The sequence below is a fragment of the Numida meleagris genome, chromosome 6, assembly GCF_002078875.1.
Source record: "Numida meleagris isolate 19003 breed g44 Domestic line chromosome 6, NumMel1.0, whole genome shotgun sequence".
In the NCBI taxonomy this organism is placed as follows: Eukaryota; Metazoa; Chordata; class Aves; order Galliformes; family Numididae; genus Numida; species Numida meleagris.
This window is the reverse complement of record NC_034414.1, coordinates 34,966,214-35,110,392: the sequence shown is the minus strand read 5'-3', so window position 1 is coordinate 35,110,392 and position 144,179 is coordinate 34,966,214. Positions and strand designations below refer to the sequence as shown.

The following is a 144,179-nucleotide window of genomic DNA, read 5'->3' as shown; positions in this document are numbered from 1 at the left end:
GTTCTGTCTTGTATTACCCCACTTCCTCACAGCAGACAAACGTACTCGTTTTGACAATCTACTCAAAATGCTATTAAGAAAAATGAGTCAGTATTTTCCAATCCATTATGACACTTCATCACACTTTCTGACTCTTCATCCTCCAAAATCTTGAGCTTCTGTTGCCAGAGAGAATTAACAGTAGTCTCAAAAGATACTAGTAGTTAAAGAATAATTCTCTTAATAAAGAAATATTCCGATCACCTTGTCTCATTCTGAGCCCCATGAAATGGTAGAAACTTAAAACAGCACAGAATTTTAGAAGTTTTTACACTAAATGTATACTTAGCAGTCCTTGAGGAGAAGCTGTATGGCTGGGTAATCAGTGTACTATAACACTGCCTGGACGCAACTCAGATAATTTAAAAACTCAGACAAGAAAATACACTTGTTATCAATCCCCAGGTTAATGTCAAATTATCACATTAAAGAATTGTTTTGATCTTTTAGATAGGTCCCTGGTTTAATCACAACATTTCAAATGACTTTCCAGAGCTTCCTGCTCAGTATCTGAGACGACTAATCTGGCTTTCAACAATTTTGTCTCATAACTAAAAGGACATGTGCTACTTCTTACCAAAACAATTCTACCAAGGAAAGTAGATCTGAAGTTTCACATAATCATTGATGCAACTCTATAGAACAGCAATAAAAAAAAGGTAATGTTTCTAAAGCGTGGTAAATTAAATTATCAGTGCTTTATACGAGCTTACTTTGACAAGTTACTTACTTCTCTGGAATGTGTATACCCATTCTCAACATTTCTTTCTGAAATTTGTCCTTGTTATTACATACTGCGCACCTAAAGAAAAATATCCCAGCACTCAAAGCTTGATACTGTGACAGGAGAGAAAAAAAGGGGAAAAAGGAGAAAACCGAACCAATTATTGAATTACTACCAATCTTTGATTGACAATATATATTGTCTTAATTTCTCTACCATGTATCTTATTAATTCACGGACACCCTCCTGACACAGATTTTTTGCTCTGCTGATAGTCATGATGCCACTTAATCTTGAAGCAAATGCTATTTCCTCTTCCTTTGGAGGAGGAACGAGTGACTCCGGTGGCCTTCTACGATGGAGCAACAGCACTGGTAGACAATGAAAGGGCAACTGCTGTCCTATACCTGGACTTGTGCAAGGCCTTTGACATAGTCCTACACCACACCTTATCTCTAAATGGAGAGAGATGGATTAGATGGGGTAACTATTCAGTGGCTAAACAAATTGGTAGGACGGTCACAGGCAGAGGGTTGTTGTCAGCAGCTCTATGTCCAGGTGGAAGTCAGTGACTAGTGCCTCCATGGGTCAATCTTGGGACCTGTCCTCTTCAACATCTTTATCACTGACCTAGGCAGTGGGTCTGAGTGCCCTCTCAGTAAGTTTGAGGATGACAGTAAGCTGAGTGGTCCGCACTGGTATTGCAGCTGATGCAATAGAAGGAAGGGATGCCATCCAGGGGAACTTGGACAGGGTTGAAAAGTTGGCCCACAAGAACCTAATGAGGTTCAACAAGGACAAGTGCAAGGTATCAGGGCAAGATAATCCTGGACATGCACACAGATTACTAGAGAATTCATTGAGAGCAGCCCTGCAGAGAAGGACTCGGGGTTGGGTCCTGCTGGACAAAAAGCTGGACATGAACCATCCATGTGTGCTTGCACACTATCCCAAAATAATTTTACATGATTTTAAGCTGTTTGATTATTTTTAAAAAAATCAAACTGTGATTTCCATGGATGCAAGGGAAAAAGAACATGAGAACCTGTGTTACCTGCAAGCATTCTCGATGAAACCAAGTATTTTTACAACAAGGACTTCTCAATACACTGTACAGTGGAAGATGTTCAACCAAATCCAGGCATATTGCACACTGCGAAGGTTCTCTAGATTCTTTATCCGGAAAGATTTGAACTGGTTTATGTTCCCAACAGTAAGATCTACAAATGATAACATAAGGTTCCCTCATCAAAAAAATATTTTTAGAACTTTCCTCATAATAACTGAAGATAGCAAATTGAAGATAGCAAAGTGAACTTCCTATCACACCTGTTATTCACAAATAAATCCTCTCTTAGGTAAGATAAAAGGCAAAGATAAATTGTTTAAGGCATCAAGGTAATAGAACAACAGAATGGAAGAAGCACATTGCCAACTTATACCTGCTATATTATGGAGGTGACATATTACTGTCTGTCAATATTTCTTTTGGTCCAAATATTATTCTTCCTGTCTACATCAATGCATGCAGCATGGGAAATAAGCAGGGGAAGTTGGAAGCTAAGGTGCAATTAGAAAACTATGACCTATTTACTACAACAAAAACATGGTGGGACAAAATTGCACAACTGAGGCACGACTGAGGACCACAAGCTTTTCAGAAGAGATAGGCAAGGCAGAAATGGCAGGAGTTGCCCTCCATGTTAAGAAATGGATAGATTGTGAAGAGATGCCTCTAAAAAACAGCCACAATCAGGCTGAGAGATTGTGGGTTAAGCTTATGGACTAAAACAATAAAAGATGTCTGGTGAACAGGGTCTACTACAGGCCACTTGATTAAGGAGAGCCTGTTGATGAGGCCTTCTTGCTTCAGCTACAAGAAGCATCGCACTCACATGCTCTCTCTCTGATGAGAGATTTCAACCATTTGGATGTCTGCTGGGAAAGCAGCAAGGCAGGCTGCAAGCAATCCAGGAGACTCCTGGAATCTCCCGAGGATAAAATCCCAGAACAGATAGGTACTGGACAGACCAACGAGCAGTGAAATGTTACCAGACCTGGTACTGGCCAGTGCAGAGGGGCTCATTAAGGAAGTTAAGATTGGAGGCAGTCTGGGACATAGAGACCATGCCCTGGCTGAGTTTGTGATATAGAAGAATTCGGGCCTGGTAAAGAGCAGATTCAGAACCCTGAACTTCAGAAGAACAAGCTTCCAGCAATCAAAGCAAATACTGAATGAGGTCCCTGGGAGGCTGACTTCAGAGATAAAAGAGCAGAGCAAGAGCTGGAAGCTCTTTAGAGACACCTTTCTGATAGCACAACAGCTCTCTCCTATCTGCGTAAGAAATCAAGCAGAGGAGGCAGGAAACTGGAATGGCTGAACAAGGACCTGCTGGTTAAACTGAGGGAAAAGAGGGACACGTACAAGAGGTGGAAGCAGGGATGTACGGCCTGGGAAGAATACAGAGATGCCATCTGGACATACAGAGGTGGGATCAGGAAAGCCAAAGCACAGATGGAGCTGAACTTGGTGAGGGATGCAAAAAATAGCAAAAATGGATTCTCCAGGTACATTGGTGAGAAGAGAAACAAAGGAGTACACACCCCCCCCCCATGGTAGATTAGAAGGGGAAATTGGCTTCAGACATGGAAAAGGCTGAAGTACTCAAGTTCTTTGCCTCAGTCTTCACTGGGTCAGAAATCTAGACATGAGCCAGCAGCATGCATTTGTAGCCAGGAAGGCCTACTGCATCCTGGCCTGCATTAAAAAGAAGGGCGATCCTTTAAGGTCCCTTCCAACCCAAGCCATTCTATGATCAGAACCTCCAGCTTTTCCTGTGTTTCCACGCTGCCATGACCCCCCCATCATTTAATACGATCCATTCTGACTTTGTACAGTGGATCTACAAGTTCCAGCCAGGGTAGTAAATTCTATAATTTAGGACATTCTCAAAGTAAGAAAATAGACAAGATATACAGCTCTAGAATAAATATTTCTGAAAATGCATTATTTTTACACGTGCTTGACTTCACAGTAAAATTTGAGATATTCATTTAAAAGTGCCTCCCAGACTGCTATCCACCCTGCTAACTCAGCTTTCAATAGGCAGAATGAAAACATAATCAAACACACATACGACTAGTTTGATTACAGACAAGCTGTTACAAAGATGATAGTAAAAGAGCATAAAACCTACATTAGACATTTGACACTAAATTCTTTTCTTCTGCAATCAATCACTAATAAGCAGACCTAGAAGTTTTGTTTGGAAACACAATGGAATGGCTTATAATGTACAAGCAGGACAAACCAAGGGAAGGAATGAGAGGAAATTGCTATTTCCACTAACACACAGGAGGCAGACATACAAAAAAACCAAAGCCATACCCTAATCATTTTAATTCTTTAATAGTGTTGAAAATTTACTTTATATGTACTAGTTATGCAATGTACTTGCTTGCTCTTCACGTTTTCCACAAATCAAGATTTTTTAAAATTTCCTCAGATAATCAACATAATTTATAGTTCTAACAGCCTATTCAAAGGTCATAATTGAAAAAACAAATGATCTCCTGTCTAAATAGAACCGAGAACAAAAAAAAACCAACAACGTAAAACCAACACAAAATCCCAAAACTTACCTGAAGTCTTCCATGAACTGGAAAACACATTCCTTTTGTAGACCACAAGGAAAATGGTAACTTCGCTTGCATTTGGGAGCAACACATCCAATTGAAGCACCCTTTTTCCTACAGATATTACACACCTGGGAAGAATATATTTTAGAAATAAAAACATTACATATCTGAAGCACAATAACTGTTTTCTTGTCTTTTATGCATATTTCAAAGAGAAGACACATACTTATTTCATATAATTTGATTAGGTTTTGTTTTGTATGTATGTGGATTATGACCCGTAATCTGAAATACAAATTATTTTATTGGTAGTTAAATTTAGTTGCATCTACAGAATTACAGCAGATCAGTTTGAGGCTCTGCATAATGTCATAAGGGATTATGCATATGTGTTTTGCTCTCATTAGTTTATCTGCAACACAGACAGGAAATAAAAATATCAGCAAAGTTCTACAAGACTTATCATCTCTTTGGCTTCCAGGAACCTAATACCCTTGTTACTGAAACCTAAAATTCAGATGTTTGAATGGGTTCAGCACATTGCTTGTTGACAAAAATAAACCCACAGATGACACTACGTATATGCTTAATGAAAAGTTACTCTTTTTTTCTTGTAAAGAACAGATCATTCTTACCAGTCTTGCAGCTCTGTTAACTTCTTTCCTAATATCTTCGATCAAAAATCCATCTACACCTTCATCTTCTTCCCCCCTCTGCCAAATGCCACTTGACATCAACTACAAAAACAAATTATTAGAACCATTCATCTACCTAAAGACTTGAAATTATCTATACTATATTGGTCAAGTAGAAGAGACAAATCTAGTCAAACAAAGCTTGGGTGTAAACATTTCATTTGTCAGAGTAGAATAGCCTCTTTCTGGCTCCACTGCCATTCACTGCCATTAGTTAGTGTGCCACAACTAACTCGTATTTCCAGGCACACAGCCAAGTAACCTAATCCCATTTGTATATGCACATGATCATAAAAATAATTAATGCAGCTACGCTTTAGATGATATTCACATAATCTGAAACAATGGGGAACAGTAGCCAGTAATATGAAAATAAAATATTGATACTATGAAAATGTTTATGTCATCCTATAAAGCCCAAGATGGAGTCTTCCATTTCAAAATACCGGGTCTACTCAGATAATTGTCAAACAATTAATTTCATCAAACAAAGCTTCAGAGGAAATAAAATTGAATTAGTTTAGTTGCTCTGAATGACAATTGTGTTGGGGAGATAACTAAGCACAGTAGGAAGTTTCTGTACTGAAGCGTAACATCAGAAGAAAAGTAATTCACTTTAAAGGAGAATTAAATAACAACAGAATCCAGTATTATGGCAAGTCAGGAGAGTTTGATGATAATTTACAGTAAATAGTTATCTCATAAGGTAGTTACACTGCAGACTTCAAATTAGTAGATGGTTTCATAACTTGATATGATGCCTCCTTTATTCTTTCCAATCTCAAGTTATAGTTTCCACAGAAGAAAAAAGAAATCAATACACCACTATTTTCTAAGCACACATTTTTATTCAATATTTTTAGTCTAATAAATGTTAAGTTCCATACCAAAAAGAATCAAGGATGCATTTCTAAGTGTGAGACATTTGGTAATGAAAAATTAAGATATACCACTAAATGCTCTCCTTCTAGAACTCATTTTCCACAGCACTCATAATATACTTCTTTTTTAAAAAAGAAAACAAGCATGATATTATTAAGTTGTACAAATGAAAGTCCACAAGATAACTACAAGAAAGTCCTTAAAATAAAATAACTCACAAATCAGTCATTTGATGCTGAAACACCTTCATACTACTCAGTGTTGCAAGCATGCATTTTCCTAGCTGTTCTGCTCCATCTGGAAAACATGCTTTTTCTGCCTTTTCACTGGGCCTTATGTAACACAAGATTATCACAAACAGACCTAAAATTCTTTTCAACTGATTAAAACTGATTTCAGAAAAATTACCTTTACGTAACTTCTTAATACCTCCACTTTGTCTTAAGGATTTAACATCCAAACTACTAATCATCCGCAGAAACTTGAAGTTTAGAGTTTCAAAGGTAGTATAAATAGAATTTGAATCTCGGAAAATGACAAATGTGATAAATATTAAAATTTAGTTTACATCCACAACTTTGTGCAACTCAAACTTTTATTCAATAGATACTATAGCTGTGAATAATGAGTAGGCTTCATTTTACTAAAGTGAAAACAAGAGCTATTTAAACAGTAGCAACATCCTACGTACTGTCAAGAGAATAGCTCACACCCAAACACAAACTAACGATCAACATGAATAAAGAAAAAACTCTACCCCTTATTCCACAAAGGGGGAATTTTCACATTCCAAATTTTGACACTACGTTTCTTTTATAGAATTGAATACCTCGGTGCAATCCATTCCTTTTCTCTTAAGATGTACCTTCACTGCTATAACAGGCTGGGAGAATGAACTAAGTAATTCATTGAAATGGAGCACTTGACAGGTACAAGCCTTCAAGGCTACAATACTGACTGTTCAGGCTTTACAACAAACTGTTTAGACAAGTTACAGCTATTTAATACTTGCTGTACTTACTATTTTTCAGCTAAAATAATACTACCACTACATACTTACCAAACAATAATTATGAAGAGTCAGATTATATTCTACATAGGTCCTTTTTTCTCCGTACTTTTCAGGGCAGTTATCTGTCCATCCACAGAGAACACAAGCTAAAATATAGAATCATGTTTATCATCAATGAGTCCTGGAATCAATATCGATCAGCTGTAAAGCAGTAACTCATCTCTTTTAATCACATGCATCTTCAAGTAGCTCACGGGATAAAGGACAGTAGATACTGAAGGGGAAACACAGAAATGGCAATTTGTGACCAAGGAATGGTCAGAGAGGGGAAGAAGGCCTGACAGCACAAAGGGTTAAACTGGCTGGAATCAAGAATGCCAGAGACAGAATGACTCCTTGTTAAAGAGGTAAAAAGTTTCCCTCGGTGATAAGGTAAGAAATACTCGTGGCACTGTCTGGTTGCATTTGCACTCAAAAATTACTAAGGGGCCACCTCTGGGCAGCAGAACTGAGGGGAAGAAAACTCAGCTAAGGCATCTGATGCTGAAGCAAGTGTATATAGTGAGAAGGCATCTTTGCAGGCTCCTTCTAGGACTGTGTTTACAGTGGTAGGAATCTGTCTACTGCATCATTCATTAAATTTTTTATATTTAAATACAAACATGTTTATTCATCTCAAGTAGTCCAGTAACAATTATCCATTAACATCCCTGTCTCAGAGAAATACTGAATTCCACAATAAACAAAGAAGTAATAAAGTCTACTATTTATTCCTTCCTTGCATGAAAATACTCCACTGGTTCCACCTGCCTCCTGATTTGGGAGAGGGCTATCACCAAAGCAAATTCTGAAAAAGATTTTGCTCACAACCAAAAAGTTCTTGCGCAAACACCCAGAGAAAATTATTAAACAGCCAACAACGTGCAAGTCTGCGAAATATGACATCTAATTTTTTTTAAATATAATACACAAAGACTTCTTTGTATTCTTATGTGATAATCTTCACGAAGAGCACTAACAGTAGCCAGACTGTCAAGTCACATGCAATACTTTAAAAACACTTATTAGTTTCAAAACATTTAAAAACTTGAGACATCAGTGTCAACTAAGGCCTTGAGAATTTCTGCATTTCTGAAGTTTCTAGCCCATCAGCATACTTGAGCATGCATAGGCAGGGAATATCTTCCCTTCGACTCTCAACAGATACATAAAATAGATTTTTCAATACACTAACATTAAGAACAATCATAGTAGTGAGAAGAAAAGAGGTACTGCTTCAGACTAAGAAAGTGTCTTAGATGACACACCTCAAATGGCTGTGTGACATTTGGCACCTGAATTCCCAAGCTTACTTTCTCAAAACATCTGCAGTAAAGCTTTTAAATATTCTAATTACAGCAAACAAATCCAAGGAAGTTAACAAGTTATTTCTTTTTCATTCCAAGACAAGCAATTCCAACACAACCTGATTACAGAAAATCCACCTGCTCTTTTGGACCAAATAAAGCAATTTATATTTTATACGCAGACTACAGATTTACATAACTATCTGATTAAAGCCTTACTTACGTGGATTTTGAACGTCAAAATTGTTCTTACTCATTCTAGTGAGTTCTTCAAGCTGTTTATGACGAAAAAGAAATGAAGAGTTAAACACGTCTAATGCATCAAGAATTAACGTGATGTACCACTGTTACAGTTTATTCCAAATTCAAAAAAATCCCAAAACTCAGTAAAGTTTTTAAAAGAACAAAATAACTAGTATTAGAATTCACCTGTTATGGTGAGAGATGGAGGTTCAAAGAGAAGGATGCAGAATAAATACACCCATACCACTGGAACACATGTTGGTTATTTCCTCAAAATACCAGCAACATATTTCCTCTTTCGAAAATAACTAGCTGCTCTATTGGAATTTTATACATAGACCTAATTGTACATTCATAGTTATTTTCAACATCAACAATAATGAAGTAATGATCCAAGGAGAACTAAAGCAGCGGCAGTGACTCCTGCTCAAATAAAGATGGTATTAACACGAACAATTTAGCAGAAAAAAAACAGGGAAGGATAGTGACTATGTCGGTGGAGATAGTCTCTGCTGTTTGCAGGATCTTATTCAAAGAAATGCTGACCGAAGTCTAAAAAAAAGAAACATGAGGAATCCAAAATGGACAGGCACACAGAGGAATCTGCACGTTTCAGAACTACATATTTCACACTCTGAAGCAGAGAGTAACCTATTTGGAAACACTGAAGTGATCTAACCTGTGTTTCTTGCAAGACGTAACATACTCCTAAAAACCAGATCAGCATGAAACATTAACACAGATATGCAGGGAGCCAGCCCGGCCTTCCCTGTGTGCCACAATTCCTGGACTACGTGGGGGTGAGAGGTGCATGAAGAAAGTAAAGGTAACATGCTTTTCTTCACGGTAGTCCTAAGAATATTACTCTTCCTCTAGTATAAATTTGAAGCCTTTTAGGTACATACCCATATACACGCAGCTTGCCTTTTCTCAGGAGCTGGGGAATGCTTGTATGAGATTTGCAAGACAAGCAATGTAGGATTGTTGCCCCCAGGTCCACACTTGACCTCACAGGAGGGTGCACAACATCCTGAATACTTGCCAAGGGAGCAAGGAGGCAGCTGATAAATTCCACCTGCAAACTGAAAGCCTGACAGACTCTGAGCTATTGGAGCTTTGGTATTTACAGTTTTGTTTGAACGGTCCTAATACAAAATTTTGCAAATACAGTACTGCAGCCATGTGGTTGAATTTTCGGGTGAGGCATGGTATCAAGGAGTGACAAAGAAAAAAAAAAAAAGGCGGCAGAAGTCTTGGGTCTAAGACTTCTGTTCTATGCCACTGCCGTTAAATATGAACAAAATATTTTCACAGGATATGTTTGCTAAAGAACAGCCTAAAATGAAAATAAACATCGCTGTAACCAACATGGGTTGCGGCAAGCACAAACAACAGCCACATGAACATATGATTCTATCTTCCCCCAGAAACAACTTAACCTTTTCCGAGTTATAAAAAAAAATAAAGACTGCATTAGGGAAAGAGGGAGCAGAAAACACAGCTGACGCATTTTCCCTGTTCTTAGGTTACTGCCATTTCTCACAATTCTGAACCTACTACAGGGTAACGCAGCAAACAAACCCTCCATATAAAATCACACAAGACCGGTTTTACACCTTTTGTATTGCAAAGAGCCATACAAAGTGTAGAAAGCAAGTTTGGCTGGAAACAAGCAAAGCTCTTTCCTCCCTCTCCTTCATGCTGGCTCCAGCAAAACCAACAAAGTCGTTACCCCTCCCCGCATTCCTCGCACTCCTTCAGAGAACTGAACCCTACAGTTCTGATGGCAAGTCAAAGGAGATGCAAAGTCGAGCACCAAAGCTCCATAAATAGGGCTCACGCGTGGGTTCCCCAGGAACAAAGCAATCTCGTTTCAGTCTATCAGCAGGACAGGAACACATTATCACCCACTGTTTACAAGAACGAAAACGTAAGTAAAACGTATTTATTCTGACTAAGCGGGCTAAGAAAAGCCTCCGAATGACAGCAGTTCTGTTAAGTTCCAGAATTTTTTGGTTCTCCAAAATGCGAAGTGTTTTTAACTTTTTTTTTTTTTTTTTAATTAGAGGAAGAGAGGGAAACAAACAAGCACAGCCCCGTGAGGACAGATTTTCAGGTACCTAGTTTGAACGGAGTACGAACAAGGCTGCAGGGAATCCCCCCAGGTACCCTCGGCCTGTGCACCTTGCATTTACGCCACAGAGCCCCGTATCACCTCGCGGTTCGTATCATAGCAGACCCTCCACACGTCGAGGAAACGTAATTCTCCGCGTCTCACGGGAACTCACTCCCCGCCCCGCCTCCCTCCGGACCTCGAACAGCTGATGGCACGACGGGCAACGCGGCGCCGAGCCAGGCTGACCCGCGTCGCCTCTGCTGGCAGCAGCGCGGCAGTTCCCGCGGGCTGCCCGCTCCCGGCAGCTAGGAGGCGGCCGCCCGAGGCGGAGGGACGGCACCGCGCAGCTGCGCTTCACTCGCGGGGAAGCAAGGGGTTCTCTCTCTCCGGGCAGCGCGCTTTAAGTCGCTCTAACGCCCCGCCCTGCTCTCGCCCTCGCCTCTCTACCCCCAGCAGCCTCGGGAGGCCGGCGGCAGCAGAGCGAAGGCCTCAGCTCGCTAAAGATGTTACTCACCCCGAGGGCAGCGCGGCCGACAGCGAGGTCCGGCAACCGCCCCGCGCTGAAGCCGCCCGCGCTAACTGACGGACAATTCAAACCCCAACATCCGCCGGCGTCCCGGAAGTCGGGAGCCAGCCCCTCGCACCGCCCTCCATCCATTCCATCGGCTCTCGGCTATCTTCGCTGGGGCCGCTGGTTCGGCGGGAGGAGTCTTGAGATCTCGGGAATCGGCACTCGGCTGGGACTGCCCTAGGAGGGCTGGCGGGGCCTCGCGCTCCGCCCGCTCTCTGGGGGCGCTGTTGTGATGTACGCGGTGGGCAGCATGAAGGGTCCTCTAGTCCAACTCCCCTGCAATGAACGGGGACGCCTACAGCCCCATCGGGCCGCTCAGAGCCCCCCTCCATCCTGAGCCTGAGTGTCTGCAGGGACAGGGCATCCACCACCTCTCTGGGAAACCCGTTCCAGCGCCTCACCACCCCTATTGTAAAAAACTTCTTCCTTACATTCAGTCTAAATTTCCTCTCTTTCAGTTTGAGACCATTTCCCCATGTCCTTTCACAACAGACACTGCTAAAAAGTCTGTCCCCATCGTTCTTATATAGTTCAGTCTTACTTTAGGAAACAGGTTTTTGTTTTCCCCTGAGAAATTCACAGGGTTAAAAGAAAGTACTATTCTAATGTATCCCACTTGTAAGGATGCTGTGCTGATCTGTTTTTCGTATGCTTGATGGGAAGCTCGCATGAACATAATGATATTTGTTATAGTAAAATGGAATTTTTTAAAACAAGTTTTGTATGTAATTTTTTCATTAATTCTTTGTCGTTTGACTGCTGCTGTCATGGATCAGATGCACACACTGTTGACCACAGTGAACACATCAACTGTAAGCACATGCAGTAAAGGCAACAGTGACTTTACAGGTAGCACATACATACACACTGCAGCTGCACAAATATGACCAATAGAAGACCTTTCCACTTACCAGTTAGAAAGTTCTGGCTGAACTCCACAAGGCTCTGAGTGGATCCTTCAATGGCCTGTCAGTGGATTGAGATATCTGGTCTTTGATATTGTCTCCATTGTCTTCTGTCCTTTAGGGTTTGTGTATCTGAGGGTTAGTGTACTTCTGGCTGTTGTCCAAAGCTTTCATGTTGCATAGATTTTAATTAGATATCCTCAGAATAAATGATTATTGCACATACCCTTAAAGTAGATAAATCTGAAAAATAAGAAGGGCATCTCTCAGTGTGAAACAGAACAAAAACTAGAGACTGTTTTGCTAAAAAGAACCGTGATTTTTAACAAATTATATCAGTTTCCCTAAATACTCAGCATGGTGAGTATCCCATTGTATCCAATAATCTCACATCCTCCTGCTATATGAAAAGTCCAGAATACATTCCATCCTTCTCTGTAGTTTTGAACCTACTGTGATTCTTTCTGTACTCTCTCTGGCTTCCTGACTATTCTAACACATAAAAGGAAGTGAGGAAGTAGCATATTGCCAGTGGAAATGGTGAGCTTTTATTTCATCTTTTGAGAGTCAGGAGCTAAACCCCAACCTCCCACACTCAGGATTAATTTTCTTACTAGTGGTCTGTTGAATAAAGAAGTTATGTTATTACATTACCCACACGTTTTGTAATGTATACATCCATTTCCTTTGCTGTATGCTGATAATCTCAAAATACAGAATAATCAATTTTGAGTCAGCTGACATTGTCTGTTTATTTTTTATTAGGTACTCCTATCCAGAATTCTTCCTTCTAAAGGAGGAACAGACACTTAAATGTTGTGGGTTTTTTTTTTTCCTTTTGACTTCTATTTTTTTTTGTTGTTATTTTCAAATGATGGAGCTGCAAACATTTTTCTAAATTGATGTAAACTTCTGACAAATAAACTCCTCTAAGCATCTGAAGTATGGAGGCTGTCTAGACTCCAACCCATGTAGGGAGATACCGAGTCATGGCATAGCTTTTTAAGTTTTTAGAGACTAACTGTGATGGACACATGATCAGGTATTAATAAAAATAAGAGAATATCTTATAAGTTCCTTATTTTTTGAATTGGCTTTAGGAGAAAGGTGGCCAACTTTTTTTTTTCTTTCTTTCTTTTTTTACTAGGGACTTAGTTCCTTTGCTTTCACATAACCCTTTGAAAAGTATTAGCTTACTATTTACCACCAAACACAAGCTGCTGCTTCTTCTTTTTTTTTTTTTTCCTAGTTCTCCTGTTATCTTTTTCTGGTCCTTGTTTGAATGTTTTGATCTAAAATCACTTCTGACTGTTCTCAGTGTTTTTTAAACTCAAACATACCACCTCTTGGCAGCAGGAATTTCCTCACAAAACAGCAATTTCAGGTCTCCTAGTACTGGGTTGCTCAGATAATAAGCAGGTATGTGAGCTGCAGCAGTTAGGAGTGATACTTCTCCTGCTGTGAAACCGTGTGGTTCATCCAGCTGAGCTCAAATACTGCCTGCATTGCTGTGATCGTTCTGGGTCAGGAGTTTAATGTGCCTATATAAATGCAATACTACTCTGTTTCATTCTTTTCAAACAGGACATAAGATGAAGTGCTTATAATTTGTCCACCCTGAGCTAGAAATTTGAATGATGCTTCTCTTTTGATCTATCTGAACACTGTGATCCGTGGCTAGTGCTCTGCTAAGGGCAAGACAGATGTATTTAATAGACGAACCCTGTGAGAGTAACAGCAATATTGAGGTGAAAGTGATTATATTCATTTTATCCTTTATTCTTGTAAGAGATTATTCTTTTTGCACCTTTGCCTCAAAGCTTGCTGAGGAACACAGATGGACAAGTCCAGACAAGTCCTGGTCAAAGTTGGAAAAATCTTTTATCTGAAGACTTGCAGGCCAGGGGCAAGGAGAGAGATAAGTAGCAGCTTAATGGCCAGTAAATGGTCTTTTGTGTGGGCTCATCTCGAGGGAGATAGCCATTTCAGGGGTGCTGCACGTGACTCCTACCTAAGTGCCCAAGAGCGCCTGCACGTGACTCTTACCAAAGTGCCCCGGAATGCCACGATTGGTTGAAGAAGGATAAAAATGGGACCTACAACCAAGAGAGGTGAGGTCTCTGAGATCCGATTTATCGTGACATGCTATCTGCCTGCTGCCGGACTTTCCTGGGCTTGCTACCCGCTTGCTGCCTGTTTCTCCTGGACTCCCTGTTTGCTGCTTAAGGACGGCCACTCTGCTGCTGCCTTCTCCTCCGCTCCTGCTCCTGTTTCGGCTTCAGACCATCGGAACGTCGTGCAGCGGGACGCGACCCGATCTTTGGTGGTGACTATCCCCGCTTCACGTCATTCTTGCTCTTTCCTGTCGCCCACTTTCCCTTCCCCATCACCCTAATCCGTAATAATCTCCGGCCTTCCCTTCCCCATCTCCCTGATTGCCTAGGATCTGTAATGAACTGGTCGGACCAACATTTGAACTGTTGTTTCTTAATCTCACGTCGGGTATACATATATCAAAGAACCTCCTCTTGCTCTGATAATCGGAGCGAGATAATCCTTTATAAAACTGAGAAAGCACTTCTGCTGCACTACCTCAACATGTAATGACCAAAAAGTTGTGGTTAATTAAAGAAGCCTACGTTTCTCCTTTTTCATCTTGTAAGTAGAAGGCAGGAAAACTTCCACTTATCATCTCCCAGTCCAACTGAGCAAACACTAGCCTATGGGTATAAATACTTTATGCCAGAAAGTATTTCATAGAGTTCTTTATTGCAGATGGTGGGTAATGATGATCATGCTTCGTGTGAAGAATTTGATTAAAATGCAAACAACCAGACACAATATCTTTTCAGCAGTGGGATGTATCCTGTTTTTTAAAGGACAGAAAAACATTGCCAGGACTTAGAAATGGTTTTTTTACATGGCTTATTCAAAATTCAAGCATATGATTTTTTTTTTTTTCCCTAAAGAGAAATAATTTTGGTTTGGGCACTTCTAAGATACTCCAATTTTATTTTATTTATTTATTTCACTCTACAGGCTTCAGGGGAAAATGTAGTTAGGAAAATGCTGTGGGGCTTTACTCCTGCTTTGTTCTTTGAAGGTTGAAGTGTTTCAGTATTTCTTAAACCTTTAAAACAGTTTAAAGTTTCTTGAGATGTTCATTTTTGATTACAAGTATTTATATAATTATGGAGATAGGTAGCCTTGATTACAGAATTCCAAAGTAACCTGAGGCAAGTATCTTATCTATGTAGGTTAAGCAGAACATAGAACACTTTCTCTGAGCATTTAAATCAAATACTTATTTTAAAAGAGAGCAGGGGTTGTTCCTTTAAAGGGATGATATTTTCTGTTCAGTTTACTGTGGAAATCTTATTCTATAAATAAACAGAAGTAAAAAAGCAACTGAAATCTACTGAACAAAAGAAAGTACAGTTAGGTGGATTGTAGTCAAATACTTCAGAAAGTAGAAACTAAGCAAGTCCAAAAACTGATTGTGTGAATACTCTAGTTCACTTCAGTACAGCATGAATCAGGTTATCTTCAACCATCCAAGAGCACTCAGGTGAGGGAGTAGTCAGTGGATGCAGAAGAAAACAATTCTCAAGCACCTGAAAGTCAGCAAAAAGAGTACCTTAGATGATGGCTTGCTTTATTTGAAGGAAGTTTCTGTCCTTTCATTTACTTGAATAGCACGTTAGTTATTCTCAGTAGAGAATCTCTACTGGAGATATGATTGTTAAAAAACAAAAAAACACTGGTGGTGTTATTCTTTTGCTAATCTTTAATGAGGATGTTATAAAGAGCTTCAGATTTGGGAAGCAATGGGAAGATATCTGTGAATTGTCATTGGCAGCTAACTATCACAGTTTACTTTAAATGCCTTTGATGTAATATCCACTTAATCATCTTTTCCTTCGATATTGATGCTGTGAACATCGTTCACTATGAAGGCAGTTAAGACACTCAACATTTTTACAGCTAGGTCAAAGCTTCACACAACAAAAAGGAAGCTGGCCTGATGAAGTGTCAATTAAAAAAAAAAAGTTTTTAAAAGTAATTTGGTTTTGTGACAATAAAGGTGCTAATTTTTTCTGCTCAGACAACTGTAGATCACCCTTCTTTGTTTTCATGAGACCCAAACAAGAAAAATGGAAACAAGGTTCCATTCCCATGTTGTTGTACTCTTTGGGGGGGAGTATGTAATTGTTCTGTGTGCTGCACAAATGCTTTTGAATTACATATAAATGAAGATCTCAGTTCTAGGATCCAGACCATACTACAATTTTGTTGATTTCAAACACTTTATCTCTTTTCAAAAGACTTAGATGCTAGTTTAGGAATTTCATCACAAAGGATTAGTTCTGGAGTCAGACAGAAGCAGAAGAAAGGTGGTGATGGCCCCAGTGAACTCTCTGATAATGTGCTTCGCTTAAGTAAAAGGCAGGAAGGTCTCAGGAAGTTATGATTTTGATTTTTTTTTTTTTTTTTTTGCAATAAAGAATCTGGGAGGAGAAGGCCAGTGCTGCATTAAATTTATCGATAAATGTAAGGAAAATACCAGATGAGCTAACAACAGTCAAGGATCGATTATTCACTGGTGGCACATGAGTAATTTTTTGTTTGCTGTTACTGATTTGTTTTGTATTTACAGAGAAAGGAAATTTGTTCTGAAACATCTTTACTATTTCTGCCTGAGCACTGAGTTGCCTACATAACTGTAAATCTTGATTGTTTTAATGATTATGAGATCTGAATTCAGCTCTGCTAGCCTGAGGTGAGCATTCTGTGTTTAATTTGCTGTCTTCTCATTCTACAGAGGAAGATCTTTGGAGAACAGAAATAAGTTTGGCTGAGTGTTATCTCATTGCAGAAATCTAGAGCTGAAGCTCACTAACACAATCTATGATTATCTAGACTTTTATCACTTTGCAAATTGCCGAAGATCTGAAACTTTGCTAGACAAAAGATTAAAAATAGCAGGAGATGACTTCGTTTATTGAGTACATACTTTTTTTGGATCATTATCAAGAGCGTACATTTATTCTTTTCAAATATGCAAACAGTTACAATAAATCTATTATAAAATGGATAGTTCTAAAACTCTAAGCTTGGAAAATTATTCCTAGTAAGAATTATTTTCTTCTATTTAACATTTTTTCATTCACTAAGGTAGGAGTGTAATATGAGAAGAAGGAGGAGAAGGTTCTAATATATAGCTGTAAGACCACAGTATTAGAACTGTGTACAGGGAGGAGCTCAGGAGTGCAATTTCAAAAGCAAGAAGAAAAATTCAATACTGGTCTTTTAAATACATTTTGTAAACCTGTGTTTCTTACAACTCTGCTGCATAACTTGTAGAAAACAATATAGTATTCATTTATTTGAAGTTCTGCATTTACTGTACTGATATACAGCTTATTTAGGAAGAGTCAGAAAAGAAGTGCAGCTGCAACTTGTATTTGTATCAAAATACATATAAAACTAATCATATCAAATGATTAGATTGAAGAGAGGATATTTCAAATGACTGATCTCTTGCAGTCGGCTCATATGAAAATCTGAAGTCATTCTGTATCTTCACTTGAAAATTTGAAAAGATGGACTTTTCTTCCATTATTTCTTTAGCTGATAATGCCCGAGAGATAGTAATCATATGAAATTCCAGCATTTTTAACTGTTTAGCTACCAAGTTCCTCCCTGTTGTCTGGAGAATTATCTTTAAATGTGCTCTTCATCCACAGGTATTGATAAGGACAGCATGTAGAATGTCACTTTGTCTGGGAAGAAATGCACTTAATACGTGGAATAGGTTGGGAGAAAGAGTGTCAGTAGTCAAGAATTCCTTCAATCCCATGGATTTTCATTAGTATTCTTGTTGATGGAAAATAAGTTTGAGTAGGAGAGGGCTTGGCTGTAGAAATTCTGTGAATCAATTGTGGTTGACCAAAACCAACAGAGTGAACTTCTTATTGATGCATGCTATTATAGAATCATAGAATCATAGAATTAGCTAGGTTGGAAAAGACCTACAAGATCACCTAGTCCAACCATCCACGTACCACCAATAACCCCACTAAACTATGTCTCTCAACGCTATATCTAAATGTTTTTTGAACACCTCCAGGGACGGTGACTCCACCACCTCCCTGGGCAGTCCGTTCCAGCGCCTGACCACTCTTTCAGAAAAGTAGTATTTCCTAATGTCCAGCCTAAATCTCCCCTGGTGCAACTTGAGGCCATGATTATACCTTATGAAGAGCAGTCTGTTTGTTAAGATGACTCACCCAAAATAATCTTTGGATAATTTTACCAGTGAATGCTTTCCGTGTTTTAGTTCTAGATTATCCAAGAGTGTAAGTTCTGAAAGCACGACTTACTATAGTTATAATCCTTTTAATCAGTGGCCTAGTTATGTTATGGCTGTGCATATTATGATTAAGATGGTAGATGAAGCTAGAGGTGAGCCTTTATCATGCTGGTTATGAAATGATGTTTATTGGTATTAGTAAATAATAGTTTTTTCTTGGCTGTGGACTACTCCACAATTTATTGCTAGCTATTAAGTTAATAACTGGGATTTTTTTCTGTATTTGACTTTAGATAGAATACAATGGAATTTCAGACTTTTTTTTTTGCTTGTCTTGGAAAAACTGGAGGTGAATATTGGGCCTGAGGTTCATCATATTGCCTCAACAGGAGGAAATAGGAATAAAAATTAAAACTTTTTATGTTCACGTTTCTCTGTTTCTTGCTCCTTTGATTTTGGTCACTGCAGTTTTCATTTACCTGTCATAGACTCTGTATAAACATGCAGCAGCCTGGTGCATACTGCTTTCAAGTGTCCAAAACTTCACGAGAATGATTACATTTTTGTTGTATAAACAGGAATATCCAAAATGACTTCATCTGGATTAAAGGCTTCCGAAAAATGACAGTTATTGCTCTGGGGACTTGACCTGTTTATTTTCTTTAGAATAAGGTAGATCACTGGGGAGTGGCAGAGTAAACTTCTTTATGCCATGCTGCCTCTTTGATTCCATTGTACACTAGTAGGGACTGAATAAGCAGATCTGAAGTTTAATGAGTGTTTATATTGTCTCAGTAGAATGCAAACGTGACTACTTGTAATGGCTAAGGTGGTGGTTGCAGTGATATGGCTCACTTCTCGAAATTATTGCAGTTGTGGCGTTATTGTGGCGTGCCAATCACTATCAGTTTCTTCTTTAGTTGATCCAAAGACACCAGAGGAGAAGGAGCCATTCTCATCTTGGATCTCTGTGGGAAGAGAACTGACCTGAGCAACTGGGGAGACCAGGGCTCTTTCTACATTCTAGCAGTTGACAAAATTGACTAATTTTCCCCTGCTTCAGCTTCCCAAGCTGTACTATATGAAGAGTGATGCTGACTTTTTTCACAAGATATTTTGAGCACCATTCCTGGAAGAGACTTGGGCATTGCTACCAAATGAGTTTCCTTAGAATGAAAATTAAACTCATAAGCATAGCTTTTGGAACTAATTTACTTACATACTACTACTACTACTACAAAACAAAAACAAAACAGCTTTTCATTAATCTATCAAGTGGATTGCTGTTTTTTTTCTGTTGCTATTTCTTGAAGTGTAACAAATTAGAATCAAATCTTGGGGCGTACTTCCCTATGGAAGCATAGTTTTAAGTGAAAATTTCAGAAAATCACCACTAGATGGAGATAATGATTTTCTAAATTATTCTAGCTCTGTATGTAATGGAATTGTAAAATGATTATGATCACTGAGTTGTTAAGTGGAATATGGTAATTTAAGTAGCTCACCTGTATCTTGTTATAATTGCATTATCTGTTCTTCTTTAGGCTTTACAATTCTAAGATTTTTTTCACCTCATCTAAAAATATTTTTTATAATTGGTGCAGAATAACAATATTTTAATAGATTTCTTTATCAGACTTGTGACATCCTTTATCAATGCTCAAATTCCCTCTAAACTGTTCTTACGACTCTCTTCAAGTTTGTCTTTTTAAAGGGTAAGTTCAATTCTAGTAGTTTCATGCTTTTTAGTAATTATAAATGGATAAATAAGGTGAATTACCATACCTGTAATTTTTATTTCATGCTTAAGATACACTGTTCTGAAAAACAACTCAGAAATCAACAATTATGAAATCACATTTGTTAGGAAGTAAGCTGCTAAATATACAAGCACAAAGATTCTTGTGTCAGGATCTGCAGACTTCACCTTTTCATTATTTTCATTTCAAGTGTCATCATAAGGGAAATTCTAATTTTTTTTTTTTCATGATGCATTACTTAGAATAGTCTAGCTCATTCTCTTCATAGCCAAAACTTTCATCCATTTTTACACCATTAAATATAACTTGTTTTTACCAAAGAATATTTTAGTTGTGGCAGCCTCTTTGCCATGGACCATTACTGACATGCCACTTCTGAATTGTGCAGAATATACAACCATTCTCAATTTATCAATTTTCTGAGATTTTTGCCCTGCAGGCAGATGCATTATGGCTATTTTTGTAGCAAATAAAAAAGGGAGACAATATTTTCCTTCAACAACATTGCTTTTCTGGTATTAGAAGTACCAGACAGACTTTTAGTGATTTGTTGAAGAAACCCACTTCATTTTTGGCAAAACAAATGTGTCAGTAGTTCAGAGGGGAACTCTTTTACTATGTAGTGAATATAATCACTAGTTCACAACTCTTTCAATACTAGATCTTTTCTAATTCAGCACTAATGTTATTTTGTTTCTTCTTTTAATACAAAAAAATTAATCTAATCTTAAGCTTAATGTTTCTGTTACTGGACATATTAGTTAATGCTTTCAGACTATTTTACTCTGCTTGTTAGAGTATTAATTTATACTATTAAATGAGTTATTAACGGTGCTGAAAATCCAAGATAATTTCAGAAATGCATACTACATATTATCTAAATATTTTAGGAAAAAAGATAAGAAAAAGCATAGCTTGAAAATCTACTATAAAAACTGATAAAACTAACTATAAAAATGATAACTATTTAAAGACACAAGACAACATGCGTCTTATTTTAATTATCCCCAGGAGAAAGAGATACTGAAAATAACTGAGGAGGTTTATATGAATCCATTAGTCCTTTGGCTTTTCTTCATCTTGATTTTACTGATGAATATAACCAAACCTGATATAAGAAAAGAAAAACAGACTTTTTGAGCCCAAAGTCTGTGTTTCGTTATATATCTATAATCTGAGCTCCATTATGTTTGCATAATAGGAATGCAGAACGCAAGCAGTCATATTCAAGCATATCTATAGATAAATTTTTCTATTCAGGTTGCTGAGAGCCAGAGTGAGAATTTCTCTAAATTCCGCTGATTACTTTTGGTCAAGTATTGTCCAAAGCACAATTATTTTACATACTGAATTCATATTCTTTTAATCAACTACTACTGCAGGGCCATAGGTTTAAAAATACACAGTACAATTACTTTCATACATAATGATGTAGATAAGACTTTAATAGATTGTGGTGTCTTCTCACATCTAAACAAGTAAATGGGTTTATGCAACAATTGTGTTGAAAAAAGGTCACATACTAACAAATGAAATGGAATAAGCAATTTATATATAAGCTTTTTTAATTCTGCAAAGTTTACAAAGATTATTTTTAAACCATATATAGGCTCAGAGTCACCTATATTGTATATCTGAAGATACAGTCATTTCTTGGAATAGTTTGTTTTGCTATCCAATTAATTTCAGAGTTATACCGTATGGATTTGATGTGTATGCATTCATAGCTGTTATCAGGAAGTTTAATGGCTTACTAACCCCTTCCTATGAATAAAGCCTTTTCCTTTGTAAGACTAGAAAGATGTGGCAGAATAGAAGAAAGAAGAGTTTTTACACCTCCTCTTGTCAGTCTGAATGATTCACTAGTCATGGTAGGCTGTATGCTCTATGTCAATACAATTAAATAATCAGTACCTGTAAGTTAAATCACTTCTCACACCCACTAGTAAAAATATGACAATAAAGCTATTCCCATTATAGTTTTCTTTTTTTCATTGGGAGTAATTACATGTAGTTTAGAGACTACAGCTATAAGACATAAAAAGATACCTAAAACTTTTTCTCTGTCGGTGATAAATTAAACAAAAGAAAAATATATTTCTGCAGAAGTACAGTTTGTTATTTTTACAGGGATAAGACATTGAGACATGGTAAAGGATCTTTTGTTTATTTTATTATAGTCCCTAAAAATGTCATTAGGATACTAGAAAAACATTATTTTTGACTTGAGAATTAACTGCATGATGCAGTATTTTTAAAATGGACATATATAATATTTTTAATGTGAAACATTGGTTTAACAGTTTAACTATTTCAGCAGAATAAAGGTACTTATTCTTACTATGAGTTGCATGGCTAGATCTTTCAAGTACCTGTACTGGGTCTCAACAGCTCAATGGATCTCCTAATTTACACATCTGTAACCCTGGAACTCTTTAAGAGAAAAGATTTTAAGCTTTCTTTAGGGAAATAATTATGGCATTTAGACTTTGTCTTTTTTCCAATTTTGAAGTAGCATAAATGTCTAATTAAAAGGCAGATGACATTCAGTCTTAATAAGGATGCATACTAAAGTTACTCAAGCAGTGAAAGTATTATATGAAGAAGAAGTTTGGGCAGAGCAAGGAATTATAAAGAATATATCTTAACAGGTTAATTCTGTTGGTTTGCAGTGAAAATGACTGCAGACTTTATATACTGAAGTTTGTAAATAATTTAGCATTTGTCCATGAAAGATATGCAAGTTACCTTTATTTTAGAACATAATTTATATCATTTTAGAATGCATGATAGATCTTCAGTATAATAGAAAAGGAGATGGTCACACTGGAGGTTTTTGAGACAGATGTAGGCAAGCCAACTAGGCTGAATCCATAATGCCTTTTGAGATACTTTTAAGGGCCGAGTCATTCACGAGTACATAGAAGATCTTCTAACTCTCAAGCTCTTTCAACATGCCCTCAAGCTCCAAGCTCCTGTGACTTAGCTTGAAAGAACAGATATGTTGAAGAGAGGCCTTTTTTCCTCTACAAACACATGTATGGTGCTCTGTAGCAGGTCAGTGCAGGGATGGTAGGAAGGAATGGACAAGGAGGACAATGATGAGAATTTCTGTTAATGTCTATCACCAAAGATACCTGGTGGTGCTTCACTAATCTCCTTGCTGTATTTTTCATCTACGCTTCCAGCCCAATGAGGCAACTACATGTGGTTGACAGAAGCCCTGTGCCATCTGGACATCTGGTGCTAGATAACCTCATCTAGGCTCCCTTCCCCAGGAAAGGTTGTACCTGATGATCTTTAGAGGTCCCTTCCTACCTGTTCTGTGATTTTGAGATCTGTGCAGTGACATTTCAAATTAGGATAAAATGTGTTGTCATGAGCATACTTATAGGAAATAGGGTGCATAGCCTGATACACTAGAGGGAAGGATAATACTATGACTGAAGTCTCCTTCAGGTTTTTTCTTCTCATCTAGTGTGTGGAGACAAAAATGATTTTCCCAAAATTGATGCTAATGGCTAAGCTACCCTTTGATACATCCTGGGACAAGGAAGGGAGAAGAGATCTGCTCAGTGCAGCAGCCATTACCTTGCGGAGTAACACAACAGGTACAAATTGTACTTGAAACATGTGCACATAACCCTAACTAATAAAGTCTCTTTCGATTGGGTAGGGTATTGGGTGTTTAAATGTGAAAGTTTGTTAAAACAGGTTATTTGGAAATGTTGGCTAGATTTGTTGCAGGAGGATCTCCAAAGAGTTGGGAGTGAGAGCTATGCTGGCTTTTGAAGACACAGGCTGGTGGGGGATCTGAGGTGCAGCTGTGCTGATTGATTCAGGTTATGCAACGTGAAGGTTTGACAGGCCCAATTCCAGTAGTGAGCATACATGTTTCTTTCATTTGTTGAAAATACTGCATTCTGCACTGATGTGGTGCATCCCACACCTAGACAGGCTTGAGCAGTGGGCCCAGGTGAACCTCATGAGGTTCAACAAATCCCAAGTGCAAGGTCTTGCACCTGGGCCGAGACAACCCCCATCACCAATACAAACTTGGGGATGAAAGGATTGAGAGCAGCCCTGCTGAAAAAGATCTGGGGGTAATGGTGGATGGCAAGCTGGACATGAGCCAGCAATGTGTGTACCCAGCCCAGAAAGTCACCCTTATCCTGGGCTTCATCAAAAGAAGCATGGCCAGCAGGTCGAGGGAGGTGATCCTACTCAGTGCTGGTGAGGCCTCACCTGGAGTACTGTGTCCTGATGTGGAGTCCTCAGTACAGGAGAGACATGGACCTGTTGGAGCGTGTCCAGAGGAGGGCCACAAAATGATCCAAGGGATGGAACACCTCCACTACAAGGACAAGCTGAAAGAGCCGGGGCTGTTCAACCTGGAGAAGAGAAGGCTGTGAGGTGACCTGATAGCAACCTTTTAATATCTAAAGGGAAGCTACAGGAAAGAAGGGGACAGACTTTTTAGCAGGGTCTGTGGTGATAGAACAAGAAGAAACGGCTTCAAGATTAAAGGTAGTAGATTTAGGTTGGAAAAAGTCCGTTACAGTGAGGGGAAAAAAAGACTGAGGGGATCTGATAAATATGTATAAATATCTGCAGGGAGACGGGAAATGGATGAAGCCAGGCTCTTCTTGGTGGTGAAGCACTGGAACAGGCTGCCCAGCGATGTGGTTGATGCCCCATCCCTGGAGACTTTCAAGGTGAAGCTAGATCAGGCCCTGGGTAACCTGATCTAGCTGCAGTGCCCCTGTTCATTGCAGAGGAGTTGGACTAGATGACCTTTAAAGGTCCTTTCCAACTCTAAGGATTCTATGATTCTATCCCCCCTAGCAGGCATTTTACAGCAAGAGTCCAGGGCATTAGTACTAAGAACACAGAATGGCCTGGGTTGAGAAGGACCTCAAAGATTGAGTTTCAACCCCCCTGCTGAGTGCAGGGTCACCAGCCACAAGACCAGGCTGCCCAAAGCCACGTCCAGCCTGGCCTTGAATGCCTCTAGGGACGGGGCATCCACCACCTCCTTAGGCAACCTGTTCCAGTGCATCACCACCCTCGGAGCGAAAAACAATATTACAAACTGCACAAATGGCAGTGAGTGTCTCTCTGTGTAGGCAGATCTCTGTAATGCCCAATTTCCTGGGGTGGCTTAAATTGTATTTTGGACTTGGACAGTTTTTTAAACAGTAATTGTGATTTTTCCAATATTAGGTGTGAACCATCGATATCTGACTCATATCAATAATTGGATCCTTACCCACACAACTTATTGGGCACTCTGCTTATAATATTTAAATCAACTATTTCCTTTCTGATACAGAAAATGTACTGTGAATAATTCTGCCATGCAATTTGTGATTGTAATACAGGTTTTCAAAAAATTCCTATTTATTTATGTATCAGATACTACTTCCACTGCATTCCAAAACTCAAGGTATGTCTGTACAGGTTTGAGCAATATTCTGTATATATTTCTTCTTGCCTTTTGGTTATTCAATAGTTAATATAAGCAGAAGGATACAAGTTAAGTTTTTATCTGGAGTGCTGACTGACTAGTTTTCCAAGGGAAAGAAATCAGTAGTATTACATACAGTTTTAAGATCCACAGCACTGGTGATATTTATGATCACATAGTAGGTGTTCATAAATGACTATGTTTGTGTGCATGTAAAGTGGCATTTTATTGAAGAATTTGAGGTGGGTTGCCATGGAGATTAAAAGCTTTGAAATACTATTCACTGGTTCTAGTGTTTGCTGAGCTTGAGGATATTTGTTCCACTATTTGAAACTTTTGTTCTAAGAACAGTTACACTTTTATCTTTATTGCAAAGGCTATTCTAGCAGGCTAAGTAAATAGGGATGTGGTAAGCACATCCAACTTAAAGGAAATAAATGCTGTAGTTTATTTTGGATTAACATTACAATTTTAGTTTCCAAATGCAGTGTCTGAGGCATGGACTCAGATGTGAACGATCCGAATTGTTTATTGCAGTTTCTAACATCCCTTATATACATTCACAAGTTTTCTCTTTTAACTTTCCCACCAGCCTTTACATGTCAACACAACATTCCACCAACAGTCCTTAACTGTGCATGTAGGCACTTATCCAATCAGAGCCATCAGTCGTTCCTAGCCACGCACTCTTCCTCCAATCACAGTCATTATCACGCAGCCATCACACAGCTCACTTGACTTTGCTTTTCTCTTCTTTCCGGAGATGTCCTTGGTTCTCAGCCTTGCCTTATCATGCTGTTTATCTTGCTCCACCTCCTGCTCTGAATAGCCTTTCTTGTATTCCCACATCCAAACTATTAAGATGCTTTTTTTTTTTTTTTTTTTTTGTGGTAGTGTTTCAGGATATTTAGAAGAAAGATGGCAGAAAATAGTTAACTTCCCAAACTTTCTGAAACCCAACCAAGAAAAAAAGAAAGTTCTGATCATCAGCAAATGAAAAATATTTGGTTCAGATGAAAATGATAAAGAAGTGAAAAGCATTGAGTATGTTTACCTAGAGGTTGCTTTTACAGTATTGTGTACATTTTCAACTTTCTTTATATGAAAAGCTATGTAATTTCTGGTGCTTTTTCCTTAAACAATTAGCATAAAACCTTATTGACAAGTTTACCTTCTAAGAGCATTGTTTTCTATATGAGATCATTGATGTTTTATAGTTAGTATGGTTGTTCTAACCAATAAATCAATGAAAATGCTGCAACAAATGCTGCACATGTACACAACATCACACACTCTTTGAATGAGTAATACAGTTTTCATAACAGACTTGAAGTGATGATTATTATCTAGAATTATATATATTTATATTTAAACTGACACTACAGAATTCTTTTGAGTCTTGACAGATATGTGGAATATTTAAATGGAGTAATTGTAGTTACCAGACCTCCTGGGATTAACCTGTTGGAAAGAAAGTGACATTTTGCAAAGAGAAAAATGAATTTATAATGTGGAAAAAAAAACTGAAAATGAGGCTATGGCTTGCCTGTTTATAAGCATTCGGGAGGAAAACTCCATGTTTACATGGAGTCACTAATATGCTGTAGTGATATACTTCACTTACACTTAATTATGGAGGTGCTTAAAAAATATCTTATTGGGATTTGTTTCCCAAAATAGAATAAGCAGCACTGAAAATAAACTTATCAGTTGTTTTGTGTTTGGTATGTTCATGTTTAGGAGTTGATTCTGTGCTATCTATCTGTTGGGGTTTTTTTTGTGTGAGAAATAACTCTACTGAATCAATGTGCTCCATGCCAACACAGAAAGAATATGTCCCAAAGGGAACAATAGCAAATTCTCTGTCGCACAAACTACTTTTTGATAAGTCTCATCCTTTCACTTATTCTCTCAGGCTTCCTCAGATTTTCAGTTAGTTTCTTCAATGACAAACACTGCCTTCTGAACTTTCCTAGATTGGAGTTGAATAAACTTTCAGAATCACCAAATCATTTAGGTTGGAATAGATCTCCTGAGGTCATCTGGCCTGACTCAGCTACACTGACTTAAATAGGTTACTTGTCTGAGTCTTGAGTGGTGGTGATGCCACAACTTAAAATCTTTTCTTTTGTTTGACCATGATACAAGTATTTTTCCTAGCACCTAAAAGGAATTCTCCATGTTGCAATTTGTGTCCACCACCTCTCATCCTATTACTGAACACCCTGAGAAAATTCTGGCTCTATTCTTCCATACTCTCCTATTAAGTAGCTGAAGACAGAAATAAGACCTCCCCTTTGCTTATTCTGTCCAAGACTGAATCTGCTTCTTTCTGCCTCATTTTGTACATCATGTGGCCCAAGCAGATTAGAAAAAATCAGGTTTAAGTGGAAAGACATATCATAAGAAAGCGGTATCTAAGTAGGAGAGAGTTCCTTTAGCAGTTTTCAGAGTCTCTGCTGTCAAGTATATGTCTAATGCAACAAAATAATGACAGCCATAAGCTAGCAGGTTTTACAGGATGTTAGTTCTTGTAGATCGTTCCTCAGTATAAGTCGTGTGGAGAGTAGTACTCTATGGGATGTGAATCTGTTCAATGACTTTTGCACATTGGGCAGAGACCTGCATAGCTGCTAGTTGTTACATGATCTGGAAGGCATGTTTTCAACTCTCCACCATAACCATACTCAGAGTGGACTTGTTCACTCTGTACTAGTTGCTTGTTGACCTATAAGGGTAGATGAGGTAGTAAAGGCACTGAAGGTGATGACAATCCTCCACCCAGACGGACTTACTGAAGAAGGGGGGGCTGATGCATCATAGCCTTGGACAGATCTGTGATGTTTGTTCTTTATCTGAAAGTTATTTATTTGTCATTGTTCTTTTTAACGTATAGTGGATTTCCACACCTAGAGCTCCTGTCAGCCATGGGGAAAAAGGTAAAAGAGGCAGGTGAGGAGATCTCCCACGTCAGTGCTGGCAACCTGAATATGGTAACTGTTTTGTCTCTTCCATGGAATTTTTGGAATAGCATTTGTTCTGCCATTTTGTCATCGACAAGAAACAGGCTCTCTTGTCCTATTCTGGAAAATAAGGCAGAGGTTTAGAAAGCTAATGCAATGGTAGTTTAATTGAGGCCTCTTTCTCTTTTCTTCTTCTCCCATCTGGAGATGTCAGTTAGTGCACATGGAATATGCCCAGTTACATGGAAAGGGATCATTGCCAAAAATTGTAGTGTTGGGCCTGTAGAGACTCTTCTTGTGTCCTAAATAACAAATTAATCAGAAAAGATGCAACCGTGACATCTCTTGAAGAACTCTTGCAGAATTCTAGAATTAAAGGAAATAATGAAAACATACATGTGTAAAAAAAAAAAATAGAGCTGGAAAAAGCTCTTTGTAAATTCTTCTCATTTTACAGTTGTTTTTCAACTTCCAGTTAAACCTGATTTCAAACAGGTTTCAATTGGATGACCTCAGACACTGTCGTATCTTTATTCAATCTTTGTTCCTGTAACTGAAGCATATTATATCCCGTCCTTTCAATGATGAGAACAGAATAGTCACATCTCCACTGTAGCAGTCTTCCTGTTGCAAGACTTCGGTCATTTTTCTTTTATTTTTTAAAAACTAAACAACTCCTTTAGTCTTGACAGATGTTCTAAGTCTCTGATAATTCTTTCTCACTTCCTATAGAGAAAAAAAAAATTCTCTGTGCCTTGATGTGGGCTTCTTAAAGCTGGAGACAGTATTTCAGATTAGACCTTTCCAAAGTTTAGGAGAATAGAAGAAATAGTCCACGTGTCTTATGGCTTATACCTCTGTTTATGCATCCTAGCCTTTTATGCAGCCATAAACAATAACAACAACATAACAATTTGTTCATAGCTGTTATATTTGTGATTTACTGTGTTATAAATAATCCAGTGTAAGTTTGTCTATTGTTTACATGATACTTAATCTTCAATTTGTACTGTGAATCCTGTTTGCCATAGTTTGCAAAAACACATGCTGAGATAGCTAGGTTTTGTAAATAGGCTATACAGTCTTATGATTCTGATGATTTCAAGAGTTTGGAGCATTTTATTCTATGCTTCCTAGAAGCTTTATTTCTTTTACAGAAAAATAATTATTATCTTTATGTAGGCTAAAAGGAAAACTAAGCCATAAGAAACTATGAAATTACAGTTCAGGGGAAACTACATTTATGAGTATCAAATTGACCTCAACTCATGATCTAGAGCATAAAAGAAAACACTGTCTTCCTATGTGATAGAATTTTCAGTTCATTATAACTTCATATACAATATTTTATTTTTTTATTAATTTACTATTATGTATATGTTATGTCATATTCCTTACCATCCTCCAGTCAGTCAGGACACAGTAAGTTATTTTCATCTCTTAAATGCCCTAGATGAATAAATTTATAGCATCTGACTAAAATTAGGTGAAACTCACACATGACCCTCCTACTCTTAGATAGAAAGTATCTATGCTGTTAATTGCCGCAACAAAACTTACAACCTTTTAATTAAATAGAAACATTTATTTGCAAAACAGTTGGCCAGCTATTTCTTGAAGGTAGTTTAATGCAATTCAAATTACAGAATTATTCCTCTTTTCATCATAAATAACAATATTAAATAAGTAAATAAATGACTACATACAAAGTCCCCTTTAAAATATTTGATTCTGTTATCTGTTATCATTTATCTTCATTGGGGTAGTGTCAGCACCTTGTGGTTGTGCATTAAGCTAAGTGTATAATGAGTGACTCATTCTCTTTCTTGGCTTCTCCTCAAGGAGGAGAATTAAATGTGCAGTCATATATCCTGTTTTGGTGGAGTTTTATGTTTTAATTTTTTTGGAGATTTGTTCAGAAGGTTTCTTAATGGTAGAAAGTTGTCAGAATGAAGGACTCAAGGGACAAAGAATTACAGAACAGAACATTATTACGTATCCTAGTAACTATTCTTCTAATTCTGTCTCAGCCTATACAACCACAAAAGGGCATAAGAAGGAATAAAGACCTATTTTCCTTATCTCAAGAAGCTGCATGTGATTCTACAAAGCAGTGTTCGCATTGAGATTCTTAGCTGTTGGAAGCCGTGCTGGACAGTGGGGTCTTCTCACCGGTGTGGAGGAAGGCAGGTAGTGCAATCCCACTTGCAAACTGTCCTAAGGGTTTTCTTTTTGAGAGCTAAACCTTAGGGTCAAGTCATGTTCGAAGAGGGACTGCAATATTCTTTGCTATTCAAGGAGAATGGTGGTACCTACCAAACAACAGATGACAGGTTGTATTTTTGAATTCCCTTTGTTTAAGGTCACTTTGCACAGATACTAATTTTTCATTGATGGTGAGAAGTTAGGCAAGTATGAGAGTCAGTGGGTTGAAGACTGCAGACAGTTCTGCAAAATGCCTGTCTGCCCAGGACCTGTTTTTAAAAGTTTTACTAAGATTTTTGTCATCTTCTGTATTTTGCCTTTTTTTTCATATTTTTGTCTTTTGGATTGTCAGTGTGAAAGAAAGGTGATATTCTAACTAGATACAGTCTTTAGGTAAAGCTTAATAGATGTCTGTTCTTCCCCCACTTTAATCTTACATGTTTTGCTGAAAATGGGGAGAATAAAAAGAGAAAGAAAAGAGGGAAATATTTGCCTAATGTGAAATAGAGAGTTACAAAATGAGCATTCAACTTGAAGAGAATGTCAGGGAACAACAGTACCTTATACTGCACTCTAAAAAATTGTAAAAAGTACAAAGGTTCATAACATATTGTAAAGAAAATTCTTTAGAAATTGCTCTGTTATCTTGGAGGTAACAGACACACCATATGCTGTGTCTGGCAGTTGCTATGGCAACTACTTTTAAAATTTAACATGGGGAAACTGTTGCCTAAAATCTCTATGACTTGGGGCCAAATTTTCATGATGCTGAGCACCAAGGAAGAGTAAAAACGACATAAAGGAAACCTTAAAATATCTTTCCTGCTTGCTTTTGAAATTTTATCTTGAAATACTTTTTCTTGCTTGTTGCAGAAGATTGCATGTCCTGGACTCCTGAGAGCATTCAAAAAGGGATGCATGGGTATGGTGCTTTGGCTTCCTCTGACAATAGGACAATCACAATATCTTAAATTTAAAACTACTTACATAGAAATGTAGGAAAACTTGAATTGTTCACTGAGGCATTTTGTGTATAAATTGTGATATTTATCTGGATGTAGTCTTTTTGTCATTGTTTTTTGTTCTTGGAAGTTCTCACATAAAAGTCAAAGAATAGAAAAACTCTTGAAAGAAATAGATGTGAAGATAACACATCTTAATAATCTGCCAGTACTTTCTTTGGACAAAGTTTCAGGCTTTGAACTATGTTAGCACCATTCCACCAGCCATCTGCGTAGTGCACTTCTGGAGGAAAAGAGGCTGAAAATAACAGGTAAGTATGTTTCTACAAAAAAATTAATGCAAATACAATTGAAAAGACCTTCCCCAAAGAAGGTCTATTAGGCCATACTACAGTAAATGCCATTACAAATAAGCCCAGGACCTTAGTAACTGGGTTTCTGTGGCCAAGTTGCATCATCAGTCCTACCTTATCTTCATACCTTTTACAGCACTTCATAGAGGAATCTGCAAAGGTAGTACTTAATTTAACCAAAATACAATAGTAATGTACTGTAGCTGTTAGCAAAACGATCCATGCAAATTGCATAATGTAGCCTGGAATAATTTATTAATGGACTGAAACAAAAGTCACTGAATTGGATGGATTCTGTCTGTAGCCTTCACCAGACTTTGTTTCAGGCTCTGCTCATGATGCTGACCTTCTATTGATACATATCAGATTAATCATTACTAAAAATATCTCATGTTTTGAGCGCATATCACATAACACCAAATTTTTAAAACAAGATTTTTTAAAAAAGACTTACACATAAAAACCAACCAAAACAGACACAACTTAGATTATGTTATATACTTGAAAGAAAGCTTAATTGATCTCAAAAGGAATTATTTCATGCTGGTAGGTCACATAGTGTTAAGTACTTTCTGTAAGTTCCCTCTCCAAAATATTGTATCCTGAGAGCTATGATTTTCTGTGAGAAAACTGTGATTTTCTCCATCGCCAGCTCCCACAAAACTATCAGTGTGTTTATTCACTAGAAAGAGTTTAAACTTCAAACCTATGTTGACAGTCCACTCAGTGCTCTTGGAGTGGGTTACATTTTTTACATTGTAAATAAATGCCTATCTTTAAATGCACCCTGTTTAAGGGCATGGATCATTTTTCTGTCTCCAACTCTTCTTTGTCTGCCACTTATTGGTGACACCTTAACTTCTTGCAATTTTTTTTTTTTTAAATGAACAGAAGCAATGGAGAAGGTTAAGCTGGCTTGCAAATAATGTGATATTGACTAGATTATGAAAATGGAATGTACATTTATTACCTGATAAATTCTTAATACATAAGGATCACAAATGAGTAGTTGGGAGAAAGTGTGGAAAAGCTTTTCTTTTTTGTTACAAATCCTCTTTAAGTTTTGGGCATACAGTTGTAAAAGGCCCAGAGTTTCACTGAAGGAGACGAGATTTAATGTGGCAGAGCCAGCTGTTAAAATCACAGCTGGTTTCTGGACTGCTAATAAAAATGCTGCTTAGCACATTTTGTTCTTAGCTGCTGCTTCATCTGCAGGGATACAGTGGTTGGGTCCTTCTCCTCTTTTCCCTGCCTATGCAAATTTGGATCTGGAAGATCCTGCTATTTCTGTGAGAAATATATTCCTTGCTGACTGCTTGTTCCTAATCCTGACTTCCATCCCTCTCCCTGTACTGTCTGACCTTCTCTACAGTAATGCTCAGAATTTCTGGAGAAGTTTGCTCTGCAGTTCATTTCTGAAGGAGTTATACATGATTTTGCCACAGATCTGGCAATTCTGTAAACTGCTTCTAAGTATTTACTTGCAAATGCCAAGACGCTGCTGAGTATACATTAAGGCACTGATGTTCACAGTATAGCTGATAGCTAGTGGAAATGAATTAATCTGTATTGACACATTTGGAAGTTTCACATCTTTTTCCACTTAACATGCTAACGTGATAATTGCTAGACTGATGATTTTTCCAGTGACACGTCTCCTTTTGTCAATATTTAGAACTGTGTATAGAAAGCTTATCTATCACACCTGGCTAATTTTCACTTAATTTAAAAATAAATGGAACATGTTTAGTTTGCAAGGTTAGCAGAACAAAAAGAGGTTTTTATAAACATCTTTCTTGAAACATTCTTTGAAGGTTAGGAACAGATAATGACAAAAGATACAAACTCTGGCTGAAATGAAGGTAGATTCTGCAAAACAGTCAATTATTTTAATGCCTAAATAAATCTAATTGAATATTGAAGGTGAAACTTCATTTCATTTACCTTTTAATGCAAATAAAAGCACATATAATGCCAAATAAAAATAGCAGTAAATACTCAATAAAATCTAAACAATTCATTCATCTGGCATTCTTTTGCAGCGTTTATTTGTTGCACACTGTTAGTGATTAGGTAAGATTTTGTCAGGGAATGAATATCAGCACTAGTATTTTGAGTACTTGAAGAAACTGAAAAACTGTCTTAGCCTTAGTTTTGTTCAGCTTCAGTGTTATTTGCAGGACTGATACACAGGAATGAGAGTGACCAGACAGATTTGCAAGAATAGGTATCACAACCTTCTTTACGATTAATTATTTCCAGTATTACAAACTTAAAACCTAAAAAAAGTTTTTGTCTTATGCATTTTTATGAAATCCAGGAGTCTTTCTTTGCATGATCAATCGTTATCACAGCCTTGCTGTCCAACTACATGCTTGTTGATATACTTTCAATTTGCTGTGAAGTGCATGGTACAACTTGTGCTGAAACTTGGAAATTGACTGCTTTCACTGACACTGCATATTTGACACAGTGCTTCTTTGCTGAAAACCTCTTCCCTAAATTATAGCTAATTCTGTGTGTCTTAGAAATTCTGAGCATTGCCATTTGGCTATACTCATGTTCCATTTTAATTCCCATTTATTATTTTTTATTTAACACATTATTTCAGGTATTATCTCTCAGCAAATTGTTTTAATTAACTCTTCAGAGAGTTGCATTTGCTTATGAAATGTCTCAGACATCTTGTCTTTGATCAGATTTCAGGCATTCTGTATGTCACTGTTTCTGCTTATTCAGCTCCATATATGAGGGCTGCTCGGAAAGTAATGCCTCCTATTTTATTATGTTGGCCCAAGATGTCAGAGGTGGATGGTGGTGGTATGACAGTAGAGGTTGAACTTTCCCACGAGTATTCCAGAGGCATTACTTTTGGAGCAGCCTACATACTTCAACATTCTTGTGCAAGCCTTAAAAATCAGAAATGTCATTAAGTGGAAAGAAAATGTGCTTTTGCAATCAACAGTCTTGAGTGAAATATGCTGAACTGTACTGAATTGTTCTGTCTTGCTAATCTTGCAAAGGACTTTGGAAGTCTCTTTGGTACTGCTGAAAGGTTGTATCATGGCTTTACTATACCCTGCAGACACAGCTGAGTATCTGATTTTCTAAGTGGGAGTATGTTTTTTTTTCCAGAAAAATCAGGAAATATTGCCTTCATTTCTTTCAATTATCTGCATGTTTCCCACTCAGACTAAGAGATTCAGATGGCTTACTTTTTGACAAAAAAGAGCAAATTCTCCTGGTCCCATAAATTAGAAATGCTGGAATATCTGCAGAATGCCAGTTACTTAAAGGTCAGGATTAGAACTGACTTGTACCCTTTCACAGGACGGTGCCCATGAACTTCTAGAAGCAATAAAACTAAACTGCAGCCCACACAATCAACTTTCAGGTTATCACAGTCCTGTGATACATGGTTCATTTCTGTGTGTTTTATCTGTTAAAATTATTTGCATGTGTGAGAATCTGAGGATTTGTTGGAATAAAGAGATAAATTCCTAGGTTTCATGTTTCTCACATAAATTTAAGATATGGTTTAGATTTTCACAAGTTTTAAAAATGAAAATTAAAGTCTAAAATATCATTATTAAATATATTTTAAAATTATTGCAATTCCGATCCCAAGACCAAGTACAGGGAACATTTGATAATGCTTGAATGCTTGTAGTTGATAATGCTGTGAAGCAGGGTACAGTTTTGCCAAATCCATGCCACTTAGAACTACCAAATTTCTGCATGTGCTTATTCTTCTGTATGTGTATTTGCACAGAAGGAGAACATTAGGACTGTGGTAGAGAAATACATAAAAACAACAGAAACTTGCTTTGCGTTAAGACTGGACAGTGTTATAATCACCCTCTACAGCTTTGGGAAACAAAACTCTTGGTTTTGCATTTAAATCTGTTTGGCAATATGCACTGTGTCTCCCAGCCACTTGGCTATTTGTAGAATTTGCAGTATTCATGGGGTTTGAAATACTTTAAAACAAATTGAGCTGAATGGGGATCTTAAACCATTTCCTGATTGGTGTGTCTTCTAGCCCCTAATGTGCCTTTCTAGGTCTTAGTTATTTCCTTTTCATAAAAAAATAATTGCTCTTAAAAATGTCTGGTTGGATTTCTTTTGTAAAGAGAGCTGAACTGAGGAGCTCTAGGCAGATTAACTGGACTGCTTCGTTTAGTAGGCTCTCTGAGCTTTGAAGAATGCTTCAAAAGTATGGAATAAAGCTCTTTTTCTTCTATTTTTACATGGGCTAACAACTTCCCAGTCTTTTAATTTGCTGTCCTGTTGCATTAGAGTTCATTATCTTTGTGTTACAGTTTAGTAATTCTGTCTGAGTTTCTATCCTTTCTCTCTTCTGAGTCCCTGCTGAAAATGGCAATACAAGTAACACAGCAGAAGCTTGTATACAGAAGAAGATATAATGAGAATAGCACTTCTCGTGGGAATTAAATGCTGCATCGCAGGGTTTCATTTGCAAATATCTGCAGTGGAAAAGCATATTTAAAAGTGCATTCAAGATTCCCTGTTTGGAGCCTCTTCTGTACTATACTTGCACTGTTCACGTTATAAAATAAGGGATGCAGTTTGAAGTTTGTTGAGGATTAGATATGCAAATTCAGAGGAAACAAAGTCTGAACATGATTTTAGGGTACAGTAAGGGCAAGAGTGACTTTAAATCTACAACAGAATTCAAAAGCAATTTGCAAATATTGTTTAATAATATCTGTACTTTAGAACTGAGGAATTCAAGGAGCAAAAACTTCAAGTGACTTGAAGCTGTCAAACATTTTTTGCCAGATAATGGCAAACAACAGGTCTTCAAATAACAGTTCCTGTATTCCTCTGGGAGATCAGAAGACTTGAAATGAGATGATCGTATTGGCTTTGAACACACATTAGTTACGAGAAGTCCAGATGAAGTTTTTTGCAACATAATAAAAGATGGAGAGAATATATATGGATAGTTTTTACATGGAACTGCTGCTAATTCGGTGAAATGACTAGCTATTGTCATAATTAAATGTATTTAGAGAGTTACTAACTGGAAAAAAAAAAAGGATAGATTGTGTGGAAAAAATTACAGTGGCTCTTGTATGAGATGAGTTCCCTGTGACCTTCAAAGCATTTTCAATCAAACCCTTTACTTTTTTAATATGAAACTTTGGAAAAGCTTAAAATGTCAATGTAGGTGTTTTTTCTTTTAATGACAAAGAATGCAAAACTTCAAGAAAGGTAATCTTGACTTTCAAAGAAATCTTGTCAGTACCATTGATGTCAGTATCAAAAGAAGTTAATAATTATCTGAAGAAAACACATTTCTCTTAGTTTCTTTTTTTCTCATACAAAATTTCTCAGGTTAATCACAGAAGCTGATCTGCAGGGGTATGTACTGTACACCTTCACTTTTGCAGCACGCTGTCTAAATGCTACCAAGATTCATACAGACAATTATAGCATTATACCTTCTCTGGCATGACTAAACTTACGTTTGATAGGCTGAAAAAAGAAAAACCTAGTAGTTATCTTAAACGTATATTTCTTATATAATTATACCTAAGTAATGGGCTGCCTTTTCAATATCTATAGGTCGCATGCTTGGCCATGTTGTATATCATTTAAAGGAGACTACAGCAGATATTGAAAGTGAGCAAGAAACCTATAGAAAATTGTGAGAGAATTTCACTTCTATATGATTAGTTTTTACTTGTGAGAAATAAATCTCAGCATTGCTGTTAAATGTCATGTGCATTTATTTCAGATAGAATGGGCTCTTTTTTGTGGAGAACTCATACTGATTTTGATCTGTATTCCACTTCTGAAAGCTGTTAACTCATGAAGCTTCCGGAGGACTTCCCAACAAGAGTTTACTTTCTAAATGAATTGCCATCAAGATCAGTTCGGAAAATCTAGATGATCAAAGAACTAAAAATGCCTTACTGCAAATGAAGCAGTGATCATTCTTTCTTTTCTATGATGAAGAAATGAAATTCTAATACAGTACTTCCCTTTGGATGCTCTTTAAAATTTCCTTCAGAATGCAGTAGGATAGTCCTGCCTACACACCACTTTGGTTGGAATTGTTCATGATGATGCAGACAATGACATCTTAGATTCTGCTCAACAGGAATTATCAGCGGAATAGTGCACAGCAACATTTATTCATTTATTTATTATGTTCCATTTTACAGAAATTTTTAGGGTTTTAAAGCTTAAAAAGGCACATCTTTTTGCCTATTATGTTTCTTTCAAAGCTACATCCATGAGAAGTAAAAGGAGCTTGAAAATGCTATAAATCCAAAATTTTTCACATACTAATTTTCCCTTCTTTGGATTTTTCATAAAGACAAATTAGGCAGCACATTTCTGTGCCTTAGTTTCCTCAGCTGGAAAAGGAGGGGAAAAAAGACGCTGTGCTAACTCCCACATATATTTGGTGGATAAATGCATTTGAAGAGCTTGTATAGAAAGCTTTACATGAGGATATTTACAATAACCATTGCTTTATTTTGCCTGAGCTCTCATCAAAAGAAACACAGGGTTAATTCTGGAAGCTAATTCTTGGAGTTATGCTGTTGTATGAATCTAACCTTGGTGTTATTCAGTGCTATGTTCTAAAAAACACCACAGTTTTTTTCAAAATAGTACTGCAAAGTAATTACAATTGCCATAGAGGCAGGAGCTAAGCAATTAAATTCTCCATAGGTGTCGCATGTAATTGTTCCTAGCGAATCAGAAGATTAAACAGGGCAACAATGCACAGCACAAGATAGCCTAAACTTAGTTTTTCCTGCAGAACTGCAAATAGTAGCAAATCAAAAGGCTGTTCTCCTCAATTACCACTGTATGAGGCATCAAGCTAAAAGCAGGCTCACTCTGTAATGTTTTCTATACAACTACAGTATGTACATACAATGCAAGCCTTTATGCACTACCTAATAGACAATATTATACACACAATTATTGCTAACTTTCATTTTACAGGGAGAAATCACTGGTGAGCCTAGGAAATTGGCCTCTCAGCTTCCCTGCAAGCAATATGTTGACTAAACTAAGGGAACAGTTTTACTTCCTGAAGCCAGTAGAGACTATTTATACTTAAACACATTTCTTCACAACTTACAGTATGTTGTATTAGGTGAGAGTCTGTGTGCTGGATGGACTGCAGTCTCTGCGAGGTTTGCAAGCTGGAGCTTGTGGAGCACTTCAACAAGTTTACACATTTCCTCTCTCCCTTTATTGGGAAATCAGCTACCCTGCTGATCAGGAGTCCAGCTGGGACTTGAACTGAAGTCATCAGAAGTCAAGAAGCTGGAACAATAAAAGTGATGCAGGCTTTGGGAAGGAAATGGACATTCTTGTACTTCATCGTAATGTAGTGGTTCAATCAGTAAATATACATATATATTTTGCTCAGAGCCAAAATAAGTATCAGTGCAAGACAAAATATCTGTCATCCGCTTTTGCCAGGATTTTATAGTTTCACGTCATTGTTTCTTTAATCAGATTTTCAACAGCTGTAAGGCAGCAAGCTATCCCAGTAATGAGTTCTTCCTATTGTAGGTTAACTGCTTGTTGAGATTTCCATTCAGCTGGAGAAACCATCTTGCTCTCTGACATGTTTTTACCGATTTTATCAGTGTTACTGGATGCACTGTGCACTGAATTAGAATTGGCAGCTATATATTTTTAGTGAGAAAAATGGGAAATGCTTCTCATGAAATTCTTGGGAATTCACGTGCTGTCTATGAGGAAAAACTGATGCATAAGATTTAATGATTCACACATCAGAAGAAAATTATAAATCAACTTTCCTATCTATGAAATATTCACCTGAGGCATTAACAAAGGAAATGGTGTTGCGAAAATCCTCTGAACATACAATTATTCATGTTGTTATAGCAAGTATTATTTTAATTACTGTACAAAGTCACCAGCTGACAAATGGATTTTAACTTTCAGCATATTAACTTGCTTTATCTATAAACTGAAATAACTCAATTGTACTAAAAATAACTAAGAAAATGCATTTTATAAGTCTTTCCCTTAGGAATATTAATACAGGAAATAATGCTTAGCTTGATCTTACGCTAATAAACTGCAAAGCTGAGAAGCAAGAGTGGGAAAAATGACTTTGTCAGTATATTATCTGAAGGATGGAAAGTGAGATAAGCCGATGTAGTTTAATGCCAGTAACCACAAAGATGCACAGTTTCAAATTCTATAATGACAGAAAGAAATACATTAGAGTACATCAAACTTTCGTTAATTACAGTCCAATAGGCAATCTCACCCATCTAGAAAGTATAGGTGCTATCTTTGCAGCCCATAGTTATGGAATCTGTTAATTCAACTTCTTGAAAAGATAGGAATTATAGTGTGAGCCCTCAAACCATCACAGTCAAGCCAGGTGAGGGGAAAAAATGAATTCTCTAAAGCAGCTGATATTTGCTGTCAGTTAATTAAAAGGTAATGTCCATAATCCACATTTGCATTAGTAAAAGGCAGGTAAAAGGATAAAGAGAATCATTAAGGAAAAGAGAATCATCAAGAAATACGGTAGCCAAGGTAACATCAGGTTTTTGTGGAAATGAGATGCACACTTTTTGCAACCATTTTATTAGTGATGATCACTCTACGCAAAACACAGACCTTCATTAAATGTATCAGCAAAGAAGTTGCATCTATATTTATTCTACTCGAAATGTTTTAAACACTGCAGAATGAGCCAGGCTAAAGTTGAAATGCAATATAGATTTTTTTCTTTCTGATTTGTATGAGGTGGTAAGCCACTGTAAATCTACAAACAGTAGAAAGAGAAGAAATGGAAAATATACTAATAAAGATCTTGCAGTGAAACTCTCTCAATGACTCAATGTTTCAGTCTATTTTCATTCAAATATAGCTTGATTTGTAGCTGTTTGTACAGTTATTAATAGTTTAATTTTATTAGTTCACTGCTGAAAATCCTGATTTACATCTTGTACAATAAAATGGTGAGTCAGATTCAATCACATATTAGTCTCAATTACTCTAATGCAAAATTGAAGGTGACGTCAATGTTTTTTGACATTGAACATACAAAAACCATTCTGAAAATCAAAATTTTGAGTTGTGTCTTGAGAAAAGTAGACCTCAAAAGGCATAACTTCACTCAGACTTTCACTTTGAAAGCTGATGGAATGACAAAATCCTGTTTTCAGTGAAACTATAACTAATTATGGATTTACGCTATCGTACATTTTAGAAATGTAGCTTGTAGCCATCTGATAAAAAAAGGTAATCCTGAAAATACAGGAGGAGCATTTTAGGATGAGAAATAGTCTAACTTGTGTGCTGAATAGTTATGTGGGAATTTGCTGCAGTAATTACCCTCCTATCATTAGTGACAAGTAATTGCTATAGCAACCCCACTGCCACCTGTCTCACACACTCTTTCTCTCTCTCTCTCTTTCAAACACACACACTCGCACACTCTCTCTCTCTGCATATTCATAGTATTGAAACAAAAGCAGAAAAGCTAGTAGCTTAATGTCACTTATTGAATCACTGTTTTTTCTAATCAACAAAATATAACCTCCTCCTCCCTTGCCAACTCCTCATAAATATTTATTAAAAATAAAATGTTTGTGTTGTAGAAAATAGTGCTGTTCAACCAAAGTATCTCAATTCAGCATTAATTCTCTGAGAGAAAAGAGAACTCTCACAGCTTGAGTTCCTTTTTGCTTTATTGCTTACACTGGGCCTGAGACTGACTTCACAGGTATGGATGTGAAGTCTAACAAAGACAACCATATAATGTATGTAAAACTGCTTTGGTATTCACAGCCAGGGCAGCTGAAATTAGTTTTCTTTCCTTTAAACTCATCTAAAAGACCACCTAAATCTGTTTTCTGTGGCATTCTGTCAGCACCAGGCATCACATGCAAGCACTTACAATTTGTACCAAATATTTTAATCTCGTAAGCAGTGGGTGGTGACTGAAGAAGAGATAGCAAGGTTTCCCCATGGCATCACCTCACCCTGGTTCCAGTCCTCTGTTTTGCTACTGCTCTTGGCAATATCAATGGAACCTGACTTTGAAACCTTTAAATAATCTACATGATACCAGCTTGTTGTATTTGAAAATACTAGATATTTGCTGTACCCTATGTTTAGGCAGTGAAAGAAGAGGTGAGAACTGTTACCAATCCTTTTCCTCGATAGCTTCCAAAACCCCCGTCTTGCACCCACAGTTACAAGCACTCTCCATAGTGTGATGCTCCTGTTACATCAGCATAGGATATAAAACTGGCTAAGAGCTTTATCTCCACTAGATGTCCCCAACATACCAATAAACAGGGTTTAGATGTACAAAATTTACAATACTAGATCTCTCTCTAACCCTATCATTCAGCATGTACAAATGTGAAGATGAAATAAAACAGCATTTTAAACATGAAGGAACAGTAAGGAAATGCAAGAACAGCATGCCTTGACATAAGCCATTTGTATCCCATGTGCTTATTCCACATCTTGTGATCAAAGGAGACTATTCATATTTCATTCTTAATATACGTTTGTTTTTTTTTTCTAATTTAGGACATATATTTTCTCAATTTGTTCACTGATTTTATTCTTAACACTGCTGAAGAAGAGAACGAAATCCCTACCAAATTGCAGTGGCAATTTGTGGTTTTTTGGATGAACAAATTATATGAAATATTATTTCAGATAAAATCATGAATTGAAAAAGTAAATCTATGCTATATATTTATGGAAATGAACCTTACAGTTTTCTGATTTTTGCTAAATAGAAAATGGATTTTAAAAAAATATCAGTGTAGTAGTCTTAATTTTAAGATTACATTACAGCCTTTTAAGGAGGGCACTGTAAGGCATGTGCCCCCTAACTCCATAGAATAACCCACAGACATCTGCCAGCAATTGGAATGTTTTGTCTATTTTGTTTAGAAACAAACAAGAGGAAAACTGTTTGCAATCAGCTTTTAGAGCGGAACGGTTGGCTTGTCTTGTGAAGTATAGGCAGACTTCAGCTTTCAAGAAGGAAATCCGTGTACTGTCCCTTATACTATTTGTCTCATCTATTTCTGATTAAATTATTCATTCTTTCTATCTCAAGACAATATGGCCTGTCAAAATACAGGGTTTGCAAGCACAAAGTAGTATTCATTTTGCAGACATTTGCAGTTGTTCTGTGCTAGATCTTTAAGTTGTATACATTAATCATAGAAACTTGTTGGTAAATTACATCTTATTTTTGTCACCCATGCGTCTTGAATTATTTCACATATTTGAGAATTAAATGGCCACTTATACTGTAATGGAAAATTTGTACCTTTTAACAATTGGGAATAATTTAAAGACAAATGAACAACAACAAAAAAGAAAATGTGAAACTTAACATGTGTCTCAAAAACTTTACAGTAAGAGTTATAATGCTAAAATTTTAGTACTGTAAATTGTTACATGACATACTGATATCCCATAAGAATTTTTTCTTTTCATCAGAATATCGATAACGTTATCAAGATTAAAAAAGATAGGTTACTGAAATTCACCCCCTTTTTTAATATATTGTGTGATGTTATTTATCAGTTTTGGACATTCTGCTCACTGAATATCAATACAAAGAGGTAAAAATGTTAAATGTGCTGAAAATCATGTGTTATAAAAACTGAGTCTTAACATTAGAATACATTAATATAAAGTTCACATCACCTCACATTATATCACATTAGTATCAGAGCAACCTCATATTCTTTATGCTAGGGCATAATTTCAGATTCATCAGCCTACAGACAGGAAAGAAATAGGTTTTCTACATATTTTGCTCTATTCTCCTTCCAATCCTCTCCCAGATTTCCACCAACGATAAGTCAGAACCTAATCCCAACAGATGCACATTGTTTTAAAATTGTTTGATGTTTCCTTTCACCCTTGCAGCTAACTATTAACTTAAGATGAAAAGGAGATAAAGAGTGTGTTTAAATATCCATCAGAAAAAATACTGTGCTATGAATGAGTTGCAAGAGATATATAGCACCCTACCACTGTACTCTTCACACTGTCAGTACATTCAGCCAGTGCCCAGTACTGTGACACACTAAGAGCTTCTTGTAACACTGCTCTACGATAAGTTGAGACTGTTTAACTTTTTATGAAAAATACCTGTCCTATGGATTCAGACCCCTACCTGGCGTCCCTCAGAAAAACAAATTCCAGAGATTTTCCCGAAACTTACTTGAACAATTCATTCCATTATTTCTGTGCTCAGCTCAGTAATGAAGATGCATTTATAAAATTTACCTCCAGAACATCAGTGCGCAACTAAAGACAAAAATATGTGACGGTGAGCATTAAAATCCAGTAACTGGTCAAGAGTCAAGTATTTAGTAGCCCATGAACTTGTTATTTTTGCCCCTCCAACTTAAAGCTTGACCTCTTCCTTGCACTAATGTAACAGCTACCAGAGGAGGAGGCAGGAGTTTCCTAGGGTTTATTCTAGGAGATTGTATTCTCATATCATCAATCAATGCTTGCAAGAAAACTCACGACAGTGCTTCCTTATTTGTTGACAGAAAAAGTATTTGCAGCTTTTAAGTCCATGGGCAGAAAGGGTGGTTATTTCTCTAATGTAATAGAAATAACAGAAGAAAATATCCAGTTCACACCTGACTGTGGGTTTTGCAGACCTAAGGATCATTCTATTAAAGTCAAAGCCCATTAGCAGTGTGTAAACAACATCTTAGACACTGACTGTTCATGTTGAATATATTTTTAAATGTTTTCCGTTTTCATTCAAGGCAGAAATGTCAACACTTTTGCCAGACAGTAAAGGGCAGACATTAAAGGGTGCTACAATCTTGAGGCTGCCATCTGGTATGTTTGAGTGCCAGTCCTGATGGAAAGGAGAGGTGATACTTAAGAAGGATGCAAAAGGATAGGCAGTGGGAAGGATTGAAGGGGGAGAGGCTTTGTCAGGAATTTCTGTTGCTCTTTCACATTAACTTTTCACTAAAATCTTGCACATAAATGATAAATTTTTTTTGTTGTTCTGGAGATGAAGACTGCTGACCTCTCAAAATCTGCTCGTTATCTTATGAAATCTCAGTGCCTTATACATGTGATTCAAATACAAATAAAGGATTCGTGGCATTTGTAACATCTTCTACAGAAGGCATATTGATGGGGATTCATGAGTCACAAACAAATTGCACATGTGAAAGCAAACTGTATTGGAACACATTGCACTTCCATCCAGAGGCTGCTTTATGAAGCTAAATACTATGGCTTACTCATTAGGGGTGAAAACTGTATTTTAAATGGTAGTGGACTGTATTCTCTGACACAAACGGATGAGGAAAGTTCTTCTTTTCCTCTGTGGCCAAAACATGGGAGAAGTACCGCCATCCCAGTAGTGTGGAAAAGGTTTGAGAATCCCGGAGAATGGAGACGGTGTTCTTTCCTCACCACTGTACTTATGCTTATAGGACATTCCAAAGTCGTTCTCAGGTAAGTAGGGATGGGGGGAAGTCATAATGTATTTTATCTTTTCTTTTAAAGATCAGTGGTTGTGTTTCCCTTTATGGCCAACCACTTTCATCCTTAAAGCATCAAATCTACAGTTACATCCAGAGACATTTGGTGAGTTTCTGGAGTTCTAGCTGTGATCACAGATAGTTGGAATAATTTTGCCCCAAACTTGGAAATTATTTGCCAGATACTAACCATTCATTCCACTAATGAAGGCAGATGGATACCAAAAGGCAAACCACTTTTTTCTAGAAAAGAGTTGTCCCTTACAATATGGTAGATCAAAATATTCAGAATAAATTGTACTTCAGTAGATTGAGATACCTAACTGGATACTTGTATATTACTGTTATAGCTGGAAGAAAAGATAACAAATACAGAAAGCATTAGACTAAGAAGTTAGTTGTGTAAATCAGATCAAAATCAACAGGCTACTTGGTCCTACAAACTTAACCATTAAAGACAGAGGTTTCCATTTTGATTTCTACCTCAAAAACTGAGTTTAAATATCTCCCAATATAGGTCATTTGGTAAATGATGCAAAATTGACTGGTAAGTTAGTAGCAATCTGCAGATTATTTCCATCTCTTTGCAGACTGATCATATTTTTAAAGTGAAAATCTGGGGTGTTGTGTTCAGGGGTTCTCAGGGAAACATTCTGCCACAGGGAAAAGGAAGCTGCCCAGGAATGTAAAGAAAAAAAAAAGGCCACCCTTCATCTCACTTTCACTGCTAAAATAGAAAACTGGGACAGTTTGTAGTAAGGACAAGTTGGGATAAATTTTCATCACTGCATCACCTCTTCTGTGTCTCCACTCCCAATCTCATTCATTCACATCTAGCTCAAGTCTTGACCTCTTGTGTCAACATGAATACAAACAATGTCAGTTTTGACAACACAATTCAAACATTCTTAACTCAGAATCTCTTGTGATTTTCCAGTCATTAGCTTAAGGATCTCTAACAGAATTTAAGCTCTCACTTCAGAATACATCCTCATTTCACAATATGATTTCTTCTTCCTCCTTTTCCATCATTTTGCTCTCAGGACCAACACTTCCATCACTTCACACTTTGAGGCTCAGGATACTATTTTTCTCTGTCCTTTTCTACATCCCATTCATGATCAAAGCCTTTCCTTTGGCTTCTAAACTTATTTTCCTCTATTATTAAGTCCATAACTCAGCATACCTCTACATCTTACACATGCACACCCACTGTCTTTTACTTCTTGCTGACTGAAAAGTCTGAACATATGGCTACAAAGGCAATAATGAATTTTGTGTACAAGGAAGTTACCTAAGTTACAGATTTTATCTTTCCCACCAACTCTCTACTAAAATGTTGTAATATGTTTCACGAGATTTCACAGAATTGATGATTCTGAGATTTAAAGGAAGAAGAACATACACTTTATTGCCAAATTTTAATATATTCTTGAGGAAAAGATAGTAAGCAGTAGAAAAAGAATTATCCTCCAGGAAAACTGACTAGAGCAGTAATAGAATAGGCATGCCAAATTTTCTCCAGCTGTAACTTGGAAAATGTATTAGACTTGAGAAGAAAGTAACTGGCAACCCACCACAGAAACATCATCAAGTTATAAGTGGTCATATACAATAAATGCTCAAAAGTTAGATTTTCAGGAAGAACATGATATTCAACAAAACATGATATTCAACATAACGTTGAACAAAACTGCAGAACACATTGATTGATTCTCAGAACACAAACACAATCTCTTCAGTGCAGTGGCAGTACAACCTATTCAGTCATTAACAATGGAAAACCTGAATGCCTTGGCATTCAGCAGAGATAAAAATCCATTAACTTTAATAATGTTTTACATCTCTACAGACCCAGCACCCAGAGTAGAAAATGCAGACTTTAAAATTTAAATTTGAGCTGTAAAATCAGGGAATAGATTTCGCAATCAAAATCATTGTAACTTTTATCCTACAAGTTTTTAATCTGCTCCATTTAATGTTTGGTATTAGTTTACAGGTTATCATAGTTGGAAAGTACTTCATTTAAATTGCATTCAATTTAATATAGCAGCTGTCCTAAAAGTAAGTTGCAGGTTGATGAATGCTGATAAATATTTATCCCAACTGTGTTATTATGGTTTAAACACTTAGCAGGAAGGACTTTTAGGAAATTTAGGTAGGAAATAAAATGGAGAAATAAATATAAGCTAATCTGAATACAGGCATGTTAGTATGGAGAAGTTGTAGAGTCTCCATTTGTGGGCATAATCAACACATGGCTGGATACAGCCCTGGAAACCTGCTCTAGCTTACCCAGCTTGAGCAAGGAGCAGGACTTGAGGTCCCTTTCCATATCAACTATTCTGAGATTCTGTGATCCTCCCATGCTAATTCCTTCCACATTGCTGCTGACCCGAACAGGAAATCTTTGGTGTGCTCCTTATTATCTTGGTCTCAACATATGTTCTTTCAGGGGGCTGTTTGTAAGTTTCTGAAAATGATGAAGACACTGCATTTCCAGCAGAAACAGGCAAGGGAGTGAAATTCTCAGATGATGCAATGAAAGGAGTGTCTCTCTGTGCCCATCTGAAACTTCATTTAATCAGCTAAGGTTTACAGTCAGTTTGAAGTTACAGACCTCAATTCCTTTATTGGCTTTTTGCAAGTGAAAATAATAATGCAAGCCTTAATGTCATCTCTGATTTTGCCATTTCACATAAATACTTCGGTGGAATAGAAGCTATCTGAATCTGGGCCTTTAACTATACCTATGTAAAGCTATATCAAAACAAAGAAAAAAGTATATGCTAAAACTATGAGGTGATTAAAAAGTCAAGAAGTTGTAAAATAGTTTTGTCACTATTAAGGAAGTCTATACAAGAAATCAAACTTTTGAAAGAAATTAAATTGATCAAGTATTAATGAGTAGCTAGTGAACAATGATTTCACTAATTTGAGAGAGTTTGAACCTTATTTTTCAGAGCACTTAAAATAACAAGCATAGATCCAACTCATTTCAGTCACAGCTGTGATCATTTGGCAGTTCTATGTATCCGCCAAAGATGACTCAAATAGGTACCCAGAAATGTGGCCATTTTTAGCAGCCACTAGCAGCCATATGACAAAATTTTGGTGTGACTCCATTAACATCACATTAGAACTTTGTGGTAGATTCAGTTCTCACCGTCACAATTTAAATCCCTCATCCTTCACCTACCAGTTCCAGACATTCTCTGCTCCTAAAGACTTTCCCAGTTACATGATGGATAAATTAGATTTCTTTCAGTAATTTATTCTCTTTCATAGTTTATCCTTGATAAACACCCAGAACATAGTGTAGTGTAATTAATCAGGCAAAATGTGAAGAAATTCTACCAGAAACAAGTAAATAGGGACTAAAACTTACACATCAGAGCTGAAATGGCACTGCCGAATCAATCTCATTCCTTGGGTTTCCTAGGGTTGTTTTTTTCTTTTTTTTTTCCTTTTTTTTTTTTAAGTTTCTAGCTTAGAAAATTATCATTCTTGCATGTAATCACCAGCTAGCTATTGTCCTTCAATTGACGCTACAGCCATTGTCCCAGCATGCTTCACAGATATTTTTTTTCACAGCAGAATAATTCTGGAACAATTAAAAAGGAAATAGTATACTTATTTCAGTAGATTGCTGCCCTGTAGCTAATGAGCTTGTGGTCTTAGAAGATTTAGATGCAGTTTGTTGCTGACATACCTGAACTTCTTTTGGTGTTGAGCTGGTCTCTGTAAAGACAAGTGTGCCATACCATTCGGCCTACCAGCTGCTGGGCAGAGCTGAAGCATGCCTAGCACTCACAGTGCCCTGCACTATTAAGTTGAAGTGCGCCTAGTGTTCAGGAAATTGTATTGCCCAATTCTGAAAGGTTCTTCCTAAGATTTAGAATGTGATATTAATTAGTACAAGATGAACTGTAATACCTACAGCAGGCATGTCCAACCTACGGCATGCGGCCTGGCAGAGCTTGCAATGCGGCCTGCCCCCTGCCCCACACTATCATGGCGGCAGCTCTTCCCCACCAAGTGGCCTGGCTCAGCCCTGGGTATGCACCCATCGCTCAGCAACAACCAAACAGCAGTCTGCAATTGGCATTGTTGGGGCTGGAACCAGGACGCAGGGAGAGTGCAGAGCAATGCCAACTCAAATTATGGCAAATAATTGTATGCATTTTGATACACTGGATAAATACAATTCTATAAACAGTGAAAAATATGCAGCCTTGCTTTCTGTTTTGTTAAAGGAATTTGAGAGTAGAATTCAAGATTGCTGAAAAAATAATAAATTTTTTGGTATATTTGCAACTCCATTTTCATTTGACATACATACATGACCTGCAGGTTTCCAAATGGAACTGAAAGGAAAAATGGATCATATCTCCTTACTAGAGTTTTATAAGATCTGTCTTACCAGAGAAAAATATCCCTTGCTTCACAATCGTGTCTTATTTATGTCATCACTTTTTGGCAGTATGTTCATTTATGAACAACTATTTTCAAGGATGAATTACAGGAAGAATAAAATTTCATCAAAAATCTCTGACAAATGCCCTGAGAGCTCACTAACAATTGCAACCACTTTCACTGAACCGGGCTGATGCATTAGTTTCACAAAAACAAGGTCAAATATCCCACTAGTTTTGTGTCCTTTTTTTTTCCCTTTCTTTTTTAATAGTTTAGTACATTATATATATATATATATAAAGGTTTTTGCTTAAATACATTAACTATATCATATATTTTATATGTAGCCCAAGACAATTCCTCTTCACTCAGTGTGGCCCAGGAAAGCCAACACATTGGACACATATGATCTACAGGTTCATAACCTGACTGTATTTGGCTGGACAAAATTCAGGTTTCTGCTACAAAGCATGCATGGACTAATAATTTTACATTACATGCTATGAGATTTTTATAATATTAACAAATATTTTAAAAGTACTTATCATCCAGCTTCTGACATGAGAATTTCAGTCCAGATTTTAAAAATTTAGCAAAATTAATTGCAAATCAAAATTGAATATTAAAAGGGCAGCCATGAGTCTATATATTTTCTAAAATTAGTGTATTTTATGTGTAGGAGCACGTGTGAAAATGATCATATAAAATTACTACCTTTTTGTTAGCCTACATCTTATTCACCTTTTCCTTATTCATGTGTATGTGTGGAATGTATGTGACTCTGTATTGTCAAGGATGTGCATTCTTGTATAAGTGATTTCAATAAAATATTAAATCAAAAATTGAGAAGCCTCTCAGCTTTTCATATGGAATAGATAAGATGATGTGATAATAGATAATATAATGATGAGCAAACGAAAGGCTGGGGACGAAGTTTGGTATTGTCTTTCATTATATTAATAATATTTTATAATTTATGGTAGTGATGCATAACCTTTCATGCATGTTTACAAAGTAATCACATAATTGTTCATGCTTACATGATAATTAAATGTGTTGATGTTTACAATTAAATGTAATAACGTAAAGATGGTCTGAAAAATTGCCAATGTATCCTCTATCTAGATCTTTTAAAAATAATATACAGTAGCAACTAATTAGGTGATTAATCTTTATGGCAATTTACAAATGGTCTGTACAGTACACACACAAGCGGACACACATAAACACATTAATATTCTTACCTTTCTAAACATAATTAGATGGATAAAGTCAGTGCCTTACTTCTGTCTAAGGCATACTATCCTTACAGAACACCCGACTAGATTTAAATTGAAATATAATGTGAGTAACTGTGAAATATTTTATAATATGTTTTACATTATTTGACCTTACAAAAATTTTCTTAGCACTGTGATTTGTATGTACATTTTAGTCTAGTAGCATGAATCAATCAACTCCTGTAGAGGAATGACAAAAAACGGTCATTTATATTTCTGACATAGAATTTACATAACAATAGATTTCTTTTTGTATTTCAGTAAAGAGAAAGGTGTTTCTTGTTCTCTAAGACAGAAAACTTTGAAATATTTTTTCTTGCAGTCACATTATAAAGAACAAAATACTGTAAGTATTGTTGCTTCAGAAAAATGTACAACACAATCTTTAACCATTGCAATTAATTACAATTTTGTTACAGAAAAGGGATAAATCATGGGCTATTTAAATATTTACAAATGAATACTAATAAATTTCTCTTTTCAAATGCTCTTTTTGCAAAAGCTTGGTTTAAGATTTCAAGGGCTGGAGATGAATGTGGCTGCTGTACATTTCTGAACAAACAAACAATTTATTAAAACTGACCTGTAGGAAACTTGAACACAGCAGGAACTTAATAACCTTTGTTCATTGCAGCTTTACAGAATCTAGAAAAGGGGACAACGTGTAAGTACTGCTTAACACATTTGATATGTTACAGTTGTAAAACTGTAACCATGAGCAGCTAATCTAATTTAAAAAAAATCAGAAGTGATTATTAAACTTCAAGGGAGCTGTGAACAAGTGTTAGTGATTGAAGAATATGTGGGACTTCCATTCAAACAGTCAAATTAAGTGATCAGCCCCTATTTAGGAACCTTTTCAATATATTTTATGCCCCAGGGAATCTAAATCCAACCAAGAGCCATGGCCTGTGGTTGTTCTGCCTACATTTGCAACAGCTTGAGGTATGCCATCTCACATGGCTTAGGGAAATTGCTGCCAGCATAAACCAAATAATTCCCTCCCTCTGGTCCTCAAGAATAGCTGGAAAGTGTAATCTCTCATTATCAAACCTTCTGCTTTATTCTGTCCTGCTATAGCTCAGTGTCATTGGCCTTGTTCACAGTCATCTCATCTCATTTTTTTAATGTGACAGAATTGCATTCAGTGATCATAAGCTTGACAGATACATATCTGTAAAAGAAAAAAATATGAAGGGTAAATATGTAACAATTTTATTCAAGTTTAATACAAAGATGTATACATTTTTTGCCCATGCATGTTCATAAATCTCATCTGATGATGTATGATGTAATTCTGTATATTCTTCTTTTGAATAATAAAGGTGGCATCTTTCTTGGAATTTCCTTGTGTTTAGTGTTCATTTTCTTCATTCTAATAATTTCTTCAAACATATTCTTTACACTAGCTTCAAATTTCATCGGTAAGATCAGATCTTGAATTTCAGCTCTGTTAGGAACATTATATCTGTAGCTAAGTCTACTGTAAACTAACAAATGAGTAATCATTTTCTACTGTCATAAACCAACCCAAAAGCATTATTTTATTGTTCATTGTTCATACAGACAATCTAGCACATATTTACCCAGATAAGGGCTTTCTGATATAATTACTTTATACAAATTACTTCACCTAAATCTAATTAGCAACAGGAATGCCCTGGCGCACCAATCTCACAACATCTGAGCAACCTGAAAACATTAGGCTTCAGCCCATTCCTTCTCCTGCTGTATAATCGTGAAAACACTGTGGAATGACACAGGAGAATTATTTCCATGAAACTTCATAGTGTTAGTATTGGACTGGAAAGGATGGAGTGATGAAACAGAAGAGTGAAGCTTCTCTACAGAAAATCTAAGAAACATCTGAAGAATGTTATATTTACAAATGCTAAGAAATATGCTCAATTTATGGCTATTAGAACTGAGTGATATTATTCAGTGCTGAGCTTTCACTATTACTCAAACTGACAAAACAAATCTACCACGAAGTGAAAGCCCTACAACTGCAAAATGTCTTCAGCAAACCTCTTCCTTCTTGATCTGTAAGGATATCCTATGTTAGTCTAATAAGTAGGAACAAGATCTTGCTTTCTGAGTAGCAAGGGAAAAGAGAGAGGATATACTCCAATATCATAAAGTAGATGTGTTACAAAGAACAGAACCAAAGTACTAATGCTGAAAAAGTCTGGAAAAAATACTGTGTTCTATGCTGTGGGGTTACAAGAAAGGCTATTCAGAGCAGAAGCTGTGGAGGAAGATAAATGGCATGAGAAAGCAATGCTGAGAACCGAGGACACCTCCAGAAGAAGAGAAAAGCAAAAGGAACATCTCATGGCTCTGACTGGATAAGCACTTGTGTGCATGGTTAAGAAGTGTTTGTGGAATGTTTTGTTGACATGTAAAGGCGGGTGGGAAAGTTAAAAGAGAAAACCTGTGAATGTATATAAGGGATGTTAGAACCTGCAGTAAACGATTTGGATTGTTCACATTTGAATCCATGCCTCAGACGCTGCACTATGCTTTATAGCAACTCACTTTTCAGAGAGCATTTCTATATCCAAACCCTAACGGTTCTGTATAAGACTATTTACACTTATTTTTTTTTTCTTTTCTAGATATGTAGAGTGCCATGTAACTATAAAGAATAATGATAAGAAAAAAAACGGGAGAGAAAAAAAGATATACCTGAATTTAAATACCTCAAAATATATACTGCAAGTTGACCCAAGGGGCCACCACAAGAAGCTCAGTTCACTTACACAAACTCAGTGCTCTTTTCTCTGAAGTGTGATGCAAGTTTGCAAAAGGATATCAGATGAAAAAGAAACAGTAAAAGATTTACAAACAGTGTTATCAGATCCCTTGAACACAGTTCTCTCTCTCAAACATAATTTAGAACCCATCTATGCTAGTTGCTTCCACCTTCATCTCTTCTCAACAAATTCATTTAGTAACAACTAGGGTCAATCCTCTCCCTTTCTCTCTACCTCCCACAATCCCTGACTGCTTTTGAATGAGCCCAGCTTATTTTCCCCAAAAAATCAGCATCTAGAAGCTGTTTAAGATGAAGTGAGGAAATGGAATGCCCAGGTCAGACCGTCTTCCGCACTCCAATCATTGTACATTGATTCATTTCTACTATGCATATCTGTTCTTTCTAGAGGACAAAGGCCACCTGGCATTGTTCTGGAATAATTTTAATGGACTTCTATGTCTTCCAAGTTAACTTATTATTACATTCATTAGTTTTACAGCATTTAATCAGATCAGAGAAAATTTTATTCTTTTTTCTTTTTTAAATTACACACACAGACAAATATCATAAGGAACTGCCATCAATGCAGACAGCGTGATTAACACTCTGTGCCCAGTATGGCATTTACCACCCATCATATTAACTATGGCTGTTTAAAATTTCCCTATGATGCCAGTCATTTCAAAGCTGCTATTGTGGAAAGTTAGATATCTTATATTTAAATCAAAAGTCATTTGACCAACGCATTCACTTTCCTCAGGAACTCTGCAGAAATCTGTAGTGACTTTTCTCCGGCAATAAGATTTTGTTCAGTAGTAGAAAAAAAGATGGTCTCTGATTAACAAGTCATTTTGAGGAAGACCGTACTGATAGTTTAATATTGGGTTATATTAAATATTAAGGTTATACCTGACAAAGCTGAAGCTTGATGGTCCCTATAGCCTTTGACCATGCAAATATGCTTGGGTAAAGATATGTATTATTTAGAAATATCTAGATTAACATCATCCCATAAGGAAGGACTCCACATGTAGCACGGAATGGGAGTTACCATGAAGAAGTGGCAGAGACAAAGTGTTATGGACTGACCACAGCCCCCATTCCTTGTTCCCCTGCATTGCTCAGGGGGAAGAAGGTAGAGGAGGGTGAATAGGGAGAAGGTGTTTTTAGTTTGCTTTTAGTTTCTCATTGCTCTAGTCTGTTAGTAATGGGCAATAAATTATATTATTCTCCCTATGTTGAGTGTTTTTTGCCCGGAAAGATTGAGTTCCATACAGTGCAAATCTGTGTAAATATGGTTGTTCCAATTCCATGTGTGAACTAGATCTTGCAAACCAAAACAGATGCCTCTGCTGTCACAGCATGGATAATCAGCAAGCCACATAACTGGCCCAAAGGTAGTCAGAAGCTGATGCCAAAAAATCTATCAGTTTTGTTCTTGATTTTTTTTTATCATGTTGCTTTTATCTGAACTATTATTTGTTTCTAATGCAACACATCTTTAAGATCATTTTAGCCAACATTAAAACTTCTCTACCTATGCCAATTTTAAAAAGTATCTGCTAGTACTTAACTATTAGATGTATCTCATATCATCACTCAAGTGGAATAGGAAAGCTGGATGCTAAATTTAGACCTAAAGTAAATACATTCACTCTGTTATCTTCATTGACATGCACTGAAGATATCTTCTGCTGACTGAAAACCATCTGCTTTGATTAGATCAAAACAACAGTGAAAGGAAACTTTCTGTAAATGGAAGATCAGTGTAATGACAAAGGCCAATATCATGAAATGTGTAAAGGTAAAACATGAAACAGGAAACAGACACAGAAAAAGGATTGGGAAGGAATTCTGATGGGAAGTTCAACCAGCTTTGATAGAGCCAGGGGTAGAAGCAGGCAAAGAAAGAAAGATTGAAACAAAAGTGCTAGGATGGATTTTTTTTTTTTTTCAGAGGTAACAAGTAGTAGAAAGTTATCCTCTCTTGAAACTCATTGGAATTAGGAATTGTTTGGGAACTTAAGAGGATCTTCATCCCTTGGGAAAAAATAAGTGTTAGTGCTCATGATGGTTATTCATTCAAAGAGTAGGAAAGGAGAATTTCCTTTTCCTGTCACCTACAGCAGCTAGGTTTTGGGGTACGGAACATGGGTTTGGGTGTTCAAACGATACTGTTCCTCTTACTGAGGTTGTAATCTCCTTATGTGGAAATTTGAGTACATGGTAACTTTTCTTTGTTGTACGAGTCTTGTCACAGGTACTCAGTAAGTGATGGTTACTGATTTCAGTGACTATTATAATGTAGATTTCTTCCTTTTTTCCAGTCTTATTACTATTTTTAAATCAAGCAACATAAACCTATTCCAGATGGGTTCTCGTTTCCATAAAGACTAAATTACAATTTGCTTTTTATGAAACCAGTCAGCAATGATAGTGTCCTAGGCAAATGATGAATAGCTATTTTGGCTTGGTTCTTAAAAATGGTGTTTTCATATTTCATAGTGAGCTGAACAGAAGAACTGTACAGGAATTGGACTGAAACTGGCATTTTCTACAAAGTCATTCTGTACTCAGAGAAAAGCACTATCCCAACAACTATACTGTTACTAATTGATTTAATTATACACATGTTAAAAAAGATCATTACCTGTTTTCCATCTTTCTCTTTTGCCCTCAGATGTGAAGTGTGGGCTAAATTTACATAGAACTACACGTAAGCATTCCTAAGTCTTTGCTAAATATTTTTTTTTCTAAGCAAGTGTCTCTTTAACCTTTATTCTTACTGTTTCATAGTGCATATTTTCTTCCATTACTACTTTTGCTCCTCCATACTTGAATGACAGAAAGCTGCACCCACTATCACATGACCTAAATACTCACTTACAGAGAAATATTTTCAAACAGTGACCTTCCAGAGCAGGCTACAAATTTGATAGTAAAAGCCATTCTATTGATGCTTCTCCTTTCCTTTGTTCCTTTCTCCTAAGGAAAGTAGATTGGAAATACAGCAATTATTCTGCCTGAAAATTGAAAGGCTTTTCTGAGCAACCTTGCACAATTGAGCTGGCACATGTAAAAACTGTTTCTGACTCACTGAGCTGGCATATAGTGCTAAATCAGCATTGGCAGGGCTCCAGACATCATGTCACCAACACTGGATATTGTACTAAGTACCAGTTCTGAGTATTGTATCCAAATTGCTTTTATTGAGTTGTTTCCTTTAGTGCTGCAAGGTCTGGCTTAAGAAATGAAAGCCTTGGACTAAAAATAAAGAGACCATAGTGTAAATAAATGCATGTCAGCTGAGCCATGATTAACTGACTCTACTATTAATAAGAAGACTGCTTAAATTCCTTTCAATGCCCATATTTTCTTACACAGATAGACTTTAATTTTTTGTCAGTTATGAATTATCTTTATAAAATAGTTCAGAAAATATAAATATAGAACAAAATATTCAAAGAATGATTACAAACTCCAATACCTATGATCTACTGAAGCCTAGCAAACAATCTCTTTTTTTGGAAATAAGTATTTTTTTATTTCTTAGTTGAGGTCATAGGAAAGGATTCCTAAGGAACTGTTCTTCTTTGTAAGTAACTAGGTAAAACTTGATATTACAGTCAATTAGTCAGTCAATTTCTCATTTCTTTCTAAGCTATGCCATATTTCCTTTCACTTCCTGTAAACTGGGAATATCCACAGGGACAGCAATCATAGTTTGGCTAATCATGCAAATTTATTAATTTGCAATAATTCAGTTGAATCTGATCTGTATGCTTAATCTATAAAAAGTGACACCTACTTTGGTCAAGATTTGTTCCCTTTAAATTTAGCCCTATATTAAAGAGCTTCCAATGTACTTGATGGAAGATAATAGCCAAGTCTATAGTAGGGCTCATACATTACACAGAGGAAGAGAAGATGACAGAATTAGAAACAGCAGGGAAACGTGGCACATTAGAATAATGGAGCCTGTGACCATGCATCCAGAATGCCAGAAAGCCTGTGCAGCTATGTAAGGTCTGTGAGGTTGTCACTGCTCTTACTGTCCATGTTAATCAGCTTAAAGTTAATTTGTGCCACCATTCATGCTGCAATACCTATTTTAATTTTAAAGTAGATATACCCATAGCCTTTCAGAAAATAGGAATGGACCATAGTAAATCATCTAATTTACCCTCCTCTAGCAAAACAGAATGAACTCTGTCTGAATTACTCTTGATGTATTTTCTGATATCTAATCCCAGAAAGCTTCATCAAGGGATTTAAAGATGATCTGACACATTCAAATAATTTGCTTGGTTAACATCTGAAAGTTTGTGGACTTCTACATTATTAGCTCTCCAGTAAAAGCAGAGACAATGTAAACCTCTAAAAATGTGTTGGGAGAAGACAGAATGCTTGATTATACTCATCTGCAGGTTTGGCACGTACTTTAATAATCTTGTATCATAGAATACCAGTGAAATTCACTTGCCTTGAGACAATGGTGAAATAAATGTATTTGTTTACAAAATAAAAACAATCAAACAAAAGATAATGCAAACACTAAGACACTAAGTACAGAGAAGATTATAATACCTTTACTTGGTAGTTACTAGGTTCCAAAAGTTTATCTCACTCTACTCATATCTAGCTGTCAAGCTAAAACACACTTCATAATTTCTGGCTGATGTTCAGCCCTGCATCTTCAAGTTTTATTAATAGAAAGGAATCTGACAGTGGGGAGTTATGTTTGTTTTTACAGCAGATTATCTTCGAGAGCTATTCATATTCAAAATCCCCTTCCCTCCTTTTTGTCCCACTCTTTCTGGTTTTCTTAATATTAACTCAGTGGTGAAAAGTTTCCTTTCATCACCTCAATTCCCTTCTTTCCCAATCTTTGAAAATGCTAGGGTCTTCTGGATATGGTTAGATGGCAACATAACCTGCTAAAACACTCAGTGTTGCTCAGAGGTGAACCACTAACAAACCAAGAAGGAAAATTTTTCTTTCCCACATGCTGAGCAATGCTCAGTCATTGGTACTTTCATATTTACAAAGATAAATTGTACTTTGTGTTTCATGTAAATGTGTAAGTTTTCAATCAGACTTTTGCAAATGAGATTAGTGTTTGCTTTTGATTGTGTCACTTCATTAATTATTTATTAATTCATAACAACTGACTTTGTGGTGGTATTGAGTTTGGGATGAACAAAGCAACTAGTCTTGTCTTTAAAGTTCACGTAACTAATGTTGATTCTACAATCTGCTGAGGCTAACTACACTAATATGTTACTATACTTTCCATTTACATGGAGGTTTTCAATGTATATTTTAAATTTTCTTTCCTGAAATTTTAGGTTATTCTTTCTCATTATAACTAACACAGGCTGGGTTACAAGCATGTTCTCTCCTTGCTGCCTTCTCTCAGTTTCAGCTCCCTTCTTCCAACTCGTCATCATTTATCAAGTTTTCTGTACATTTTAGTTTCTCTTTTCTGTATTCTGTTCAGATTTGCATCTCTTGATATATCTATCGTTCCCCATGACTGAATGGTTTTCCATCTGATATTGAGCAGACCAAAACAATAATTAAAAATGCCTTAAATAACAAGGTATGAGATTTTCTGTTTCAGACCTTGTGTTGCAGACCCATGCTCTGTTTGTATGCCTGATCGCTGTTGCCCGCCAGTGTGTAACACTTTGGCATTTGCTCTTGTAGAGCAGCAACCTCTTTTCAGCATCACCTTTTCAGTCTATTAAGAACTTTTTGAATGTAAATATGTTTTCCATTATGCTTGCATTTTCTCTATAATTGTGTAATCTTCAAATGTGGTAATTGTTTTCTGTTCTGTTGTCCAAATCAGTAATACTACTGAACCAAACAGGACAGATTGTTGTGGAACTTGTACTGATGTATCATTCTAGTTAGTGGAAGGGTTTTCATTTCACTTGATAGTAACTTTGTGATTGTATCATTGCTAGCTTTTGAGGATGTAATAGAAACTGGGCTGAAAGCCTTATGATATTAATATTAATTAACTCTCCTGCTTATATTTACATACAAACAAGCTTGTACATTTTGTCAGCATCAGTGTGGGTGTACTGAATCAACATCTTTTAATTCACTGAAGTTACTGAATGTAAATGAACAAAAGTATTTCAGATGAATGAGCATTATTTTAGTCAAAAATAAAGACATATGTATTTGTTGATACTAGAAATGTACTCTTCCAGCATTTGTTCACGTATCTTTTCTTGCAAACAAAGGACATCTCTGGAAACATAAGTATATAAGAATCTGACTTGAAGAAATGTTCAGTGTCTTAACAGTCTATAAATAACCAAAGTAGGCCTAACTGTTTCTGAAATAAAAATGCCAAGCTTATCAGTAGAATCCTCAGCTGTAGTTAGCTCATTTTTTTTCTATGGAATCACTATTTTTTCCACCTTGAGCCGATGAAGCTGTGCATGCTGAAATCCTTTGAGGCAGTTGCTCCAGTTAGGACTAATTTGACCTCCAAGAATTTGGTTAAAAAGGAAGCAGCCTTTCAATCTCTAATGCAAGGAAATAGCTTTGGTTAGCACTTTGGAAAAAAATAAAAGGGGTTTTATCTTTAATAATTATATAATATAACATGAAGCATGATTCACTGTAAGAGCTTTGCTAACCAATGATGTGGTTAAATAATAACCATAACTGAAATACTTTAATTATTAAAAAAAAAAAAATGTTAGCGAAGATCTTTATATGTCCTTGAAAGGACACTAATGATGATCATATATAATGTACTAAACACCCCCTGCAAATCACTCTGCTCTCGATTAGTTTTATTCAGAACACAGATTCTGATTTTGCTTTGGAAATCTTTATAACTTCTGTGACCTATACAGTTGAAAAAAAACCCATCCCACAGCTATACTTTTCCAAAAGCAGAACAAAGAGAAGAAATAACATACCTTTCACAAGGGACTTAGTATTATCTGAAACCCTATAATCCAAATCTCATTCTCTTTCTTCAATTGGTTGAGTGATTTCAGTAGGCGTGCCTGCAATCTAATCAATTTAAAAACAGCTGTAAAAATAGATTTCATTCACTGAAGGACATCCTACTCGTGGATTAACATCAAAGTTATTACACACAAAAGGGGTGTGATGAATTACAAATATCTTGACAGTACCATACAACTTACCCCAGATTGTGACATTTGGGGGAAACTTCAGAACCCCAAACTCTCACTGAGAAATAATACGTACATATAAAAATCTCATTTTACATAGCAGCAGATAAAGGTTTCTTCCTGTGCCATGAAGATCTTGTGAAACACGATAATAGCTGGTTAACACTCATCCAGAGGATTTAAAAGTGTGTATAGATAAAATATCATAATCATATTAGACAAGCAGAATTTGTTATAGCTGAGATCAGCTGCACTAGCCTTGCTAATAGTTTTGCTAATGCATGCTTACTTGAGAACGAGAGACATTTTTGTTAGAGCTAATTCTCAGAATATATAATACATCCGTGAATGGTAACAGCAATCATTCATGATGCCTCACTAGCAATAGTGATCCTGGTGACAACAAACTACATTAAAACACAGTAAGTATGGAAGGGTTGAAGGTGATGGAAGCCTAAAATGAAACACCTTAAAAGAAACATTGAAAGTATTTTGCATGGAATATCCTCCTGTTTTTCAGAGACAAAGTATTAATTTTACTACATGTGTTGCAATAAACAAATTGGAAAAAATTTCTACGCAGAAAATCCAGTCTAGAAATTTTCTTGCTCTCAGTATTCCAAAAAGAGAAGGATCATAAATAGAAATGTTTTAATATGTTGGTGCAAAAATCAAGCTTGTGCTTAGTCATACTTCAGGAAAGTAATCTGAGTTTTATTTTTAAAAATGCATTCACCTATATATTTTGAACCAGAAATTCTCTACATTTTCAGTCTAATTCCTGTCTTAGTCAATTGACACATATACCAGGGAAAGTTACAAAAACATACCTGAAATAATCTACCTAGAAGAACAGCCTTTCTTTTCTAACTTTCTGCAGGCTAATTTGGGTTTAACAGCATGGAATTTCATATGTCTTCCAAATCTGATATTCATTGGACTTTAACAGTAACTCACGGCAATGCATTCTGAAAAGTTGAATTTCCATGGCATGTATTCTGTTCTTTGATTTTATTCTGTGTATTTTACTCTGTCCTTCTTTTCTCTACTGAAGCTGCTGATCTTTTGCATTACTCAAATTTGGCAAGCCATTTCCTTTTTTCCATAACATTTTTTGAAATCTTTTTTTATTATTGATGTAATCTTCTTTGAGATAAGATGGTCAGGACTGAAATCAGTTTAGCAAGAGAGTATACTACTAATTTATATACACTGTATTATTTCCTTCTTACTCGTTATATACAAAAAACTTAATTTTCATAGATGACTTGCATACAGTGAACCCCCCTAAATCATGTATTTCCATTTTAATAGAGGTATGAGAGAAATTCGCTTAATCCAGGATTTCTAAATGCTTCTTGTTTCCAGGTAATCTTATTTTAATGTCCTGTGCCAAATACTTGTTTCACTTGAACAACATTTTAATTTAGTATCTGTGTTTTCTATTGATTTAATGTTCCAGCATTCAAAAAGTTCCCTCTACTAGATATTGTATTTTTAACATCTGTGGAAAGGTAGAATCTTGTAGATTTTACTTTATCTCAGTAGCAGCAGATGTGAACTTGTTTGATAGATTAACAGAAAGTTGTGATACCCTTATCTCACCCTGTTGAATGATACAGCTGTGACTAGGTGTTTAGTCTGTATTTCCATTCAGATGGGATCTGTGTTTTCTCTTAAAATGTATATAAGACTTTTCTAAAATCATTCAATGCATTTCATAAAACTAACTGAAATAGGAAATCATAGAATCATAGAATGGCTTATGTTGGAGGGGACCTTAAAGCCATCTAGTTCCAAAGCCCTTGCCATGGGTAGAGTTGCCAGCCACTAGATCAGGCTGCCCAGGATCACATCCAACCTGGCCTTAAATACCTCCAGAAATCCACAACCTCTCTAGGGAACTTGTTTCAGCACCTCATCACCCTCTGAGTAAAAAGTTTCTTCCTAACATTTAACCTAATTCTCCCCTCTTTTAGTTTGAAACCATTTCCCATTTGTCCTATCAGTATCAGATTACGCAGTGTTAATCCCTCTCCTGCTTGTAAGCTCCCTCCAAGTACTGGAAGGCCACAAAAAGGTCTCCTCGGAAATGCTGGGCTCTCTCTAATACCCGGTACGCATTACATGTGTAAGGGAATATCCCCTTGGGAACTAGTTGCCATTGGTTGAGAGTGTCTCCCAGAATACCCTGTTATGTTCTTTTTTTGTATCATACAGTTTTATCATCCACAAAGTCAATGAGAATTTAATTTGAAAAGTTCATGTGAAAAAATTTTGCTTCCAAAGATGACAAATGAGACTTCTGCCTGTAAATATTACTAGAAGCACCAAACTGGTACAAAACCAACAGCAAGCATATGGAAACAAGGAAATCATCTGAACAGGTATTTTTCCTGGGAGCATGAACATGGGAATTAATAAAATTGGCACAAAATTATCAGAGATCACAAACTGTAGTTTGGACTTTTGTCCAAAATAATCACTAGGTCTGGTAGGTCTGTAACTTGCCAGCTAAAGCTCTAGAGGAACCGACACACTTTCTGTTTACAGGTCAATTTTACCGCATAAGCGTTAACAAGACCTTAACTTTGCAAATAAATTACCTGTAATATTGTGAACTCTCCTCCTTCCTCAGAGTAAATATGCTCTAAGAGTTCATCTTAATTTACCCAGGTAAGTATAAGAAAACTTCTGTTTTTGTTTGTGGTAATAGGTAACAGTTTCAGGAATCGTTTTCTGTAGCTGATGTTGTTCTCATCACTAGCATTACCAGACATGAAGACAAGAGTCATTATATCTGCTGTAATGGATCTTGGTACTCAGACTGATATGGAAGCCCAGCAACACCTTGTTTATGCAGTTTTGAGGATGATGTTTTCTGAGGATGTTTTGTCTGCTGAATCCTTTCTAATACAGCCTATATGCTGAATGTGTATGGTGGTAAAGGCTCATCTGCACACTCACAAAGGGACATGGAGACAGAGGGACAGGTGGAAGAGGTTCCTTCCTGGCCCATGTAGGCACTATCAGCCCACCAAAGGCCTATCTCCATAGGGCCATAGAAGCACAGGGGAGCAAAGGCATGTGGGGATCTGAAAATAAGGATTGAAAATAAGACAAAAAACGGGGTTCTTTGCCCTATCGTACAGGTGTGAAACCCATGAAAATTAGTCAGTGCTGGAGTACCTTTTGAACTGGGACAGACTAAGAGATGCAGGGGAAATCCATTTGGGGATTACACAGGATTTACTGTGGGATGTTTAGAAGAGGAGCTACAGACAGGGAAAGGGAGGCATTTGGGTGATTTTGGAAGGAATCAAAGTTCTTTCAAGGTGTGGTAAAATGTAGAAATAAAGTGATAAAAAAGGCAGATTGAGTGTAAAGAGTTTGCTGGTTGGCAAACTTACGTGGCTGTGCCCTCTGACTGATCAGTGCTCTGACTTAAGAAGTTACTTTATGCCTCTTCACAACAGAAAGCTGACAAAAATAAGTGTTCCATATTCGTTCCATTTTAAATCTGAAGTTAACATAGAAGGAAATATTACAGGATATGTACACAAGCAGGCCTCTACTTCACAAATGGAAACCAGATGCCATAGTGTTGAAACTGAATGCATAATAAATAAAAGGAATTTACAGACATTTATTATCAACTTTATCCTATGCAGAATCTATAGTTGGCTCATAATTCAGAGAATGCATTTTTTCTTCATGATAGTTTCTGAAAAGTTTCAGTACACTGAAGATCCAGTGAACTGTCACAGAATCATAGAATTGCTCAGGTTGGAAAAGACCTTCAAGATCACCAAGTCCAACCACAACCTAACCATACTACCCTTACTCTAACAACCCACCGCTAAATCATGTCAGAGCACCGCATCCAAATGATTTTTAAACACATTCAGGGATGGTAACTCAACCACCTCCCTGGGAAGCCTGTTCCAGTGCTTAACACCCTTTCTGTGAAGAAGTTTTTCCTGATATCCAACCTAAACCTCCCCTGGCGCAACTTGAGGCCATTTCCCCTTGTCCTGTCACCAGTGAGAAGAGACCAGCCTCGCTCTCACTGCAATCACCTTTCAGGTATTTGAAGAGAGCAATAAGGTCTCCCCTCAGCCTCCCCTTCCCCAGACTAAACAGCCCCAGTTCCTTCAGTCTCTCTTCGTAGGGCATATTCTCCAAGCCCTTCACCAGCCTTGTTGCCCTGCTTTGGACCTGCTCCAGCACCTCCTAGTCCTTTCCGTATTGAGGTGTCAGTACAGTGTCTATAACTTTGACAAACATTGAAGACCTTCATGTGTGAGGGCGATAATGGAAAAGATAGAACTATAGCCAATTACAGGATCACCTTCACCTTCAATGCTGTCTGCAAACAAACAGCTTTCCCCTTATACACTCTGCACGTCTAGTTGTTCTTAGAGTGGGGGTAATTAACGTGATTAAAAAAGCTTCTTAAGAAGTCATATCTTTTCAGATAACATGCCAATAACTTCAAAATTGTTTATTCATTTGCCACATATTTAGTAAGTCATTTAAAAAGGGTTTGATGCACGCTTGCATTGAGACACTTAGATTTCATTCAAGTTCTGAAATGACAGACTTGCCCAGCAACAGCAGTGGTTCAAAGTATCAATGCTTTTTTGGCAACACTTTTATCAAGACATTAATATTGCTTTAAGACTCTGCCTGTGCATATACCATATAGCTTATATTTAGAAAGAAAATCCTAGTGGGATTCTCTAAATCTGCAGAGTGGTCAGTCTTTCATGCTGTTATGGTCCACTGCACAGCAATGCTGTGACTCAGGAATAAATAATGCTAGGTCAGCTTCATGTTGAAAAGATGGAATATTTATTTGAAATGTGTTTTTTTTCTCTTTATTATCAACAATTTTTTAATTTTTTTCTTGATATATGCTTATACTTTACACCTTGTTCTACTTGCTGTTTTTCAGTCTAACATAATCACTAAGGAATTTTTTTTTTAAACTAAAAGAAAATATATTATGTTAGACTTTCAGACAAAGGCAATTTTTATAATTTGTAGAAAGGTGAGCCTTTTTATTTTGCGGTGAAACACCAGTGTCTGCAATTTTAGTACAGATGTGTATCTTTACATAAGCATCATGAAGTGACAGTAGAAAAGATCATTTTAGTTGTGGAGAAGGGCATATCATATTTGTTACACATTTTTGCATTCATGTAGCATCTTGCATATCCTATCATGATCAAAAGTTTACACTATTGCACATCGTTCAAAATGCCATGCCACGGCTGGTAATTGTTTAAAGGGAGCTTCTGTTGAGGCCCATTGCTTACTAGGTCTTACTCAGACCTGACCTACTTACCTCTAGCAGAAATTTTGCATCAAAACTCTTTTAACAAGTTACAGAGATAAAGTGACGACTCGTACACCATACTACTTAGACTGCTTTTCTTGGTTCTAGGTAAAAGCACACCCTTCCAGCTACAGGCTAAATCTCTGCTCTGGTATTAAAAAAAAATAAACACCTGTGACCCTCTGGGCATTGAGCTATTCAGGCTTTCTTACGAGTCAAGATATAAGCACACAGGCTCACATATATGAACAGAAACAAACAGCAGAATCTTAATGATCTTTGCTGGAATGTGTTTTGAACATTTGGTAGTATTTGTTGAAATTATTATGCTACAGCAACACCATCTTGCTCACTTTGAAGGAATTCAGGTGTGCACATGGTAAGTACGTGCTAACCATCTGCTATCCTCATCCAGCAAGTGCAGAACTTGCATTATTTTGGAAAAATACATGAGTAATTTGCTTTCTTCCTGACTTCTTAAAATGCAGAACAGATTCAGATGTCTAAGAACACAAGAAAAGAACAGCTCTGTACTTAAAATCTATTTTCCTTTTTGAAATCCTCAAGTGTTTAATGAAACTATTTTCAAAATAATGGTTTAATTCATTCAGGAATACATGTACATATATTTCTTTTATTTGTCTTGCAATATGTATGCTATTTCTGGTTTCAGTTAGGAAGACCATTTTTAAAATTGTATACGTTCCTGAATTTGGCATTCTTCACTTTCAGAAAAAAACATTTTTGCTGTCCTTAATTTTATTGGCTAATTTAACTTCTACATGTAAAATAAAAGCTATGTTTTTCTTGTAACACACAATTTTTCAGTGAGTCTTTCATGTTTCAGTGCCTCACTTAGAAAGTTTATATGGTATCTGATGAATTCAAATGATTTTCAAAACCACTGTCAACATAAATAACATTTAATCAATTAGTTAGAAAGTCACAGGGTCTTGCGAAGTCATGGTCAGTCCTGTAACAGACAGTTAAAGAGGAAATAATTTTGTTTCTTTAAGAAGGAGATAAAAACCAGATTATAGCACTTATATTGTTTCATGACATAGGTATGTCTCTGTTTTCTTTTTTTGCTTTCTGATTGATGTATAAAAAAATGAAAGACTATTAATGGAAATTCAGTTTCATTTTAGGGAATTTGAAAATTAACAAGTTATTTAAAAACAAAATCATACACGTAGTAGTGTGTGTTTGAGTGTCTGTGCCAAAGGATGCCTTAATACAAATGTTTAAATGTTTTTCTATATACATGGAGCAAAATGGAGCCTAAAGAGGATGAATGGAGATGTTCGTTCTTCCTTACTGTAGTTATGTGATCGCAGGCTAAACTTATACAGAAATAATTCAACCACCATGCATACTATGCCAGTGTAACCTTAACCTGCTCTGATTTACATTCACAAAGTATAGAATGTATCTTCACTGACAGTACAGCGTCTTAGAGAGATAATTCTATTATTGGCACTCAAGGGCTTAATCCTACATATTTACTTCCAAATCAAATACATTTGAACAAGATGAAAATATTACATATCAGCAGACTGAGTTGTCGGAGTTGTCAGTATTTTCATTAAAAGCTCCAGTTACTGAATCCTCCATTCATGGGACTGCAAAATTTCTAGTGACACAGAAGAAATGCACATTAAAAAGAAATCCCTGTATTCCACAGAAACTGAAAACTAATTCTAAAGAGGGTGGAGCAAAACATATACATCATCCTTGTCATGATGCTTTCTTCCTTCTAGCAGCAATCATACTGTGTTCACGTTTGGCTCCAACAGAGACAAAGCTGTAACAGCAGGCTGTTCTGCTGAGGGCCTGAGCCAGGAGCTGAGGCAGCAGTGCTGCAGGGCCAGTGTCCTGGATGACAAGCAGCACAGTCCCATGGTAGAAGAACAAGGAGAGCAGAGCACATCTGAGGACAGTCAGTCAACACGTTGGGACAGAAGACAAAAGTCCATAAGCATTGAGGCAGGTGTGAGGTCAAGCAGGGTCAGATCAGTGAGGTACGTGGCTGCGTAAGGACCAAGGACAATTGCCCAGCTTTAACGCAGCTCCTGAGTGAAAGGGGTCAGCCCCTGCTAATGCTTCTCACAGCTCTTTCTCAAACAGCTCACCAATTCAAGGCCACACAGCTGCACTGCCACTGCTGGCTCTAAGCCCAGGCAGCCAAAACCCCAGCAGGAGGCTGTGACACTAGACTCCTTTTGTTTATTCTTCTCCATACCCTGATTCCTGCTAGTAAGTGGGAAACCAAAGAAACTTACAATTTGGTCACTACTGCGAGAGACACTTGTAACTCACTAGGATGAGCATTTGTATTCTTATTTACTTTAGTCACCCCATATATGCACCAAACACATATTCTAAAGCCTCGTCATTATCTTTCTGTAAACCCTCGGTTATTCAATCAGTTACCTACAGATCAGAGGATCAATTTCATCTCAAACTGAGAAAAGGCATTAGCCTATGAAAGTTTTGCTCAGTTCTGTCTGTCCATTTCTTTCCTAATGCTCATATAAACAAAAGTTTTTATTTGTGTAAATATAAATAAAATACAATGCCCACTTGTTTCTGGTTGTTGCCTTCATGTGCTCAGAATTTTTCAAGCATGAGGTAGAAATGTGGTCTAAGAACTTTTATTTTGAAAGGAACATGCACATTGATAAAATGTTACGATCAACTATGTTTTTAAAATTTAAATGACCCTATCTTAATATTTTAGTCATTACAAAGATACTGCAACATCCCTTTTCATTTCTGTATCAGATAATGAAACTCTAGAATAATTGTTACTTTATTGTATATGCTCGTATTCAAATAATTCCTCTTGTTTCTGCTGTCTGTTAATCAGCTTCTACATTCTGCAAATTAGTAAAACAGTAAGTGCACTGTGATCAAAATCACCTGAAAAAGGCAGATATAAGTATCACATAAATCTTTGCAATTCGAAGTGACACCCATAGCTTAGGGCATTAGCATCGGATTAGACTTACTATACAATGTAATTGTTTATGCTGTTTTGCAGTGTAATACAGATAAGGCTACACAATCAAAGCTTTCACAGACATAAACAGACATCAAACACTGCAATTATATTTGTCTGCAAGATTATAATAATCATAGATGGCAGGTATTATAAAGCAGTTCTTTTTTTTTTTCTGGTTAACCCACTCAGTATACTCTTCTTACTCCAAAAGCAGTGTTCAATAAGGGAACAAAGCCCTGTTTTTGCTATATTCTTATGGTTAGAATTTTCTATGAAATAGAGGTAAAAGCAAAATATTAATTTACTTTTTGCCTTTTCGCCTAGTGTTATAGTGCATTATATTTCCTTTTGATTCAAATCTCCTCTTTGACTTTTTATCTGAGACTTAAACTCTCAGAAGTTTAAAGTGAAAGACCCTAAAACCACTTCAGAAATGATCCTCAGATAAAAAGATTTTATGTATGACTTACAATTAGCACAGTGTCATATTGTATCATACTGTGTAAGCTACTGAATGCATGGATGCATAACACTTCTTATGCCAAATATAACAAAACCTACTTCGTTGTGCTGAGATTGCAAAAGGTATAGACATCAAGAAATGGATGAAACTGGAAATATCTTTATATACTAATAAAAAATAAGAATTTAGTCCATGCTTCCATTTACTTTTGTGAAAAGAACCTTGACACCCTCTTGCGCAGACTCATTACTATGACAGTGATGAGAAACTGAAAGAATGTGAGGAGTGAAAGAATTGGAACTTTGTAGGATTTGGCTTATATCAGACATTAAAAATCTAGGAGGCGATCTACAGGGAGAAGTTACAAAAAGTAGTTAAAACAGTTTGAGAAGAAGTATTTGATGTGTTATGCAGAGGAGTAACAGGGCAGAATGGTATAAAACCAAGAAGCAATTCTTACTGACTAAGCTAGGGAAAGTGACATGAATGAGAGATTAAACTTATTCTCCCTCCCCAAAAAAACCAGTTAAAAATAAACAAACAAACAAAAAAATCCCAAAAGCATGCTTTAATTAACTGATCCATCTGAAACTTGTATTAGTTGATTGATTTAACTGATCTTTATGTGAGCTAACATAGGACAGGGGAAAGATTATGTGCAATTCAAAACATTTTCCAAAACTACATTTTAATGGCTGAGCTGCCATTACAATTTTTCAGTAATATCATCACTAGGTATTTATTTAACCAGTGCAGCTGAGCCTGGTATTGATAATTACGTACATTATAAATTTGCTTTCATTCCCTACATGAACTAGTTTTTTTCAGTTTTCCCTCCTTCATATTTCCTGCTCATATTAAGTCCTGTCCTTTAGCCACAAAACAGATAAGTTAGTTTTCCTGAAACAGGGTCAAGGAACTGCTCCAAATCAGGTCTCTGCTTTTCATCTCTAGGTCTTCTCTTGAGGATGTTAGAAAAAAAATATCTAAATTATTCTAGTAATGAAAAATATCTTGCTATTTATACATAAAGTGTGATTAATAACAGGGATTTGAAGGGGTGAATTGGCAGTATGCAGAGTATTTATTTGCTCTGCTGAATATCAAAAGGGACTTTTGTCAGGAAGAAGAGGAAAAATGAATTGATACTTTGACAAAGGCACACACAACTTCCACCAGCTACTTTTTGACACATCAGTATTATCATCCTCCTGCTCATTGTTGAGCAAAATACTTTAGCACTCTGAGAACTACTATTGTATAGGAAAAAAACACGAAGCATGCCTCTTCCAGTTATTTCTAAGTATTACCACGTCGAGATTTTTCTTTACCACCATCTGTATCCTTTGCAGGAACTTTTTTCTGTTTCTGCTTCTGGAAATACTGATGCCAGATACTTTTGGTATATTAGGCATCCCTAAATGGAACTGTAGCTTGGTATATTTATCATGAATTGCCTGAAAGGGTATTTGTATATGATCTTATTAACACCAAATATAATTAATAGCAGAGAATTGGTAACCCTATTATTATTCTAACAGAAAGATTAAATTCATATTAAAATGAATTGTTGTGTCTGTGCATTTAAGTATCACATTACGGTACTGCAGTATGGACTGTGAATACAGCTGCTGAGGTGTTGTGATGACCTATGATGATAAGTGATTTCAATGTAATCTATAAATTATACCAATCTGCTTAAAAAGTGGCCAAAAGCTTTTAATACAGTCAGGCAGAGGCTTGCATTAAAATTTTACACTTTTTTTACTCTGAAGAGGAAGAGAACACATTTAGTATTAATATATAGGATTACTTCGTTTTTTCTTGAAAATAGTCTTAAACACATCAGTGACAGAAATATCAAATTTGTTTTAATGAGCTTTAGAAGAAGTGCCAGCACGAGAAGCAAAAGCAGTTCGTAAAACAATGTCTTTCTTTTAGCAACTACATGCATTTTCTTTGGAGCATGAACTCTTATATGATATGTTTTATAAATAACATAGTTAATCTGATATTTAAAAAGTAGTGCAAAATGTTTCATATAATACAATTGTTTCATCATGCAATTAAGCATTGAATGTTTGGTACTTGCATAAACTTCTCCGCAGACTTATCTGTCAGCACTTTGCTTTTAGGCCTGTCTGCTAATTAAATCACACAATTTTGCTGTTATCTTCAACAGTGATCATTACCTACACAAGCATAATTTTCCCAAAATAAGGAGGTTGCTTCCCCATGAAAAAAGACTGAAGTAAAACACAGCTCTGATGGATAGCTTCTGAAGGCTGACATAGGTTGCCCCACTGCTATACCAAACATTTTCAGCAACAGAGTGCCACTGTAAGGCTATTACTGCAAGGTTCTTGTCAATCCTGTTTGCCATGAGGATTAACTGGCTCTCAGTGGTAACAATTCAGTTACAACTGCCTAATGGTTTGCTCCCGGAATCTGTGATGTATAATGATTGTAACAAAAGTGTGCAGTTTTCAGCTCCTGAGAAACACAGTACCCAGAAGGAATACTTTTACAGTAGAAATTGGATTAAACAGTAAAAATGTGAAGAGTGACCCTCAGAAGTCTTTAAAAAACTGTAGCCGTAAATAAAACATGCCACACATCTACTGAGTCAGTATTTTCAAAATAAATGAGGTTTTATAATTCAGTCTTACTTTACAGGAAAAGAGACTAATAAAATGGAAGGACTTTGAGAAATTATGGATGTATCTGCAAAAGCTGAATAATGTTTATTTCTTTGTAACTCCAAGGGCTACTATTGAAAATACTCTTTCAACTGAAGCCTATACACAGAATGTGAAAAAACACATCAGATTTCTGAACAGTATATGGTGATTTTTCTTGAAAAAAAAGTTAAGGCCTCAACACTTATTAGTATACAACACTTTGCAAATGATTTCTGAAAGTAGAGTATTGTATTTATTTTTCAAAGTATTAAAGAAGCCATTATCATAACAGTCAGTAATACATTTACTGATATGGAATATACTTTGGCTATAATCCTAACTTGCATCTTTTTAAACTAGACCATGGGGTTAGCCTTCCAAGTCCTGAAAAATATGATATAAATAGGAGAGGCTCCAAAATGAGTATAAAACTAACATTTATCATCATCATGTGAGGTTTGATGATGCTTGATATTATTATATACCTCATTTCATTGCTAATTAAAAATATATTTCTAAGCTTGTTCATAGAAAAAAAGTGAAATTAAAAGAAGTGCAATGGAAGGCATCACAAGATCCATTTCAATTAATGAAAAATAGAACACAAGGCTATTATTGTGCTTGTCTTGGATGTTGTTACATGACTGATGGTTAAGTTATGCTGCTCAAAACAAGGCAAAACACCAAAACATGTAAGTGCTTGAATATATCCAATGACATTTAATACAGCTTTCAAGGATGCAGCTAATTTTAGCACAGTATGCAAAGCGAAGAAGACTGGAGTAACCAATGAAACTGGGCTAGAAAACACATGAGGGAATCAATGGGATCTGAAAGTAATGCTCCATCTACATTTTCAGGGGTGTTTCAATATCATTCTTGTCTTATTTCTTACTCAGATTTTAGTCTGAGTCTTTCACAAGAAAAAAAAAAGGCATAAAAATATATTTCTTTCCTGTCCTCAGGAAGGTAGTACATCCCAAAAATCCCATTGAAGTGAAGGATTTATCAAGAGACACACATATTTAAAAGCTCTTGCTGCTACTGCATATAGAAAGAAGGAAAGCATGGTAGGCATGTTTATGGGGCAAAGATATGTGAGAGTGGCCATGGATGGAAGAATCAAGAAAAGGAGTAGTGACTGGTGAAGAGAACAAAAACCATCCTCTGTCCTCTACATTTACAAAAACACTATTAACAAATTTCCGTTAATAGATAATCATAGAATCATAGAATCATTAGGACTGGAAAAGACCTCTAAGATCATCTAGTCCAGCCATCCACCCCTATCACCAATACCTACCACCAATACTGCCCACTAAACCATGTCCCTGTGTACTACATCTACCCGTTCCTTAAACACCTCCAGGGACAGTGACTACACCACCTCCCTGGGCAACCTGTTCCAATGCCAAACCATTCTTTTGGAGAATAATTTCTTCCTAATATCCAACCTGAACCTCCCCTGAAGCAACTTGGCGCCATTCCCTCTAGTCCTATTGCTAATTACCCAGGAGAAGAGGCCAACGCCCACCTTGCCACAACCTCCTTTCGGGTAGTTGTAGAGAGCAATATGGTCTCCCCTGAGCCTCCTCTTCCCCAGACTAAACAATCCCAGTTGCCTCAGCCGCTCCTTGTAAGACTTGTCTTCCAGATCCTTCACAAGCTTTATTGCTCTTCTCTCCAGAAAAGGCATCAGTGTCTTTCTTGTAATAAGAAGCCCAAAACTGAACACAATACTCGAGGTACAGCCTCACCATAGCTGAGTACAGGGGGACAATCACTTCCCTGGTCCTGCTGGCTACACCATTTCTGATGCAAGCCAAGATGCTGTTGGCCTTCTCGACCACCTGGGCACATTGTTGGCTCATGTTCAGCTGAGAGTCCACCAACACCTCTAGATGAGTTATCCTCGGGGTACTCAGCCTCCTGACCTGGGAGTCTGGGGTGGGGAGCAGAATAAACCATCCACAATTCAGGTGAAAAGATTTAGAGACCTACTTCTCTACCTGGACTGCCACAAGTCCATGGGGCCGGCTGGGATCCACCCAAGAGTTCTGAGGGAGCTGGAAGACATGATTGCCAAGCCACTTTCCACCATCTATCATTTGTCTATTTATCGTCTATTTCTTCTACCCTATTGTCCATGGGACTTGACAAGATCCATCCATGGGTTCTGATGGAACTGGCAGATGAAGTTGCCAAACTGCTATCCATCATATTTGAAACATCATGGCAGTCTGGTAAAGTTCCCACTGATTGGAAAAGGGGAAATATAACCACCATTTTCAGGAAGGGAAAAAAGAAGATCCAGGGAACTACAGGCCAGTCAATCTCACCTCCGTGCCTAGCAAGATCATGGAGCAGATCCTCCTGAAGGCCCTGCTAAGGCACATCATAGAAAAAAAAGATAAGGTGATTGGTGGTAACCAGCATGGCTTCACCAAGGGCAAGTCATGACTAACAAACGTGGTGGCCTTATATGATGGAATTACAACATCAGTGGATAAAGGAAGAGCAACCAACGTCATCTACCTGGACTTGTGCAAAGCATTTGACAGTATCCTGCGTGACATCCTGGTTGCCAAATTGGAGAAAAATGGATATGATGGAAGAGGCAGTTGCTGGATATGGAATTGACTGGATAGCTGCACTCAGACAACTGCGGTCAATGGCTCAATGTCCAAGTGGAGACCATGATGAGTGGCATTCCTCAGGGATCGGTGCTGGGACTGGTGGTATTTAACATCTTTGCAGGCAACATGGACAGTGAGATCAAGTGCACCCTCAGCAAGTTTGCAGATGACACCAAGCTGAGTGGTGCAGTAGACATGCTAGAGGGAAGGGATGCCATCCAGAGGGACCTGGACAGGCTTGAGTAATGAGCCCATGCCAACCTCATGAAGTTCAACAAGGCCAAGTGCAAGGTCCTGCACCTGGGTCAGGGCAATACCAAGCACAGATACAGATTGGGTGGAGAAAGGCTTGAGAGCAGCCCCGAGGAAAAGGATTTGGGGGTGTCAGTTGATGAAAGATTCAACGTGAGCCAGCAATATGGGCTTTCAGCCCAGAAGGCTGACTGTATTCTGTGTTGAATCAAGAGAAGTGTGACCAGCAGGTCGAGGGAGGTGATTCTGCCTCTCTACTCTGCTCTTGTGAGACCTCACCTGGAGTACTGCGTCCAGTTCTGGGGCCCCCAGTACAAGATGGACATTGAGCTGTTGGAGCGGGTCCAGAGGAGGGCCACAAATATGATCAGAGGGCTGGAACACCTCCTTTATGGGGAGAGGCTGAGACAGTTGGGGCTCTTCAGCCAGGGGAAGAAAGGCTCCAGGGGGACCTTATAGCGGCCTTCCAGTATCTGAAGGGGGGCCTATGGGAAAGCCGAGGAGGAACTTCTTATAAGGGCTGATGTGACATGTATATACTGAAATGCATCTGTGTGTTATTACAATATATATAGGTGGAGTTTGTCAAATATTTCTAAAGACTGTGCAAAAGCGTATGTTCAAATTTTAAGCAGCTGTTCAAATTAACTATCCATATATACGTCAGTACGTGCTGTTTACTAGCATTCACATTCCTACCAGCACTGTTGAAGTACTGTTATTCAGAGAATAAATCCTTTCAAAGTGAATAAACTACTGACTATTCACCATTTTTCTTTAAAAAATGTAGATATTCAGCATTAGGGTAGAAACATGCTACAACCATTCAAATTATAAAGAATTCATGAACAACCTTAGACTGAACTTTGTTAGCATAAACTATTGTTAAAGACTTTCTAATGGCAAATAAATCTGACCACATAAGCGTCCAGTGTTTAGGACTCACTAGGCTGTGCTCACTTGAGCAATAAGAAGAAACACTAGAAGTGACTCTGCCACCACTGTACTAACAAAGCTCTAACAAAGTAACAGAGACTGCTTTGACCTTATGGCACAAATTAAAATTACCACAGGCTTCCTTTAATTTAGGCCACCCTGCAATAGCCTCTGGCATTCAGGGATTATTGGATGAAAGTGAAGCAGCTTGCTGTGAATGGGAGTTCAGGAGACCTTCATTCAATTCTTGACTGTACTGCAGAATGTTTGAGTGATATTAGGAAACATTAGTCTTTCTGTGCCTCCTGCTGCTGTACGAAGAAGCAGCACTAACATTTCTGTATTTTATAAATGGGCTATGAAATGAATGTTTGTTTTTTTTTAAACGTGATGCATAAAGCCAGAGAAGTCTGCTAACAGTCTGGCAGCCTTTGGTTGGTCTGTGACAGAAGAGTCCCCAATTACAATTTCAGTTTAGAGCTTGGGCTGCAATATATGAAAGATTTTTTTGATTCCTTTCTCTTTTTAGATTACAAAAGGAATGAAGACGTTGACAACGCCTTTTATCCCAGATCCAGTAAACATTTTCTGAGTATACACTTTGATGAAATTATCTATATCTATATTTATAGATGTGAATGCTACTCATTAAAAGTATCCTAGGAATAGATTTACATACATGCATGGATTCATTTCTTGGAGTGAGGCCAAATCTCAGCATTTCTGATGCCTCACAGTTAACGCACTGTTCAGAAAAAATTTGGAAGCAACAGAACTCTAATATGATGGATTCTTCTTGTTTGAAAAATGTTAGTTAAGGCTAACTGAAATTTTATTACCATGTACTAATTGTGATCTTTACTTTTAGCAATACAAGAATTATTTACAAAATTCAGAATTTCATTGATTTTTAAGTTCTAAGAAAAAGCTTCACTTATATTTCAGCCTAGCTTGTATGTGTGAATTTCATAAAAACAGAACGAAATTTTCCCCAAATGAATTTTTACTGCAGATTGATACATTATCCTTGTCTACTCACACACACTTTATTAAATATAGTCATAAACCTTTGAAAATAATGTTTCTATTCATTGTATCACCTGTAAAATAACCACATCACATGGTGTAGACAGACATAAAGTAATTTTTAAGTTCTACATAAAACAGAGATAATACTTGGTATACCTAATGCAAAAGAAGAAGATGATGTGATGTTTTCAGGTATATCAAATATTTATGGGCTTACCATAACATCAGCAGTACTGGCAGGCTACTCTCATAATGCTTCACAGACTTCGTTTGATTTTTTAGTTGATATATGTCCAAAATGTTATCCTCTGACATCCAGTGTGGAAATCTTCTCTTTAACATAACACTGGAAATATTCTTTTTACCCTGGGGAGAAATATATAAAAGATTGCGGCTATTTCCACATAATGTTCCTCCCATGGATAAGAAATGTGAGAATGGACATCAAAGTAAAATATTACTAACTTTTGAAACAACGTTTTGGAATTAGATTTGTAGTTTTTGAGTCTGTTATGAGTTTGTGTGGATTCATGAGAGAAATTATGTGACTTGACTTTGTTACCTAGGTGATGCTTGCCAAATTTTACCAGAAATGCACTTTCATTTCCAGTATAAGTAGGGAGCACTGAGGGTATATATGTACCTGCCTGTATGGACATGAAATCCGCTTTCAGTTTTATGATTCTAATTTGTTCCCTGCAACAACTGCAATCACAAATGTTGCTCCATAGCTGATCTGTCACATTATATGAAACACAGAGAAATAAAAACATTAACATTCCTTCTTTCTTTGTCAGTTACTGCAGCTCAGCAAAATTCTTATCAACTTCTGGAAGTTTTATATTGGAGTGGCCAACCTTTTTTGAAAATGGCTTAAAACAAAACTCTGTCATACATATTTAGGCAGGGAAGCACTGAATGCAAAGATAATGCAGCTGCAGGAGTCTTGTTTCATAATCAACAATATATGCGGTACATTAAGAATAATAACTTTTCTATTATTTATGTATTGCCATAAGTGTAGGTAGGCTTCAAATTCAAGGCTTATGGAATTATTAATGAATCAAACAAGAAATATTTTCAACATGCTCAGAAGACCTTACCTCACTCAAGTCCCAGCTGAGGAAGAAAGTGAGCTCAGAGCAACTGGGGAACTATGAGAAAATTAAACATGCTATGAATGGGGCAGACATAGCCCAAGTGCACAGCTGCTCCATGTGGCTACAAAAAGCTAATGCATTAAATAGTTAATCTTTCATTAACAGTGTGTAATCAGTTGGCATGACTTGCTCAACACACAAGAAAATTGGTGACTGACCCCCTGAGAGTGTAGATCCAAGCTTCAGCTTTATCAGTCTTTGGAGAAACCTTACTTCACTGTTTTGACACAAAATACAGCAACTACATTTTTCTTTTTTTTCCCAAATGCATAAGATAAAAGAAGGGGAAAAAAGAGAAAAAAAGGGAGAAATCAAGAAAGACTTTTCACCTTTGTTGGAATTGAGTGAAGGATCAATACTGAGTTATGAAAAGACTTTGCAGATTAATCTGTGGATTAATACATTTTCATCAACAGTGCCTGCCATTTCAAAGGAGCAGGAAAAGGCTAAGGAACCTAGATCGAGGCAAGAACATTCTTCAGACGTGCCTCTTCCTTTGGAAGAATGCCTTTATTTACTCCCTAAAGGAGGTGAGTCCAGCTTGCGGTGTTGGTGTTGATGTATAAGGAGGAATAAGAAGGAGTGAGATGGGGGATGGGATTCCAGGAAGACTCTTTCACTAGTTACAGCCACTGGGGTTTAATGCGATCTATAAACTCATCTGTCTGTTTACATACCAGCAAATGATATGTCTCTCTGATCCACTTACATTTTCAAGCCTAATGTATACACAGGGCACTGATGCTGTGTATACAAGACACAGAGATAGCTAGGGGCTGTGTGCTGTCCCTGCTTTCACAGCACACTGTCACTCTTATAAATAAAGCATTCGCTCGGGAAAAGAGTCTGAGAGCCGGAGAGCCACATTGCGTGCAAATCCAGCTCAGTGCATAAGCTTACTCAAGGTTGAGGCTAATCCTAACTGACATGTTACAGTAAAAGTACTTTATAAAATCAATATTAAATTCACAGCCTTTGACATCCTGGGACATCAAAGATAAAGGGGAAATAAGCCGTGGAGTAAACAATCCTGCAGCTATGCCAGTTGCTCAAGGAGAGAAGCAAAGGGATACACAGGAGACCATGGGGTAAATTAGTATAGTGCTAGTCTTGTTTTTATACTAAGGTCTTGACATCAATGAAAACATTATAAAAACAGCATGCAAACTCTTAAAAACAAGAAAAAAATATTAGCAAAGGCCCACTCAGTTACAAATTCAGATAACCTTTTAAGGTTAAAGGGATAAAATGCTATGTATGCAAGCCATAGTATTAGCTTCCTCTTTTAGTAGATTATACCTAAGAGTGATAAGATAATAAAAATACTCAGCAATATATCACTGAACTAAAGAGCCACTGGAGTAGAATTTGACTGCACCATTCTAACTTGATAGTATCATTCCCACTTTCTGTGATGTAGACCCGTGTGTATTCTACAGTAGTCCAAACTGACATAAAGTCAGCCATTGTAATGTTTGTCCGATGTGTGTGAAACACAAATTGTGTGGGTAATTGAACCAAGAGGAGAAGGACTTGAACAATCGTGGAGCTACTTGCTGAATCCCAGATCCCATCTTCCGTATGTAAAATGACAGGAGTGATACAATAAAAGATAACAATGGTTTTAAGTAAAAGCAAAAGGAAGACTGGAATAAGTTAATAACTGAAAATATCATTTATCTCCCTACCTTCTCCAAGCCATTGCTTATTGATGGGTAAATACAGCATGTACTCCTGATGCAATGTTGTGTAAGTCAGGATGATGAGTAGATGACTCCTTAACAAAGACTGTCATTACATGAGTTGAAAATGTTCCTCGCTATTTTGTGGCTTTTGCGTAGCCAAGTTTGCAGCTCTAGCGACTCTTTGCGGTCCTTGTGCCAACCTTATGAACAGACTTGTTTCATTCATAAAAAGGGGGGAAAATAACTCTTTTGCATAGTGAAATCTGTTAAAATTACAATTTATGAGATACAATCACTGACTTTCCACATCAAACTTCGAATGTGTTTCTTACTACATGGGAAAACGAGACACAGTGATTTCCTCAGCCATGTCTCATGGTACAACTACAATTGGTACACTTTAGAAAGAGTAAATTAATAGGTTTGTTAGAATAAAATATGACAAAGAAGGCACAATAACAAATATTTTTACTTCATGTCCCCTCAAGACAGATTCTTCTGCCCAGTACTTAGGAAGACCCATAGTTACAACAATATTCAAACCTGAAGTTAGCAAGAGCTAAGCACTTAAAATGACTCTGAAAAGCTTCATGGCAAATAGTTGAGCGTAACAGAGTAAATTAAAGGAGAAAAGACTGTGGGAGTGATGCTGGGAAAATGGTAAACCAAAGCAATAATTAAAAGAGGAAGTCATCTTGTCTCTCCTTTCAGGAGGATATACAAATTTTCAGTCATATAAATCTTTGGCGTTTTTTCTACTGATGTCAACATTTATGAGATAATACAGGCGGAAGGAGAAACAATATTACTACTAAAAATCTTTGTAGCAAAGAAAATATCAGAAAAGTGTATTCTACCGTCTTCCCTCAGCACCGTGATGTAAAACTGCACATCTGTGATGTAAAACTGCTTTTATCAGGATAAATGAAATCTTTGTCAGTAAACAGAATGGAACCACTTTAAAAGCCATTACTAAGACCAAACAAATCTTTAGCCTAAGGCTAGCATCTTCATGTGGGAAATAAAACAAAAACAACTAATTGCCTCATCTAAATATATTGCTGGGTCTCAGCAATCAGCAACCAGTAATAGCATCTATGGCTGCCTTTTTGGACCTTTCATGTGCTTGGCAACATGCCAATTACAGATTCAGGAGAGAGCCAAAAGCTGGGACAAATAATTATGCTATCCACGATATTATCATTGTAGAACAAAACTTGAAATTGCTGATGGTAACTGCTAGAAGTGAAGGCTTATCAGCTTGCTGTACTCAGGGGCACATGGAACTCAGTCCAAAGCTACCTGATACCTCAGAAGGAAATGATTATATCTGACCCTGTAGAAGACTCACGATGAGAGATGTAAATATGATAGATAACTCAAAAGGTACTTCTCACACCAAATGGAAACTTAAGAATGCTAAGGAATTTTTTGAGAGCAGAGCGGAAGGCAGGTATTTATTCAAACCTACCGAAGACTTGAACAAGCTTCCTAATTAGTGTATTATAAAGAGTTTATTTCCCAGTGTTGACTGCTGCTACTCTCACACTCCCAAAAAGAAAAAGAATTCCTACTGTTGGATTAGGGACTTAATATTTTGTATTCTCTGTGATGTTTTATGACATTATAGAAATGATAAAACCAATTCATATACAAAAATGGAATAAAATATTGAAACTGATATTTGTTTTTTTCTTGAGGCGACTACTATTCCTCTTACTAGGTACTGTAACATGTAATCATAATTTTTTTTTATTCTGCTTTGTAAATATTTACACACTAATAATCTCATCTGAACAGCTTGCAGCGGTGTACTAAACAACATGAATAACATCTGTTACATATTATTTGCTTTTTCATCACCCCAAAATAGGAGGTTGGTGCCTCATTTTTGTAAGGCTGATAGGATCATTTCTAATGTTGCTTTGCAAATATATTTTTGAATGGATATTTTTGTTGGACATATTTGCTTGGTATAACAAATTTCCATGCTGCTGTGGACTTAAATTAGAGAAGGTAGCATTAAAAAAACCTTTTACTTGGATGGAAGATTTCTAGAGCTTTTAGTTTCTTCTGTGTAATCATTCTGTGTTAGCTGAGTCCTACAGAAAGTTTGTGTAGGTTTGATGAAGATTAATTGACAGAGTTAATAGAGTCCAGTTTGCCTAAGAAGCAGATTAAATATTTCTCTGTTGTGAAGAATGTTTTGTATCTGGTAAGCTAAATTAATAGAAATTGTACCATTTTTTAAAATCTGTGAGGCATATGTGATCTAGAAGTCTATTGTTTCAGATTGAGAATTGATCAATATATAGTCACATTAAGTTCCTGCAGTTTTAAGGCTGTATGACAGTGACGGTGAGTCAAAAGAAAGAGTATGAAGTAAATAAGTAGTTAGAACATTATATGCTTGAATTATATTCATGCTGGATATCAATTTGATTTTAATTGGAGAAAAGATTATCTAGACAATATCTACTCAGAGATAAGGACTATTACACGTTGAAGTAATAGCATAGAACTATGTTTCTGCCTGTTCCTTCAGGAAATAACACTTCAAATAAAATGCTTTCTGCAAAGTATCCTAGAGGGCATAACAATATGCTCAACATAAAATAGATACGCAATAAATATTCAAAACATTACACATCATTAAACATTCATATAACTACAAATGCTAAATTGAATTGTACACAAATAATTTATTACAGCTCTCAAAGTATTTTTGTTATAAATAGCTACAAAATTAGGATAGTAAATTCATAATATAAAGACTTCAGCACAAAATGATATATGTACTTGATAATATATGTTATTCAGAAGGAATACCTTCTGTAATATTCAGGTCTGCTGGGCTCTGTCCCTTATTTTCCTAAGCAAGTTTTGAGTTAATATGTAAAAATCATCTACTGACTGGCAAAAAATTACTACATATTCTTGCTTTAGCATGCAGAAAAATAAGTATTTCCCTCTGCTTTGTGTATCCAATTCTTTGTCTACATTAGTAATAAGAGATTAGACAGGAGATTCAGATATAGGATTTTACTTGATAGTGCTGTTTTAAGCTCAGCAAGCCATGGTTATTTATGGTTCATTTCCAGGCAGCCATGCGTAAGAGACTCAGCCATAAGGTCTATGAACTGCAGTGGACTATTGTAGTAGCAGTCTTTTACTTTATATTCTGAAACCACAGATGGAACCAAAGAGCAATTTTTCACCACTAGAAATTCGTACACATAAGTGTACCAAATTAGGTGACGCATTATCATAGCAGTTACTAAAAAGTCAAAATTTGCATATTATTATTACAGATTCATTACTGAAGAATATGTAAGAAAGCAAGGCTATACACAGGGCATCACAACTGTACCCCACTATCACTGAGCACTAATTAAATAATCTGAATCTGAAGTGACATTCTTTGTGTAGGAAGCCCATATTATTAATTATACTCTTGAATAGCAATTATCCACTTTTACTGATACAAAAGCTTTCTTCTTCCTGAAAGGGATGAAGAAAATGCAAACAAGAAAATATTTTTCTTTTTGACTGAGATGTACTCTGTCTTTAACATTCAATATTATCTTCTAAGTAATACTTTTTCAGATAGCGAAGAAAATATCACTTCATCACTGATCAGTTAAATCATGGCTCTCTACTGTACAGACTGTTCATTGATGAAACATCAATGTGACCTCAGATATGCTGGAAAATTAAAACTATTTGTGAATCTCTCGTGATGAATCTCATTCTAAATAATCTCTATGGTAACTGTACTTTTATAAACCAAAAATTGGAGTAACAGTCAACTGTGTGAGTATGATAATTGTAGTCAAATATGTTAAATTAAGCTATGCCATAAAGCGTTGCCTATTTCAGCAAGATATTAAATTAAGAAAATAAACAAGCCAAGCATACATATAGATGACTCGTTCTGTGTTTTAAATGCTCACAGCTTCAGGTCTCAAAGTCATTAAGTTTAATCCAATTTCTTCTGTGTTTCCTCCTCCATTCCAGGTTTCCTTCTGCATAACCAGAAAGCAAGAAGTGAAAGAGTCTAAAAAGGTTCTTCCACAATACGTATAATTGTTTGCATATTGTAATAGAGTACACATGGATAGCACCACAAATAACACTTGCTAAAGCAAGCGCTGTTGAATTTACATTAATATTGTAGACTCCCTTCCAAAATGTTAATTCTTTAGAAACATCAAAAACTAAGATTTTTTTAAAGTAAAAAACCTGAAGAATTATGGAATTGTTAAGTCTAAATATAAAGGTCAAACTACCTCACTGTACAGCAAGTAATCCTGTTTCTTTCTGTGATTAGCTTACAGAAGAAAACAGAAAGAAGAGCAGTCTTCTCTCCCACAGTTATACCAAAGGCAAAAGCTGCCTACCCACTTTTAAAGCAGCAAAATTCAGGAAACCTAGGCAGCAATTGCTTTTTGAAGGATTATCAACTGCAAGTCTCAGGTTGAAGCCCAGCCTGTGTCAGCATATAAGAAAGAGAAATATCACTGCACATTTGTCTAGTGTGAAGGTGTTTCCTTGCAGTTTGTCAGAAAATGATGGCCACAGAGAATACTGGTTATGCCTCAAGTTTTCTTCAAAAAAAACACCACGTTTTCTTAAATGTTTCAGAAAGTGTTAAAAAGAAATAGGGTATGAAGAAAGATGTAATCCCCTCAAAATCCCTAAATCTGGGTCACTCAGGGGCATGCTGAGGCCTATATTAACATTACTTCTGCTTTCATTGTTATGTGCACAAAAAATGTTTTTAGATACCCTTAGAGCCATCTATATGGCATTCTCATTCGTTCCTACCTGGACTACGGTCTCATAATGGTATCTATACCGGCAGTCAGCTTGATCTTTTGAGTCAGTTCTCCCTATTTAGGAGTGTTTTCTTTTTGTGATGTTTTAACTTTGCTTGCATAAGATTGTTACACTTTCTGAGATAACCAAACATTACTCATTCTGATGTAATAAAAATGCTCATAGAACATAGCTTTTAAGGGATAGAATCCCTTGTCTTCTGTGGCCTACGGGGATGTATCATGTAAAGCTCCTTTTGCTGGCTTCAGACCATACTTTACCAATGACAGCACCTTTGTAAAGGTGCTTTTTCCAATTGGTTTTGTAGCCACTGTCTTAGAAATTATTGAGAGCAAAGCACTTCCTCAAAAGTAATTTCCTATGTTAGTCTTTCAATGCCTTCTTTGGAATTTTCCCAGAAATTTAACAGTACTCTTGCAGCTACTGTGCTCAGTGTATCGATGCTTCCTTGTTAAAATAGAAAAGTTCTTCCTGTATCTATATTTTATTATGCAGCATAGTGGACCTCAGAGATTCTGCTCTGAGAAAATGCTGTAGTAGTTTACCTGTAGAAGATTAGAGCCTAAATACTGCACTGTGTTGGCTTGCAGTCTCTTTAGACTTGTATATTTGAGAAAGGCTACAGCAGAACCTGCTCTGCTTAGGGCTGGATGGTTTTTATTTTCCCCCAGTGAAGGAATGCTTGCTTTTGCTTCATTTTTGACTGTGGAAATTAATTTTCTTTAACTTCTGGAAACAGGATTACTCCTTAAGGGCTTGTCACACTCCATGACTCCAAGATAAATTACTACTGAAAATCTTGATAGCTACAGATCAAAATAATAATTGCATTAGTGGAATAAGTATCTTTAAATAGATTATTTTTGGGTACTTGAAGCTGAGATACAGAATTTCATGTTTCACTGTGTAATAACAGATAATACTGACATACCTTGTATAGCTAATCCATTGAGCACCATTTGTCTGAAAGCAGTTCCAAGCCCTATGTTTTGACTTGCAATTAATAGTCTTGAACTAAATCAGCGCTGATTACTACTGAATTCCAGGGAACTATTATCCAAGGGAGTTACTCAGCAGATGAGTCTCAAGAAGCCTGGACTTTCCTCCTGGCTCACTGTTCTTCTCAATGTGAGTCCAAACCACTATGCATCTCTGGTTAGTTATCCTATGCGTGGCTCATCTTGCCTGCTGAGGCTTCAGGACCAGAATTTTTTTAAATTTTACTTCTCTGGCAAAGCCAACAATGCCCTATGTTCAACTGGGATTTCGCAAGTCCCCTGACATAGAAATTAATAGTACAAATATAAAATAATAATGCTGGACAGAATGCGGAAATTGAAAACTAGCCTTAGATTTATTCTTGAAAGAGGAAATTTACTGCAAAAAGTAGCTAATACAATTAAATCACAATATTGTCATTAAATATTCTACTACTACTTATATATCCTTAGAAGAGGAAATTTATTTTGTTGTACATAGAAATAATTGACGTTGAATTAATATTATAAATTTTTCAAAGGGACTTTGTAAGCCAAAGCTGCACAACAGGGTTGCAAAGTAGGACAGAATTTATCAATGTGCATTCATCATCGTTCATGATACTAAGTACACTGTAACAGCAAGGACAGTGGGAGAAATGAGATGTTGCTTTGGCCTTAACGTATCTCTAAATCTTCCATTAAATCTTCCATGGTCTTACCTATAAATCTTTAGCTCTGGTAAGTTACTTACTTATCATGTGTTTGTATCATTATTCAAATTTCCCTCTTGCATTAGATTTCATAACACCTGTGTAAATAATCATTTATACGCCTGCATGAATAATCAGCACCTGCACTTGTGAAAAGAGATCTCATCACAAACTGCTAACAGCAGACAGATATAGAACTGCATTTCTTTCTTAGTACCTCTCTTTTTACATATTAAACATTTTACTGAGCTAGTTTCAGCCCCAATGTACAAGGGCTGCTCCAAAAGCGATGCCTCCTATTTTATTATAATGGCCTGTGATGGCAGAGACAGATGTTGGTGATGTGGCAGTAGAGGTTGAACCTTCCTGCCAATATTCCATTAAATTTTGTTGTGATGAGACAGATGGCAGCAGAGAAAAGTTCGAGACACAGTTCTCAGTGGGTAAAGTGATGTGCACTGTCTTTTGGGATAGGAAAGGGGGTTATCCTTCTGGATTTCCTAGAACATGGACAAACCACCAACACTGGATGCGAAATCACAATTCTGACTAAGCTGAAGACTCAAACTTCCAGAGTCAGGATAGAGAAGAAGACGACCTTTCCCTTGCAACATGATAATGCTAGGCCTCATTACCAGGCCTCCAGTTTGAAGACCATGCAGCACATTACCAGTCTTGGCTGAACTGTCCTACTGCACCCTCTGCATAGTCTCTTTTTGGTGCCTTCTGACTTCCATCTGTTCAGGCCAGTGAAAGATGGACTGCATGGGCAATATTTTCCTAGCAACAGTACTGTCATAGCAGCTGTGAAAGAGTGGGTCACCTCTGCTGGTTCAGATTTTTACAAGTGCAGCACGCAGGCTCTTGTTCATCACTGCTGAAAATGCATAGCTAATAGTGGTGGCTATGTTGAAAAATAATGTTTTGTAGCTGAGAATTTGCTCTATCAAATAGTGTTATTATATTCTTCGTATCTGTGGTAGTTTCCATGGAAATAAATAGAAGGCATTACTTTTGGGGTGAACAATGTATATAGAATCAAAACAGATTTGTAATGGAAAGGTAAAAAAAAACCTACTTTTGGTTTCTGAATATACCTAGAAAGCTTCTTTTCAAGTTAAGTCAACATTACTGTACAACAGTTCGTAGGTGTTATAGGTCTGATGACATATCTCACGATGCACGTATGATGATGTTACTTCCAGTATTCATCAAACAAATAATCTTTGCAGGAAACTCAGACAGAACTTCAGAATATCTTGCTCTCTGTCAAGCATGTCAGTAAGAAGACAGGGGTGGTGAACTACAGCTGCCAGGTAATCTGGTGTCTGTAGCAGAAGCTGTCTGATGTTTTGCTGAAACCAAATAAAATGATGTAAATTAACTCAGTCTGATATGTGTAATTTGGATTTCCCTAGCATGAATTTTCCACAGAAAATTTATAGGATATGCATTTTCTTAAAACAAAACTCAAAACTACTGAGCAGATTTCATACGTTTATACATTTTCCTATTTTTTCCCTATTTTTAAGTATTTTATGTTGAAAGACTCTTCACTTATTGAAGAACGTTTTTTTCTTATCTTTTTAAAATTATTTTTTACTTTTTTAATCATAGATATTTTCACAAGACATCTCTGTATTGGTAAATTTGAGTCACTTTCCTGCTACTTTTCATATCTTTTGTTTATGACAACAATAGATCTGTTTTGTGCATGCCAAATGTTTCTCTTTTCTCTCTCATTTTCAGCCTTGGCAAATTTGGACATTTTGTGTTCAATGTGCTTAAAATTTTGTACAGTAAAGGAATAGTTGGTGTTATATAGCTATTTTTGGGATTCATGGTCTTCCATTTTATGGCTGAATCTTTGTTTTGTTGATTATAATTTTTGCTCCTGTTTTTACTATGCTTAATTTTGATGGTGTTTTATTTATTCTCTTTATTGAATAGTTATTGAATTTCCACAAATCTATCAATCTCAGCTCTTCTTTAAAATGAATTTGTATTGGGTAGAACTTTGATGCTCATCATAACATTATCAAAAGATTATTTTACCTCTTGAGTAACAATATAGGCAGTCAAACAACAGGGTATCTTAATATGCTACTCAGTATCAATAGAGAAGAACCTAACACAAGATTAAAGAAAAATTCTCAGCTCAACCGGAAACTAAAGGCCTGCCATCTGCATAAAGAGAGACTGAAAAACTTAAAATATCCTGAAAATATATTCAAAATCTCCATTTGGAACTACAGACTATTGAACAGCAATGGCAGCTCAATTTGACACTAGAACTAAATACTATTTGAAAGAATTAAGTGATTATTTTCAGAACTCTGTCAATGGTAAGATATAAATCTCTATTTTAACACTGAATTTAGAAGCAGCCTTTAAAGTATTTTCTGTTAAGAAAACATTTTTTATTCCAACAAACATAATAATGAAATATGTCACTCAACTCTGTCACACTGGCTTCATGTCACCCACCTTTCAGGCTGGAGATTTTAACATCTGGAAAAATGGCTTTCTTTGAAATGTTTTTAAGAATGACTAGTGTCATGACCTCAGTACATGTCTACCAACACATGTGTAGCTGGGTCAGCAGGTGACAGACTATAACCACTTTTTGAGTGATGAATTTCATTTTCACTCTATAAACCTAGTAGCAAATCCAAAAGGAGAATCTAACCATAGTATTGGAAGAGCATTCTTTATTTTTTATGTTGAAAGATGCAGTTAGAAGTAAAGTTTACTTTGTTTGCATAATCTTGTGTTACAGTATCGGTGTCAGTAGGTAGTAAAACAAAGCACAATTATCAGTTTTTGACAGAAATAGGAAGGTTGCATTGTTTTAGCATGTAAGCAGGCAAGTATTGCTTTGTGTATTAATATCACTCAAAATTATAATGAATAAATGCATATGAATGCTTGGAAATAAAGTACACAGAGAAGAAATCACTAATGATACTTTTACGCTACGCTAGTGGATAAAAAAGGACCAACAGCATACTTGCTGATTTACAATGCATAAACACAAAGTTGTAGGTGATTTTTCTATCCAGCGTAACACACAGTCTGTGGTTTTCTCCATGCAATAATTATAATTCCATCTTAAAAGTGCATTTTTTAAAGCAGAAATCATAAGAGATTATTACAATGGAATTTTCTAGTTCATTTTTGAAGCCTGCTCTCTGACTTCACGCGTCCCTAACTGACAGAGTCTGCAGGAGCAGAGAGAATTGTCCTCAGCAGAGAAAGAAGGACTCTGGGCACTCAAGCAAATCAGACAAGTCCATATTATCAGAAGAAATCCTCCCAAGGGTGCAGAGTGAATCAGCATTGTGAGGGCATTCTACTATCTTTGAAAAATCATAGGGTTTTGAGAAGTTTCCTAATGAACAAAGAAAAGGCAAGTGTCATGCCTATTGCATGTTGGACAAGACACAAACTCTGAGTGACTACAGGCCAGTCATATAATCTCAGCTCCTGGGAAAATGATAGAGCAGATCTTCCTGCAAGTGAAGACCCGCAAAGGAAAGGTGACCAGGAACAGTCATGATGAGCTTACCAAGGGAAAATCATATGCAAACCACCTGACTGCTGTCTATGATGATTGCCTCTGTTAACAAGACCAGAGGTATTCTTTACCTTAACCTCAGCAAGACCTTCAATATGGTGTGCCATTGTAACCTTAGCATCAAATTAGAGAGAAAGGAATTTTATTCACGTGCTCTCATTTTGTTTTCCTTTTCAGTCATTCCAAACCACAAATTCATGTATAAAGCAGAAACCGTTAGTTTATTATGCATGCTTTAAACAATGAAATTGAATACTATGTATGCTACTGATTTTAATATGCTATTAGTTCATATTCTAATCTGCCTATTCAAAATGTTATTTAATGCTAAATAATTATTTAACATGAAGGCCAATGCTTGATGAACACTACTAATAACCTCTTGAGATGATTGATTTCTTCAATTCAAATTGTTTTGTTCCCTCTGGTTAGTTCTTTACATGCCATACAATTCTTGTACCAATGCCTGTCTTGACTTTCACTAATAACTCACATAAAAGCAGAATACCTAAGATCTTAAATCCAAACAAAAGAGTGAAACTACATCACAATATCTAAAAAAATCAATTATCTTGTCAACAAAAGTTTCAAATTACTCTGGTACAATCTTGCAACAGCAAAATATAGCAACAGGTTTTCATTTCTTATTTGCTTTTATCACTTAAATAATTATTTTCTACAAAATTTATGCTGAAGCCTTACTGTCTAATAAAAGTAGAATTACCACTTTCAAGATTATCCTTTTTTTTGAGTACCAAATATAGAACAATAACTAGGTAGGCACAGTATTGACAAAATATGAACATCTCTTGCCTCATAGTAATTCCTAACTTCACTTTACAACAGATCTATTCACCTTGAAATAAAACCCTGTCTGCCCAAGATTATAGCATAATCCATAATAGAACAAGGATATTAGCTCAGAGTTTTGGGATTCTATGTTAGCATTGTGACCCAATAATCAATCCTTTTCCAGAAGTTTTCTGATGGCTCAGTCTAGCCTTGCATTTACCTACAAAGAAGTTCATGTCTTTTCATTAAGCTTGCAAAGACAAAATCAAAGATACTGAGAAAGATTTGCCAGAGTGATGTTGTTATATTATACAATTTAAAGTGAATTAATGACAGTTATTATTCAAGATCTGATTTTTATGACATCTCTGTTAAAACTAACGAATAGATTTAAGAAAAATAAGAGAGGAAAGCATGATGTGGATCCTACCAGGACAGTGTTGCCAGTAATCTTTACTGAACAAGTAGAATATTTCTTACTGCTGCAATTCCCTACATATACAACACTTACAAGCAGATTAATTTATCAGCACAAGGAAGAACTGGGATGAAAAAGGTCAGTCCTTGCTCTACTGGAAGGTGGAGTTTTGAGTTGGTTTAGAAATTTTAGCATCTGCTAACTGCAAGGATAGAGACATAAACTAGTTCCGATCAGAGTTATGCCATCATGCATTTGACATATGGGCTATTCATACACTGGGATGTCCAGGACTCCCACTGACTTATCCAGCATGAATCATCAGGAAGTGCAATCAAGGGCTGAAATGTTCACGTTCTGCTTTGGATTTATTACGTTTTCTGTATTACCATGGTTTACACATGAAAACTTTATATCAGGCCGTATTTTGACCTAGGGATAAGCAGTATGCTAACATACTTAAAATCTTTAAAACACCCAGTGTGAAGAAAACACCTCGTGTGAAGAAAACTCCAAATAGCAATATCGTATGACAAAAACATCATTTTATTAGAGCTGCTATCTCATCAATGTGTATAGATGGATTATTCTGTTTGAGGTCACTGTCATCAATGATTTGTAACTGCCATACAGAGACTAGAAACTGTGAACTATGTGTTGGATGATTTCATAAACTGGCTGTTCAAATAAATAATACAAGGATTATGCTGTGCAAGAATGCCAAAGGACATAAGATATAAGTCTTAACAAGACCTTAAGAAACAAGACTCCACAGCTGTGTGGTTCTTCAGAAATATGTGATGATTTCTTGTCGAAAGGGCTTGGTCAGAATTAATGAATTTACTTGTCCTTGACAAGAAGGTTGCTGGTGAATGATTTAAACACAACAGCAAAGGACAGTCTGAATGCTAGTAATCACAATGAAGTATTTAGTTAAATTCTTAACTAAACTAACATTTATTACCCATCAGGCTCCTAGGCTGATTGGGTCATTAGCCAAGATTGCAATGTTTAATCACTCATATTTCTGCTTCTTTTCTTTACTACCTCATATGTCAGTCACAGACAGAAGTGGGATGTCTCACATTATGGAAACATGGTTGGATCTTCAGTCTTAGAGGGATATGATAATCAGCCCATGTGGTGGCTGGTTAATAGCAGTATCTATCAAGGGTCAATACCAGGGAAAATAGTTTAGTGAGTTAATTAATTGTCTGGATTAGAAAACAGAACAAGTGCTCAGCAAGCTGGGGGGAGCAATAGCCATCTTGGAGAGCAGACTGCTACTCAGAGAATGCCTGCCAGCCTAGACGAATGGTTTGTCAGCAAACTTTTGAAATTTAACCCAGGCAAATGCAATGGCCTCCATCTGAGATTAAACAGTATAACTGAATCATAGAATGGCTTTGAAAATTATAAAGGCTGGGGCTGAATGGATAAAAGGCAACTTTGCAGAAAAAAATCTGGGTGTTAGTGCGGACAACAAAATTGAACACATCAGCTGTATGACTTCTGGCAAAGATGGTCAACTACAGACTGGGATGCATCAAGGAGTGTACCCAGAAGGTTGAGGGAAATAATTATTCCTCTCTGTTGAGCTCTTATGCAACTGTATATAGAATATTATGCCTAGATTAGGGTTCTCCAGCACAAGAAAGACAGCTACATCCTGAAATGAGTCCAGTGGACAGTCACCAAAGTGACAGCGAGATGCAGAACTTGACTTACAAGTACAGGCTGTCAACTGTGTTGTGTTGTTCAGCTTGGAGAGATGGTCAAATATTAGAACAAGTTACACTGAGCAGACCATGCCTAGAATATGGGACTGACCTTGACAACCTCCAGATGTCTCTCCCAAGCAAAAATATTTAATTATTTAATAATCCTTTTTTTCTTTACATAGAACAATTGATTTTCTGACTCTCACCACACCAATAGATGTGTTTAGAATTTAGCATTCATGGTCCTGATTTATTCTACCTTTGAAGCACAAAACAGTGTTTTCTTTTATTTCTAGTTTCCAAGTTTTTCAATTATTGCCTGAATTTCAGGTACGTTATATTTTTCCCTGAATATCTGCAACAGTGAATGCTAAGTGGCAGGGTTGCCTATTGATAAAATTCACTGACACTTCACAATATAATAACAGTTCTTTGTGCCTAACCACTCTGAAACTGTTAATGTATTTGAGCAAAAATTTTACATGAATGTTCTCTGTATTAAAAGAAAAAGAAGAAGGAGAAAGGGGAAAGGGGAGAGGGAGGAGATTTCCTAAGTTTCAGCCAGAACAATAGAGCATTTTGTAAGAAAAAGGTTAAAAAAGTTTACTTCTGCTATATGTAGCTGTTGCATTACAGAACTTCTCATTTAGGAGATGGCATTTGTTGAGTAATGCTCCTTCTGCTGCCCCTAAAATATCTTCCCAAATTTGACAATGTTATATAAGACCTAAAAAAATTCATGTTGACTGGGAAATGTTGCTAGAACTAAGTTTCTAATATTTACAACTGATCTTTAGTGAACTCATAGCAGATTGGGGACATGCTGCAGATCTTTTGCAGGAAATGTTATTACTAATTGGAGGAATGGTATTAAAATATATAATAAAGACATTATTTTATTTGTGCTTTGGTGAATTACCTAAACTACAGAAATGAGAAAGATTGAGAGACAAATGCAAGATAAACTACTTGATAATAAACTTGTGGAGCTGGGGCTCAAGAGGCTTAAAGCAACTAATGAAAGTGAAAATGACTAACAAAAATCATACTCTTCAAGCAGTGAACCAAAACTAAGAAGAAAGAATAATGTAATACAGTCCAGTATTATATGTATATAATATATAAATACTGGCCTAGGAATTGGAGAATGGGGCAGAATTAAGATCCATAGGATATGGGCAGAAATATAAAACAAATACACTTTTCAGAGCCTGCAATGAAATCGAATATTCTTCTGCAAGGAAATACTAATAAAATTCTTGACTTAACTATGTCTTCCATGCCCACAATCCTTATAGACTATGACAGTCTGCTATTTCACAGTTACTTCAGTGGCTTAAGAAGCCAAGATCTTTGCAGGGAATCTCAAATTAGAGATTCAGCTTGATTCCTGGAGGTCTGATTTGCTTGAATGGTAAGCACTCAAATTTGCAATAGAAACAGTTGCACTGTAAACATTTAAGATGTCCTGCATAAAAGAACTGAAGTCAGGTTTCTCAGATTTGGGACTCTTAGTTTAAAACATACATTTCCCTTTCCTGCCTGATCATCTTGTTTTCCCACTTGTACAATGCAGAGCCTATCCTCATTGTTTTAAGGACAAAATGTATATAAATTAACTACTGCATGAAATAATCAAATAGCACACTAACGAACACCACAGAAATACGTTAAAGAATACTGTCTTTTAAGTAAACTTTGAATAATGCACAGTAAAAAAAGGCATAGGACCACACATTGAACAATGATCAGAAACAAAACCCTGAATAAGTGCTCATTAAGAAAGCATTGTCCATCCTCTGCAGGGAATGTGACAAAGGTCCTGTGAAAAAGTGTTTGTGGTGCTTTAATTAAGCAAAATATTACAATGCAAGGCATGCAAGGGGAATGATGACTAAGAATTAAGTTTCTGCAGACATCTTCAAACCAGCTCTACTGAAAGAACTGACTGCCTGAATTTGAATTTTCATATACATTAATATATTTTAGATACTTTTAAAGTAAAGGTATATTTATTTACTAGAAAATACAGGATGGAAAGATGACTTAAATAAGAAAATGTACATGTTTTGAAATACATTTTGTGTAATTGTAAATGTAGTCTGTTATTTATCTCTTAGACTAAGTAGGATTGGCAAAAAAAGCACTAAAAAGCCTTTTTTCCTAAAGTCTCTTTTTTAAGAGAGTTTTAGAGTGCCAAGAAAACCACATACTCCGTGGTTGCTTCAAGCTTAGTTTCCTGAACATCTATTTCAACTCATTTTTGTGCCCTCCTTTAAGCTGTCAACACATGACATACCTGACTTACCTCTGGGAACTTTCCATGAAATAGAACTCTTCAAATCCCCCCAAATAATTAAAAGCTCCAACTCTAATATAATCACACACACAGAGAAATAAAGCCAATAAAAAGATTAGTCTCAGCTCCTCTTGTTCTGAAAGAGAGCTGCAGACAGGGGCAAGAAATAGCACTGGTCTGCACAAAACCATCTGTTCAGCATTCACATTACTTGGCATTTATAATGTGTACACTGCTGCAGATGTGCTGACCTAGAGGTTTGTGTTTAGCACAAGGATGTGGAAAGAAAGAAAAATCTCTACATAAAAGAAATTACTTGGCAACTGGAATATTGTACGCAATACTAGATGCTTACTTGTTATCAGAATGACTGGAATGTGATTAATTTAGCAGTACTTAAAATTATAATGGAGAAAATTTACATATCCTAGTGATTTTAACACTATTGCCACATATTAAAATTTTCTTTGTTCTAATTTCTTAATAACAGAGCTTTGTTATCAATAAATTCCAGGTGCTCCACATGTTAGCTACTGTTTGATTTGCACAAATATGCCTGTTTAATCTTGAGTGCATTCTCTGATAGTTTTTAAGATTGTTCTCTATTAAACGTATGTTGTAAACACAAATTTGATCTACTAATGACCTGGGTAAATAGTTTGAAAGCCAGAAGACTGAATATTTACACTTCTAATTTTGACTGGAAGAAACATAAATGAATGTGATAACTTAGTATGATTCAAAAATGACTGATCATATATTTGAAAGGATTAAAGATAAACATGAATAAAGAGCAGTCACTGCTATGTGGTAAGGCACCTTTAATAAAAATAAAAGCATATTAACTGCAAAGCATTAGCCCACCTTAAACTCAGAAAATAATACCCCAATGAATAAATCTATCAAAATTGGGATGTATGGGATTTCTTGAAATCTCCTGCCAAGCATCTGTTACTAGCCATTACAGGAAACAGGACACTGAACCAGATGGACCATCAGTCTGTTTTGAGGGAATCAGTATCTGATTCAATACCAACACTTAAACTAAGTACACCAGCACAAAATTGTTCAGAGGACCCAAAAGCATACAAAAAAAGAAATAATTAAATTGAAGTTAAATGTATAAGTGTACACTCATCCAGAAGATATAGAAGACAGAGGGACAATTGTAAGACAACCAGAAAACGAGAAACAAAAACTTGTAAAAAGAAATTTTTAAATTAAAAAAAATGCACAAAGTACCTTTTTTTCCTCTCTTTGCTTGTTGGCACATTAATCATACCTCTAGTACGAAAGGAAGACCAAGAAAATAATTCCTTAAAAATGTCTTCTCCAAAGAAATAAAAACTCAGATTGAAGTGTAACTTGTTTACTCGGCATTGTGAGTTTTATGAGAAAATTTCCATAAATGTGAGATTCACTCATGTTAGCTATGGTCTCCACACATTTTTTTCTTATTGCAAGATGGATAGCATAAAATATGGGGTATCTACAAAAAAAAAAAACAAAACAAAACAAAACAAAAAAAAACCTTGAAAAATGTGTATTACTCTGGAGATGTAGAATCTCATACTACAGTTCACCCGTGTGCAAACAGGTTATTTCAAAGAAAAAAACACAAACCCAGGGCAGCCTGTGTTTAAACCCAAGGCAGCCTCCGTATTGGTCTTTCTGGAGGCAAGAAAGCAAAGGAAAGGAGCAGATGGAGGCAAGTCTGTGTCTGAAGCTGCAAAACCCTCTTTGCCTGCTCCACCCCTACCAGATGCCTCTGTACAATAGGTATGAAGCCCTGGATGTGGAATGCCCATCTGAGACTGGTAACAGCCCATTCAGTCCTGACATGCTAACAAAACCAAATCAGGAAAAACCCTCCCCCAAAACTTCACTGAAGAAGAGGAGATGGGTATTGGTTGTAGGTGATTCTTCCCCACAGGGAACCGAACATCCAGTATGCTGAGCAGACCCTCTTCTTAGAGAAGTCTGCTGTATTCCTGGGACTAGAGTGAAAGATGTCACCAGGAAACCATCTAGCCTGGTACGGCTGTCAGACCACAACCCCTTATTGTTTTTCCATATAGGGAGAGATGATGTGGCTACACGTGGGTCAAGGATTATCAAAAGGGATTTCAGGGCCTTGGGACTACGGCTAAAGGAATTGAATGCACAGATCATCTTCTCTGTCTTGTGTATTGCGTAAGGATATGGAAACAAATCAAAAGATCACTTCTTTAAATACCTGGCTTCGTGGCTGGTGCCGTCACCAGAACGTTGGGTCTTTTGTCAGCCAATTAGCCTATATGGTACCAGGTTTGTGGGCACTGGATGGAGTTTGCTTTCCTCAAAGAGGGAGAAGGATCCTTGGGGAAAAGCTAGCAGGACTCACTGGGAGGGCTTTAAACTAGGTCTGCAGGGGGACAGTGGGGATAGCGAGCCTTCCCATGATAAGGTGTGGAAGGCATAACTATATTAGAGGGGCAAGGTACTAGCAGGAGCCTTGAAGGACCTGCTGCCTTGACAGGTGCTGGCAACACTGCAGCACACATGAAATCCTATGATGATGAGGCAGCAACTGCTGGGGCAACAGAAGGCAGTGGGGAAAATCAAGGGAAATACCTGGAAGGAACTAAGGAGTTATCCTTTAAGGAGGTGCGAAGACAAGCTGCCCAGCTGAAGTGCTCCTACACCAATGCACTCAGCTTGGGAAACAAATAGGAGGAGCTGGAAGCTACTGTGCTGCTTGAAAACCACGATATAGTTGCTGGCACTGAAACCTGGTGGGATGATTCCCATGACTGGAGTGTGGCTACCGATGGCTACAAGCTGCACAGAAGGGACAGGTGAGGAAGGAGGGCTGGGGGGTGTTGCTATCTACACCAGGAAAGGAATAGAATATGAAGAGCTGTCCCTAAAGAACAGTTATGAGCAAGTCGAAAGCCAATGGGTGACAGAGACCAAGGCAGAAAAGGAAGCCTTGTTATCAATGTCTACTACAGGCCACCAGATCACTCAAAGCCTGTTGATGAGGCTTTGTACCTCCAGCTACAGGAGGAGTCATGATCATGAGTGCTCATCCTGCTGGGAGACTTTAACCACTGACTTTTCCATCTGATGGAAAAGTCGCACAGCAAGCTGTAGGCCATCCAGGAGGCTCCTGGAATGCATCGAGGATAACTTCCTGAGTCAAGTAATTGAAGGCCCCAGCAGGGGGCAAGCAATACCGGGCCTGCTGCTCACCAGTGCAAACGAACTGACTGGTGACATCAGGATTGGAGGCTGCCTGGTCTGTAATGACCATGCTGTGTTTGAGTTCATGCTCCAGAGGGATATGAGACAGGTAAAGAGTAAAATTAAGATGCTAACCTTTAGGAAAGCTAAATTCCAGCTCTTCAGGGAGTTAGTCAACAACGCACCCTGGGAAACTATCCTCATGGGCAAGGATGCAGAGCAGAGCTGGCAGATCTTTAAGGAGGCTTTCCTCAGGGTGCAATAGCTCTCCATCCCCAGGTGCAGCAAGTCAGGAAAGGAAGGCAAGAGACAAGCATGGTTGAACCAGGACCTGCTGGTCAAACTGAGGAGCAAGAAGCAAATGCACAGGCAACGGAAACAGGAGCAGGTACAGTGGAAATGGTATAAAGAAGCTTCTAGGCTGTGTAGGGATTGGGCCAGGAAAGCCAATGCCCAGCTAGAGCTAAACTTGACAAAGGATGCCAAGAAGTACAAGAAAGGCTTCTATAGGTTCCTCAGACAGAAAAGGAAAGTCCAGGAGGAAGTAGCCCTGCTAGTGAGTGACACGGACAAGCTGATAACAGAAAACAAGGAAAAGGCTGAGGTACTTAACAACATTCTTGCCTCAGTCTTCTCTGACTGTGGACTACCGCTACAGCCTTTTCCTCATCCACTAGTTGGTTTATCTGGTTATAGAAGAAGATGAGGTTCGCCATGGAGGGCCTGCCTTTCATGAAGTCATGCTGGCTAAGCCTGATCCTCTTGTTGTCCCATTCCCTGATACTGAGGTCAGGTTGAAGGCCTCAGCTTAAGGACAGCTCTCATGCCAAGTGGAAGAAAAAGCTCTCAGTGGGGCTTCTCACAACTGTCTGATACTGCTTTTTTCACTGAGGTTTGATTCAAGTCCATACCACCAGGTTGTATCCAGGCTGACCTTGAACACAGGCAACTAAACTTCCAAGGTGGGGAACGGGCAAGGGGAATAGATGGCAGAGTCCTTTGGTGCACTCAGAACCATAATGTTTCCATATGACTGCCTTATTCCTTTGTTTCATCAGTTCTCCGAGTACTGGTCAGCTGTTTTGGTAGCACTCTTTCCCCGTCTGTCCCCTGACCCTGTCCTAATCAACTTTATGAATCTGCCATAAGCAGAAGGGACGAATCACTAAGATTCTGGGGGCTTTATAATGTCTGATCTTCATTCTCTCTCCCCATCTTCACTGGATATGAAGAATGAAAGTTTTCTAGATGCTAAGAAAAGATGAAAAGCAGGATTTCATCAAGAGAAAAGACTCTTTGAACTTCTCCTATAGAGAATATACACATACTTGACAATTAAGGTTGGGTTCAGCTTTTAAACCATGCTCTTTCAGCTTTTCCAAAACACCTTATTACTATGAAGCATATTTCAAATGGAGCCAGCTAAATGTGTACTGTTTTTTATAGATCTATCTCAGAAATCAGTCTCTTTGAAAATAATTCAGATTAATTATATTAAAATGAAACAATTACAGAATTAGGACTTCAATAAAAATATTTATAAACTAAATTATAGCCTTGTTATTGCTTAAAGAAGTTTGGTATACTTTTAGAAGCACTGAACATTTTTTTTTTATTTACGTCCTACGGTATAAAGGCAGTATGCTTGTAATAACAAATATAGTGAGTAGACCTAGCTTCCATGACAATGGTGGCATCTGTGATTTGCATAGCACTGTGGACTGAACAGAGGCAAATGAATTTATTTATTTTTAAGCAGTTAAAAAAAAATTATGTAGATTTCACAATCTTTTTGCTACCTGACAACTACATTACACTCATCATGGATTATAATAATGAAAAACAGAAGTTGAATATATCCTGAAAGAAAGTCAACTTTTTGTATATTGTTGTTATTTCCTGTCAAGTAAATTCAAATTTCTATTGAGAAATAATAAACTTGCTGTGTTGTATGAGACTAGATAGACACAATGTAAGCGGTCCTACTTGCCTTATCCTCAGTAAAATATGGATCTAGTTCATGCACAGACTTCCTCTGGTGTCCTTTAATTGACATTTGAGTTTACATTTAACTGCCAGAAATCATCCCACTCATCGAATAAACCTGGCAATGCTGCAAAGAACTGTGACCTCAGATCCTAAGTCATACGGAAATTGCTTTGGACTGTGGCTACTCGAGTAAAAAAACAATACAGCAGAAATGACTGCTGTTCATTGACATGCACTGAGCCTTGAGAGATACTTTTGCTTGCAAATGTTTACTGAGCTATGTATCACTTTCAACAGCGAAAGAATTTCTTCTGGATATTATTTGGTCATGCTTTGTTCTCTTCTCCAGTCCTCAGAGAAACAAAATAAACAAGTCTCAGTAATTTTATGCTCTGGAAGCAACATTTTAGATCTTAAGCAAGCAAATGGTAATGGATACGAAAGTGAGCCTGTCAGAATTCTTTCATACACACCTGCTAGAAATGAGCACAACTGAGGAGAAATTAGTCATTTTAAAGCAAAGTCCTTCAGAGGAAAGAAAATAAAAGTAGTGACTGGAAAAAATCACAGAAAACATAAAATATTTCAGGGTACAAAATGGATAATATTTTTATTGTAGTAAGACTTAAGTATGCAGGTAGTATGCAGATAAGTAAGGGAAAAGTAATAAGTACTGCAGTATACATGCACATCTCCACTAACTGAAGTTAAATGTAGTGTTTTACATTCAAAATTAAGAATGTAGAACAAAAGATGTAGAGCAATAAAAGGTAGGGGAGATAAAATTCAAGGAACATATTGACTATTTGTGTATAGTAACACCTTGTACTTGGAATTTGCTACATACAGACACTGCATTACGTTCATCCAATATTAATACCTCTCTAGTGTCTCCTAAAGGGTACAGTAATATACTAATTAAAATGAGAGCTAAAACAAATCAATATTGCCAAAGAAAACATTAAAAAGTAAACTTTCTTTAATAGACCATACAATTATAAATTAGCAGAAGAATAAATTGTATGCATTGTTTTTATCAAATCTGAAAATGCTATGTGGTCTTTACGGCTACTTACATCTACTTAGTGATTAGAAGTGTTTTGTTTTTGCGATCTCCCATATTCATTATTCCCACTGTATATTATTTAATTGACTTTATGGTCTGCAGCTGTGCCTAGTCCATATTTCTAATTTTCTCCTTTCTTGAAGATACTACTGAGGGCTTCAAAATTCCATCCACAACCCAAGACAAAGAAGTCTCAAATTAGGCAAGTAATTACCATGGCTGTGGGCACAACTAGCTTTGTTTGAGCATGCACCTACTTTTTTCCCTATATTTGCCATTCTAATTCTTAGGCTATTTTACTACTTTTTGAAATTATGAGCTTGACAGTGGTCTCTCTTGACCAATACCACTTTCTTCACGCAGCGCTATTCTTTTTCAGCTAGACATAACCTTGTGAACCAGAGTTAATTGCACATGAGGTAGATCTTAAGTACACTGCTCACATTTCGAAGTTAAAGAACAGTCTTCAGAGGAAAAGCAAAATTATACTTCAGAGAAAAGAAAGTTATTGCTAATATAAACTCACAAAATCTTCATGCAGAACCTCCAGGTCATTTATTACCATACAGTGGAACATCTAAGAACTCTGCTATATTTAACTACAGACATAGATTTTGTTTCTAATGACATAGATTTAAAGCTGTACTTCATGCTTTCACCCAAAACATCCTGATGGGTTGAAATATCAGCCCATGTCAACAGGTGTGGTGAGTTGATCCAGCCAGCAGTAAAGCACCCACACAGCTGCTCATTCCAACCCCCAAAAGGACAGGGGAGAGTACAGAAAGAGCAAAAGTGAGAAAACAGGTGGGTTGAGATAAAGGCAGTTTAATATGTGAAAGAAAGAAAAAAATCAATTGATGCTAAGATAGTCACTCACTCAGCACCTCCCACAAGCAGACTAATACACAGCAGCTCTCCAAGCAATTGAGTCTTTAGGGATGAAGATGCCTTCCCTTCTTCTCCTATCCCGGTTTTTACTACTGAGCATAAAGTTCAATGCAACAAATATCCTTATGGCCACTTTGGCTCAGATGTCTGGCTGTGTCCCATCTTGCCCATTCTGAGCCTCCTCGCTGCAGGGGCAAGTTACTGCAACTCTTCAGCAATAGTCAAAACACTGATGAATTATTAACATTGTTTTAGCCAGAAATCCAAAACACAGCACCATATAGGCAGCTACAAATGAAGTTAAGTCCATTCTCACCAGACTCAGTACAGCTGGGAGATGAAATGTAGGATTATTTATTTATTTATTATTTTTATTTATTATTATGGTTTTTTATTTAATGTCACTCACACAGAAAGGTCCACATAAATGTGGCCACATTTCCTCCAGGCTGTATTACAACCTAAAGTATTCTTGGGCTGCCACAATGATTGCTAGAATGGGATGAGAGTGACGAGCAATGCAGTGAGAGAAAAGCAGATATTGTTGCAAGATGAGCGCACTCAGAAAGATTTGCTGAAATTGTTTGTTTTTTAGCAGTAGATATAACAATGTAGGAAGTAATCATTTTAGAATTTAGATGGCATTTTGTACTTAATGAGACATTCATTTATGGAATGTAATGAATTTTAAGGGCTTCTTTTTTTAGGACAAATCTTTATTTGACAAACATGAGACTGAACAACTTGTTTTTTTTTTTTAAATATTGATGTTGTCACCATTACTGCAAAACACTGAGTAAGAATTCACACACAGAAAGTGATATCTGTACATGTCAGCTGAGTATCAAAACAACTACCATGAGAAGTATCACAGTTTGTCAGGTTAAAGAGAAAGATGTAAATGAAATGGTCTCGCGGTTTGGATATAGGCCTTGGAACAAGGAAATGAATCTTAGCTGTAATCATCTCAGTTCCTTCAATTATCTCAAGAAAATCACAATTTCCCTCCTTGTTTCACTTCAACTAAAAGAGAATAACACAGCCTACTACACTGTATGGATATGCACACATTTTTTGAATGATGCTGATCCTTAGCATTGCTCTCTCTTGGCCTGCTGCTTGCAGAGCAACTAATGTAACAGCAGCAGACTGCCTAGGAGCCAAGCAAAAAGCTATTCTTAAGAGCTTTTTGGACAGTATTAAACTAATGAAAATCCTATAGAATTAACTTGCTCCTGCAAGCTACATCCTTCTGTTTTTCTTCCCATCCCATATACTCTCCAATCCTACCTCCTTCCAAGTTGGAGAGAAATGTATATATGCATATAAGCATAAGAATACTCAAATCAGTCTGAAAACATAATATATTGCAGGCCTCTCTTCTCCCATCACTCACTGCTCTACTGCAACTTCTCTTGGAATCTTCTCTTCTTGATCTCCCCACCACCATGTACTGCAAACCAGAGAAAAGCCTGGCACTATTTTTAGAGAGTGTAACTGCCATGAAAACAATTGAGTGGAGTTTATTGCTGCTGCATAAGGAAAGGAAGATTGTTTAGTTATCATACAGTTCAATAAAGAAAACAATACTTGTGTGTGTGTGTGTGTAAAGAATTTCCATGAATAGCATGAGTTAAGCTGGAAAAACAATTAAGATAAATAAATTTCTTTTACAATGATGGCAACAAATTAAATAGGCCTGTCTCTCTTAACTAATCTTTCTTTTCTTATTAGCATTAGGTGCACCTATCACCCTACTACCTCTGTTCTAAATATAGAATTGATACCTGCACAGAATGTACTCTATAATCTGCCTTGTGTCATTACTGAATTTAGCTCCTTAATTAGTGCTACTGCCTCCAAGGTTTTGCATGCACCAGATAAAATAGCATTGACTGAAAATTCACAGTAGCCTGTTAAAAATTTGATTTTTACATTCAGTATTATTTGAAATAATCTTTCCAGATGAAAAAATTGCTTTTTACATATTAGATTGTTCTTCTTTTTTTTTTTTTTTAAATTCCTATTCATTACATTTCCATTCTCTTGGCAGTCACATTGTCGTCTTTACATAAAATGGATTGCTGTAAATCCTTCTTCATTGCTAGATAGAATGACATTTTTTCCCTCTCAGTCAGTTCTGGTTCTACCTACTGTAGTCACTTCTCTAAAAGAGTATAACTCATGAAGTCATCAGAACTTGTATATAATATCTGGAAAAAAATTCACATAGCTATTTATTACCTCCACATTTGTCTACACAGCCCTGTTTTTCTACTTCTTGCTTGCATTTCATCAGCATCTTAATGACATGGTGACTTCTTTGTGTGGCTAATCTTGAAATCAAATCCTGTACAGCACTTAAAAGCATGAAAATTTTCAACTCTATCCTCACTTAGTGATAGATTTACATCTGTAGTACATTCTTTATCTGTGATGTATTTGCAAAAACAATTTTTGTCCTTTAATCTCAGTCCTAGTAAATTCTACCTTGAGCTACACGGTGGCTATTCACAGAGATAAAGCAAGCTGCATAACCATATTCTGCTTTGGACAGTACCTTCAATGAAAAAATCTTAAAATGGAAGGGAATTGGAAGAGCGGAGAGGAAGGGAAAGGAAAGTGAAGAAAAGTAAGGGGGAGGAAGAAAATAAAAGGGAAAAGAAATGTAGAGTTCAGAATTCTACCAGATGTTCTTGTTTTCATCCCATCAATTAAGCTGACATCAGAGAAAATTGTAGTGATTCACGTCAGACACACTAATAAGGGACCAAACTTTGCTTTGGACAAAATAGTTACAGGACAAAATGCAATTGTAAGGCAGCACCGATGGGCCCAACTAAGTACACTTTACCTAAGACAGACAACAACAGTAGTGAAGAGCAGGCACATCAGGAAAGCCATCAGCACAATCTAGATACCAGAAAACAACTCTGAAAATCTACAGTGCATACTGAAATCATTAGCTTACACTACTATATACTGTTTGCTTTTTGTTTCCTAAAGCTGAAATTAGCACAAATCATGGTCACCTATATGATGGCAGTACTTACAGTCTTTTGTGTATTCACACATGCAAAGTATATGACTTTCTTGTAGTGCAGCCCGGTTCATAAGCATTGCTTCTTCTACTAACAAGGGCAATCATGTTTTGCTATTGTGAATCGTCCTCTTAGAGGAGATAAATTCACAAAACAAACGTGATGGCTCTTTAGATCATATAGTTACGAAATATGGGAAGGAGAAAATTCATGTGACCCAGACACTGCAAAGAAGCCTCATGGGATTTTGGATTAAGTACTTACATAGATTTTTTGTGAGGGCATACTGGTCTGTTACATCTATTCTGTTGCTCGGCATAGATGCACAAATGTACTTAGAACTGGAAGAGAAGAATAGTCTAATATTACTTTTCATTTCAGAACATTTCCAAAGTGGACTGTATACTGAAATGCTGAGTATAGGAAACTTTAGGAAATGCTTCCACTGAGTCATCAAAGTTATTGTACTGCTTACCATATGAGCTGCAGTTGCCTATTAAGCCTACTTGCTGGATAGCCTTAGAAACCAAATTATATAGTTAATTCCATCTGTATTCCTGCAAGGTTACTCTTGAATGGTGGTTTCCAGATGCTGTGCATGATATTTGATATCATGATATTTGTTCACTGTTTACAGAGGTTCTTCGTCTGTTTCTACTTCTGGGATTTTTCAATCTTAATAGAATTGTAGTCCACTAAAACTACCACCACCAACAACAAAATCCACCCAAAAGTCCAATGGACAGGGCATCTGTAAGCCTTTGATACACTAGGATTCACTTCTCTACAGTGCTAAAGACTTCCTGCATGTCAGAACTAAATTCAATAGATGCTTTAGGTCCAGCCTTAGGCACCATGCCTCACTGCAGAATTCAGGGTTGTCAGTTCTAATTAATTCCACGACTGAAATCTTCATTACAAGAAGGCAGTACTACAATGCTATAAGAAACTTATGTTTTTCCTGAATTTTAGCCAGACCTGTGAGAAAATCTCTGAGTGTTTTCTCACCACACTTGCTTGTCCAGAAAACTTCATTGATGAAGACTGAGCATAACATGAGAATACTAAGTACCTAAATTTTAGGCTTGGATGTCTCAAGATGCCTTCTGACTGATGTTTGTCTTGCATGTCTATCATGTTCTCTTTCTAAAAAATAATGGAGATATTTTTTCCAAATAATTTTCTTTTCTTTCTATGAAGTATCCCTTGATTCATAATTAAAGCAAAAATAAGTCATGAAAGGTAGATTGACCATACAGTATGTTTGTTTAAATCCAGAGACCCTTAGATCCCCTTTTATGTCACTGGATACCAACATATTGGGTAAGAAAGTGTCTGTGCAGAAGGAGTGCATATATGTGTAGAAACTAGGCTGAAGTCTATGACATTATTTAATAGACTGTGATTATTGTAACATATGGAAGCATGAACAACATATTTAAAATGAAAATACTTCTTGATTTGAAAATATTAGTGCCACTATGTTGTATTTCTAAACCTGAACAAATGTTATATTTAGACATAAGACACAACAGGGTATGAATTATTGCACACTAGTTCACAACTAATGTGTAACTGCAAATGAAGCTAAAGGCAGAGTGCAATCAACTCATTTTCATCAGTACATTAATTCACGCATTAGAAGATCCTATTGCACTTATAAAATTTTTTTTTCAAAAGGTCACAGATTCTAAAAATAAATGGTAATATAACCACTGTCAAATTCCAAGAACCATTTACCGCTGGTCTGTTCTATATCTTTTAAAAATAATTACATATATCACAGAGAACTTGCATGTGGAAGACCCAAACCTGAACAGTTTCCTGATTTCTGCAATAAACTTGCATGTAAGCCCACTGAATATGGACTTCATGTTCATACTTGATAAACAATAATAGAGAATAGAGATATACATGTTGAATATGTTTCATCAAAGCAATGTAAATCTAGATGACATACCACACCATTTTAAACAGAAATGCTATCAGTGAAGGATGTTTCTGAATTTTCTGACAGGCATTATGGACTACCAAGCTTTCACACAGCTAGGCCTAAGGAAGATTCTGGTTTTGATTTGTTATTCAAATGTTATTTTGATTTGTTATTATTGAGATGAAATACCTTCAGACTTTTACAGGACAATGTTTAGTCAGGTCTTACACTGTATTAATTAGACACTCCAAAGCTAAATATTTTATAGTTTGAAAGTATGTTTTCAGGGAAGCTAATGCTATCCTTTGCTAGTGTTTAAGAATAGAGAGTGTGCAACTTTTCTGATTCTGGTGATGCCTACTATTTATGTATTTTTAAACAGGTTTGCAAAATACTTTCAGATTCTTATTTGCCCTTGTCATGGTTTCTGTCACAGAATAGACTAAGAATAGGTTAAGAATGAACAGTGAGGAACCTTTTACCAAAGGATAGCTGGGGATATGAGTTTCCTGGAGTTGGAGAGGCTGTCTTGTCCTTTTTTTTCTCTTTTATTGGGACTGGCAAGAAACAGAACTATGGAGAAACATTATGCATGTGTTGCATTTGGAAGTCTGTCCTAGGAAATGGTAGCTCCAAAAAATAAGAGCCTAAAGGGAGAGAAGAGTTCCAGATAAGCCCAGGGTGCATCAATGGTGAAGAACACAAAGGTGAATACATAGGTACTGTACTTGTATTTGTGAAACCAAGGTTTCTGAAGTGACATTTATTGTGATGAAGAAAACAGCTATTCTTCCAAGTATGGACACATCTCTCAGGTACAGACTAACTCACCCTGTCCTCCATTAAAGATGTTGTATGTACTACCAAATTGGCAGGAAATTCCTGAAGTATAGGCAAAATATTTTTGGTATTACACTAACGAAAATAATTGTCTTGCTGACAAGGGAATAGATATGTCAGAAGATGGCAGAGCTGTGCCACATGAGTCAAAGGGCTAAGATGCTGTCTAGGGCCCTTGGTGAGTTAATACCAGGTTTTTTCATTGATGAAAAATAATAATTAAACACTGCTTGTCAATTAATGCCAACTTAAAGAAAAGTCCTACACTTAGATTAAGTGAGGAGATTGGGTTGCTTGAAAACAGCAAGAAAGGAAGAAGAAAAGGACTATGAAGTAATGAAAGATGTAAGGTAAAAAGGGAAAATAATTAAACACACATGCACTTACGCAGAGTTGGAGCACTCATATTTCTAATTAGAATTTCAGTGCAGGAGTCCAATTTAACCTTAGGGAGTCTTTATTGTCATGTCAGTGTTGTGCACAGCACTCAATCTAATGCTGATATACTAGGTTCAATTTTCATATTGTATTTAACAGAATGCTATTCTTTATATGTGCAACAAATATTTCACTTTTAAGGGCAATATAGTGGATATCTATAATATCTGTTTGTGAGAAGTGCTGTTTACTGGGAGCATGACAACTGATCACCAGAAAACTGATAACCTGAAAAGTTAATTACTTTTTCTTATACTGACTCCATTCATGAACAGAGGGTTCCCATATTGCTTTGATTGACAGAGATCTCATATTTCTGAGATATTATGCTGTATTGGCATTACCTCAGAGGCAAGCGTTTATGAATATATAACATAACCAGCAGAAAGAAGGTGCAAAAATGCTCAAGCATTTAACAGGTGAAAAATGTACTGAAGTGGAATAGTCACAACAGTACTAGAATAACTGTGCTCCACGGCATATTTCAACCTCTGATGAAATCTGTGAATTTCAAGAGTTGTTTTCCTTATTTTGAGTCTTTTCTGCCTAAACAGATTGAAAAAGCAGTCAGGAGAGCAGGAAGTTAATGAGACAAACTAAATGGGTCTGAAAAACACTCTATTGCATAAAATACATCTTTAGAAGTTTATATAACTTTTATTAACTGTTTTAGATCTGTCAGAGATCTGTTTCTCATTCCTAAAGCCCACTTTCTTAAAAATACTTGAGAGGAGCTGAAAAATTCTAAACATAACTGAAAATGTATATTTAACAAATATTTGGGTTTTATCTCAATTTAGATTAACAACATGTTTACTCCCTCCTGTGTAGCCTGATTTATCATATTACTTTTGAGCAAAACATATTCTAGTTACTTCAACCACCTAGACAAATTTTAGTCAAGTTTCACAGGTGGCAGGTAGGTAGATGCTGGAAGGGTTAATTTTGTGTTCCTCCACCAACAGTGCTCAATGGGGCATATGTGCTTCTGGTCATGTGATGCAATTACAGCTGACAGCCTGCTCTATTCTGTGAACAGCTGGGTCTGATCCTCAGATTAATGTACTTAAAACAGTAAAATCTTTGTAAAATGTAATGATCAAGAATGACAACACTTTCTAGAATATATCCCATATTCCTGCTGACCAGTTCCTTTCATGGGAAATTACTGGCATAGGCTCAAACAAAATAGAGCAAAGGAACTAGTGAAATACTTATTACCTGTGTATTTCATAAAAATATTTGGTTTGCAGTTTCAAATGTCTTTTTTCCAATATGAATTTTTAAAATTACCCTTCCTTAAATCCCTGGAATGTTTACACAGTTCTTGCACACTAACATCTGCTAAGCTTCTTTTACTTAAGAGGAATAATTCATGACTCTTGAGTTTGCACACGTTTCCCATATGTCTAAAAAATCATATGCTCTCACTCCTTTCTTGTCAGAGATTTTCATTCTCCCATACATTTATCAACTGCAAACGTACTTTATTTTCACAAGTTTTTCACCAACTGCTTTACATTTTGAATCCCTATACATTTACAAGAGTGTTCCCATGGAAACCAGAAAGTAATTCTCTCTACAATTTTCCTGGCAAATGAGTACATGTAAAAATGCATTTAATAATTTTAGCAGAAACTTTCAGTGATTTAGTTGTAGTTCAGATTTCTAAGACTGTATTTTGAGTCCTGTGTCAGGGAATTCTTGAAAAAGACAGGGAGCTCTACTAACACTCTTAAAGATTCAGATGCTAGCGTGGATACTCCTATGGACTCAGTGTAGCTATGTCATGACTTTTCTACCCATTACATGGTATGTCATATCACTTCTTTTTTTCTGGACTTCAAGTTCAATGCACTCAGGAAGTTACATATGTCTTTTCTCTGATATTTTTCTTCTGCTATTTATTCACAGGGAAATATCGGGCAAGCAGGCCTATATGCACGCATATGGATAAAAATCGTAGTGTAATTTAATTTTTCCTGTCAATGGCCAGTACCAGTCTTCTTTCCTCTCCAAAAGTGGTAGATCCTGTTATTCTTCATGTCTTCTCTCCTCAGTGGATTATTTTCATATGAGAAGGACAACATTACTAGTTTTTTGCCAAATCAGAATATGAATACAAGTACTGTCCCAATAACTAAAAGCAGCAATCACTTTTCAAATCTTTTCATTATTGGATCATAAATAAGAGGACTATGACTATTAACACAGTGAGTCACTGGCACTAACCTAGGTCATTGCCAGTGTGTGCAAATCTAATTTGCATGAAATTGTCAATAGAATAGACCACCTTTTTCCTTCTCAGCATCTTGTGTTGTTTTATATTCTTACAACGCAACATGCTAGCTGAATATAAGAATGACATTATCATAGGAAATGAATGCTCAGTTTAGAGAACAGAAGCATCATATTCTAGCTGCAGTTGGGCACTGTCCTAGAATCATAGAATTGCAAATGTTGGAAAATATCATTAAGATTGTCTAGTCCAACTGTTAACCCATCACCACCAGACCCACTAAACCATGACCATAACTGCTACATCAACAGGTTTCTTGAAAACCTCCAGGGACAGTGACTCCACCAACTCTCTGGGAAGCCTGTTCCAATGCATTTCCACTCCTGAGAAGAAATTTTTCCTAATATCCAATCTGAACCTCCCAGGGCACAACTTAAGACCATTAACTCTTACTTGTGAAGTCTCCCCTGAGCCTTCTCTTCTCCAGACTGAACAATTCCAGTTCCCTCAGCCATTCCTCATAAGACTTGTATTCCACATCCATCACCAGCTTCATTGCACTTCTCTGGCAAGCTTCAGAGCCTCAATGTTTTTCTTGTAATGAGGGGCCAAAAACTGAACACAGAACTCAAGGTGCAGCCTCACCAGTGCCTAGAACAGGGAGACAGTTACCTCCCTAGTCCTGCTGACTAGACAATTTCTAATACAAGCCAAGATGCCATTGACTTTCTTGGCCACCTGGGCACACTGCTGGCTCACCTTCAGCCTGCTGTTGACTAATGTCCCCAGATGCTTCTCTTCTGCAGAGCTTTGCAGCCACTCCGCTCCAAGTCTGTAGCATTGCACTGGCTTGTTGTGACCAAAGTGCAGACGCAGCACTCAGTCTTGTTGAAGCTCATACAACTGGCCTCAGCCCATTGCTGCTGCCTGTTCAGATACCTCTGTAGAGCCTTCTTACCCTCAGGCAAGTTAACAGTTCCCCTCAACTTGGTGTCATCTACAAACTTACTGAGGGTGCACTCAATCTCCTTGTCCAGATCATCAATAAAGATATTGAACAGGATCAGCACCAACGCAGACCCCAGAGGAATACCTCTCATGACCAGTTACCAGCTGGAATTGTCTCCATTAAATCCTGTTGAAACTAACCCTGTTACTACCTCCTTTAAATGGGACTTAGTTTCATAGGATGTGGAAAAGACTGGGATACTGAATGCTTTCTTCACCTCAATCTTACCTAGCAAGACTGACTTTCAGAGTGGAGGAAATCAAATGTCATTCATGTCTTCAAAAAAGACAGGAAGGAGAACAAAGGGAACTTAGGGCCAGACATTCTTACCTCAATCCCTGAGCTGATGGAGCTACTATTCCTAGAAATCATTTCCAGGTATGTGAATGTCAAGAAGGTGATTGTTAGCAGTCAGCACGTATTCACAAAAGGAAAGTCATGTTGATCAGCCTGATGACTCTGATGAAATGACTGGCTTGGAAGATGAGGGGAAAGCAGGGGATATTGTCTGCCTAAATTTCAGTAAGGCTCTCAACACTGTCTGCTGTAAGATCCTTACAGTGAAACTGATCAGTTATGGGCTTGAGCAAACATTGAGATGGGCTGAAAACTGACCAAATAGCCAGGCCCAGTGAACAATGGCACAAAGTCTAGTTAGAGATCAGTAACCAGCAGGGTACCCTGGTTTTCAATATTTGCAGCAGTGTTGTTTAACAACCCAATTAATTATGAGGGCTGTTGCATTAGGCGAATAACGGAGCACTCGGGTTGTAACGTGGAAGGCCCTTCCCCATATGCTTGCTATTGGTTGACCTACTTTATTTGAACCCGTGTCGTAAGATGGGGAGGCTGTACTTCTTTGTTTTCATAACAAGGAGTATGACCACTCTATATATGGCTTTTCGGAAGTGAGTGGACAAAGCGGGATATTCAATATGATTGGCCAGAAGCCCGCGTGAGCTTCTGGACCAGTCTAGTAAAAGATAAGAAATACTATATAGTTCTGTAGCTTTTACCAATAAACGCCATTTTGCTGCTCATCATACTGATGTGCTTTGTGCAGTAGCTGGCCAGGACTGGGTATTGGTTCTCTGCGTGCAAGGGTAATACGAAAAGGGTCGCTGGAGTTCGGTAACAGAGGGCAGACTTTTCCTTCAGCAAGTTTGCTGATGACACAGAACTGGAAGAAGTGGCGGTCCAGCAAACAAGGAAAAGGCTGAGGTACTTAACATTTTTGCCTCAGTCTTCTCTGATAACTGCTTGTCACACAGCCCTCAAATGTTTGGTGTGGTAGGAGGGGATTGGGGAAACAACATCCCTCTCACTGTAAGCAAAGATCAGGTTCATGACCACCTGAGGAACCTGAACATCCACAAGTCTATGGGTCCCAATGAGGTCCATCCCAGAGTCCTGATGGAATTGGCTGACGTACTTGCCAAGCCATTCTCTATGATATTTGAGAAGTCGTGGCAATCAGGTGAAGTCCCTGGTGACTGGAAAAAAGGAAACATTACACCCATTTTTAAGAAGGGTAAAAAGGATGAGCCTGGGAATTACCGACCTGTCAGTCTCACCTTGTGCTGGGAAAGATCATGGAAAAGATTCTCCTGGAAGCTACGCTAAGTCACTTGGAAGACAGAGAGGTTATACGGGAGAATCAGCATGGCTTCACCAAGGGCAAATCCTATTTGACCAACCTGGTGTTGCTGCATTGATGGACAAGGGAAGAACCGCTGATGTCATTTATCTTGACATCAGTAAGGCCTTTGACATGGTACCACACAACATTCTTCTCTCCAAATTGGAAAGATACGGATTTGATGGGACTAATGTTCAATGGATGAAGAACTGGCTGCAGGATCAAGTCTAGAGAGCAGTGGTCAATGGCTCAGTGTCTGGATGGAGATCATTGATGAGTGGTGTCCCACAGGGGTCAGTGCTGGCACCGATACTCTTTAATATCTTCACCAGTGACATCGACTGTGGAGTCGAGTGCACCCTCAGCAAGTTTGCTGATGACATCAAGCTGTGGGGTGCAGTCGACCCACCAGAGGGACGGGATTCCATTCAGAGGGACCTAGACAGGCTTGAGCAGTGGGCACAGGTGAACCTCATGTGGTTCAACAAATCCAAATGCTAGATCTTGCATCTGGGTCAAGGCAATGCTCATTACCAATACAGGCTGGAGGATGAAAGGATTAAGTGCAGTCCTGCTGAAAAAGACCTGAGGGTACTGGTGGATGGGAAGCTGGACATGAGGCAGCAATGTGCCCTCGCAGCCCAGAAAGTCAACCTTATCCTGGGCTGCATCAAAAGAAGCTTGGCCAGTTGGTCGAGGGAGGTGATCCTGCCCCTCTACTCTGCACTAAGACATCACCTGGAGTACTGTGTCCTGATGTGTAGTCCTCAGTACAGGAAAGACATAGACCTGTTGGAGTGCATCCAGAGGAGTGCCACAAAAATGATCCAAGGGATGGAACATCTCTCCTACAAGGACAGGCTGAGAGAGCTGGGGCTGTTCAGCCTGGACAAGAGAAGGCTCTGAGCTGATCTGATAGCGGCCTTTCAATATCCAAAGGGGAGCTACAGGAAAGAGGACCTTCTTTAGCAGGGTCTGTGGTTATAGAACAAGGGGAAATGGCTTCAAGATTAAAGGAAGTAGATTTAGGTTGGATACGAAGAAAAAATCTTCTACAGTGAGGGTGGTTAGACTCTGGAACAATTTGCCCAGAGATGTGGTTGATGCCCCATCCCTGGAGACTTTCAAGGTGAGGCTGGATCAGGCTCTGGGCAACGTGATCCAGCTGTGAATGTCTCTGTTCATTGCAGGGGAGTTGGACTAGACTACCTTTGAAGATCGCTTCCAACTCTAAGGATTCTATGATTCTCTGATTCTCTGATTCTATATGCTAGAGGGTTTTGCTGCTATCTAAAGGAACCTTGACAGGTTGGAGAAATGGACTGATAAGTACCATGTGAAGTTCAATAGGGGGCAATGTCTTGCACCTGGCAAGTAAAAAGCTCACGTGCTCATGCTGGGGTCCCAACATCTGCAAGGTAGCTTTGCTGAAAAGGATCTGGGGGTCACAGTGGACAGACAGCAAGTTGATCATAAGCTAGTAATGTGCCCTTGCTGCAAATAAGGCTAATGGCATCCTTGGCCTGCATTAGAAGTGACCCCAGCAAGTTGAGAGAGATGATCCTTCCCTTCTACTCAACACTGATAAGGCCACACCTGGAGTTCCATGTCTGGCTCTGAGCTCTTCAGTACAAAAGAGATACAGACCTATTAGAGAGACTCCAATTGTTGTGGTTTAACCCAGCATGCAGCTAAGCATAATACGGCCTTTTGCTCAACCTCCCCCCTCACCCTAGTGGAACGAGGGGAGAGAACTGAAAGAAGAAGAAGAACTCATGGGTTAAGAGGGAAACTTACTAAGACAGAAAAGGGAGAGAAATAACTGTCACGATAATAATATATACATAAAACAAGTGATGCATAAGCAATTGCTCCCACTCGCTCACTGATGCCCAGTCACTCTCCCAGCAGTGGCAGCCCTCCTTTGGACAACTCCTGTCATATTTACAGTTTTTTTCACATGAGGTCATATGATATGGAGTATCCCCTTGGCCAGATTAGTTCAGCTGTCCTGGTTCTGTCTCCTCCCGGCTCCTTGTGCCCTACCCAGCCCCCCTGCTGGCAGAACAGCCAGTTCAGTGAGAACAGTTTTCTCGAAACTGAGAAAACAGAAACATCTTGGATCTACAGCACTGCTCAGCAATAACTAGAAACACTGATGTGTTATCAATATTGCTTTTCTCTTAAAATCAAAATATAACATCATACCAGACACTATGAAGAAAAACAATTCTGTCCCAGCTGAAACTAATATACCCATGAAAGCCTACTAAGGAGATTTAGGGACTAAAGCAACTGTCCCCTGAGGAAAAGCTGAGAAAACTTGGAATGTTTAGCTTGGAGAAGGTTCAGGGTGGATCTTATCAATGTATATAACTACCTGAAGGGAGGATGTGAAGAAGATGGATCCAGGCTTTATTCAATGGTGCCTACTGCCAGGACAAGAGGCAATGGGCACAAAGTGAAATATGGGAGGTTCTGCCGAAACATCAGGAAACATCTTTTTTTTAATTGTGAGGGTTACCAAGCACTGGCATGAGGTGTCCAGAGAGGCTGTGGAGTCTCTCTCCTTGAAGATCTTCAAAAGTTGCCTGTACATGGTCCTGGGCAACCTGCTCTATGTGGCTTGGGTTAAGCAGTGGAGGTTGGACCAGATGACTTCCAGAGGCCCTTTCTAACCTCAGCCATACTGTGAATCTGTGATTCTCTGATCTATCAGCTAAAACAATTGCTCTAACCTGCCAATGAACATCTCTGACTGTAGAAACAATTTACTCCATAAATGACCTATAAAATTGCTAGCAAGGATTCATACCTGACGTCAGCTCTCAAGAATCAAAGATCACATTATGGAAAACTAGGTCAGTCTAGATCTATGATAGAAATGCACTGAGATAACATGTTTTTGTAGCCTTAAAGTCAAACAATAATGTTCATTTAATACATATTTTGTATTGTAAAATATAACTACGTAAGAGCTCTAAGTATATTTTTCAAAAGGTCAAGCCACAAATAGATTCTGACAATAAATAGGCAAGAGTATGGGAATTAAGTTAAGGTAGCTAAGAGATTACCAACTTTTATGAGCAAAAAAACCAATATCATTAACATATTCCGCCAAGAAGGTTTCTGAAAAATCTCTTCATCTTTAGTAACGTTTTTTTTCAATTCTATGATTTCTCGGGTTGCAATGAGTCATGTCATGTAACTGAAGGTGTCACATCCAACTTCACTATGATGAGAAACAACATAACAAAAAGTGACAAGATTCAACATGACAAGTAAAAATGAAATGCTACAGTGGTAAACACCAGTTTTCAGCAATTTGGTATGCCATGTTTTTTAGAAAGGACAACCCAACATATATAATGATCACAGCAACATACAGAATTACTTCATTTTCCATGTTTCTTTTTTTCAGATACTCCAGCGGTGATTATCTTTTGATATTCAGTTGAAAGATAAATTTTTATCTCAATTAACATTGGTATACTCACAAAAATTAACCATCAATGTGAGTCTACAGCAAAAAATGTTTATTGTAATATTTACAGCAAAACTGGGAAAATGAGTTTAACATATAATTATAACATATAATAATAATTGCATTTTATTTTATGGATTAGGAGAATTGCTTAGAAGAGTTTCACTTGCTTATTTGGTGACAAAGGCATATAATTTTGTAATCGCTTCAGGTAATAGCTATTATTTGGGAAATGTAAGAAGATTCCAAGTGCTAGCCAAATTACTGAAAGATAAAACCAGAAAACCAAATATTTTTGAGTTCAGTAGTATGCAGAGAATGCAACTAGAAATTTTGAATTCATATGGGAACTTACAGAGCAAAAACATTAGGCAACGGAGACAGAGGAAGGAAAAAAAGTGGACAAAATGGGCAGGACCAACAACTGTCTGGGAAGTAAGTTGTTTATTCTCACCATGAAAAAATTTATTTTGGAAAATATTTTTTTTTTGTTTAAATCTATTTTTTGTTATTGTTGTATTTTACAGCATAAAATGTTTAATATTTAGGTTACATAATAGGGAACACTACTATGCTTATGTGCCATGCTGTGAAATAGTGCAGCTGAAGAAAATATATACAAGGATGCTCCAAAAGTAATGCCTCCTATTTTATTATGTTGGCCCACAACATCAGACGTGAATGTTGGTAGTATGGAAACTACATCAACCACCTCACTAGGAGGCCTGTTCCAGTGTTTGACTACCCGTGTGGTAAAGTAAAAATTTTTCCTAACGTTCAGTCTGAACCTCCCCTGGCCTCATTTGTGCCATTCCGGTGCATTCTGTCTTCAGTCACCAGAAGCAGAGCCCAGCATTTCCCCATCCTCAGAAAGCTGTAGAGATCAGTGAGGTCACCTCTCAGCCTCCTTTTCTCCAGACTAGACAACCCAAGTGTCATGTAGGCCCTGTCAACCAGTTTTCTCTTAGCAGATCACTAAACGCTTCACCAGTATATCAAGTTTGCATTAGAGCAGAGTTATACAAGCCATAGAGCTAGTAACTGGGCCACAGCGCCTAACTGACAGAGAAATTCTGTAATCAACAGTCTAGTATGAACTTGAACATTCTCTTCTGGAGAAAAGGAGGCCCAGAGGAGACCTTATTGCTCTCTACAACTACCTGAAAGGAGGTTGTGGTGAGGTGGGGGTCAGCGTCTTCTCCTGGATAACTAGTGATAGGACTAGAGGGAATGGTCTCAAGTTGTGCCAGAGGGGGGTTCAAGTTGGATATTAAGAAAAATGTCTTCTCCAGAAGAGTGGTCAGGTGCTGGAATGGGCTGCTCAGGGATGTGGGGGAGTCACCATCCCTGGAGGTGTTCAAGAAATATTTAAATGTACTAAAGGACATGATTTAGTGGGGAAATATTGGTTGAAGGCGGATGGTTGGACTAGATCATCTTGAAGGTTTTTTCCAACCTCAGTGATTCAGTGATTCTGTGATTCTATTAGTAAAGTGAGAAGGTAATTCCTTTTGTGGGTGGTGTTTAAAGTTCTGGCATTGCACATTTTGTCTGGAAAGAAAACAAATGCAGACTAGAAGTCTTTCAGACTTAGCCACAAAGAAAAGCTTGTGTAGTTACCAAACACTATCTCTTCCTGTGATTATGCATTCAGGGATGTGGAACCTCTCTTAGGCTTATTGGAGGTGAAACATGTTAGAAATATCAACAACAGCTCTTTTACTTTCATAATCACATTCTTTCAACAATTAGGCTATCACATTGGCAGGCAACAGTATAACTGTTATTGTCTTACGACAATACACTGAAATGTTACATCACCAAGCCAAAGTTATCCAGGTTTTTTTTCTTTCAGTTTGAATGCATGTATGCATAATAGGCATATCCTAGACTGAAAATTAGACTTAATTCTACCAGCCTGTGAGTAATGTTTAGGTCTAAAGAATATGTTCCATTTAGGTGACATCATTATCAAGAACTGCTTAGCACCTACCTCAGAATTGCTATGGCAATAGCTCCTATCAGCTATAGCTTTCTGCCTCTGCTTTCTCATATTCATTGCCAGGATTGCCTCTGCTGGCATGCTGCAATGGTGTTGTTACTTTTGAAACTGAGTTTAGAGCAAGAGCTTAGATCAGAGCATTTATCTAGCTTCCTTCTTGAGAAGAGGTCTACCATGTGCTGTCATTTTCTGCTAACTTGTTAGAGGTTTCCCAGAGAATTATGGTATGTTCCTCTATCTAGCCATAATTTCCCTGAACTGCCAAAAAGTATTTGGCAGTTCCCCAGAAATATGCTTCCACAAGTTCTGCTGAGATGCTCACAGCAGATTTGTCTATCTAGAGCAAAATATCAGGACATGAACTGACGTTGCACAGCTAATGTGAAAACCTTGTGCAACTGGCTCTTAAAGATGAAAGTATACCAGTGTTAAAAGCTGTGCAACAGAAGTCCAAGATAGCTAAACTTTTATGTTAGGCTTATTTGTGAATATTTTCCAACTTTCTTAAAGTTGTGCTGCCATTTAGGAAAGAATAAAAAATTCAATGTCTCTGAAAGAGTATGGAGATAGGAATGTGGTTCTCTGTCCCAGTAATACACTCCTATGGGGAGAATGACTCCTGGATTCTGGCACCTACAGTGAGCCCTCCACATGTTCTATGGATCTGTCATCAATTAAAATGTGTGGAGGAAAGGGTAGTTAGCAGATTATTTAAATTAATTTTTAAATGTGAACTGAAGTTTCTTATCAGTGTATTCACTGTGAAAATACTAAGTTCAGTATCAGGTGCTAAATGAATAATAAAGTTCAAAAATTATACACATTTTAAAATAGATTTCCACTTAAAGTTTATCCAGGCATTTGTTACTGTCATGGAACTTTAAATTATTTGTACACCACAGAAATACAAGCTAAGAAATGGTCAGTTCTTTAATGGAATTTCTTAGAGTTTTAGAATATTCTTAACAGGTCTTTAAAAAGGGTGAAAAATTAAGTATTTTCAATAAGTTTAAAAGGATACTTCACAGAAGTGGTGATTTATCATAATATTCTTCTGTCTTGCCCTTTCTTTTTAAAAGAATGCAAAACAAGGTAAATACTTAGTAGGGAGGTATGTAAGTATTTATTACCAAGTAATGCAGTATTGCATCAAAATTGCTTATTGCTTCTATTTTGTTGGTCCAAGTAGTGAAAAATAGTCAATGATCAATAGAATTTCTGGGCTTAATCCAGCTATATGAAATTCAGAAAGCATGCAGTAGCAGGGTTTCTCAGCCAAGTCTGCTCTAAGGAAAAATTCTGTGCAAACAGAATACAGTAGTGTATCTCTACACATAAATTAATTTAAATATTTGGCAATGATAAATCAGAATTCCTCATCAAAATTTTCTCAGCAATATTTATATACGTAAAATTATTTAGAAGAAGGAATACTTAGTTTTCAATGTGAGTATTAGCTTGGTGTTGAAGTAAAATAAAACATGAAAATGCCTATCTCGGATTGCCTTAAAAGTATTAAAATAAAACTCTCTTAGATAACTGAACAGAATGCAAGCGAACATTTTTAATTGTGTAAACAATTTTGAACCCTTTACTTATCCTTCAGTAATAAATTTGAAAAAAGAAGATATATTGTAATATTCGTTACAGGTTAGAACTCCCTCTTTTCTCTTTGTAGGTTGATTTTGAAATGCATGTTTATAGGCACACTGTGATGCTAAAAGGGAAACCAGTATTAATGACTGGAATTCAATAATCAGTAGTTAAAGCAGCAATTATAATGTATGAGATACTTGTGTTATTTCTAGTTCCTTGAGTTCTTCTAGATAAATACACCTAGTATGTCTTACATTCTTGGGCAATGTTTAGAAAAAGCTGAATCTTATACAGAATGGTGAAAACAGGGATTCTTTTTCATTTTACAACCAACAGTGACACAAATGCTTTTAAAATAAAATTTAATATACAAAGTTCTTCACTGATTCCCTTCTGACTTCTCTCTAAGTGGAAAGTTGTTTTAACTCACCAAGTATGAATAACTAGACACTAGGCAGTTATGGGCTAAAGCTTTATGACATATTGTACTGATATTTTTCAAATGCTTTTTCTTTCTTCCTTTTTTTCTTTTTTTGCAGTCTTTGCAGTCTGAACACATTCATACATTTCTTGGGTAACTTGTGACTGATTTGTGGGTGGGGAGGAAGTCAGAAAGTTCCAAGTGGTAATTCTGACTTAAAAGAGTTACAGAAACATATCTGTCTCTTTTGCCCTTTAAACTGTAAAAAATAATATACATTTTATAGTAAGTGTTAATTTTTATTGAATATTTGTCAGATCAAAACTGTAGGACCAATTTTCATATATTTAAAAATAAAGAATATAAATCTAATTTTGTCCTAATAACTGCAATCCTTCTGCATTTTCTATTTCAATTGGACTGCCTAAACAATTTTTTATGATTATGTAAAACTTGAACTTTTCTTTTTGAGTCATGCTCATCATTTTTAATCACTCACTCTAGCTCATACAAAAAAAGGAACAGCCTGCTACTTGTATGAGTCAGAATCTAAACAGAGCTATTTAAAAATCACTTGGAAGATATGCTATTAGCTAATTAGCATAATTCAGTTGAAGAGAAGATACACAATCTAACATGTTTCACTGAATCAATTCATAAACAAAAACTGTAATTAGGTACCATTTCCTATGCATTACTATTTTCCTTGAGATTGTATAATATGGTCAGGTCAACCTAAGAAGGCTGCCAATAAGATTTCTGATCTGAAATGGTATGCTGCATTTGGGGTACCACATTTATTTTTCACATATTACATTCCAATATTGTCTACTTAAAACATTTGCACAAAGTCTTCATAACTTTGTTAAGTACTGGGATGTATGAGAGAAGATACATTATTCAAGCTTATTTCCTGAGTTAAAATCTGAAATAATAAAACTGAGCCTCCCAGAACAATCTGATTTTCCCAGACTGGTAATGAAAAAAAAAAACTAAATAGGAAAATCAACTTATATTTTATGACATTTTAATTAAACACTAGAATCGTTCTCCAAAACAGACTAACTGCAACTATTTGCTCAGCACTAGATCCTATATTCAGTAACAGCAGGTAACACATCTGACTGATTTCAGAAATTGACATTCATATATTCAGTGGAGATTGCAAAATATTTCATATTTCCCTTTCTCTAGAATTCCTAATGTCAATAGTAAAGCAGCTATGCCTGAAAGTTGAATCCTATGAATCCTTTCATGGCATTTATGGAGTATCTCTACATCATAATTACAGTAAGTTTTCTAGACTTTTGGAGAAGAAGGATAAAATCTTCTGGTGATCATCTAATATTTTCTGATCTTAGACAAAGAAACAGCCCAGATACCATAATAGAAAATAAGAAATTACACTATAAATACAAAATCTTTCAGGATTTTGAATGGAAATTTTACAGCAATATGCAAACATGATACCATCTGCAATCAGACCAAATACCACATTTATTTCCAAGACAAAGGACAAATTTATATTTAAACAAATCTCAAGGGGACACTGATGCATCATTAATACTTAGTATGATACTGCTGAGGCAATGTTCAACTTTAGATTACAAAAGCATCAGAAATATTGAATGTTTGTCTTCTGTAAAGCAGAAACCACTATTTGTCAAGAAAATGGAAAGCAATTACCTGTTACGGGGCATTCCTGGATATTAAACTGCTCTAAACATGTTATCTTGTGTAACTGTGGCTTACGAAGACAGCAAATAATTAGTTTTCTACCAGAATTATTAAGTATTTCAGATGGCAAGTATCTGAATTTTCTTATCTTGTGCATTGTGTTCAGTGACAATGCTGCAGATGGTCTTGTAACCTCGCAGATAAACTTCTGAGATCTTACACTGATTCTTCAGATTCCTTCCAACGTTGCACACTATTGTTGGTTTTTTTTATGAGTGCGTTGTATTTCCCAGATGAAAAGCATCATCCTGCATCAGGTTGACTGCAGTAAAACTCAAATTGGAGAGGAGAGCCACAAATGTAAAAAGTAAAATTGACCAGAAATGTGCGTAATCTATCAGGAATATATTCTGTACTCATAGCAGTTCATTTCTAGATATGTACTTAAATAATATATCTTTGAGGAATTATGACCTCACTTGATTCAGCATATTCATGTTGGAGAAAGAGGTTAATCAGTTCCAAAATGACCCTCAAAATCTTATTCTGCTTTTTCCACTCCCTGGATAATTTTAATGTGCTTTCTAGAGAAAATGCAAAGTATATCTTGAGGAGTTTTATAGTATCTAATCACAGAACTCTCATAGAAAATGTATTAGGACTTCCAAATCATATGCAAATTTACTGTTATCCAAAAAGCCATCTTCCTCCAAGTGAAAATCTGGTAATATCGCTATGTAAATCACCTCATTAATAACATACCAGTTAATACATTCCTCAAATTATAAACAAACGGTCCGTACTAAAATCTTTGATACTTCAGAGGCTCAGCTTGGACATACTATCAGTCTTATGTCTACTATGAAACACAGCAGTGAACATATTTTAGCTTTTGTCTGCCATCCTAGCACCACAATGCAGCATTTTTATAGCCCCCTTTTAAAAAAGAGATTTTAAACAATCAGGAAGCCTATGCTGGATAGAAAACATATCTGTCATGTTTTCTTAAAACTTGGATTCCCTCATCAATTTCTATAAAAATTCCAAATATCACTGCTTTTTTCCTTTAGGTCCTCAGGTAAAAGCTCATTTGTTTTGAAGATTTTTATGATATCCCAGAAATCTAAAGTACAGTCTTCAAGTGAGAGAGAACAATGTAAGAATATATATGGAAGAAACCCTGAACTGCTGTCAGATATCCTGGAAAATCATTAAAATAATTAAATCTCTCTTTGAAGGAGATTAAGCCTAATATATATATATATTTAAATACTCCTGTTAGCAGTCACCAGAGCTCCCATGTTCTAATTCCTATGATTAGATCTACACTGTACCTAAGAATTAAATGTAAAACTTGACAATACATCAGAATTACTGCAATAAACACTCCCTAAAAAAGAAGCATTAAAATCCTTGAATTCTGTACTTGAACTTTTTTACTTCATCAAATGCTTAAAATTCCTACTGGATGATAAGTGAATATACCAGTATATTCCATAAGGGAATCATTCAGACAACCAAAGGAGATGCTGATGGGGGAACATTTCTTAGAAAAGTTACATGCCTTCTATTGTGTCTTGTATTTGAAAAGAAAAAATTATATAAAAAATCATGGGCTCAAAAAGGCAAAAGTAGAGTCCTACAACTGAAGAGAAATAACTGCATGTGTCAGCACAGGTTAGGGGGCTGCTCTGCTGAAAAGGAGCTTTCCAGAGAAGCACTTGAGGGCCAATGGTATCCTGGATTGCAGTAGGCAGGAGACTGCCAACAGGCTGGGGGAGGAGAACCTCTTCTCTACTCTGTGAGGCCACATTTGGAGTTCTCTGTCCAGTTCTGGGCTCTCTAGTTCAAGAAAGACAAGGAACTTCTGGAGAGAGTCCAGCAGAGAGCTACAAAGATGGTTAGGGGCCTGGAGCATCTCCCTTATGAGAAAATGCTGAGACCTGGGATGGTTCAGCCAGGAGAAGACTTAGGGGGGAATCTCAACAAAGTTTATAAATATCTAAATGGCAGGTGTCGAATGGATGGGGGCAGGCTCCTTTTGGTGTGCAGTGACAGAACAAGGGGCAACAGGCACAAATTGGAGCACTGGAAGTTCCATCTGAGGAAAAAACTTCTCTACTTTGAGTGTGACAGAGTACTGGAACAGGCAACACAGAGAGGCTGTGGAGTTTCCTTCTCTGGAAGATATTCTAAACCCGCCTGGATGCTTTCCTGTGTAACCTTCTTCAGGGAACCTGCTTTAGTAGGGGAGTTGGACTAAATGATCTCCAGCGGTCTCTTCCAATCCCTACAATTCTGTGATTCTGGTCAATTCTGTGATTCTTGTACTGGTTCCAGTACAATCTAGACCTGGGGCTGTGGGACTATTTCAGAAAAAGGATAATTTTCTGTGTGATGTTCTATCAGATCTTATGTTCACTGGAGTACAGAATTAATACTTTTATATCAAAGTGTGGCTGTATTTGAACTAGGAAACACCAAGAAATTTTCATTCTTCTGTTTTCTTTGTTAATGCTTGAAAATTCATTAAATATGACCTAAATTGATGTCTGGGTCAAGTTACTTTGCACAGAAGTTCTCTAGCTGTATATGGTTAAAGCATTTTCAAAGCTGACTTTGAAGCTATCAAATCTCAGCTGACTATGACTCTGAATATGTCCCTTTTCCAGGTTACACATTTCATTAAACATTTCATTTTTATTTAGAACAGGAAACTGGGGACAACTATAGCAATAAAAGGAATTAATGGAAGTTTTGACTAAAAATATCTATAACCTGGGAGAGATACAGCCATTTTGAAAATAAGGCAAGCATAAGACCTGACAAGATAATGGGGACAGATGATTCTCATCACCTACGCATCAGGAGAAAGGGATGGTGAGGTTGATAATAATACTGAAGCATGTTTTGCAGCATGTTCGCTTTCCAAGTTTGTAAAATCTTCATCATAGAAATAGCAGAGTACTTAATTTATGAGTGGGAAAGAAAGACAGGAGGATGACAATGCTACAAACTAACAACTGAAGTCAAGCTGCCCTTTGTTGGTCAGAAGTAGCATTAAGTAACTAACTGGTTAGGAGTTTGTTTCTTTAGCCTGCATCTATCCTGTGTAGTAGGTGATTATTAAATTGACAGATTATTTTGAAAGGCTGAGAAGGAGAAGCAGAAAGCAACAAAAACTTGGAAATCTCTTGGAAGACATTTGTTAGGAGATTATTGTGCAGAGACTCTTTCAGGAAGGAAGTCACACTTCAGGAAAAGTGGTTTATTTAGCTTGTATTTTAACTCAACTGCCACCTAACTCAAAAAATGCAGATTCTATTGTCTGCCTGCCTACAAACCCTCCTTGTAATGTAATCTAGTACATTAATGCTTCCATCAAGAACTGGGAACTGCTTATTCAGTTAAGTAACATGAGGGTTCCCAGTCTGTCATCCAGGATTTTAAGGTGGAAAAGCCTTCCTATGTTCCTTTGCCAGTACTGCCAAGAAACCAACTCATATATGCTAATCCACACCTAAGCAAGGTGTGTAGGTTACTGGCAGAAGTTTGTATACTCTTTCCTCAATTATTCAAGAATAGGCAGCATGTCTTCATTTCATTTATGGCAGCTTCTTAACGGGTAATGCCTTGACACTCCCAACCTGCACTGTTAGTGGTAAGAATGAAGTACAAAGGATCTTCTATTTTATTTCACTTTGTTGGAGGAGCACTGAACCCTGACAGTTCTGAGATGTTGTTAGTTCATCCCTGTGGCTGCAGATCAGTAGTTTTTGGGACTGTACTCAATATTTTGGAATGAACATTCCCACCTCACCCCTTGTAATTTCTCAGGGTAAACTGTGCATCACAAGAGGTAATGATGGACTTTAATTATCTGAGAGTATTTGGGATGAAAAAAGCCAAAATAAAGTATTACTAAATAAGTAAAGACACTGGCAAATAGTAAAGTATCAAAATACTGTTTCATACATCTGAAACAAGAAACACTGCAGGAAATTCTCCTAACATGGAAAACTATAAAGATCATCTCTTAAGCTTAGGTGAGACCTTGGTGGCAATGATTATATATACACTAGAAAACACACCTTAGTTCTCTTTCTGCAATAACACACATCCATTTCATTTCCTTTTTTCTCATATTTTTTTCATATCCAGAGTTTGTTTTTGGATATTTTTTTCCAAATTCAACGTTGTTGTTGGTTTTTTTTTTTGCATTTTTGCAAAATATATCTCCAGTTTTCTACGGATTCTAGATAAAGTCAGTAACACTGGATATATTACATTATGAATTTCAATGCTTTGACAAGAAGATGAAATCAGGGTCAAATAGTTACATTTAAATTCACATACATACACACACATTAATAATATTTAGTTACATATATAAACATATTCATAAATACACATTGAATCTAAACATGGAAGTGCAATGTAAGCAATGTAAGCAATAGACCAAAATTCCTCACAATAATGTAAAAAAGAGGGTGAAAAAAATGAGCACAACCTAAAAAAACCCTGCTACTTTAATTATTATATAAGATATAAATTGGGTTTTAGATTATACTCTACACATTGACGCATGATAGTCTGAACCTAAAGTTTGTAAGATTTAATTTTCTGTTGCTATTAATGAATATTATAACAGCAGCTGCCCCCTGTGGTTTGGTATAAAAAGCAGTGCATATACCTAGCACAACATTTGCAGACTTCCTCAGTTTTGTGTTTTTAATGTGATGAAAAATTGTACAAGTAACAAAGGACAAATGTCATGGTAACTAAAACATTTCCTATACATGTATTTTAGAGGGAAGCTAAATCAAAGGTCTTCAAAGAATTACTAGGGTTCTTTCTAGGAGGTTATTGACAAATATGTAGTTTGTCTTCTGAGTTTGTGCCTCTTTCACAGATTGGTGTATTTGTGATCCCACAGGCAGGAATAAGTGTCTGTAATTCATTTCTCCTTGTTAACTAGTGTGCTTTTGTGTGTAGGATGATTGACAGCAAACTCGGCTTAGTCCCAACGGATGAGCTTGTTAGCAAAACCCTAGCATCCTATCTCTAATAAAGCATATCAGCAGTACATTTTGTCCTATCTATTAGCCTCTCTGTTTCTTTTTTGTGAAAAGCTGAGTGTCCCTTTGAAGCAATGACAAATAAACCCCTGAACTGAAGTGCTAGGCTGCCTTATGGACAGCTGGATAGTAAATGTCACACCGTGTATAGAATGCCTATTATCAGAGTGAGCCATTTGTTCCATTCCTTTCAGTATCTTAATGTAATACAAAATTGCTAAATCAAGCCCCATGTCTGTGACAGAACATAATTAATGAGAAAGCAGGAGCCAATTCAACACTCTTTATTGGGACCTAATTGGCTCAGGCAACAGAGTTGTCACTCAACAAGAGACTTCCTTTAAAGCAATTTTGTTCTTGGTTGTATTACAGAGCCTATTAAATTGTCCCCTCCTTGATCACACAAAGAAGTATCTGCATGCAATAATTAGCTTTTCCAAGGGGATTTTTTTTTAACTCTTTCAATAATAGCACATTTTCAAGCTCTGCTGGAGGAAATAGACAGCAAAGGGAGATGTGCAGCCTCTGGACTGAGTAAGTGTAATACATGCATTTTGGGAAAGCCTATAAGGAGAATATCAAAGCTACAGCTAGTGCATAATATACTGGCCTGACTTCAGGGAAGGCTGGAGGTCAAGCTGGGCATCTAATATTTGCACTCTGCAAATTGTTCAGTTAAAGGAGCAAGCAAAATGTAGAGGTATGGACTGTTTAACTAAGTGCTTCTCTCTTGACATAATATCGAAGGTCATCACAAAGAATGAGAGATCCTATTTCCTATTGCCAGTATCTGGAACCTCTGATACCAAGATTAGCAGCAGTATGTTTTGGATAGGAATCAAAACCTAGGAATCTTATTTCATTTATATGTCCAACAGAGTTTCATGGACTGTATTTTTATTAATCAGAAGATTATTGCAGAATAAACTCTGAAAAAAATGAGGAAGAATTTTTTTTTCTGTCCAAAGAATACATTTTATGTTTTGGAGAAAAGTAGTACTGAAATAATGCATGAGCAAGATGGAAGTCCAGAATCTGCTTCTATGGCCTCTACCACCAGGTAAAAGAAAGTTATTCAAAACCAAAATATATCGCTTGTCTTCCTGAAGGGTGGTGATTTAGTCACCATCATGAAGATTCAGATGTGTTCACGCATGCCTGTAGCATACATGAACTTACTTTTCCAGCAGATTTAAGCTCCAGCTAATAAGCCTCATAAGAACTTATCTGACAGCTAGGCAATAAAAGTGAGAGGTTCATGAAGCAGTTGGATATATTTATAAGACTTACCATAAGTAATCTTTACATATTCTGTTCTGTTTAGAATTAAAAACAGTATCGTAATGGAGTACTTGGCCAATGTTTCTCTCAGAAAAGTGACAAATTACTGTCTCTGTTACCATTTTATGATGTTTATATAAGATTCCCAACTCAAAATACCTGTTGAAAATAGTTTCAGAAATACAACGAAGATAGAAAACTACATTTTATTTATTTTTTTAAATAAAGAGATGTTTAACACTGCTTTATTAGTCACTACTTTCTGATAACACTAAGTGAAAGAAATCAATGCACTAAGATAGTTCTGAAAGTAATGCCTCCTATTTATTTCCATGGAAACCACAGAATCATAGAATCATAGAATTAGCTAGGTTGGAAAAGACCTACAAGATCATCCAGTCCAACCATCCACCTACCACCAATAACCCCACTAAACCATGTCTCTCAACGCTATATCTAAACGTTTCTTGAACACCTCCAGGGACGGTGACTCAACTACCTCCCTGGGCAGCCCATTCCAGTGCCTATTCCAGTGCCAAAGGATACAAGGAGCTCAATACCACTATTTGATAGAGCCAATTCTCTCTATTAGTGTTTTGTAGCCCACACTAGTGGCTGTCACCACTGCAGAAATGCATCACCCACTGCCTCACTGTGTTCACATCCACTGCTTGTCTCGATAAATATTCAGCAAGCATCAAAGAACGTCAGTGGGTGCCAATGCTTCTGCATGGGGGAATTCAATGACACAGTTTTACTTCAGACTTCTTGGTGGGAAGGTTCAACCTCTACTGCCATACCACTAACATCACCTTTGACATTGTGGGCCAGCATAATAAAACAGGAGGCATTACTTTTAGAGCAGCTCTCGTAATTTCTTTCCCCTAATGAAAATTCCAGGGATTTCAAAGGGAATGGTGAAAGCACAATATGAGAACGCAGTGTTTTTATTTTTTCAAAGAAAAACATTTTTAATGGGTCTTCGCATATGTTATATCTGTGGTTTTTTTAGGTAATTGTGATGAACATATTTTGATTTGCACATTTGACATAGCTGTTCCCATGGTACAAGTTCATTGACATCAGCTTTAATATGCACGCAAAATTTAGCATTTCTATCATCCATCCCTGGATGACTGAAGACCAAGCCAGAACAGAATACATAAATATTTTACACATCCAATTTTTTTCAGATTTAATAGGACAGTATTCTAAATGGAAATGTAAATCAACAATGTCCTTCCCTGAGTCATTCATGAACACTGCAAAAGCATATATTCTCAACACAGTCTTATTAGCTTATTCTAGTAACAAATGATAATGATTACAAAAACTGCCATCACCTAATTTTAATTAATCATTTGCAATCAATATTCTATAACTAAAACTGTGTTATGATTAATTTTATAGTCTAGAATAGTAAACAATGCTGAAGAACTTTAGAGTATACAATGTACACATCTACTGAGGAGGTTTTTGATGAATGAAATCAGAATATTAACAAAGTAAGCATTTAAGCTGAAATATTACGCAGCAAAGAAATATTAAGTGGAAAAATATCCACGGAAAAGATATTTTAAGAGTATATTTAACACAGCACTTGATTTAAATGTTTTATCAGATAAACCAGTTCTCTGATACTTAGTGCTCATCCAAGAAGTACTATAACTCCTAAATTGCCAAGCTTCTGTAGTTTTGGCCATCATAACTGTGTAATAAGAGTTAGATGCCATGCTGTTGGAATCTAACACAAGACCAAACGGCTGTTTCTAATGTATCAGAAAGCCTTGGACTTCATATATTGGTAACAGCCATCTGACAACACATAGCCAGAAGTTATATATCTCCATACTTGAAAAGTCACTGTCATTGATGACATAAAAGTGGGGCCTAATCAAGAACAAAATACAACATTTGGTTGTATGTTGCAAATAGAACTAGAACGTGTGATTACATGACTACTGGCTATTAATACTGAAGTAACTTTTAAGAATGACAATATGTATTAGTAATGGATTACGTCTCTATTTAATCTACAGGGATAAATTATTGCATCTGCATTAGCACACAGTGGCTAGCAATAATACAGGAATTAGATGTCAGCCTTTATGTATTTTACAAACAAAGTTATTATGGTGTACAAGGAATGTCATTTAGTTCTGTAAGGTTTTTCTTACATACGCAAGGACATTTCAACAAACGTCTTGGTAATGGCCAGTTTATGCAATGGACTGGTCCCTTGCTTTGAAAGTCAAAGAATGGTTACTGTTAGTAAAACTGGAAACAATAGCCTGAGTTAGGACAGAGAAACTTGTTATTTTCTCTGTCTAATATAATACTGTAATACCCCAAAATTTTATTTCACAAAAATGATGACAAATTCTTTAGCACTTTTTTTTGACAGTTTTATGAAAACGTTATCTTTTTCATGTGAATACTGACTGCTTTCTTCATCTTCTATACAAATGTAACAATGTGCCCTAGAAGCTTTGTCCCCAGTGGTATACTTCTACACAGGTCATTATATAGCAGAAACAAAAATATTGAATACTCTAACGAGTCTTGGATTTCAGACACAAACACTGAGGGAGTCTGCAACCTCTGAATCTGTCATACAACCAGACTTTTCTTCAGCACAAAGTATGATTAAAAGTAATAACACATGTCATACCACTGTGGCAATGCCAACACAGAGGATGCGTTTCTACAGAACAGATGGTACTTGCAATGCTAAGAAGTCTATTCTCTTCATTTTACCTCATTGTTACTTGGCTTCTGTGCCTTCTCACACACGTCACACATTTGAAAGTGTGCACAATGTCCTCTTTCAAAAGAGCTTGAGCATATGAACTCATATAAACAAGATCAGAATGCAGATTAATTTATCTAGAGTACAATTCAAACTAGGGTTAAAAACAAAAGATATCTCAGCAGAAAAATCCCATAGCTATTATTTTAGAAACTAAGGTATTTATCATTTTGAAAAGCTGGGAAAAGTAGTTTCATATAAAATTTACAGAGATCAGTTCACCTGCTATTTATAGATACTACCGTGAAATGCAGCAGTTTCAAGAAGTGCCGAGTAAACTTTGTGATAATTAAAGACCAAACCAAATGAAGAATAATTTAAAAAACAAAAGAAGTGTGATGTAGGCAAAATTGCAGGTGATCTCTAACCAAAAATGAATCTCTGGTAAAAAAAATCATGGGACGCCCAATGACTTAAAGTTTTTTTAAATTTAATTCAGAAGTTGTCATTCAGAAGTTGTATTTCAGTAAGACACAAAAGGAAGAAGCTACATCTATAGAGAACCAGAGGAAAGAGTACCATACGCTGTACAATCAACACAATATACTGAAGATCTTGATTTTTTTTGCAGATCTATAAATAAATTCAAGTTTATGCAGATTCAGCAGATCATAGACTGAAGAAGAAAGGCTTCAATGTGTGCAGAAGCAGGAAAATTCTCACTGTTACTCTTCTGCACTATAACTTAGGCGGTCCAGATCCATCTCTAACAGAGACTGTTCTGAACGTTTATTTCTCAACTGCACAAGAGGTGAGGTTATGCTCATAAACATTTTACTCTCAGCTACTGTATCAAGGAAAAGAGAGACTTAAACTACTCCACTGAGCAAGCAGGAATGATCTACTGTGAACATACCAAAATTAGTCTACTAAGGAAAGATAATAAAATCTGGTTTCTTTCTTTATCAAGATGAGGATGAATAATGGCACTGCAAGCCAGATTACACATGCCTTTGGCAGCCTGAAAATGACATATAAAGAATTGGCCAAAATTAACTGCCGCGGCCTATCCATCCGTGCGTTATCTGAAAAATTCTGACAGCCTGCTCAGTCCTCTACTATAGCTTCCTATGGGGTCCCCTATACTGAGAGACATACTATATTCAGAATGAATAGACTTGGAAAAATGCTAGCATACATAGCACTTACATTTTAATGTCATCTGCAACATTCTCTGTAAATTTTTCTGCAATCAGTCTTATCGGCAATCAGCCTAGTATCATAAGACCTGTTATAATAAATTGGTCAGCCTGTTACATCTGCCTATCTTGGTTGCTAGACAGAGGAGATTATTAATTGCATGGCATGTGCAATGGTTTTCACAATAGATGGTACAGCGTAGTGATTCACAAATTATAGAAATAGTTTCCTCCATCTTTATTTCTGCTTATTAACTCTGTTTTTTCTCAGATTCTTATTCTCAGGAAGAGAATTATGCCCGAAATTGATTTAGAACAGAGAGTGAATGGAAAATAAACTACTATGCTCTTTCTTATGCACTCAGTTAAGGGATCTTGACAGTTCTGAATTTCACTGCCCTAGACAAGTGATGCTGACAGAAAAATGTAGCAATTTGTGTGAATATTTCAGATAAGAATAAATTTTCCTTCTTAATCAATGATTAATTGTTCAAAAGTAGAGAACTCAAGGCCTTGGAATCACTCAAACTTTTTATTAAAGCTTCATAAATCTTTCAGACTGCAGTCTCAATGCTGAAACTGCATATTACAAACGATGATCTAAATGGAAGGCAATTAGTTATGTCCACTCTCCACTGTCTTTCCTAGTGCGACATTTTAAACTGACTCTGCTGTGACCTGTTGGTAAGTATTGGTTTGGCGGAACAAGAAAATGATTAGGAGGAATATGATTGAAACTCCTTCAAAAGCTAAGATAGGCCTTCCCTATGGGTTAAATTCTTCACACAGCTCATCAATGAAGAGAGCAAAATGTCCTAAGCACTTTACTTCTTTCAGACCCTAGGGTACACATTTCACTTTGCGTAGCAATTCTATGTGAAATGGATTTTAATGTCTCAGCAGAGTTTCAAAAATAACTATGTAAACAGCTAATCCCCAGACAACACATAAGGTTTTACTTTGGGGAGAGAATTATTGTGATAAACCTGGCAGTCACTTGTTTTTAAAGATACATGTAACAAGCTGTTACTACTTCTTTTCTGAATAAGAAACAGGAAAAAAATGATACTTCCCCCAAACAGAAATCTGCTTGGAAACAGAAGAATAAGGAGTTTGTTTGGTGCTAGTAAGTGGGTGTGAGTGTATCTGTGTACAAACCACCCAGGAAATGACAGACAAATTTGGAGAAAAACAGTCAAAATGCTAAAGAGAGATAAAGTGGCCTTGACAAAAAAGAAAGAATGAAAAGGCCTCTGAGCAGAGGAATTCTGAGAAAAGATTGAAAAAGGCAAGAATATAAATTACCTCCAGTTCCTTGATTCCTGCTGTGTTCATTCCAATATGGTTTTCAAGTCTCTTTCTAAACTGATGACCTCTATCAAATATGTTGGTTGCTCTCAAAGTAATGCTTTCCAATTCCTCAGAAACTACAATAGATACAAAGAGCTCAATAACACTGTTTGATAGAGCCAGTTCTCAGTTATAGAATGCTATTTTGCAACATAGTCACCACCATTAGCTGTGCATTTTCAACAGCCTTGAACAAGAGCCTGCATGCTGCACTCATAAAAGTCTGTAACAACAGATGAGGCACACTGTCACTGTCACCACTGCTGGAAGGCACCACCCACTGCCTCACTGTGTTCACATCCACTGTTCCATCTCCAGAAATGTTCATTCAGTAAGCATCAATGAATGCCAGTGGGTGCCAATGCTTCTGCATGGAGGAATTCAATGACACAGCTTTACTTCAGACACACTTCTATGTCAGATGCCATTTTGTCAGACTGCCCCTCTGCTGCCATCTGTTGCATGGCAACAAAATGTAATGGAATATTGGTGGGAAGGTTCATCCTCTACTGCCACACCACCAACATCCACCTCCGATTATGGGCCAGCATAATAAAACAGGAGGCATTACTTTTAGAGCATCCCTCATAATTTCTTTCCCCTAATGATAATGGTTCAAAACCTCCTGACTGCTTAGGAAATAAAATAAAAAAGAGGTAACTGATACTAGATTTTGCCCTGTTATTCCAGAAAGCCCTTACATGAATCTGTATAGTGGAAACGCCTTGGGGACCAGAGCCGCAGGTGGGCCTAATCTCATGTCCTTAAGTAGTTAAGATAGGAATTTGTGTGATAAGACTCTCATAATTTCGAGTTCCACTATATATTTGTTCATGCAGATTTAATATTCCAAAATTCCAGGCTAGGCTGTGTGGATTTAGAAGCCATTATAAGAGTTGCAAAGGATTGTGTTAGAATATGGCATTACCTATAGTTTCTGATCATTTACGAGAAAAACCTCTGATGGCTTATTTTCATTAAAAAAAAAAAAACTATTTAGTTTCAGATGCCTTACAATTTATATTATTTTCTTCATTCTCAAGTAAAGAGGAAGCCTAAGAAAAAATAAATTCCTTTGTAAAAAAAAAAGTAAAAATCTTCAGTTACATAGATCATTTGCTTTATATAGAAATGTGGCGCACTCACAGCCCTCCTTCTATATATAGATATGCACTCTATTATTTTAAGTGCAAGACCACCTGAACTTACTGAGAGGGCACATTTTTACATTACATTTAATTTCTTTCAATAAACAATACTTTTTGACTAAAGTAGACTGGATCTACCGTGCTACTATAAATGAAATATAGGAAATAACTAGTAGCTTGACTATTTTAGATTTATCTGATGCAGTTAAATAGTTTATATGCCATGGAAATAACAGCAACGCTGAATCATATGTTTTTACTTGAGTGCATCTATCAACCTCCAGTCTTACTGTCTATCTTGACTGTAGTAGAAAGAAAACTGTGTTCAACATTTTGCAAAATTCAGGCATTTCACTAAATTTTATTTAAATTATCTTTGAAGACTGGATATTCCTAAACTCAAGGGACTTCAGTAGTGGAGAAAAACTTAAAAATTTAGTCTAGGATTTGATACTGCTGTAACAACGTATTTTAGGAATGCTTCCATCAAGAATCCTAATGGCTGCTTACTAGAGAGGGATTAGGAGATATCTATAGTTTAGATAAAAAATAATTTAAGTAGTACTGCACTGAATCTAATGTAGATATGATGACAATATTATCAAAATTAAATATATGTAGTCTTACATACAATTAACTATTTTTTAGTAACATACTTCTCAGAAACAAAGTTAAGCCACTGCAAATTTTATTCAATTAGCAGCAGTCAATATAATTCTTTTTTTTCTACCCTAGCATTCATGATAACTGGAATGGAAACCTTCATGTTTCTTGATTCTGCAAAAGTATCAGTATCAACACACATGGCTGTGAGGTGATTAAAAAATATATTACTGTTTGCTCAGGCAGAAGAACTTATGTAAAAGAGAGATTCATATTTTGATTATTTTGATGATATTGGATGGGCTATTGTCACGGTTTTATGATTTCTGTTATTGGTATTCCATGTCACAACATCATGTAGTGCACTGGGAGTTAGTTAATGCTTCAGTTCTGTGGATTGCCAGTATTTCTGGGTACCTTTCTCAGAAGAGAAGAACTACGTATCTCAGAAGAGAAGAACTACGTATCTCAGAAGAGAAGAACTACGTATCCCAGAAGACTTCACTGCTGTTTCCATTTTCCATTTAGAAGGAAAAACAAAATTGCTCACGAGTCACGAGATTTCCCCCCCTTTTTTTTTACTGCTCTTCTCTGCAGTGTGTGCTCCCTAGCTGTCTGCCTCCAGCATTAGAGTAAGGCCTTCGGTTTTGGATACTCTCCCTCTCATTTTATTTGATTTACTGTCTTCGATTCCAATTGTATTATATTGTGTTATCTCACATTCTGTTACCATATTTAGTAAATTAGTTTTCTCCCTTAGCTCACTGTCACTGTTTTGTTTTTAGGCCTTGTCACGGCGTTATCTATGGATCTGTGTCCGTGACGGGGATAACAGGCCCACAGGCCCGGAAAAGAGAGAAATGAGGGAAAAAAAAGCGTCAGCGGTTTAGGGGCCGGCCCAGCCCGGTCCCCTGACTAATGCGGCAGGGGACATGGGGACCCGCGGACCCACGCCCGGGGGAAAAAGGAAAAGGGGGAAGGGTAGGGGAATCGTAGACGGGCCTAAAACAAAACAGCGGCAACAATCTGAGGAGGAACGTTAATTTACTAAATATTATATCGAAATTGAGGCCAACGACTCAAAACGAAGTGAGAGAGAGTTCAAAGCTGAGATTCTTACTCTGTAAGCTGCAGGGGAACCACGTGCTTCGCCGCCGCAAAACAAAGAGAAGAAACTCCCGGTCTGCCAGGCGGCTTCACTAGCCCTCTCCAGGCACAAAGACCTCTGGGGAATGCCGCTCCTCCCCTCCCCCTCCGAGAACCAAGCACCAAAAAACGGCAGTCCACAGAACCAGAACGTTAACTCTTTAACTGCCAGTGCTTTATGTGATGTTATGATGTGGAATACCAACAACAACAAAAAATCACAGAACTATGACCGGCCTATCTCCCTACCTTTTCTCTACCCCCCTTTCACATTCCCTGGGGCATGGGTCTGAGTCCCTCTGCCCCATTAATCTCAGAACTGGGCCTAATCGGCCCAGAAACCATTGACAGCTATTCTTAAATTTCCTAATATAAATCAGGCTATGACAAATATTTCTATAGTTTTGACATGCAGCCATGCAAACACCTATTATTTACAAAGACGTTAGAAATAAGGACTTCAGGAAATTAACAAGGAAAATAAAGTATATCCATACTAAACTGATGCTTAAGAAACCCACAAAGCAACTTACTTAAATTTTTTCATTCATTTCCACAAACTCTGTTGCTATCGAATACTGTGTCTCTCATTTTATATTGGACATTCCTCTAACAAACCACACTTTGTTTTCATCTTCAGTCTAAGTTGATTTAAGAAATTTACATATCTCACTGATATGTAAAATTATTACAAAGATATGCTTATAAATCATACTTAGGGACCCTGATCTCAGCAAATATGCTGATGATTCAAAGCTGGGGGTAGTGGCTGTCACACTGAAAGGCTGTGCTGTCATTCAACAAGACCTGGACAAACTGGAGATTTGGAACCTGATGAGGTTTAACAAGAGCAAGTGTAGAGTCTTGCACCTGGGGAGGAATAACAGCATGCACGTGTGGTAAGGGCTGACTTACTGGAAAGGAGCTCTGTGGAGAAGAACCCGAGTGTTCTGGTGGACAGTAGGTTGGCCATGAGCCAGCAGTGTGCCCTTGTAGGCAAGAAGGCCAATGGTATCCTGAGGTGCATTAAAAAAAACTTGGCCAGCAGGTCAAGGGAGGTGATCCTCCCTCTCTACTCTGCCCTGGTGAGGCCACATTTAGAATACTGTTTCCAGTTCTGGGCTCCTCAGTTCAAAAAAGACAGGAATCTCCTAGAAGGAGTCCAGCAGAGGGTCACAAAGATGTTAAAGGGCCTGGAGCACCTCTCTTATGAGGAAACACTGAACAACATGGGTCTGTTCAGACCGAGGAAAAGAAGACTGAGGGGGTATCAGATTAATGTTTAGAAATATCTAAATCAATGTAGGAGGCAAATGAATGAGGCCAGGCTCTTCTTGGTGATATGTAGCAATAGGACAAGGAATAATGGCCTAAAACTAGAACATAGAAAATTCCATGCAAACATGTGGATGATCTTCTTTATTGTAAAGGTGACAGAGCACTGGAACAGGTTGCCCAGAGTGGTTGTGGATTCTCCTTCTACAGGGATATTCAAGATTCGTCTGGATGCCTAACTGTATGACCTACTGTAGGGTACCTGTTTTAGCATGGAGGTTGGACTCAATGATTTCTTGGGGTCCCTTCCAACTCCTGCAATTCTGTGAGTCTGTGACAGCAAACACCACAGTCCAAATGTCTATCATTATGGCATTACAGTATTTGCCATTCCAAGCTGAATCAAGGCCCCTGTGCTTCTACATTTAAAATACCTGTTTTGATATCCTGCAGCATCTCTCCACAATCACTTTATAGAAAAAAACAGAGTAGTTTAAAATCACATTGTGCCACTACTGTCAATGAGGTTAATTGTCATTGGTTTCAATTTAAAAAAAGTTAGTGATAGACTCTGAGTCCTTTCTGTATCATCAGTAGAGTAAAACTGAAGAGATTGAAGGATACATGAACATAAAATTCAGCAAGAAATGGGAACTACTCTGAGATATACTGCAATGTTAGAATCTAAAATATCCTATTATACTACAGGTAGAATCATATGAAACTGTCAGTTTATGTCTATTGTCAAAACTTAGAATCAAATGAAAATAACTCCTATTAGAGTCTAAAAGAGGAATAGAGTATAATATGTTTCAGATCATAATTTCTAAGTTAGTAAAATTATAAAAAAGCAATTTGAAATTCATGTTTAGGAGAAAAGAAGGGAAAAGTAGGTTCTTGCTACCAAAATATTCCTTAATATAAAACTATGAACAAATCTATGAACAAGATGAATGTAGAACAAGTCCAATACATGAACAAACTTAGACATCCAAAACACCACTGTAAATTTGGTCTAAATAGTTCACAGTCCAATCCAAGGTGAAGACAAATTAGAATTTTTCTGGTTTCAAACTTGAAACTCAACTGTGTTTTCACTTGTATTTTCCATAAACGCTTGTAAAGTACCTGTAAGTTTTAGAGGAGGAAAGACAAAGTGTGACTTGGGTCTTTATACTGTCTAAAAAAAATAAGTTTACTAAAAACTCTGTTCAGATATCAGCAAGATCACACTTATTGTTCTAAGGACATGGTTTTAAAATTACTAAAATGTATATCACCAATTCAAAAGAATAAAGGTGAAAATTGCTATCTTAGGTTTTTGGTGGTAATCTCAGTAATCCTCATTACATTTCTCCCCCAGGCTGACATTCCACAACTCCTTCTCCTTCTCCTCCTTCTCCTTCTCCTCCTCCTCCTCCTCCTCAAAAAAAAAGAAAAAAAAAAAGAAAGAAGAAAGGATAAAGAACAAGCATTTTGCATTCAGTCGGTCAGAAATTCTGTAGCATTTGAAAATTAACAGTACAACTCATCCTGAACAGTGGTAATTGAGAGTTACAGAAATACAGCTTCAGATTCTGTTAACCAAAAATAGAGAGTGTCTGAGTATACTAAAGCTTGAGATTGCACATATTTTATATACGCCAAGACATGGAAAAAAGTATTAAAGGACATCTGGTCACCAAAATGATTCCAGTTGTACCTATTAGGAAGGCACAATTCAAAAAAAGGCATCTTAGGAGAGAAGGTACCTTCAGAGAGAAAAGACTATGCATGATTAAGAATTCAAAGTGGTTGAGAAACTGAAACCAAAATCTAATACAATTAGAGAAAAGCTTAAGTTGTCACGTTATGTTGAAGGATATTACTACAATAGGACTTTAAGCAGGTTGGACTGAGAGGCCAGTTTCCAAATGCCTGGCCTTCTGGAGCAATGCTAAGAAATGATATTTTCTAGAAAAAAAAACAGTCTTATACTGAACAATAAGTTTTCCAGAAGGTCATGCCTGAATACGTAGCAATAAATGAGATTTTGCAAGGATGTAGCAGGCAGTAATTCCAAAATGAGTAACTTTCTGAAAAAATAATAGTAGTTCTTTCTCCTGAAGAGTATCAGAGTTAAGGAATACAATAGGGCTCAGATAAGTATGCCAGTTCAGTAACTTTTACGATTCACTGGACCAAGGGATGCAATTAGGCTTTAGTAATGCCCTTGCTTCTAATTCCAGACCACAGAATATCTATCAAGATATTTTCATCTTCTGTTATCTGCACTGCTACCAAAACATTTTCAGCAAATAAAAGAATTTAATTTAGTCTTCATGACTGGAATTAACATGGTTATTGTTAGGGACACATGAAAAATGAAGGTTATGGTAGAAGACTCCAACATTATTATACTGAAGGAGGACAGGAGACAATGATATAAGTACCAGCTTTTCACTTTTTAAACTAAATTCTAACTCTTTTTAAGGTGAAAATGATCTCATTCTAATTTCCAACTGTTCTTATCACAAAACCATTACTCAGCTGGCATGACATCTTGTTGACAAACCTAAGATTGACTAACAGGGATAGCATAACTAGCACTGAGATGTATTGGTGTGATTGAGGGATCTTGCCTGTAACTGGCTTGAAACAGTGCTTTTCTTCAGTTTAATATCACAAAATTTTGTAATTAACTAACCTAAGGAAATCCCATGAATCTTTGTATTAGTGCAACTGAACTGAAATGAATAAAAATTTCCAATCAGCTGTTAATAACTGCCAGACTTGAATATCATTGTTAATGAAGTTTTCTCGGATTGTTTTGGGAAGGAGACAGCATGTCATCAAACTTCTTGGTAAGGATAGTTTAAAAGCTAAGCTAAATGGAAGCCTTGTTCTGTGGAAGTAATACATAATACTGTCATTATAAAAGCTTCATGTTTGGCAGAACAATCATTTTCCCCCTTGATCGTTCATTCTGGGATTTGTAAGACCCTGCAATTTTCAGATAGCAATGGCACAAGATCAAGGTTATTACTATTTTTTTTTAATATAGCACTTTTTAACAAAAGGAGAGAAGGATAGAAACAGCCAGGCAGCAGTTGCACATGTGGCATTCATGTTTTGTAATAATTTCAGTCTGAATCCTGCCAATATCACTTCATCTCAAGCCACTTGCTGGGACGCTGAGCACATCCATCCTCTCCTGTAGGCTTTATTTCTACCCAACAAAGAGACTATGCTTGGCTCCAGAGACTGTTAGTCTTCAGTTTTATGGGCACAAAAACAACTCAAAATCTAGTGTGAATAGTGAATAGGAAAAACAAAACCCTGAGCAGTCAGTAGCAGGCACAGCATCATGGAGAGCCTCTCCATTAGTAAAGAGCAGCCTTGTAAAAATAATTCTTGGCAGAAACAAAATTTGCAGCACATTTGATAAAGGAAATTTTCTAGAAAGATTTCAGGATTTTTCATAGTTTATTCCAAGATTTTTTGACTAATCTCCAATCTTTTTTAAACATGTACTGTACTCCCAGGTATCATTTACATCTTAAAAAATTCCATCAGCAGTCTACCTGCAGCTTTGGTAGTATAGTAATTACTGTCATTAAACATTAAGAAAACCCAACATATTATTGTCAAATAGGAAGGGACACTGCTTCAGGTTAAAAGAGCTACCGTTCTTAAAAATGCCAGTATATGTAAAAAAAATACAGATTTGTAAAAGTGTGACAAAAATATGACCAAATGCGGTTACTACAAAGAGTACAAAAATAAAATATTTTGAAAGACATTTTAAATATATTTTTTACTTTATATTTTGAGTAAGATAGAGTTCATGCATAACACTGCTGTGACTGGTATTGCTGTTGAAACTATTATTGGGGTTGCAAGAACTGTTGTGACAGAACATACAGGGTTTCATGTACATAGGACATTGAAGCATTTAGCTGTATACTGAGGACATCACATTTCCTTTTCCCTGAGGTCATGTGTAATTTGAGGGTTATTTCCACACTCTCCTAAAGACAGTTCTCTTAATTCTTAATGCACATAAGGAACAGCACATGATATGACTGCTTCAGAAAAGAAGTACCACTGAGGGTCTTAATGGCCCTGACTAGCTCCACCTAGGACCTCCACCCATAACCTTTGCCCATGCACTCCATTTAAACTTGGGCCTGGGCCAGGGCCTGCTCAGGTATCACTGTGCTATGTCAGCTTACCCTCTGTTTCTGTCCTGCCTTGGTCTTGTGGGACTTGATGTAGGCTGGTGAGGCACCTGCCTCAAGGACAGCAGCCCTTGCTCTTCCTTGATAGCCTCTGTAATGGTTATACCTTAGGTAAATCTATGGAGACAGAACACCCAATTTTCCTCATTGGATACTTAAACTCTTTGTGTCATAGCTTTTATTGTATTACCAGTAAAAGATTGAAAATAATACAGTGACACTTGGGGTGAGAAAGAAAATTATTCCATGAAGAGCCTGTGATGAAAGAGACAGAGAAATATACAACATAAGGCTCTATCTCTAGAAAATGGAGAGCAAAGAAACCTTGTTTTTTTGATCAGAATGATAAGAAATGCAGCTTTAGCAGTTTTGAGATTCTTTAGTTTTTAGATGCCTCCACTTGTTCTCCCAATAAGTATGATGAGTTGGAACAGCTGGTAGATCTTCCCAAAAACAAAAACCTCATTTGTCTGATGTGAAACTTTTATTAAAGTTCTCAAGAAAGATTTCTCTTTCTCCAAAGAACAGCTTGGAGTAGAATGTTCAGCAGGAGGCATTCTTCAATTACAACAGAAACTTCCACTGTTTTCCCAGGAAGAGCACCTGGAAGAAAAGCATCTTAGAAGGAGTCATGTATCATGTAGTAGGCAATATCTATAGAATGTACCATGCATCATTTTAGGGTCAGGCTGTGCTTTGAGACATTCAGAAAAGAATCACTTTGTGCTCTATTAAGAATGGACATTAAACCCCAA

At 36.9% G+C, this 144,179-nt stretch overlaps 1 protein-coding gene and 1 long non-coding RNA gene across 7 annotated transcripts in view; both read right to left on the bottom strand.

The window, feature by feature from the left end:
• Nucleotides 1-11,368, bottom strand: part of G2E3 (G2/M-phase specific E3 ubiquitin protein ligase) — a gene marked incomplete in the record, with an annotated part of 23,904 nt that extends 12,536 nt beyond the window's left edge. The window contains 7 exon segments of the mRNA XM_021401322.1: nt 770-876; nt 1,818-1,983; nt 4,406-4,530; nt 5,038-5,139; nt 7,040-7,137; nt 8,561-8,612; nt 11,211-11,368. Of these exon segments, the coding sequence (XP_021256997.1) occupies nt 770-876; nt 1,818-1,983; nt 4,406-4,530; nt 5,038-5,139; nt 7,040-7,137; nt 8,561-8,612; nt 11,211-11,354 (794 nt within the window).
• Nucleotides 26,224-138,947, bottom strand: LOC110400948. Of its 6 annotated transcripts, XR_002440170.1 has the most exons (8): nt 137,904-138,947; nt 134,988-135,109; nt 106,362-106,438; nt 77,922-78,070; nt 61,141-61,237; nt 52,489-52,609; nt 52,019-52,080; nt 47,070-49,627 (listed from the first exon to the last, which is right to left on the bottom strand). It is a non-coding gene; the product is annotated as an uncharacterized LOC110400948 (long non-coding RNA). The 6 variants fall into 6 exon arrangements; XR_002440171.1 differs by lacking the exon at nt 47,070-49,627 and adding an exon at nt 26,224-39,509 and having other exon boundaries at nt 52,019-52,609; XR_002440167.1 differs by having other exon boundaries at nt 47,067-49,343; nt 49,452-52,609.